Raw genomic sequence first — 128,250 nt, 5'->3', positions numbered from 1 at the left:
TCAAGTCACCTAACATACAGTATTGTATAGGCCAATAAAACATTTTCCTGGAACAAATCTTCATTTTCTGAAAACCAAAATATTCAGCTGGACAATTTTATAGTCCACTGCATACATATTTGCATTCTTTTTATCATTCAGTCAGTGTAGTTTGTCCAGTTTGTTTACTGAATTACAGTACAGGTAATTATTCCACAGACCTCTGTGTTCCAGTCTTTTCAAATCAGGTTGTGCCTGAAAACCCTGTAGTATGGGGACCAATTAAATTAATGGAACAATTGGTGAACAAAGATGTAGATTGTCACCAAAAAACTTGTGGTATTTATAACATTTTTTTTTTACATAATAAAAATATAAATAGCTTTAAGGAACGTACACCAGCTTAATTTGTTACATAAAGATACTGTATTACCATTCACACCTTACTTACAATTAAACTAGTTTTTAGCTTCTAAGCTAAAATGTACTAGAACATATACAGTTCACATGAATGATACTAAGTCAAAAGTCTCTCTGTACAACGTGATGCTATTGATAAATATATCCCCAAATTAAAATGATAATTCAAAATTTTGGCAAAGTGTGTAAGCAAATTTACAGTGATAAGAAATTGACAAAAGTGTGTACCGTACATGTCAGCACAACCATCAAGCAAATCACATAAATTAATTGTTACGTTTGGAACTCTCCACTTGAGCAGAAGTACACTAGCTATGAACGATTTTAATCTAAGCAGTTAGCATAAAAAACAAGCACACTGAGAAAATTAAAAAATATAATTTACAATACTGTACATGCAATACAGTGCAGTATAGTGAGGTATCATAATTTTATAAAGATTAATTTATTCTGAAAGATCCAGTATACAGTCTATTAATATGGTAAGAGACAACTATGGCATAAAATGTGGAACCTACAGGCATCTCACTCTATGTTATCAATATACTGTACTTCATGACTAATAGAGGAATAAGAAAGAAATAAGATAGAAAAAATCTCCATGTTTTAATTCATATGCACTTCTGTAACACTATCAAAGTGGTTAAACTTCATTTGATCAAATTATTTTTATGGACTCAACACTCAAACTTTCACTCCAAAGATCTTGAGAGAATATTCTGTACTGTACCTACATTATTATTTACACCCAAAATGCAGTTTCCTTCTAAATTTCAAAGTACATAGTCATTACATAATCTAAAAATGTTAGTGTTACTATCATATACAGTACAGTGCCCTTCCATTATGTCCTTTGTTCAACCATCTTATACAGTACATCATTTGGTTTTCTTCTATTTCCTTTGACTGGTTTATGCCAGCAATGGTCAAATCTCTCACACAAATAACCAAATTTTATTTTCTCCATCCATCTCCAAATCCAACACCCAAAGGAAAAAAACAATAATATTGGTTAATAAATAACTTCAAGTAGACTTAGATTGCACTTGCACAAATTACGGTAATCCCTAAAGAATGCATCACCAACCAGCTGACTCCAAATTCTCCTATCTATAAACTTTTGAGTTAAAGTTATTTGCGTGTCTTTCCAGACATGTGCTGATTTTCTCTGCTTCAACTCTGCCAGTTTTACTGAATACATTTTGCACATGTTTACAAATCTCAGTAACTCCACATTATCTATTAATATACTGTACATGACACATTCTGATTTAATTTTCAAACAAAACCACCCTGTTGTAAAGTGTATTTTTTATACAGTATTATGTCACTTCTTTGACATGCATTTGATAGTCATTTTGATCCCAAGAAATAGAACAATGTAATATCCTGATAGTTGTAATCTTTGATCCATGAAACTTTCTAACACCCAGAAAATAAATTAAAATTCTGAGAAATTCCAAAAATACCTCTCCATTCTGGGCATTCAAATAAATTTCCAAGAGAATGCATCATGTGCCAAGCACATGGGTGAGCTAACTGCATGAAGAACTTAGGTACAGTAGTTGGCTGAGTGCTTGTGCACCGTGATTGGCTACTACTGTCATGTGACTGCATGGGATGCCTATGATTGGCTGATGTATCTCAAAGCCTATCTCCTCAAAATCTAGCATCATGACACACTCTTACTGTCTTCTGCCATTAATACTCTACAAGCTTGTTCGTTCATTCGCTGCTGTTTTCACATATGATCTGCATTGCATTGTATTGTACAGGATACAACCAGCCATGAATACTGTACCATTAAAGCAATTAAGATGCAAAAAGTGATACTGTACATTCAATAAATGTGAAAGTACCATACATACAGTACATAGCAGAGTAAACAGTGTATGCCTACTGTAAGTGAGTGTGTAGGTGTACAGGATACAGCACGTGTACAGCAACACCTTCTACAGTAGATGGCACAGGACAAAGGCAGGCCAACCTGTATCATTACATTACCATTTGGCCTGCCTGAATCACACACTCCAGATGACATAATCTACTGGTGATTACAGTATACAGGTTGTGTATAAAGTAGAATATTTTGTTTATTTACTATACTGTACCTGTACAGTAGCGTTTGCATAAATAAATAGAGTTCTGTGTCCGTCCAACTGCAGTTAAGCCTCCCTAGCAATGATGCTCCATGCCAGATGTATAGTTTATACTCAGAAACATTCACCAAAGCCCCACAAAATTCCATAAATATGCAATTTTTTCTGGGGATAAGGATTCATCTCAATACAGTACCTGGAAATCTCTCGAACACATACACATTCTCCACCAATTGTTCCGACTGTTGGGGATATTACTGGAGTAATTTTCTCCCATTGAAACCACCACCACCACCACCACCTTTAACCCCTTCAATTTTATTCAGCACAGACACACCCCCCCCCTCCCCCCGATACAAAGGGGTTAAAAAGAGAGAGATCAACAGTGACAGCTGTTATGAAATACAAAGAGCTGATGAGTCTGGCACTGCAGTAGCTCTGAATAATCTTACCTTCCATTTACACTGTCAGAATTATTGAATTTCCAGTATCAATTAAGAAACATGTTTGCCAAATGAATTACCCCTATAATTTTTAGTACTTAGGGGAGTATTGCAGCATTACCTAACAGTTCCTACATTATTTGTATGGTAAGAAGTTCCATACCTTTTTCTCATTTCAAGAGCTCTTCAATGAAGCTAACAATCCAACTGGCAATTCATCTGGGACACTGGTTAGTAGTAACAATCTTATCTACACTGTATCTAGGGGAGGACTTGTTTTAATGATGTAAGCAACTCAGCTTATCTGATTGAAGTCAGGCCTCGGGGTAAACATTTAATCTGATGTTGAATACATGTAGCATAAAAAATACCTATTTCAGAAGTTATTTGTGAGGCTGACTGGAATTTTCACTTTTGAAGAAATGCATACAGGTATGTACAGTGCATATTTTTGTTTTCTATTCAGCAATTGTTCTATGCTTTGCCGTGAAGAAAATAAGAAAACCATTCAGGGGATTTATTGTTCAGTTGCATGAAGTTGGATTACTAAAAGATAACAATGCCATTCTGATAAGTATGAGGCTTATATTTGTTAGATCCTGACTTAGTGTAGCTATTTTAGATATGCAAGTGCCATAACCATCAGGAACATACTCTAACAGTCTATAACATCAAATGCTCACTCAAAAGACCTTTCCCATGTTCTTAAGTTGATAACCAGCATGAAGAAAAACATCCAAGCTAACTAACTCAACTAGACTGATGCTTGGTACAGTACTAGAAATCCAATATGACCAACAGTAAACAACATAGCGTGAGGATGCACAAGGCTACTTACTGTCAGGCCACAATTTATCAGCTCTCAGCTTTAAATAGCAACTGTCACTTTTGATCTTTAAGAGTGATGGTTGTGACAAGGGAGAATAAGAAAGTACATATTTAGTTAATTCCAACTGTCAATGTTGAGGGTAAACTTGATTTCCAACTTGTATATTCAACTGTTTACCTACTGTACAGTCTCTTGGTCCCTACTTGGTTACAAGATTGGATCGCCACAATCAATTCATCATTCCTTATACTGTACAGTACATTCTCCTTCACTGCTTAATAAACCATCTCTTGAGTCAACAATTCCAAACTTTGACACTCGTATTCCACATAAATTGAAAAACTACCACGGCTTAACATATCCCACTCATACTGCACGATACACTTTGATTTAGACATAAATCAAACTCCCATTACTGCTTCTATTATAAAAGTCAAGACTGCAAATACCATATCTAAAACCTATTCAGCATGTACAGAAAACATAATATAATACACTAACTTAAGCAATTCACTTATTACCTGTAGCTTTATACAAATTATGCTCAATGATACCCCAGTACAGTATATTCATGGACAATAAGCAGACCTTTCAAAACAATAGCAGTGTAAGATAATGAAAATATTTCAGTCATGCATAATGTGATACCATTATGCTAGCTGGCATAAATGCATACATTGGATATAAGTTGTGATGACATTTAAGTATAGAGAGGTTGCACAGGACTTCACTTATCAGCTAACAGATTGTTAATGTATAGTAGGTCAAATCACTTAACACTTGTACAGTAATTTGATGCCTTTTCATCATACACTGATCAAAGTATTTAACTGAAGTTCTTATGGGCACACACATATACAAGGAAAAGGCCAGGAGGTATCATTCTTATGTTTTCAGCAAATAAAAAATGCATTGGACAGCAGAAAGAAAACTGGACTTCAACTGCACTTACAGGGATGTATGAGCCCGCTTTATTGTAGGTTAACATAATACATTAAATACTCATCGCCTTAGAAAAATGAAAAACCAAATTATTTTCAGGGGCATACGTATAAACATTGTCGACATAGCCAAACAAAAATATTAAACAAAAGTTTTTGCAATTGATTAACTTTTCATTTTCAGTGAGTGTTGATTTGCACAAGTACTGCCAGGTCTTCAATAACTATTACTGACCAAAATCCTAACTTACAGGTGTTTAATACAGTACATGTAGTCGCCGAAGAAGTATCGTTAGCCACGGGATCGATGTGATTTGAGTCTTTCCAAGCAATGTTACACGACCTGTTTCTGAACAGTTGGTAGCTCTACATCTGCAACCTTTGAGCATGAATGGGTATACACAATATATATGTTTTTGAATGATGTAAATCCTTTGAGGCTTCAGATCATTTATTACAGGAATTAGAGAGGATATTGTAAATGAACACCAACACTATGCCAGTCATCAACGGGATCTTACAATGAATGGAGCGAGGAATTATCGGGGAGATGTGAAAGGTGCTATTATTGCCCTTCACAACGAGGGTATATGTAACGCCGAGATAGCACGGCAAACTGGGGTGAGCGAACCCACACAGTATCACGATGGGTTAGGCTCCATGAAACAACTGGTGACACACTGATTTATAATCTTATTTTGGTGTTAAACCAAAACAATTTACATATCAGTAATATGACAAATCCCATGTAGACCAATATATTGTATATTGATGTAGCTGTTCTCTCTAATATCAAGTACTCTTCATAAATCAGACACATCGTGAACAACATGAGTAAGCATATTGGGCAACTCGGTGTGAATGAAACTCCGTTATTACAACAACGTAGTGAAATGTCGGTTTTGAGTTCTGTCTCAGTCTCAGTTAAGATGTTCCAAAACACTTCTATTTAATGTATATTTCAGTGTCAATGTAATCATCAGTCAGTGGCTTGTTTACATATGCCTTGCTTCTACCCAGCACGAATAATACATACATTAATAGAGCTTAATGGATTTCTTGTTAAATTGAAGTACAGTATATAGTATGCAATACAAGGACGACTCCCTCCTTCAATCCTACCCCCATCTCTAGCTGATATAACTATCAGGGGTACCAACTCAAGACAATATATGTACTAGGGATCATATCAAAGCATTTCATCTTGCGTTTCAAAATGTAGCAACGGAAAATGTAACGATACTTTTTGGCGAACTTAACATTAATTCTCAAACATAACCTTGAATTCTTTCAAGCCTAGCAGGAGGAGGAGATGTCACCTGTCACTCACCTAGGGGAGAACTGAACTCTCCAATACCTGAAGAAGGTAATATAAAAATTGAATGAGCTAAGTCACACCTGCTGAAGCTCACTCCCTTCAATTTCACCTCTGTTTCATTAACAAAAGTCCCCTATCCTGGGAGCCTTTAACCTTTCCATACCCCTCATAAAATGACCAGAATGCCAATGAAGACCTCCAGGCATTAGACTTCATCCCAGGAAGGCTTGACACTGCAGCTCAGGTTTGAGACTCAAGAGGATATCCCTCTCTATTATAATAATTCTATTACCTAGGCAAAACTAGTCCAACCTATCAATTTGTCTATAAGGATTCTTTTTGCCTAGAATATCAAAAGGAAACATGACAGGTAGATGGACAATGCTGAGAACTTCAACTTGAGCCACATATGGTACTAGGTTATCAGGGGAGAACCATAAGGGGAGTTAATCTAGTACTGTGCCAGGTCAGAGCAGGAAAGGCACATCTGCTTTGTGCGAGGTAATCCAAGTCTGAGGTTATTGGCCATTAACATCATACAGTACATTGGTGTTTTACTACAAGTTATGGATCTGTAGACCCAAAGTAAATTTCTCTTGGTTACAATCTTTGCATCTTATTCTAGCTGCTTAACATCATCAAAATGAAACAATTAAAAATAAAGCTTATACATTATGTTCCCTGGTGTCCAGTTCATCAACCATAAAGACATGCATTTTGTGGTGTTTGGGCAACCTCTCTATAATAGCAAGTTGACAGAGGTAATATTTTAAGTAAATAAACAAAAAATCCAACATGGAAGTCAGTAACTTTTGAACCCACATTAAGACAACTACTGTGTATACACAACAGTATTCATACTCAAAGTCTATAAATCTGAAGCCATATGTACCTTGTTAACAACAGCACTCAACAAACACAAATGGATCTAATCCTGCATGTTCATTAGACGGTCTGGGTCTTAAATGGCCTGTCACTAAACCTTACCATTCATTCTTCAGTTCAGTTCTGAGGCATGGCATTTATTAAAAGTTCAGTTTGATATAAAGTAAAACTGCAATGTGTGAGAACAATGAACAAGATTTAATGTAATTTTGTTGTGATAAATATAACTTTCAAAAACTAAATTTTTCTTTATATATACATATATATATATATATATATATATATATATATATATATATATATATATATATATATATATATATATATATATATATATATATATATATATATATATATATATATATATATATTCCCTTGTTATGTCACTTCAAAATTCAGTATTAATCTTGTAAGAGAGTAAGTCTGTACATATACTGCTTACTAAATTGTGTGTTTATAATACTGTACAGTACTACAGTATTTGGAATATTAAAAAACAAGTTTTCAGATAACCATTACTTCTGTCAGTTACTGGCTGCACCAACAGGTGTGTGGGCCTCTGTGTTGTGGCTCACAATAATGACTATTACCTCACATAAAGTATACATAAGCAACTGATTATGTCCATAACCTTCATACAGTGCACCAATTTCATCATACATTTACCTATCCACTAGTGATCATTCCAACAGCTAAAGCCTTCTACATAACAAACTCTAGCCTAATTCACAGTCAACTACATACATTTGTAGTTAGGAATCACTTAATCAATATTTTGCATTAGTTTCCAAGAATATTATGTACAGTTCATAGCATGGAAAAATCTCTCTTCTACATAGTTAATCAACAGTTGCACATAAAGTACAATACAGTACATACATGTAATTCGGAAATTAGAGTTCACAATATGCCTTGAAATGTGCTCATACACCCCTTTCAAAGTTAACTTAATGCTGTTTTGCTTATCATACTAAGCCTTTCAAAGAAAAAGAAATGAAAGAAGTGGACTATGTGTACCATTTGTTAACACAGTACAGTACAGTATACTAAGAAAATGAGTGCCTCATATTTCAGCTTATACTATAAATGTTTGGCCAACATTCATCTAAACAAATTATTATTGTACACACTTCTAAATTATTAAGCTAAAAACATAAAATATTTTCTAATTTTCTAAAAAAAAAATACATTGTACAACAAAACCTCATGAATGTGAAACTTAAAGATCTGACTCCTTCAGTTGTTCACAAAATTTAATGAAGATTTCCTGCTACTGTATTTCAGACACCTAGAAAATCTTCGGAAATTCAGGCTTGGGAGTAGTTCACAGACTTGCAACTCATGATTTCCACCTCCCAGCAAACCAGTTACCACAGATGTTTTGATGCAGTCTCATTTGTGAGCATTCGGAGGGAGTGAGCATTATATCACCCTTTGAATTTTATATTTGTTTCAAATTTATTTTACCCTAATTTGGCATCTACAGAGATCATTCCTAGTAATACCATAAATTTTAAACACTAGTGGTGAAAACATATCTGCCAACTGTGAGGCCGCTGAAAACTACAAAAATGACCGCAAAGTTAGTGAAGGATACCTGTAACTTAGCCTCAAACAAATTTATAATGTGAATTAAACAAGTGTTCTTTGGAAGGGCTTGACTTATACTCTAATATGCTTGTACGTTCAGAGGAAAAGGTGGTACTGTACTGTATATGGCATCAAACAGGCATGCATATACAAGGGTACATGTACAGTATAGGGTACTACATAAACTATTTGTGATAGGAGAGTGCTAAGCTTTGTGTTCTAAAAACCAAGAAAATTACATTATGTCTGTGCTTTATAAGCGTAATAAACAGGCATGTATTAACCAGGAAATAATGACTTTTCTTTTTATTTACGGGGAATAGCCCACCCGGGCACAGGTCATCAACACACAACAGGGCCTAGGGGGCAAAAGAAATGAGTAAAAAGAAATTAAAAATAGAAAAGAAAAAGATTTTATTAATCTACACTATGAAGATGCTGGAAAACCAGCTTTTTAAAGTGAGACAGGTTGTATGAGTATGGAAACAAAGTAGAAGGCAGAGCATTCCACAGTTTGATTGTGTGAGGGAAGAAGGATGTACTATAACAGGTTATTCTAGTGTGACCGACATCCAGAGAAATGGTGGGTACTGCAGGCAAGATGTGTGTTACGAGCCCAAGGCCTTGCCGGTGGTACACAGGATGCCAAATCCACCGAACATTGCCCATTAAAGTACAGTACCTGTAAAAGAGAGAGAGTGAAGTATCAGTGCAGCAAAGAGAAAGGGAAGAAAGATTATCAACTAATGGAGGAAAAGTTAATAAGACGAAATGCCTTTGATTCCACCCTATCTAACAGTTAGACAGAAGAAGAGCCACCCCAGATATGAGAGCAGTACTCCAAGTTAGGACGAATGAATCCCTTATATACTTGAAACAACAGCTCAGGAGTGAAGTAGCTACGGCATCTGAACAGCATTCCCAACTTTCGGGAGGCAGCTTTAGCAATGTTGAGGATGTGTGGCTTCCACGACATATTTGAGGAAATGGTGAGACCTAGCATATCTATTTTAGAATTTGGCAGAATGATTGCGTCTTGAAATGTGATTGGTAGGAGATCATCTAATTTGGAAAGTGTAATTGGTAAATACTGAGTTTTATTACTATTGAATTTAATGAAGTTTTTACCTTCCCATTCGGAGATGCTGCACAGATACGCATTGATAGATGCAATGATATCAGCTCTAGAAACAAATCTAGTTTGAGAATTAGGGGGAAGGGGAAAATGTGAAGAAGAGTGAAGAGTAGAATCATCAGCGTAAGAATGGATAGAATTAGTTGCAGTGCGAAGTAAATCATTGATAAAAAGAAGGAAGAGAGTAGGTGAAAGAACAGAACCCTGTGGGGCACCACTATTGGTAGAGAGAGAGCGAGAGATTGATCCCTCAACAACAAATGCCATGGATCGGTTCTCAAGGAAGCTAGAAATTAAAGAACAAAGTGGGGGAGAGAAACCATAAGAGGGAAATTTAGAAACCAAAGACTTGTGCCATACCCTGTCAAATGCTTTGAAGATGTCGAGGGCCACGACGAACGTTTCCCCATAATCCCTAAGAGAGGATGACCAAAGATGGGTGCAGTAGGAGAGCAGATCACCAGTAGATCTCGCCTGGCGAAAGCCATACTGGTGATCCGACAAAAGAGAATGGCATTCAAGGTGACTAGGTTACATGTACCTATATACTGTATAATATATAAGCTTTGTGCTTGAGGCTCATGCACACTACCATAATGCAAAGCTGCCAGAGTACAGTCAAATTTTCCTTCTTTTAGATAACTACTGTACTCAGCTCACTCTCGTGTGGAATGGTTGAATGCTGACAGCTGTACTGTATTATTATTATTATTATTATTATTATTATTAGTAGTAGTAGTAGTAGTAGTAGTAGTAGTAGTAGTAGTAGTAGTAGTAGTAGTAGGAGTAGTAGTAGTAGGAGTAGTAGTAGTAGTATTACTTGTCATTTTATATATTTTTGGTATTGTACAGAATGTGTAATATTTAAAATATTGTTTATTTTCTTATTTTGGAATCCAGAAAGAGTTCAGTTCCGGGCATTCCAGAATGTTGAAGATGTACTGTATTCATTTAAGTAAAGCAGAATTAGGTAGAAGTGATGACTAACATACAATACACATGAGACTCTATTAATGATGTTTGTGTCAGTCATATCCAGTGAACTGTCTGTAATCTCACAGTAACAGCCATGTCCAGTGAACTGTCTGTAATCTCACAGTAACAGCCATGTTCAGTGAACTGTCTGTAATCTCACAGTAACAGCCATGTTCAGTGAACTGTCTGTAATCTCACAGTAACAGCCATGTCCAGTGAACTGTCTGTAATCTCACAGTAACAGCCATGTTCAGTGAACTGTCTGTAATCTCACAGTAACAGCCATGTTCAGTGAACTGTCTGTAATCTCACAGTAACAGCCATGTTCAGTGAACTGTCTGTAATCTCACAGTAACAGCCATGTTCAGTGAACTGTCTGTAATCTCACAGTAACAGCCATGTTCAGTGAACTGTCTGTAATCACACAGTAACAGCCATGTTCAGTGAACTGTCTGTAATCTCACAGTAACAGCCATGTTCAGTGAATTGTCTGTAATCACACAGTAACAGCCATGTTCAGTGAACTGTCTGTAATCACACAGTAACAGCCATGTCCAGTGAACTGTCTGTAATCACACAGTAACAGCCATGTTCAGTGAACTGTCTGTAATCTCACAGTAACAGCCATGTCCAGTGAACTGTCTGTAATCACACAGTAACAGCCATGTTCAGTGAACTGTCTGTAATCACACAGTAACAGCCATGTTCAGTGAACTGTCTGTAATCTCACAGTAACAGCCATGTTCAGTGAACTGTTTGTAATCTCACAGTAAAGGATTCTTCAACATCAAAGGGCCTTTTCAAAAGGACTGGATGAAAGCAGAGATCCATTGCATAACAGAAAGAAAACAAGCTATCTGAAGATGACATACCCCTCAAGCATAATATGTCAGGCAAATGGATGTATAGGCAGAACAGAACCATCTAGATTGATGCACTTTATCCAACCTTATAATGTTTACTGTACAAATTGCACTATTTGGTGTAAAAAAAACTGAAAATTGGAGGTTGAGTTGATTATCCAAATTTATAGACCAATGAGCTCAATTGAATGGCACTATCTTGACATATACACATCACCTGCATCAAGTACAGTCGGTCCTTAATTTGAAGCTATGAAGAAAAAATCCCATGATTTAATTATGAACAAAAGCCTTAAGTCAAGGGTTTTTTTTCAATGCTGTACAGTATTTACATAATAGGTATCTACAGGACACTGTACAGCATATTGAAAACAGGGGTAAAGTTAACAAAATGCTAGAAATCTAGAGATTTAATGCAAAATCTGCTAAATTTAATAAGCAATATATGACGTTCTCATTTTTCTTTCATTATACTTATTGTATTACAAATAATACAATTTCCATATTTTTTTTCGAGGGGGGGGGGCAGACAATTCAAAATGGGGTATAGTAATTGCTTCCCCTCTCTTGTAGATGCCCATTGTGGCACGTGTGTGAGGTAACAGTGGTATGGATAACAGGTCTGAAAATTAGAGTGCACATACAGTACTAGAGAATCGTTCAATGTAAATCAACACCTGTTTGATAAATCAATATTCTGTATCCATAATTTGTAAGAGAGAATTAGTGAATAAGATGGAACTTATTTAAATCAGTCATATAGAATAAGGGCAAATGTTGCTGTTTCATGTCTCTAATGCCATTTCAGTTGCAAAGTCAAATAGAAAATATTTTGGAGAATGGTTCACATTTTGATGACGTTTGCAGAGTACAGTACATGTTAAGACTAGTACAAGCAGAAGCAGCATCATATCCTGAGTTGTTATTGTGAGAAATATTTTAGATGAATTGGTAATCATGGTCAACAAAGATGATGCTGGACTTGAGTGAATCTAGAATACAGTATTAAAAATAATGTTCAGTGATGATAATAATTGAAAACAAAAGTTAGGACCAAAACAATGTGTCCTGGATGCCTTAGTGAACAGGAATAAGTTGGATGTATAACGTGTAAAAAGACTACTCTACATAAAAAAGTATCTAATCTAACTCTTTTGTAATGATGTGAAACAAATTTGAGAAATACAGCTGTACAGATATCTTCATACAATATGTGCCTTCAGACAGGCCGGATTGCTGGTGTGTTGTACGCTTTCATGTGCATAGAACTGATTACTCTTATCATAATAATAATAACTTTTAGCCTCAGGGTTGCTAACTGGCAAAATTTTAAAGACAGTTTAAAAGAAGTTTATCATTCAGATCTGATACAATGATAAGACAGGATAAAAGTGAGGAAAAGATGTGTTGAGTTAAGGAATAATTTGAAAGCCAAATGGAAGAAACAATGTACAAGTGGTAGAACTGTACAGTAGACCCAAAGTTAAGAGAGGGAGAGGCAAACCAGAGACAAATATGACTTAATTTATCTTTAATTACAATTAAAGAGGTTAAAAATATTGTTTGTCAAATAAATTTAAGATGACGACTGGAAACAGCAAATTGGAAAGTGTAAGAAAGCAGAAGAGATATTAAAGATATAAACTCAATGACATATCAACTTTGTGATGTAAAGGAAGATACAGTGCAGGCAAATGTGAAATTGATGCCTGTTATTCTATTCACCATGATTTTAGGATATAAATGAACTTAATTTCATTACTGATCTGTTTTATTTATTAAAATAATTGTATTAGTTTGTACTATCCTTATACTTTCACTACTAGTTTCTTTGTAAGTTTTATGTCAATTCTGTCATCCCATGTAGAGGAGACTGAACTATTATACTGCTTGGAGTTACCCAGTCTTATTTCTTCATCCAACACAATAGTATGGATAACTATGTGATTTATGTGTGATGATGAATTGAATCAACATATCTGATCAAAATTCTAGATGATCACAAATTATACTAAATTAATTATAAGACAGTGTCAATAACAAGCGATCCCCAAATTTGCTAACCCATACCACAGAGGGTCATTCATTCCTCTAGAGCAGTGGTCCCTAACCTGTAGTTCATGACATATTATGGAGCCCACAAAGGTTTATTAGTAAATTGTGAATTATTTTGGATTCTTTGTAAGAGTCAAATTAAAGAAAATACATAATAACTTGATACAACTGTCGTGTACAAGGTGTGTGTATTTACCCCAGACCGGGCCCAGAGAGAGAGCCAGCCTTCTCACTGGAGTAAATACACACGTCCTGTCCAAAAGTAAATGTATAAAATATGAAAGTGGTAACATTGTGAAACTGCAAATGACTGTACATATACCAAATGAGATTTTTGTTTTCTTGAATGTAGATCCAAAGTTTTGGTGCCCTCCACAATATTTACAATGATAAATGTGGCCCAGAGCCCACAAGAGGTTGGGGGACCACTGCTCTACAGGAATAGTTGGCTCACATTTCCAATTAATACAGTATAATATTGCACCAACTCCTGAACCCCTCTTATATCCTTCACTTATCTCTATTAGGTCCTCCCACTTGGTACTTTTTCCAGGTCCTCCCACTTGGTACTTTTTCCTTTAGTCATTTTTTTTCTTTCAATTTTTGGTGTTCCTTGATCTCATGTATACTTGCTAAGACATATTTGTTTCTATTATCTTTACTCCACACAGAATTCCCATATCCTTGGCTTATAGTACATGTGTAGTGCAAAAAGTGACATCTTTGCCAACACAGTGATTTGAAAGTGGTAAACCAACAGGCCGACTTCTTCAACAATGTTTTTATAATGGTTCTTGAACTTTCAACATCCAAGGTTGTATACTATAGTTGGAAACCAAAAAGCTTATGAACTGCTTAAGATGTAATGCTGAGCTCTGAATCTGGGTAAAGCAAAACTACACAGATATACTGTACTTAAAGATAAATCCAAGTGCAAGAACTTAGGTTACCTCACATTCTCTCACATACTCTTGCATTTTGTAGACATAAATGGAAATGCACAACAAAATGGGAAGGATGGATGATATTTTAATGGAGTAAAGATGCAGATTAATATGATGAAGAAGTTTAGTTTGAGTCTATAAACAACCAGTCAGCAAGAGGAGATGGTGGTGAAGACGTATTGGTTCAAATTATTGTGCCATTAAGGAAACATAAAGGATCTATTGTCGCTAACCCTTTGCCAACATATTCCGTAACAGACGCAGTATAAACCAAACATTTCATGCAACTGATGCATTATATGTTTCACAGGCCCAATTTATCATTTATTTATTTTATTTGCTTTTATTTCTTTGCTGAGCCTTCTGACAACTGTCCTGAAGCAGTGTAGGCCTCTTGCCCACTAGTAGTGGCTGGACCATTGATCAGAAGAGACATAACACACCTGTTCGTATGTAGTGCTCAATGCAGGAGGAAATTGACACCATTATACAGGTATTTGATTTGTGAGACAATAATGACCTTCCCATGCATAGTGAAAGTAATATAAAAGAGGATGACAAACTGTCTAGTAAATTTTAAAGGAATTTGAATGACAAGGATTAAGAATGTACTTGGGTAGCTTCCATGAGCCACGTCTCCACTCGTGTGGTTTTGACATGGGATTGGAGTGAATCATTGTTTGTGGTAAGATTCAAACGTTCTTAATTTTTTTTTTTTTTTCAATATTCACTCGTCCAGTGAGTAACATCATGAGCTGCCACCACTGCCTTCAAAAGGTTAAAAGAGTATATTAAATGTAAACATGATAATTATTAAGAAGGAAATGCCCAATAAAAACATTTGACTCGGAATATTATGAATTTTCATGCCAAATTTCATTCTCTAGTTCTGTGGTATCATCTCAGAGCCCTCGTGAAGGAGCTAGTGCGGCTACCAAACCAACTTTTAGTGCCAGTCAAGGGTGGTTCCAGAATTTTAAGAAAATATTCTCTCTCCATAATGTGAAACCGACTAGGGAGGCAGCATCAGCTGACCACACAGCCGCAGATGCATTTCCTGCAAAGTTAAAGAAAATAATAGAAGAGAAAGGCTATAGACCAGAGCAAGTGTTTAATGCCAATAAATCCAGTCTATATTGGAAAAAGATGCCTGGTAAAACGTACATAAACAAGCAGGAGAGGCGTGCCCCTGGATTCAAGGCAGCCAAGGACAGAGTAACGATCATCTTGTGGCAACGCGGCCGGCCACATGATCAAACCTGCTTTGCTTTACCTCTCAGCAAACCCTAGGGCTTTAAAGGTTAAAAAAACAAGAACCCTTTGCCAGTTTTTGGCAGTCCAACAAAAAAGCATTGATAACTATGCAAGCATTCCTGGATTGGTTCCATAAATGCTTCATCCCGGAAGTGGAAAAGTACCTGGCTTCCAAGAAGACGGAATTCAAGGTGTTATTATTGATAGATAATGTACCAGGCCACCCAAAAAGTTTGCAGTTTAGACATTCAGGTGTAGAGGTGGTGTTCCTACCCCCTAAAACCACTGCTCTTATTCAGCCTCGCAATCAGAGTGTAATACGCACCTCCAAGGCATATTACACCCGACGCTCTTTTGGTCATATCCATAATGACATGGACACAGACCCTGACCTTGATGTTAGCAAGTATTGGAAGGAATACGGCATCGAGGACTGCATTACCAACATCAGTGAAGCATTCAATAAACTCAAACCAGAGAGTGAATGCTTGTTGGCAAACCTTATGGCCTGAGTGTGTGAATAACTTCCAGGGATTTCTGTCCATAGTAAAGGATGTGAATGACATTGTGAGTGTTGCACGTCAATTTGGTGGTGAGGGATTTGTGGACGTGGCTGCTGAAGACGTGGAAGAGCTGATTGATGGGCATGAAGAGGAACTGACAAAAGAGGATTTGGAAGAGTTGGTAATAAGTGTTGAGGAAGATGAAGAGGAAGAAATGAATTGCAACAAGAAGGTTGGGGCTTGAACAACTTTGGTGAACTATTTCGACATGTGAAGGTGGTAACTGATTTCATTGACCACGACCCTTCCAGGGAACGGAGCCTAAAGATGGCCCGAGGAATCAACCAGGTATTGTTTCCCTACCAAGAAATGTTTAAAGACCTCAAAGCCAAGAGGAAACAACTACTGTACCAATCACGATGTTTTTCAAGAAAGAACCAGCCGCTCGCCCAGCTGATTCGTCTCCCTCCCTCACTCAGTCAGCTGCTACCGCTGCTGCTCCACCCTCCTCCTCACCACCCGCCTCCCAGCCACACGCCGCCTCCCAGCCACACGCCACCTCCCAGCCGCCCACCTCCCCACCAACCACCACTGCATCACCCTCTTCGAACTGATCCTGATGATACCACCTGTGCTTCAGTAACCAGATGACTCCCTATGTACAGTACACTACTTTATCAAGCTCCAAACTTCCACATAACAGTGTAAATAGTATTAGTGACTTAAGTTTCTCATGCACAGTACAGTATAGGTATACAGTTGTGCAATAAGGTAGTATAAGTTGCTATTCGTGGTTTTGCCAATTCACGCCATTCCTTGAAACCTAACACTCGTGAATAGCAAGGGTTTACTGTACCGTATGTTCATGCTATACAGTGCTGCAAGATCCAGATTGTTTTGCTTCTTTAATGTTTCTGTTAGACTTTCAGAAAATTATAATCATTGCTACCTAATGTACTGAAGATGTTGTCATCATTTAAGGAAACAGTTTCTATGAGATGATAATTACCAATAACATACTATACGTGTGAATAAATCAACTGAACATGCATACCACCACCAAACAGCTAAAATTATATATAAAAATCCACATCACAGTCTGCTAGAAAAAGGATAACTGTATATGTGTGCACAACTCAAACATTACATACCTCACCAAATCAGGGATTCTAAAAGTAAATGACAACCCAAATGCTGCAAAACTGATGGACCTAAAAGCAAGCAAGAACAAAATTTCATTATATGACTAGCCAGTGCACAACTGGAAATCATGAAGATTTATAAGAAGTGGGGATTAAGGTGATTATCTTGCATATTTCCAGAGATGTTGCATGAAAAAGCATAGTACGTAAACAACTAACAGGGCAGCCAACAACACCTGCACAGTCCTGAAGGGCAAGTGGTAAAAAAGCAATATGGCATCAGAGAGATCATGACGATGATAATAATGTATATTAACTTTAACATGCATTTTAAAGCTTTATGAAGAGCACTTCATTCCTATAAGTCCAAAGTCCACTGTACTGATTTTTTCTTTTCTTTAAATATTTGGCCCACCTAAATGGGAACAACTTTAACCAAAGTAAAAAAAACAAAACAAAAACATCCCTTGCTGACACCAACAGGGGTATAAAAGAGAAAATGTAAAGAACAAGAAAATAATTTTAAATATACCGTAAAAATGGAGTGCAGTACTGTATGCCTAACTAGGTAAAAAAAAATAACCAAACAGAGGGCCAGATATACAGTACTCAAACACTAATGCCCCATGCTGATTTTACAAGAGGGCATAAAAGGAATTGGTCTTCTCAATACAGATGTCACAGCTATCTATGTAAAGATATATAACAAATACAGTTATATATAAAGTTTGTTTAAGAAAAAAAAAGAAACAATCAACTCAACACATTCGTCGTCTTCACCATTTCCACATTAAATTTATAAAGTTAGCCCACAATATATTTCTCTTACTCCTCTCTCACTATTGTGTTGGGTGGATCAAGTTGTACAGTACTGAAGCCTTATAAGGGGGTCAACAGTGAGCTCTACAAGTCAAAGAAAGGAGCTAAGAAAACAAGTAGGAGCACACAAGAGAGAACCGTAATACCTCTATTAATAAATCATCTGGGAATGATTCTTCACAATAACAAAGTCCGAAAAAAAAAATAAAGTGTTTCAAAAGATCTAAATTATTGTTTGTATTGTGATCATACTCCAGTGGGATTTGTTTACAACTTTACATCATCAACCAATCAGCACCGGTAAAGAGTTAAAAAATCTCCATTTATAGACCTATTGTATACCTGTTCACTGTTCGAAGTTTGTGCTCAAATTTCACATTCTGTCATTATTAGTTAGTCAGGGTAAAAAGATTTTTAGGGAATGCTCTGGAATGTACCAAAAGTTGTGTCAAGTGTGGTCATAAAGGAGCTCACATTCGGTGGTGTTGCAGCATTCAATGTCATTGTGGCTTCTTTACCTTGAGGCTGTGACCTTTAGCATGAGAGCACCATTAAATTTGTTTTTTATTTAATTTCTTAGAGAACCATTGACTATTTTTAATATATTTCATTAACTATATCTTTAACGGTTTAATATCTAACACACACAATCTATCAGCTGATGAAAATAAACAATTTCCCCCATCCTCAATAGATGGTAGGACAAGCAGGAGCACCACCAGCTAGTGATCACGTATGATCCATGACACCCAAGTTCTATTGCTTCATCAGTCATCTTGAGTATGAACAAGGATTCTATACTGTACTACTATATAAAGATAGCTCACTTCAATGGGCGATCCTGTCACAGGCTACAGTTGAAGAATTCTACCAGCTAGTCTAGCGATGAAAAAAGCTACGCAAATATTATTTGGTAAAAAAAAAAAAAAAAGATGAGAAAGCAAGGAAATTAAAAATTAAAAAGTATGAACATACAAAGGTTGAAACAGGGAAAAAAAAGAAGATTAGAGAGTATGAAGGGAGCCCGAGAATGTATGGCATTTCATCTTGAGGTTCTTGCAGTATGAATATGATCAAATAAATACTGCATTGTTGCAATATGAAACACTCATTTCATAGCTTTTTAGCTTTGGTAAGAACAATTTCAATACTGTATATTGTAAGCAACACATTGTATTTACAACATTGGACTGTATCAATATTAGTACTGCTTCAGCATTTCACTAGAGCAAGCTGAGAAAGTCTAAACAGAGATAAATATTTATATACGTATCAAAATTCCACTTGGGTTGCATTTCACTGGACTGTAATTGCAATATATTGTCCAAATATTAAAAAATTTCCTTCATAAATACATGGTACAGTATTTCAAAAACTAATAATAAAAATTGGAGGGCTATTTCTCATCATGTTAAGCATAATTAATTACAAGACATACTGTAAAGAAATGTGCTGGTAAGGTTATACAGGTATCCCTCGATATAAGAACGTTCACGATACTAAAATTCGCTTATATGAAGTTCCTAAATTACCACTTCTTTTAAGTGTTACAAGCACTTCCCCGCTCAAGCACTTCCCCCGCTTACACAAATTTGGGTCCGGCAACAAATCAAATCATGTGCCCCCGGGAATCAGCTGAGATGGCCACATCCCCCTAGTGCTATCCCTACCAGGCTGAGGTAGGAGTTAGTTATGTTATGGTTATTTTTCAACTCGTAATTTCAGGTATATAAACATAACTTTCTTATTCTTTTAATTCAGTTACATGCACACACAATCCTACATACAGAATGTGCAAAAGAAATAATAAAAAATAGTTATCATACGGTCAAAAACATTAATGGAATAAACATTTCTTCATGCACCAGCGAGAGTTAGCAGGATGAACTGAGGGGGTTATGTTATGAATATTTTTCAACTCGTAGTTTTGGATAGACAAACTTAACTTTCTTCACTTTTTTTTACTAAGTTACATGAACACACAATCCTACATATATAATGTACAAAAATAAATAAAAAAAATAGTTATCAAAAACAAAAATGGAATAAACATTTCTTTGTGTGTGAGAGCAGGAGGGGCAGCATTGCTAAAGGTCGGCAGAAGTGTTGCTATGGCGTTGCTTGAGGGTGGCCATGCGCCTATGCAAATGGCGCCTGTGTTGAACTTTCGTTTAGCTTTTCTTTAATAATTTTAGCTGCATATTTTCATCTTGATAGTATTTTATTGATGTTTTAATGTGTTAGGTAGTAAATTACATTAGTTGTGTACAATTTACCATTAGTTAGGTAGTAAATTACATTAGTTGTGTACAATTTACCATTAGTTACCGTAGGTAGTTTTTCTTGTTTGTGACCCAATTTTGTGTTTTTAGGATATGATACTGGGATATTTTTGTCAATGGGGAGCTGAACTCTATTTTTCCCATTTCCTCTGTTATTCAATTTAAGAAAATTACTTTATTTATTTTTTTTTTTTTGAGGGAGAAATAACCCATTCATATTTCGAGGGATACCTGTACAAGAAAATTTACGAGCAGATGCAATAACGCCTTGCACCAAAATGCTATCATTTGGTGCACTATGAGTTATGTAGAGACAAAGAAGAATATATTTCAATAATTAAGAACATTACAATTGTCATAAAAAAGCATCATGCTATTAACATTCCTTAATGCTTCTACCAACATCACAAGCTGAAATATTACTTTATACAGATACTATCAGAAAAATACATTAGCTCTTCCACTTCTATTCTATATCATCACAAGTATCATGACCTTGATTGTACAGTGTCAATTTTTTAATTCCAGTCCATATGAATATTTCATTCTTATTGAGATTTCTAGGCAGTATTCATATTACTGATGAAGGCTAGTGGATGTCATTTAAATGTACAGTACGTTGAAAAAAGGCTTGATAAAAAACAGCCTCCAATGACCAATGGTGATAGTTCAAGTTACTATTAACCCATCTTAACCACCTAACTGGGTATTAATCATACAGCTATACATCATTCACCTTAAAAACATAAAAACCTGAGAGCCAAAGAATACAAGTTTCAATTACATACAAATTTTTTCCAACAAATTAAAAAACAAAACAAAACAATTAATTTATATACTGTACATATATTTGGCATTTATATGTACCCTTTTATCAAAATAAAAATATGATTTTGCCAGAAGGATAATTATGCACTTCATCTAAAATCAACATTACTACCTGCCCATAAACCACAAATGTATTATAAAGAAAATAACATTAATACTCTATTTAACCTAATTTAAAAGCTCACTCTCTCCTTAATATACTCGTTCTTGATAAGAGGACACAGTGTCTGCTTGCCGAGGCTGAATCACTGGTCGGTTAGATGCACCCGGTCTTCTTGCCGGGGCTAAATATTCGAACATACTCTGTAAGAAGAAAAATTTGGCCTTTACAAAGAGTGTTTTAAGGGAAGAACAACACGGATTAAAAAAATGGAATATGTGTATGGATCACGTGTTTGTGTTAAGAAGTATGAGTCAATATTATCTAAGATACGGAAGACATTAATTGTGGTATTTATGATCAAGGAAAACTTGATAGTACTGCACTGTAATGTATGAGACAACTGGTTTATTTAATATATCTATGGATGGGAAAGTCTGGTAGCCAAGAGAGGTTTGACTGATAGGGATATGGGGTGCCAGCGGTAGGTAAATCACTTGCTATTTACAGGCGACACTCCAAGGGTGTTGGCTTCACAAAGGAAGAAAGAAAGAAAGAAAGGAAGACTTTCATTCTATTTCCTTTTCTCTCCTCAGAAGGAGAGTGTAGTGAACTGGTCTGTGAGATACACAAACATGACACCTAAGGTTGTACTTCTTTTGACTCACAAGGGGATGGGAGATTATTTTCGAATTCAGCAAAACTTTGTGTACTATTTTGGGTTTTGGAACACAACCCATGATTTCCAAAAGACATTGCTGAATTAAACTCAGTGACATTTTATAATCCATATGGTGACCTTCATCAGTTTTCTTAAACTATAGATCTGTTATGTTCACAAAGATTTAAGGACTGTACAGTATACCTGTACTGTATACATATTTGAAAAACACAAAAGTAGCATTATGTGTAATAATTACCTGAGTGTGTTGTGACAACATCTTTGACAGATCACCAGGCATAGGGTCTGTCCAGAAGAAATCATGGTCCAGAGCAGAAGTGGAATCTGTTCTCTTAAGTGGATCTAAGGTGAGGAGTCTGTCTAGCAAATCTAAAGCCTGCCAGAAGAAAGGTCAAATGTTAATGGCACATACATGTACTCAACAACACAGACTTGAGTCAATCTACTTGCCTATTTTATATGTACATATTCAAATTAGTTAAAAAGTTCACTTAATATCTAGCTTCCAATATCTTTCATATTCAATTAATCTCCTACTGGTGGTGTACATACTTTGGAGTCTGTGATATGATATATTATGTCACTTACAAAAACGAAGCCTTGGAAGAAAGACACAATGAAAGGAGGAGGCGGTGGCGGGGAGGGAGTACAGTAGTAGGGGAACAGAGGGAGAGGTAGGGGAAGGATGACGAAAAATGAAAAGGTATTATGATAAGAAGCCTGAAAAGGGGAGAGAAGTGAGAGTAAACAGAAGGTGGTAGGTAATGTTTTTGGAAAAGGATCTGGGTAAGTTTGTCAATCAGATAAGGATAATTAAATACCAGCAGTGATAAAGATGCACCTACAGTATCACTTATCATATTTCAGGAAATTAGTATAATTTGCTTAGCTATGTTCTCGCTTGGTAATTAACTCGTCCTTCTATACAGTTTGAGAGTATGTAAGACAAACATATGGTATAGTTAACATGCCATTGATATTATTGTACGATAGTTTTTTTAGTTTATGACAGGTAAGGGCAACCTTTCCTCAGTCATGGGCCGCATTTCGATTCAGGTATTTTTTTGCGGGCCAACCCAGCGAAATTTATATCCTACCAGACCCAAAACAGAGGCGGATCCAAGAATCTCAAAAAGGGGGGTCCAAAAAGTTGTGGGTGGAGAAACCAACCCCCTTACTCAAAGAATTTGTAATTCAACTGTAAACAGAGGTGTGATAGAACTGTTGCAGTCAGAGAAGTGTTTCATGTCTCGCCTGTTCCGTCCCCAAGAAAGGCAGTGACAAATTGAGGTGGATTTTAAATCTTTCCGTCCTGAACAGCAGTTAATTAAAAAATAAAAAATAAATGAATAAATAATAAAAAATTCAAGGTGCTCACTTATGATCATCTGAAGCATCTACTTCTGCCCAATGCTTGGATCTCAAAAGTGGTTCTCGAAGATGTCTATTATCACGTGCCTGTTGCTCCCAGGTACAGAAAGTTTCTAGTGTTCACAGTGGGGGATGTAAGTAATCAATTAACAGTGATGCCATATAGCCCCGAAGTTTTTTAAATCTGACATAAATCTTAGGCATTTTGAGGCCATTTTGAGGCCATTTTGAAGCCATGTGCATTTGATATTAAGAGATATTCTGAGGTCAATAGTAATTACTTTTTACTTTAAAATAAATGCCTGAGTCCAATACTACAGGCTTTAAGGCTGCAAAGGATCGTATGACAGTGCTCTTGGGTGGCACTGCTAGTGGAGACTTAAAACTGAGGCCTGTGGTGGTGTATCACTCTGCCAACCCGCGAGCTTTAAAAGGTTACCCAAAGTCTACTTTAGGTCAAGCAAAAAAGGTTGGATGACGGAGAAAATCTTTTCTGACCTTCTTGTGGATGTTTTTTAAAATATTTTTAAAAGTTATTGCAAGAAGAATATAAATTTTAAGATTCTCCTTATTTTAGATAATGCATCAAGCCGCCCTCCCACCATTGCTGAGCTTTCTGACATTATCAAAGTGCTCTTTCTACCTCTGAATACAACATCTCTCCTTCAACCAATGGACCAAGGTGTAATAGCATCTTTCAAAGCCTATTATTTAAGGCGCACATTGAAGAACCTGATTGCAGCTACTGAGGAGGGGTGTGATAAGGCCAGTGTTCTTCAGCAGCTACTGAGGAGGGGTATGATAAGGCCAGTGTTCTTCAGCAGCTACTGAGGAGGGGTGTGATAAGGCCAGTGTTCTTCAGCAGCTACTGAGGAGGGGTATGATAAGGCCAGTGTTCTTCAGCAGCTACTGAGGAGGGGTGTGATAAGGCCAGTGTTCTTCAGCAGCTACTGAGGAGGGGTGTGATAAGGCCAGTGTTCTTCAGCAGCTACTGAGGAGGGGTGTGATAAGGCCAGTGTTCTTCCAGCAGCTACTGAGGAGGGGTGTGATAGGCCAGTGTTCTTCAGCAGCTACTGAGGAAGTGTGATAAGGCCAGTGTTCTTCAGCAGCTACTGAGAGGGGGTGTGATAAGGCCAGTGTTCTTCAGCAGCTACTGAGGAGGGGGTGATAAGGCCAGTGTTCTTCAGCAGCTACTGAGGAGGGGTGTGATAAGGCCAGTGTTCTTCAGCAGCTACTGAGGAGGGTGTGATAAGGCCAGTGTTCTTCAGCAGCTACTGAGGAGGGGTGTGAGTACAGGAGCCAAAGTGTTCTTCAGCAGCTACTGAGGAGGGGTGTGATAAGGCCAGTGTTCTTCAGCAGCTACTGAGGTGTGATAAGGCCAGTGTTCTTCAGCAGCTACTGAGAGGTGTGATAAGGCCAGTGTTCTTCAGCAGCTACTGAGGAGGGGTGAGGCCAGTGTTCTTCAGCAGTGAGGAGGGGGTGATAAGGCCAGTGTTCTTCAGCAGCTACTGAGGAGGGGGTGTGATAAGGCCAGTGTTCTTCAGCAGCTACTGAGGAGGGGTGTGATAAGGCCAGTGTTCTTCAGCAGCTACTGAGGAGGGTATGATAAGGCCAGTGTTCTTCAGCAGCTACTGAGGAGGGGTGTGATAAGGCCAGTGTTCTTCAGCAGCTACTGAGGAGGGTGTGATAAGGCCAGTGTTCTTCAGCAGCTACTGAGGAGGGTGTGATAAGGCCAGTGTTCTTCCAGCAGCTACTGAGGAGGGGTGTGATAGGCCAGTGTTCTTCAGCAGCTACTGAGGAGGGGTGTGATAAGGCCAGTCTTCAGCAGCTACTGAGGAGGGGTGGATAAGGCCAGTGTTCTTCAGCAGCTACTGAGGAGGGGTGTGATAAGGCCAGTGTTCTTCAGCAGCTACTGAGGAGGGGTGTGATAAGGCCAGTGTTCTTCAGCAGCTACTGAGGAGGGGTGTGATAAGGCCAGTGTTCTTCAACAGCTACTGAGGAGGGGGGTGTGATAAGGCCAGTGTTCTTCAGCAGCTACTGAGGAGGGGTGTGATAAGGCCAGTGTTCTTCAGCAGCTACTGAGGAGGTGTGATAAGGCCAGTGTTCTTCAGCAGCTACTGAGGAGGGGTGTGATAAGGCCAGTGTTCTTCAGCAGCTACTGAGGAGGGGTGTGATAAGGCCAGTGTTCTTCAGCAGCTACTGAGGAGGGGTGTGATAAGGCCAGTGTTCTTCAGCAGCTACTGAGGAGGGGTGTGATAAGGCCAGTGTTCTTCAGCAGCTACTGAGGAGGGGTGATAAGGCCAGTGTTCTTCAGCAGCTACTGAGGAGGGGTGTGAAGGGCCAGTGTTCTTCTAGCAGCTACTGAGGAGGGGTGTGATAAGGCCAGTGTTCTTCAGCAGCTACTGAGGAGGGAGAGTGTGCTAAGGAGGTGTGATAAGGCCAGTGTTCTTCTGCAGCTACTGAGGAGGGTGTGATAAGGCCAGTGTTCTTCAGCAGCTACTGAGGAGGGTGTGATAAGGCCAGTGTTCTTCAGCAGCTACTGAGGAGGGTGTGATAAGGCCAGTGTTCTTCAACAGCTACTGAGGAGGTGTGATAAGGCCAGGTTCTTCAGCAGCTACTGGGAGGGGGTGATAAGGCCAGTGTTCTTCAGCAGCTACTGAGGAGGGGTGTGATAAGGCCAGTGTTCTTCAACAGCTACTGAGGAGGGGTGTGATAAGGCCAGGCCAGTGTTCTTCAGCAGCTACTGAGGAGGGTGTGATAAGGCCAGTGTTCTGCAGCTACTGAGGAGGTGGGGCCAGTGTTCTTAGCTACTGAGGAGGGTGTGTGGCCAGCCAGTGTTCTGTCATGGCTACTGAGGAGGGGTGTGATAAGGCCAGTGTTCTTCAGCAGCTACTGAGGAGGGTGTGATAAGGCCAGTGTTCTTCAGCAGCTACTGAGGAGGGGTGTGATAAGGCCATGTTCTTCAGCAGCTACTGAGAGGGGTGTGATAAGGCAGTGTTCTTCAGCAGCTACTGAGGAGGGGTGATAAGGCCAGTGTTCTTCAGCAGCTACTGAGGAGGGGTGTGATAAGGCCAGTGTTCTTCAGCAGCTACTGAGGAGGGGTGTGATAAGGCCAGTGTTCTTCAGCAGCTACTGAGGAGGGGTGTGATAAGGCCAGTGTTCTTCAGCAGCTACTGAGGAGGGGTGTGATAAGGCCAGTGTTCTTCAGCAGCTACTGAGGAGGGGTATGATAAGGCCAGTGTTCTTCAGCAGCTACTGAGGAGGGGTGTGATAAGGCCAGTGTTCTTCAGCAGCTACTGAGGAGGGGTGTGATAAGGCCAGTGTTCTTCAGCAGCTACTGAGGAGGGGTGTGATAAGGCCAGTGTTCTTCAGCAGCTACTGAGGAGGGGTATGATAAGGCCAGTGTTCTTCAATTTTGGAAGTTTTAATATCAAGAATGCAATTGACATTGTGGAGGCCTGGGGTGATGTCAGTAAGGACTGCTTGAGTGGAGTTTGGCAGAGGCTTCTCCAAGATTTCACTCATGATTTTATAGGCTTTGATTCATCATAGGAGCTTCCCAAAATAAAAGAAAATTGTGTTGCTCTTGCAAAGCAAGTTGGCTTTGAAGAAGTGGAGAGTGACGATGTTGAGGACCTGCTTGAGTCCCACTGTGAAGACCTCTCTACAGCTGATCTACAACAACTTGTTGCTGCTGGGGAAATAGAAGATGGAGAAGATGATGAAGTCCAGGATGCAAAACCACAAGAGCTTACCACTTCTCTTTTGTCTTCTATCCTGAGGGAAGTTGAGAAGCAGTTGCAGCTCTTGGAAGATAACGACTATAATGCAGAACAGAGCAAGATTGCAGTTCGTGGTGTAAGATCTTACTTGGCACCTTATGAACAGCTTCTTTATGAAAGAAGAAAAATGGCAAAGCAGCAAACATTAGATGTCTTTTTTAAGGCAGCTCCCAAGAAACAGTCTGAAGACACTGAACCACAGCCATCCACTTCTGGAATTAAAAGTTTTTTTTCGTCCAAACCCTGTAGCCACAACTGCACCTGATGATGATGATGATGACAACTCTCAGCCCCCGTCTGCATGACTCGTCAACCTCAAAATTACCCTTCTCCTTCATCAAGTTATCTTCATATTTTTTCAAGGTAAAGTGTTACATTTACTGTATTATTTCATTATTACAAATTAATCTAACATTTACTTAGACTGTGCTATCCTTTGTTTTGTTTTGTTTTTGTTTTTTTTACGGGAATTAGCCCACCCGGGCACAGGTCAAACGACCCACAACGGAGCCTGGGGGGCGAAAAAAAAAAGAACGGAAAGAAATTGTAAATATAGAAAAAAAAGGTTATACTGTATTAATATACACCACGAAGATGCCGGCTAACTACTATATTGGATTCAATTTTGAGTAATCTGCACCAAACCCTATTTTCTCCATAAGCCCTGTTATTTCTATTGTGCGAATTTATATTGGCAAGGCTTCACAAGAACACATCTATCGCGTTGTAGCAGAAATGACTGTACAAGCTCAGCAAGTTACAATGCAGAATGAATATAAGGTAATATTTTTACACACACAAGTTGGTAGACCAATGGAATGTCTGTGGAATCAAGAACAAAACTAGTTGGTTTCAAAATAGCCCTTGATAAACTTACCAAGAACAATGGAGGGATCCTACACAGGCCACTGGCCTCCTTCCCTTAAGTAAATAAGGGTGAGTTACTATGCTGTAAAGTTAGGATAAAGTGCCAAACAATGGCATTCCTGCCAACTTGCCAACCAGTTCACAAATTATGTAAACTAATTTTTTGAATATATAGATTCACACATAGCTGACAATTATTTTAGTTCCATCAAATAAACTTGATTTAGTTTGGAGTCTAAATACCTGATTATCTCTGACGTAGTGTTTGAGTCTCTCACACACCCGTCGCTGTTGTCCTTTAACCAATTCCATTTTGTTGTACAGGTCATAATTTTCTACAGAAGGCCAAACATCTGGTGTAATAGAGCCACAAAGCTTAGTGATGAGGGCTAATTGATGCTGTTCGGTACTCCCCTGTTAAAATGAAAAGAAAAAATCTGAATTTTGTTTTGCAAATGACATCAAACTTAAATATGTATTAAAATCACAAAATGGTGGATTGAGCATCTCTGTACAGCCAGCAATGCTAAGGAAGTTGAATAATAAAGAGTCAAGGATCAAACCGTGTTTACACATGACACCACATGCCAGCTATCAACAGGGAAGGAGGTAGAAATAAGCTCCAGATGCTATTCTGCATGGACATTTGTTCCAATATTTTGCTCTTATTGGAATCATAATGAAAAGAACATTATATGACCAGTGTTGTATGTGGTGAACTTGTTATGGAATTAAAAAAGGTATTGCACAAAATATATTTTAAATATTGCTATGTTGAAGAATTGTAATTTTGACTAACTGCTATTTTTTTTTTAATTTTCAAAGAATTTACCAGTTTAGGATACCGGTATTGACAAATGTAATACAATCTGCAATGTAAAAATAATGATTTGTGAAGCATCCTGACTCATCACACTCCTAACACTTAGAGCAAATAATAATCTAGAATTTCCTACACGAACAATGATGTCACAGGGAGTGAGTCTCAAGACACTATTTTCTAAAAGTGAGAAGCGACTGATGGTTATGGAACCAATTTTGTCCATAGCTCAGTGACTTTTCTATGGCAACACCCACATCAAATGAAGACCCTTGTTTAAGAAATGGATGGGTTCAGGTATGGCTGGAAAAGTAACCCACCACTATTCAGTATCCAAAGCAGGAAAAAGTATCAGGTATGGGGATTAATAAGTTCTATATATCAAGAAGCATCTACAGAACCTCTTCATAAAAATTAAAGCTGTCTTCACCTGTAGTATTGGTGTGCGGGTCCACATTTCAGCCATTATACAACCAGCACCCCACATATCAACTGGGGGACCATAGTTTCTTTCTCCTAAAAGAAGCTCTGGTGGGCGATACCATAGTGTAACAACACGATTTGTATATCTGTAAGTGAAAGAGAGAAGCAATATCAATAATTTTACTGACAATCTTTAAAAAAATTAAATAAAAATATTCTGAAGTAAAGCTCTATTTCTTTTATTTAAACATAAGCCTGAAAAAGAATAAAACTTTTTTATATTTTGTTGTTTTTTTTCGTAGCAGAACCCAAAGCCTGATGGCTCTTATGATGTAAGGTGACTTAATAAGGGGTATTAAAATTCCTAAAAAGAGCCCCCTAACGTCAGTCAGGAATAGTCTTTTAATCAAAACTAATATACTGACTGCACTTCCCTTCCCTTACATAACATTCCTGGGAACCTTGGGGTTAAACCCATAAGCTTGTCGACAGAAAAACTGTACATGAGTTGCCCAATCCACTGTGTCAGTTATAAAATTAGTAATGTCATCCATATCTAAAGATCACAAGACCAAGACAAAAGATAATTGTGGGTCCCATAAGCATGACTGCCCATGACAGTGTGGATACAGCACATTGTACAGTAAGCCTTCAGTATACTGTACAAGAAGACTGATACTCTGTAGTTGTATTTTCTGAAGGAAGCTTGACTGGTCAATTAGGTAATACAATACTCTCAACAAATTGGCACTTTGGAGACCCAGCAGCATGGCCCAAGTCTCAAGAACTCCAGATATTAAAAAGATAATTGTATGTGGCGTTAATTTTGCAGGAAGACCAATTAAGAAAAACATCAAAATAAGCTTGTGTAGCATCACAGTTTACAACCTAATGTATGTTCCAGCAATTTGACCATGCACTTCTAAAACCCTCAAACCTTGTTAACAAGAAGCATAAACCTTCTCTACAATGAAGATATCCTCATTATGCTGAGCAATGTACTGTATGTCTACCCTTCATAACTCACTGCAGCCTTTTTACGGAGAAATTATTGCTCTTCTAAATCTATTAAACATCTGATTATATCACAAATATAAATATTAAATTCAGGCAAATATATAACATCCTTTCATTCAACCAAAAACCTTTCAAAAGCACATAAACTTTAAAACTAGTAGTACAAACCTATTTGGTCCTTGTCTACTCGTACTAATTGCTCGAGCCAGACCAAAATCGGCTAATTTCAAAATTCCATTTTTTGTGATAAGAACATTTGAAGCTTTGAGATCTCGATGAAGGATCTTGTTGGAGTGTATGTAGTACAGCCCATTGAGCAACTGCTGCATGACCTAGGTTTAAAAGAAGATAAACATATGTGTTAATATAATTATTGTACCTAAATAATTATCTATTTCCTGCCTTTTTTGAGGTCATGCTGTACAAGCATACAGTACACTGTACCAAGATTTTAAATAAAAACCTTAACTGCAAAATCCATATTTTATGAAGCTGCTATTCTGGTGATAGCCAAGCGACCATAATAAGAGAGGAGTGAAACATACATGTTCAGTATTGTGAACCCTAAGAATGGATGCAAATTATACTTGCAACATTTTTTGTTGTGTGTGTGAAGCAAGGCAGGGTGACAAACAATGAGTACAGTAAACACTTGTTATTAAAAAGGGTTTACCATTGACAGTAAGCAAATGGAAGCTAGATCACGAGCCTCTGTGGAAGCACTGCAAGTCACCTCTACATGTCCACAATGTCTCCTCTCCATTGTTTGTGCTCATCAATTATCCACGACGCAGCATCTCGTGTTGTGCTCAAAACATAGGTGTTTTTTGTTGAAAATTACCCCTAAAAGACTTGCTAGTGCTAGTTATGCTAGTGCAGTGAAACATAAAAGGCAAAAGTCAGTGATGACCCTCACCAAGAAAGTTCAATTATCAGATAAGTTAAAGGAAAGAATGAGCGCCATCGCGGTTGACCGGTTGTTTGGTTTGAAAGAATCCAGCGTGGCACATTAAGAAGAATGAACAGGTGATTGATTCACGACTCTGCTGAACCGAGTGTTCCTGTGAGTGTTAAAGTGGAGCAGACTTCGTGATGAGAATATTGTGAAACCAAAAAATAACATTGAAATTTGGATTTAGGACCAGCACCAGAAAAACATGAGAATCACCAACAACATGATTCATGAGAAGGCTAAGAGACTCTTATGTCTATTTTCATGAATCAACTGCCTGACACACCCAGTACAGTACAACACATCAGTTGAGAGAGTGTGACACATGACCTAACTCCTGTGCACACAATTACAACAAGAACATCACATAGTACAATACAGTGATATCTCAGTCAGCCGGAACAATTGGTGCAGAGCACTTCCGGATTGAGAGATTTCCGAGTAACGAGACGACTCTCTCAAAGCCGGAAAAAATCCATCATCCCTTAATTTTCAGAAATTTTCCGGGCAACGAAAAAATGTTCTCGGAAGTTCCAGAAATTGCCCATTACATCATCTCTTGAACCCAGAAATATATCCCTCATCCCCGGAATTTTCCGGGTAACGGAAACTTTTTCGGAAATTACAGAAAATGACCATTACATCATCTCTCAAACCCGAAAAAAACTCCCCCATTCCTGGAATTTTCCGGGTATCTGAAAAAATTTCTCGGAATTTTCCGGAAAATGTGCCCCTCGGAAAATCATTCCCAAAGCTGGAATTTTTCAGAAATTTCCGGCTTTAGGAACGATTTTCTGAAAAATTTTTAATTCCAGCTATCGGAGAGTTCAGAGTTTGAGGGATTCAAGCTAACGGAGATATTACTGTACTGTAATGTGCTTATACTCGGACGTAAATCAATAAAATCTTCAATAATTGTTGTTTTTTTCTGTGCATATATTTGGTATTATTTATGTTTGATCTGATTTGATAAAATAATATATATACCTCATGTTTGTTTTTTATATAACATTTGTCTCTAAAAAGTATGAACACAAAATATTCCCCAGGAACTCGTCATTCATTTATAAAATTAAGCTGATGGGAAAATAAATATCAATTTATGTTGTTTCACCAACACAATGTGATCTAGAAACACAGCCATGATATAAACAGTAGTAGTTACAGATCCACAGTAAGACATATATATCTATGAGAAGATTCAAATAAGTAGATGCTTAATGGAGGACATCTGTAATCCCTCAGTACAGGTAGCACCGAATAAATCATTTTACCATAAAGATTAATTACAACTGCCCCCTTTTATCTCATCAAATTTTCAAGGGTACAGTCACGGTCAAAGTAATCATCGACCCCACCACCGAACCCTGCGCTTGGCCGGGTCCTTTCTGCACAGTAAGTGACATGGGGTGGAGAGAGGTAATAGTCGATTTGGAGGGAGAGCCGTTTTTTGGGAGGAGGGGGGGGGGTGGTGTGGAAGGGTGTTATGTGATGCAAGTTGCTCATCAGAGAGGGAGGGGATTGAAGAAAGAAGGGAAATTCATGAAAGAAGGAAGGGAAGGATGAATGTAATTATTTTTCTTCACTAAATTATCTTAGGTTTACATGCTTAAAAGAGTAATAGATGATGACCATTGCTATTTAATTACCAGTATTATAACATGTCATCCATTTCCTTATTTATATCTTTTTTTTCTGGTTGTGGTTCAGGATTTAGACAACGGTAATTAGATATTTATAATAATATGAGGAGAAATATTGAATACGAGGGAGGAAATTGCATTTATTTTTAATATTTACCAACACAGGTCATACAGAATCCTAATAGCCCGTCCAGTGTTCTCTTCACCTGTCAATCACGGTCTCCCCAGCCTAAAATTATATAATTTATAGGAATTAAGAGTTCAAATATGTTTTGTTAATAATACACACCCAAAATTATTCAGTTTCCCAAGTTACCAGACTCCTCCCAGCAGGTTAATCAATGTCTCACAGTGACCCCCAACCTCCTTTGCAATTTCTGTCACGTTGTAGCCAGACGCACTCAAACTGATAATTTGCCAGCGGCTCGCTTATCGACATTCTTTAGCATCCGTGTAGGGCTGGGTGTGGAGCAGTGGACAAACACCACTTCGCATTGATTTTCATAACTCTAATAAATATATTCCAGAGCGGACAAGTCATATTCTATCGAACAATTCATTATTAATTTTTTTTTTATCAATTAATAGTGATTTTTTTCAAGAACAGTAGTAGTGAAAGGTGGAAGTGATCAAGTAACAGCCTAGTTTAGTGTTACTGGTGGTGAACAAGGTCTAACACAAAGCAATGCCCCCTCCTCTCTTATGCTGTCATATCAGGGGCTTTCCCTCATGGAAGTCAGACACCTTATCAACCCTAATGACACATAACCCACCAAAAGTTCACTCACATGTCTCCCCAGACTCTCAAGTAAAGGCATAGATAATTAAGGGAAAGTTAACTACATACAACACAATTTGTGAGGGAATTACTACACCAAGTCAGGTCCTCATAACACCATCTGGTGTGAAGGAATTACTATGCCAAGTCAGGTCCTCATAACACCATCTGTGAGGGAATTACTATGCCAAGTCAGGTCCTCATAACCCATCTGTGAGGGAATTACTACACCAAGTCAGGTCCTCATAACCCATCTGTGAGGGAATTACTACACCAAGTCAGGTCCTCATAACACCATCTGTGAGGGAATTATTACACTACATGTTTGCTGTTCAACAACACCTCAGTGCACGCAACGTATGTGACCTCTACTGTAAACATCAATTTGTATGATCAATTATGTTCATCTTCCTTTCTGTAATAAACACATTTGTTAAACACCCCCCCCCCCCTCTTAATGCATGTAATAAGTCATTTCTGTTAACTTTATATTTTCAGCCTTCGGACTGCTGAACTTTATCAATAAACTGTTAGTTATTATTGTTACTCACCTCACACCACCCACACCCACGACCGCACTCTAACTACCATGGACATAAATTTTTATTTTTAAGTTTTTATCTTTTGATAGTTGCAATTAAATGCCAGGTAGCGACGTGTCCTATTATTACGTATTTGAGTAATTATTAGATGTTTTAATTGCCTGTATGTTGGCCTGGCGAGTAAATGCAAGGCATAAACATACGTAGGTATAAAGCTAGACGTCGCATTCTGGACTTTATCACAAAAACTTTTTTAGAAAAAAAAAAACGGTTTTTTTTTTCCACATTCTGTATGAACAATTGTGTGCGCACATAACAGACTAAAAGAAATTTAATAAAAATAATCATAAATAAAATTAAAGAATGAAATACCACATTGCCAGTAGGCGAGAGACTGGAGGGGCTAAGATCTCCACCGTCACCCCCTCCTACCACAATCTGGGTGACTCAGGCGGTAATAATGTTTTTATTATCTTTATGTTTTTGACCTATGATCATCATTTTTTTTTTCACATTCTGCATGAACAACTGTGTGTGCATGTAACAGAGAAAAAGAACTTGAATAAAAATACGTACTATATCTGCTCGATATTACAAGTTGAAAAATAACAACAACACAACTCAAAGGTTGGCCCAGTAGCGGGAGAGGTCAGGTGATTTAGTGAAGGTGGTTGGCAACCTCCCAAGTCCACACACATGTTCATAATATTGCTGATGGCAATAACAAGAAAATATTTCAGTCTTGGGGCATAATTATAAGTACTACAGTAATAACAGGTTTAGAGGTTTATTACTTACCTTTTTAATTTCACCTAAATTAAATTTTACGTTGACATTGGAGAGCAAGCCAGCCAAGTCGTGTTCACAAAATTCAAACACCAGGAAGAATGTAGAAAGACTGGACATGTGAGGGGTTGCTGATGGGAAATAAAACAACTGTTATCAATAAATCTATTCAATATCTGGGTCTATTTTGAACCAGTTCCTGGATCAAATTTGTTATCTATTTGATAGAAGAAAACATTTTAACTTTAAATTATATTTAAACAGATCTGTGGATGATCTCCTTTGTTTAAAGATTTGCATTATTTAAGGCAAACACTAAATTCCCAGCCTCTTTAAACCTTTAACCTAAACATTCAAGGCACATTACAATACAGGTACAGTATTTATTATTTAAACTGGCTGAATCACAACACAAAAATTGATGTCACTTAATCCTGCTATAGATATTATTTAAATAAGAAAGTGTTTCTATTTGCTTATGACACAGTATAATGAACATATAAAGATTTTAGTTCAAAATCAGTTTCTGGTAATACTACAAAGACTGAGAAACAAAATAGAAGTGAGTTACTACATTAACCTCTTGCCTTATTAACCCAAGTTAACTCCAAAAAAAATTACGCATTTTTTTTTCACGAGTTAACTCGTGGTGCTCCCAGTTTCCACATACAGGCGCCTCCAGGCCTGAGTATACTTGTGCTATTTGATTTGTTCCATTTTCTATCAATGGGTGGCAGCTCAAGACTTGCTAGAGCCAATCAACCAATGAGTACCACATTTCCAGAGCATCAAAAGAAGCATATTTTCTCAGTGTTTTCACCCCTAGTATGTCCAGTGATAACAATTCGGTTGATAGTAGTGATGAGTGTATTGATATAGATGAACCTGGGAGTGAGTGCAGTGACAATGATATGGATACTGACAGTGAAAGTTCAGACTCATTTACTGACACTAAAGTCCACCTGACATTCTAGGTGGAAAAGATCAAACTTATCTCTTCTCCTAGTTCAGTCCTCCCCACATTTACATACTGTACTTTCACAGGCGATGCTACTGTAAATTATACTTCAAATCCAGATAATACAGCAGTTGCAATATTTCAACATAATTTTTTATGATGATCTTGTTACTGTTATTGTAACAGAGATGATCAGTGTTTGCAGTAACTGCCAGCATCTAGGAATAATGGTAAAAACAAGTGGTACTCTACCCACAGTGATGAAATTCATGTTTTCCTTGGTATTACTATATTATCTTACAGATTATTTTAAGGAAACCTGATTACAGTTGTATTGGTATAGGAATACTTTATCTTCACCATTTGTCCAACAAGTCATGCCATACAGAAGAATTTGTACCATTAAACAATACTGTACTTGTCCTTTGCAAACAATGAAGATTATGATCCTGAGTCTCTCCCAAATCCAAAGCTGAATAAAATATGGCCGATTTATAATAACCTGGAGAAAATTTATGGATCTTTATACCCGAGAGAGAAATAAGCATTGATGAAAGTCTCTTGTACAAAGGGAGACTAGGTTGGGTACAATATATTCCTTAGAATGTGCATTTTCAGTATCAAGACCTATATATTTTGTGAGTCATAAAATGTGTATGTTTAGAATTTTATCATATACAGCTCCTCCCAGACTTACGACCACCCGCACTTACGACCTGCCTCGGTCGTACCAAAATTTTGTCAAATTACGTATTTTCGAATCCCAACGTCAGTACAGTCAAAATTTTTGTTTGTAATTCACTTTAAAATGGCTGGCAAGCTTAAAAGTGAGAGTTTTGTGGTGCTGAGAAGAAAAAGAGACACCCACTTTAGATTTTCTATGTATTATTTAAGCATTTTCGACTTACGACCATTTCGACTTACGACCTGGATTTGGGTCCCTAACCCCGTCCTAAGTCGGGGAGGAGCTGTAACTGTACACAGGAGAGCGCACAGAGTTTGATGAGGATTATAAAATCTACCAGTTTCCTCTTGTGAAATTTTGACACTCATGAGACCCTAGATGAATAATGGATATGTCTTACTGTTGACAACTTTTAAGATACAGTACCACAACTTACTGATCTACTTATACAAAATCACACTGACATATATGGCACCGTCAAGGCAACTAGAAAAGAAATGCCAATGGACATGAGAAAAGTAAAACAGAAGGCGAAATTTTTGCTTAGCAAAGAGGGAAGGCGATTGCAATGCATTGGAAAGATAACAAGGACATAAGCTTGCTCTCAACAGTTTACAATGCAGAAATGGTAGATGTGGAAAAAAGAGGTGTAGTAAAATCTAAACCAAAACTAGTAATGGACTACAGGAAAGCCTCCGATAATGACGGTTTTACTAACGACGATTCATATTTAAGACCCTGGTTAATTTAGGCCCCATTTTAATTTACACCATTATATTCGTTGTATTTACGACAAAAATAGAATAAAAAATAAAATAAAATTACATTTTCATATAAATAATAACTAAATCCCGATATGTACCATTATTATACAAATAAAAAAACAAAAACACGCCTTGCGCACGGAGGCTGCTGGGCTTGTGAGTGGTGACATCAGCATCACTAGTATCAACAGTCGCAGCTGGCGGGCCCTTTGTTTTCACGCATCTTAACAGGAAAAGGAGAAAAACTTTCTCAGGTTTCTTACGGCATTTTTGCGTCCCTATTCAACATGAGCAAGTGATGGTAGTGTTGTTTCAAAAGCTAAAAGAAAGTGTATATGCTTAGCCGAGAAACTAGATGTGTTACGACATGAAAATGGTGAGAGGTCTGTGGATATTGTATGGAGGAGGAGGAGGCAGCCGCAGAGTTTCAGTGACTCGACACCCTTCTCCTCTGCTCCCACCCTCCTCCTCCTCTCCCGCCCTCCTCCTCCTCTCCCACTATCCTCCGCTCCCACCCTCCTCCTCCTATCCTGCCCTCCTCAGCTCCCACCCACCTCTGCTCCACCATCCTCCTCCTTCGCTCCCACCATCCTCCTCCTTCGCTCCCGCCATCCTCCTCCTTCGCTCCACTGCCCACCACACACTCGCTCTACCACCTCCGCCCATCAGTGAATACCAATAAAAACTTAGTACTGTAGTTCTATACACTATTTTCTACAGAAATGACAATGATTTTCTGTATAAGTATCTTTTTTCATGGGCCAAAGGGAGGCTCAGGAATGTAACTCCCGTATTTTATCTATTTTTTATGGGTAAAATTGATCCGCTTAACGTTGTTTCACATAACGCCGCGTTTTCAGGAATGTAACCCCGACGTTAAGCGAGGACGCCCTGTACATGTACGCCTTCAGCTATCAGGCAGACACTTTCCAGATATTATTCCTCCTCCATAAAGAAAAACAATCCGACAAAGGTGTATTTTGTGTGTACAGGTAGTTGAAAGCGAGATGCATCTGGAAAGAGAACTAGACGAGAGAGCAAGTATTTTTGCCCTGATTGTGAAGTGACACTGTGTAGCACCTTGTTTTCACATATACCATACAGTACTGTACACAGTAAAACCCGTAAATAAATACTATTTTGTATGCTCTATAATTTTTCTAGTAAACTGTTATCTTATATTAGATTTATACGCATTTTTTGTGCACTTATATTATTACATTTGAAAGGGATAAACGATATGCATCCTGCTTGCTTTTATGCTTGTTTCTGCATGGGGTGTTTTATGTACTACAATATTATGTAACTGCATGAGAATACTTTTTATGCATGTGATTGATGTGATGTTCTATATATACAGCATATTGTATGACAGAAAATCTTTCAAGGTTTATACATTTATAACAAGCTTTCTGCATGTTCAGTCACAGTCAAAGGTAATCGCCCACCCCTCCTCCTACCATATCCTCAAGGACGGGTCACAAGAAGGTGGGGGTGGTATTTATAGGGGAGGATTAGAGGGGGCAGACTAGGTAAAGTAGGAGGGCACAAGTCAAGAGCCACATACTCATATGTAGCGAGAGTGTATGTGGTCTTACAATTATCTTTAACACCTGAAGAAGGAGTCAAAGTTGGTGGATGTAGCTAGATGTTCATTGCCTTGCTGACCCTGGCAGTTGGTTGGCCTAAAGCTCAAACAAGAAGGTGTCTGGGAGGGTGAAGGGGAGGTGTCACATGGCCTTTCTGTTTGGGAGGTTTATCCAGTGTTTGTACAGGGGGAAACCGGGGACCGGGAAACCTGTGGTGTTTGGTAGTGAGGGTCACACTGTATAACACCCTTCTCACGTGTGTCCGGGCCGAGGCTCGAACCCTTGACGCATTGGTGAGAGTTATGCTCGTTACCGCTGTACCACCAACACCAACAATATTAATTAATAAAAAAAATAAGAATGATTTATTGGATAGAATGTGTCTTGTCCACCATGTAATATGTTTAATAGAATTACAAAAACCAATGCAAGGTGACAGGGTGGTAATGGCCATGGTGTTTGGCCACTGCTCCACACCCAGCCCTACATGGATGCTAAAGAATGTCGATAGGTGAGTCGCTGGCAAATTATCAGTTTGAGTGTCTGGCTACAATGTGACAGAAATTGCATGGGAGGTTGGGGGTCACTGTGAGACATTGATTAACCTGCTGGGAGGAGTCTGGTAACTTGGGAAACTGACTAATTTTGGGTGTGTAATATTAACAAAACATATTTGAACTCTTAATTCCTATAAATTATATAATTTTAGGCTGGGGAGACCGTGATTGACAGGTGAAGAGAACACTGGACGGGCTATTAGGATTCTGTATGACCTGTGTTGGTAAATATTAAAAATAAATGTAATTTCCTCCCTCGTATTCAATATTTCTCCTCATATTATTATAAATATCTAATTACTGTTGTCTAAATCCTGAACCACAACCTGAAAAAATTATAAATAAAGGAATGGATGAAACATAATAGTAATCATAAAATAAGGATCCTTACCCCTGTATCTATTTCTCTTTCAAGCATGTAAACCTAAGATAATACTGTAGAGTGGGGAAAAATTTACATCCATCCTTCCCTTCCTGGTTTCATGAATTTCCATATTTTCTTCAACCCCCTCCCTCTCTGATGAACAATTTGCATTACATACCGCCCTCCCACACCCCCCAACACACGGCCCTCCCCCACATTGACCATTCTCCCTCTCCACCCCACGCGACCTACCGTGCAGAAAGGAGTCGGCCAGGTGCAAGAGTAAGGTGGTGGAGTGGATGAATACCTTTGACAGCGACTGAACCATATAACTAATAGTCTAGTTGTAAAGCTACGTTGTCTGCCACTGTATTTATGTTTTTTTCTTCTTCATATATAAGCTGTTTCTTTAAATTTTCAAACATTTATAGTCATGTTTGTTTTGTGCTTGGATGGTGTTATATAATGAACAAAGATTAAATTCCTCAGTGAGATGTACATAACAGTACAGTATTTCCAAGCTGCATATTTTATAATTTTGTCAGCAAATTTTCAAAAATTTTAAATTTTTATGTTGACAGCTAGAAGAATAAATTTCATTCACAGTAAGAAATTCAGTACATGTACATAAATGTGACACATCTGTTAAGTTGTCACTTTACGAAAATAACAAGACTAAGTATTAGAAAGTAGCACTTACATTACTTTATTAGAAATACAGTGAACCTTCAAAGATCCGGACTAAAAGGGGGGGACCAACTGTCCGGAAGGCCGATTGTCCGGATTTTCAGGTGAATAATAAATGAAATACTGTACAGTAAGATCTTGCATTTCGCGAGTAATATAGACTGGAAAAATTGCGCCAAATTCAAATTCGCCGAATGCAAATACATAAACCAATGGGAAAAATAACAATATAGACTGGCCACTCTACATCAATCTCTGATTTTCCTGTTTATAACCAACAAATGATACAAATTTTGCAGATAAAGATAAATCATTATTTTAAACAATGCATAAACCCTTAAAAAATACAGTAGCATTTACCGATTTGCCAAAACTTGATGAGCTTGGGTGGTGTTGGATATCCGAGGCTGGGGATGAGCAGGCTAGCTGGAGCCACCTCCCCGGCTCTCCTGGTTCAAATCCTAGGAAGTCCTCGGTGGTAATATCTGGCAAATCCTGTTCCCTCCTCCACCTCTTCTCCAACATTGATGTTCTGGAGTGCATCGCTAACACGTCGGCGTCGTGTGAGGTACCGTGTGATTAGTGACTGCTGACGTTCATTTATCTTTCGCTGGTATCTTGGCATAAATGTGTTGATGGCCTCCACTTTGCTCACCAGTGATGCACGCTCATTCTCGGACAATTCTTCAACCAGTTCTTGGAGGTTCAAACAAGTGCTCAGTATCAGGGACATCTTGCTGGCTGTGATCTTGCGTTCCTCTTCAGCGTCGCCTTCACCTGCCTCGTCAGATGACTCATCAGCCACATCTTCCAGCATTTCTTCATCATTCTCCTTAAGCATCTCGTTGATCCGTTGTGCATCCACCTCACGGAAATCAGGTGCTGGGGCACTCCTTGCACTTTCTACTGCAGCTTCTAAGAAATCCGCCTGATGCTGCACAACTGACCTTGCATTACTCAGGTGTGTGAAGACGGGTTTCCAAGCATGTTTAATGGTTGCCAATGTGATTTTGTTCCATACGGCTACCATGTGGTCCACAGCATGTCGGATATGAAATTGCTTCCAGAATTGCTTGACAGAGAGCACATTCTGTTGAGTGATGTCACTAAGAGAGTTGCTAGCAGGGTCTTGCGGCAAGGTGGGGGAGTTGCCAGAGGTGCCGACTGAAGCAGGGTCTCCCACATCGCTATCATTAGCGTTGTTGATTTCGTTCACTTCATCTTGAAACTCTGTGGCTTTCCTCATTCTGTCGTGAACTGCCTTATAGTAAAGCAACTTCACGTTGGCAATTATTTCTTGATCAAGTGGTTGCAGTATGGAGGTTGTATTGGAGGGCAGGAACACCACCTGAACATTAGGATGTCTACCAACCAGATACAGGGCATGGCCAGGAGCAATGTCCATAAATAGAAGCACTTTAAAATCTAATTTCAAGTTCCGGCAGTTACGTCATGAGTCGGGCACAAATCACTCATCAAACCACACGTGGGAAATATTTCGCGTCATGTAGCCCTTGTGATTTTGTTTCCAATACACATTCAAGTTAATCATGTCAAAATTGCGGTAGGCACGAGGCTTCTTTGATCGGTAGATAACTAAGGGCTTCATCTTATGCTGACCTGATGCATTTGTGGTTAGTAAAGCAGTGAATCGGTCTTTAGCCATCTTTACCCAAATGCCTGTTTCATCACAATTATAAATTTGATCCAATGAGTATCTACCTTCTTCTACAAGTTGCTTTGCTATCTCTGGAAATGAACTTGCAGCCACCTCTTCTGCAGACGAAACTTCTCCACGGTATCGTGCATATTTCACACCACAACGTCTCTTTAAGTTTGCCAGCCAGCCAACAGAAGCACCAAATTGAAGGGGATTATTTATGTTTTTCTTGCGACATATTACAGCATAAAAGATAGAGGGCTTGGTCTCGAATTTGTGATCCATCAACACTTGCATTTTCTGTCACACGGCGGGCAAGCCACTTGCTCAAAAAATTTTCTGTCATAGCCATCAGCCTGGTTTTCTCAGAGGATTCATACACAACTCTATTTGACGCACCAACATTTCCACCAAAGAACTTCTTTGCCACTCCTAAAGAATTCTCTATTTCCCCTTTCTTTGCCTTTATTGACCTGATTGTGCTTTCCGGAAAACAAGTAATCTTTCTTATCTCACTAATTTTTAGGCCTTCCTCAAGTAACTTAATCACACGCTGGTTATCTTGCATCGAGTACTTGGCAAACTTAATTCCCTTACGATAGACCCGTTTCTCCTTTTCCTTATTTGGCCGCTTAGGTGAGTCTGTCCCACCCCCACCAGCACCAGTGGGACACCCAGTAAAGGTAAAGGCCATTATCTTGACACGACAGGTAGTAACGCCACCAAAAAAAGCACACAACAGCAGCCCGGGCGGTCGATAGGAAGGTGCGGGAATAACTGGAATAACCGGTATGACGTCATTCAAGACGGTGGCCAGCGTTCAGCTAGCTGGATCTCGTGAAACTCACAATATTTTACGCCAAATATAATACTTGGTTACATTAGGTAGTGCTCACGAAATTCAAAAACGCGAAATGAAATAACGCGAAATGTGAGATCTTACCGTAAGAAACACCAAATATACAGCACTAATGTTGTGATAAACAAATTACTGTATATAAACCAGGCATTTACCCATGATAACATAATAAGAAACATTGTGTCATTACTAGAGTCAATGAAATAATATTCCCACAAACAACAATTGTCAACTCTGTGTATGTTTCCCACCTCCTCGGGCACCTGTGTCCAAGCAACTGACGGGTCAAGCAGCGCCCACGGGCCTAAAATGTTCTTTGCTCTGGTTTAGGAATGCTTCTTAGGGAAACTTCTAGGAGGCTTCTTAGCCCAGAACCCCCAAATTTTTTGTCCGGATCTTCCGAAATCCGGATTTCCCAGGTCAGGATCTTTGAGGCTTTACTGTACAGTACAGTATATCACATCACAATACTTTATTTCATGTTTTATGGAATTGTGCATCTAATGTATTTTTGTTTTTACTAAGTACAGTACTGTGCTGTACTACAAGTTATAAAAATGTACATCTTTTTATTTACTTTTTTGTATACTGTACAGTAATTCCTGAGATATCTCGGGATAATATTTACAGTATAATTTTTGACTGTGTAATTATTTCATAAATAATAAACTATACAACAAGATATTTTATGTTACTTTGTCCATATGTAGAGATTTCAAAATACAAGTACAAGAACCAATTAGATTCGTTATAGCATACTGTACTGTACCGTAGTAATAAAAAAAATTTATGACTTTTGGGGATAAATGCATAAGGCAAGAGGTTAATAATTCCCATAACTCTGAGAAAATATATCCTTACACTTCACCTGTGTGCTGTCATGGAAGGGTCGATTTATTAATGAAATTTAGTAAAAACAAAACAAAAATGGTTAATGTACAGTAAAGAGATTTTTAGTTACCAGGCCCAGAATAATTTATATAATGAGGCAAAAACTTACCTTTTGCTGGCTTTTGAAGTCCTGGGGGTGGTGGACCTATGAGAATACATGAATCAGCAATAGGCTTTTATATATCTAATACATAAGAATAAATACTCCAAGAGAACAAATGTATTTGCCGCCAAAACATATCAATATTATGTGCACACAGGGCAAACAAACCATTTTTTGCAGAGGAAGAGATCAGACAAGTGTCACTCAAATCAATTCAATAAGGTGTTCCCTTGCCATACAGGGATTTTTGTTTTAGGGTGATGGACTAGGAGAGGTACAGTCAGCATAAAATCATTCTGCACCCCTGGATACGATGGCTCTCGCAACGAACACTGCGAGACTGACGCCATGTATTGGTAGGGTTGGTACCTCTGATTGTGTGATTCATTGTAAAACTTATGTGCTGTTATTCCTTTTATCATGTGTAGTAACCACAGAGAAATTATCAGGAATACATATAAAACCCATAGCACTAAAACCAGATAATGTCACAGCATTATATAGTATACCGTAGTACTATGTTTAGTCACCCACATACGGTAGAAATGGCAGGCACTCTAGAAACTGAGGTGCTGTATAGGAATTTCACATACTATGAGATACAACGAGATGGTGTAAATACTCATGATTATAACCACTATCTGAGAAAGTGATGAGAAGTGGCATAATACAAGACCTCATCCAGAAAAAACAATACGAAACATAAGTAACGTAAGAAAGTTATACAATATTACGCATAGGTAACTGAGCTATTGGAAAGATGTGAGTTAAGAAACATGCTATATCTCTTTAATATGTCACAATATATGATAAGAATAGGGGGTTGACCGGGGGTAACTGGTAGTAAAATTCACAAAGCAAAAACATTGTCAGTGCTATTTAACAGTGTAGCAAAGAATTTCGCCAGAGGATGTGTGCTCGTTTAAAAGAATGTAATGAATCCGTTAGAAACGGAGCAGTTTCTATCTGCAAAGGGCAGACCATCAGAGCAAACAGCAGGAGTTTTAATAGGCCAAACTCCAGTCATATTTATGTTAGTCATTATGAAGACCTCAGAGAGAACACACGCAACAATCATAGCACTTCATGGAGAGGGCCTGAGCAACGGTGCGATTGCTAGGCGGCTCGGTGTTTGCAAGCGCACCGTAGCCTCATGAATAAAGCGCCACGACGATACAAGACAGACCCTGCATCAGGTTGGAGCCTGCACACCACAGACATTCAGAAACAGACAACACTGCAATGACCTCCATGCCCATATACCCACAAAGAAGCCACACCTGACTGAGGTAGACATGGAAAGGCACCTGGAGTATGTTAGAGTATGCAGAAAAGCCAACTTGTTTCTGGGAAGACGTTGTGTACTGCAACGAGAAGACGTTCACCACGGATGAGACGACGACTACCAGAGTTTGGCGCAGACGCAACGGACGGTAACACTCTCTCACCCCTCTCTCTCACTCACTCTTTCTCACTGTATTAGAAATATCTACAGCTTAGTTATAGGTTCAGGTAGTTAATTGGAGATATGAAGGAGATACTGAATGGAACCTTTATGTTACACATGTCACACATCTGTAGTCGCCAATATTTAGGAAATCAAAGGTAATGTCACACATGTGGAATCGTCTACCACATAGTTAATACCAGGATGGCAACATAATTATGTTTTGTCATCAGTCCCTTTTATGCATTTTCCCAGTTATGAAGCAGGACATGTGGTTGGAACCCAGAGAAGTGGCAGAGTCAGTGCTGGTGTATTCGGCTGGACTCTTGCAAGACAACTCTCCCATACACACGAGTAATGTTGTCAAGAGTTGGTTTCAGAACCACCCACATGTTAGGCTTCTGCCATATCCTCCAAAATCGCCAGACCTCAACCCCACAGAAAACGTCTGGGCAGAAATGGTCAAGACAGGTCGGCTAAACAACATCCCCAGCCATAGCCAAGAACTGTTAATTGCTGATGCAAAGATGGTATGGGAGGATATGGAAGGCATCGGCCAGGCCTTGATCCAGAACTTGTGTGCGTCCATGCCTAACAGGCTAAATTGTCATTGACGTAGGGGATGCCTACACTAAAATATTGATAGAAATAAAATTACAATCACAAATTACACGTGTTTACCTATCATAGGTTACATAAGGTTAGGTTATTTGAACATTTATTATGTGAGAATCAATGAATGCAATTCCTGTGTTTATACACTATGGTTGTAATATATACCTCATCTTCCATCTGCCATGGATATCAACCTCATTTTGTGCACCCAAAAAGTGTTCACCTTGAAATAACATGCGACCATACCAGCCGCGACCCTTCTACTGCATATCATTAACCTATGCTAGAACCTTACCAGCTTGTCTAAGACATGACTGGGTGTTTACGTCTGTTACACTAATACAGTGGTCCCTCGGTTAACGAATGGTTCGATTAACAAAATTTCGGTTAACGAATTACCTCCCATAAGGAACTTCAATTCGGTTAACGAACAAAACTTGGATTAATGAAATCCTTACGACAAACACGTTTTGTTGTGAGCATCAGCTGAAGGGCTAGTCTGCCAATACAATAATCAGTTCTATGTTTACATTCGTTTCCAGTGAAGTAAATATCAAGAAAGAGGTCTCTGAATATTTCTGCATTTTTTATATTAAAATTATTGGTCATTCTGAAATTTAGTTAACATATTGATAATATATACAGTACAGGGAACAGAGTTTGTGCGCCCATCAGCTGATTGAGTCACCAAACAACGCTTCTCAGTTTAACTTTGTTTACAGTGGAGTGAACATCGAGTTTGTTGGTGTCTTGAATATTTTTGCATTTTTACATTAAAATTATTGGTCATTCTGAAATTTAGTTAACATTTTGATAACATACAGTGCAGAAATTATTATGAAACACGAAGAAGGCATTAGAACCAATGCAGTCTGTAAAGAATATGGCATGTCAACATCGACTGCCTCTACAATCAGCTGTTTTATATGTAAACAAAGCTGCCGGGAATACGACATACACACCTCAAAGTAAGTTAAAATACAATATTCTATTGTTTTGTATTTATTATTGTACAGTATACTGTACACTACAGTACTGTATTTAGTTTATATTTAGTGTTTTGTTTATTCTATTACCTGTGTACAGTACTCTGTATGTATACTTTTCTGTGAGTTGGAACCAATTACACAATATCCCATTGTAATAATAGATTCGGTTAACGAAATTTTCGGTTAACGAACGACTCTGTGGAACGAATTGTGTTCGTTAACCGAGGGACCACTGTATAACTATTGACACAAGCACACGGCGTGACCTCATAAACATAAATATATTTTTTCACCAAAGTTTCTAAACTTTACAATAATTATGTAAGTATTAACATATTTACGATGTTTCTTTTTTTCTGTTTAATAGTTTATGGTGGTATGATATTGCTCAAAGCAGGGCATCTAGCACAGTGGACTTTTTCACAAAACACTGTGTTCTTGCAGAAGGGACAAGGTCTCTGGGCATATTTATTTGCCTGTGTTGAGGGCAGCAAACTTTGGAAGTAGTAAGGAGAGAGTGTGTGTAGGTGGCAGGGTCTATGCTTCCCCTCACTTCACTCTCCGTCTCCAGATCACACCTTGCCTAACAGCATCATCATCTGACTCGAGAGAAGGCCACTCGCATAGGTAGATCAATGAGTTTGACCTGTGACGGGTTAACGACTTCGGACACGGTAGGTATCGTTCACTGACCTTCATTTCTTGTAAACAAACTCACAAGTGATGATAATAATAGTGGCAATGATGGTAATTTTGACTTAGGGTGAAGTAGTAATGGTAATTGGGGACTGGTTAGAGGTGGTACTAGAAAGCACAAGTAATACATACGGGTATTTTTTAGGCTTTATTAAAATTTGTATCTGACACTAAGCTGCATCGCCACTTATCCCTCACTGACTGATAGTTTCACTAAACATTAGGTTTTCAGGAACGCAACCCCTTTGTTAAACGAGGGATACCTGTATTGATAAGAAAATTAATTGTCATTCATCCTCTGAAGGTATTGTATTTTTTAGGCACCAAGGAATAAAATATTAAACATTAAAAATTTCCATCCAATGCCTATTTGGTACTTAAGAAAAAAAGGTAAAATTTTGATAAATTGCTAACTTCGAGAGCAACGGTTCCCAAACATGGGGTCGCTAGATGCATCATAAGGGGGTCGAATAGAGCTCATAGGGTCACTGGGGTCCCATGGAGGTTATGGGGTTGCTGGAGTCACCTAGGTTTTGCAAATGTCACATGCGATTTTTCCTTTTTTAGTTCAGGTGTCAAGGACTGAAGGACTTGGCCAGCAGGTCAGCGTCAGGTCAGGTCAAGTCAGGCTTGCCCTGATAACATGTTTCACAACATAAGTTCCACATTCCTACCTTTGAACTATTCTTAGCTAAGTTCACTCTACTTCCCATGGATGCAGACAGAAGATTTCAATGATTAGATTCCCTGAGTTGCTTTCCGATTCTTTTGATTTTGTTCAGTTTCCGTTCAAGATAGATGTAAAACAGTGTGGATGTTTTACACTAAAAATGGTAGAATTACAGGCTGACAATGAGGCAAGGGTGAATTTTAATAACTATGATGACACATCAAACTTTTGGATTACTGTACTTTATCAGAGACATTCAGCGGTTAAAAATGAAGCTATCAAAGTTCTGGTACAATTTTGAAGCACATATGTCTGTGAAGAAGCTTTCTCGTGAATGGTGTTTATGAAAATTTATTACTGTAACCCTATACTGTACTGTACTGTATCAAACTTCAACTTAGAAAATTATATGCTATGTTACTTAACCTCATATACCCCCAGGTATAGAAAATTAATCAGATGATGGCGTACATGTGTCAGATACAGTTGCAGTATACGACACATGACAGAGATGTAACTTAAAAAATTGTATGTTATGTTGTTAATCATATAATTATACCCCAGTTAACAGAAAAATTATTAAATGATAATGTACATGTCACATATGAATTATGTAACTTGTATTGAAAATTAATTAAATGATGATGCCCTTATGTCAGACACAAAATATAACAGCTGTAACTAAGAAAATTATATGTTATGTTACTTAACCCTTTGAGTGCATATTTAAATTTTGAGCTAGTTCCCTTCGGCGTATCAATTATCCATAAAAATGAAACTCGCATTTCAACATTTGTCACTACTTTTTTAATATTAAGTGAGGGAATATTTTTTGCCTCTGGCACAAAATTTCTCTGAGAGTTGTTGAGCTTTCAGAAATTTTACAATTTCCGTAAAAAAATTAAAATACCGTACACGTATTAGTAAATTTGTCATCCCGTAAAATGTACTTAATAGGATCAAAATAAGTCAATAAACAGCTAATGTACTTGTTTATTATAAAACATCATACGAACAATAAGAAATTGCATTCTTTTCATTATAAACAAAAAAAATTCTTTATACAAAATATTGAAAACTAAATTGCTATTTCTTACATTTTTTTTCCAAATTCCCTCTAACTATTTATTTTATTTGCAATTACAGTATGGCATGGAAGAGAAAAAATTTAATACAGTATGTACTGAAAATTATTCTCTTATAGTAATTACTAATATGTATATACAGCAGTTACATCTGACATTGGTGTGATATTTCTCAAAGCAAGGAACAGCTCACAAGGGAGGTTTATCAACACATTGTCCACAGTGGTACTAAGTTGTATGTTTTCACCTGCACTGTTCTTTTCCTGCTTTTGCACACTTCTCAGGCAGAATGCTACACAATACACAATTTGATCGATGTGATTTATCCTCATGTTAGGAAAGTGGCAATACCATAATATCAGTAAATGAAAAAAATAAGAACCTATGACATACAGAAGAATTGAACCATAAATCAAAAAAATGATGCAAAAGACACGAGAGTTAAAAGGCAACGTCAGGGTTAAAGGGATCACCAGTGCCACACAGCAGCTGATTTCAAGGTCACTACAGCTGTTCACTTCTCCCCACTTTTCTATTGCTACTGCATTCTTAACAGATTTATAAATTAATAACAATTTGGCTATGAGTATCGGAGGACAACACAGTACAGCCACTCCTTGACTTACGACCACCCGGACAAACGACCGCCCCAGTCGTACCAAAATTTTTTCAAATTACGTATTTTCTAGTACCGACATTGGTGATCGCACTGTGTACTGACAAAATTTTCATTTGTAATTCCCTTTAAAATGGCTGGCAAGCTTAAAAGTGAAAGTTCTCGTGGTGCTGAGAAGAAAAAGAGACACACATTTTAGATTTTCTATGTATTATTTTCGCATTTTCGACTTACGACCAATTCAACTTACGACCTGGATTTGGGTCCCTAACCCCGTCGTAAGTCGAGGAGTGGTTGTATATTATTTGGAAGTAAAAGAAATCAAGTGCAAACATCATAAACAAGAATGATAAACAAAAGATATGTGATAAACAAAGCAAACACCAGAATTTTAATTATTCTTGCCATCTCATTAGTAAACACTGTTCGTATTAAGCTTATACCCAGTATTAGTATATCAAGTGAAAAATACTAAACTAATGAATACATATGTGTGAAGTATAATGACTTAAAAGTTTTAAGTCATTATACTTCACATATATTTTAAGTTAAAACATCAATACATTTATATAATTACACGTATACTAGAATCGCAGCGCAACTTCCCGTGTGCGGAGTCAGCTGATGAGCATGTAAACGCTGAGCTGTAGTGGTGTTTCTCACACATCCATCTGAGGCGCCGACTTTGAAAACTAGAGGATATTCCCACTCTTCAGACCGTAGAGAAAAGTTTCTCTGACTCCATGGGGTACGGTAAATCCGCTTTTCGCACCCAGTGGTAATAAATATTCAGGCGGATATATCCACTTATCACACTCACAGGGTTGACTACGTAATTATACCCCCAGTCATAGAACATTAAATGACGATATAAACATGTTTCCGCCAGTGTTTAAAGACTTCTCAACTATGTAATACATATTCCATATATCTTTTTACAGTTAATACATACAAAAAATACACTGTATGTCGGTATTTACTTTAAGAATAAATACCATTGGTCATTTAACAATCTGCAATTGTCTGGTTTAGTGATCTTCAACTCACTGGGAAAAATTCAGGAGGGAAGTCCAAAAAATGGGGATTCTGTGCTCCAAGTGGGCATCTCTACTGGGCAGGCATTGTGGGTGTATATGAGCAGGTGTGAGAGCATGACGGACAGTAGCGGAAAGGAAGGGGTGGATTGGGTGGGCGGATGGTAGAGGATTCATGATGTAGCGGCAAAGCACGAGAGAGAGGGAACCTGTCTGCCTCTCCCACCTTCACCGCCGTACCCGATAGCATATGCCAAGTGCCGACTCCTAAAAATTGCCTCGGTGAATAATATCTACATATTTGAATACAATAAATAGTAAAGTAAGTGTATAATTATGTAAATGTAAGTTATTTTATGTAAGTGATGTCTGAAACTCACCGCTTTCCATTTAGAATTGCCACATGCAAGTCAATAAAAAAAATTTGTTTGAATTCCATTTTCCTATCCAGCATTATATATTATGAGTCTAATATTAATATAAGATGGAAATAACAAAATTATGAGGTGTAAAATAAATACCAAGTGTGATACTGTATGTATCCCAGCCCACTCAGAGATCGTTGCCATGTTGTACAGTAACATCTTGTATTTTGTGAGTAATAATAGACTGGAAAAATTTTGCCAAATTCCAATTCGCCAAATGCAAATACATAAACTAAGGGGAAAAATAACCTCAAAATTATACAAATTTTGCCTTTATTGACCTGATTGTACTTTCCGGAAACTAGTTTTTAAGCCTTCCTCAAGTAACTTAATCACACGCTGGTTATCCTGCATCAAGTACTTGGCAAACTTAACTCCCTTACGATAAGGAAAAGGAGAACCGGGACGCTTCTCCTTTCCTTATTTGGCCGCTTAGATGAGTCTGTCCCACCAGCACCAGTAGGACCCCCAGTAGAGGTAGAGGCCATTATCTTGACTCGACAGGTGGCAGCACCACCCAAAAAAGCACACACTAGCAGCCCGGGCGGTCGCTAGGATAGCTCGGGCCACAACGCGAGAGTTGCATTCTTGTAAACCTCTTTTACGTTCACCACCAGCAATTCGATCACCAGAACACTTCTTGAAAACATTCTTCTTACCTTGTCTTTCCATATTCATCACTAACACAACAAAATTGGAGAAAACAGCGAAAATCACGGAGCAATCAACAAAAACCGCACGATTCAACTGATCACGTGATGTAAACAGAGAGCGCTGGTATAAACCGTAATTAGTCCTCACTGCGAAACATTCTTTTTACTTATTCTTTTCATACAGTATTTATGGGTAACAGCTAAATTTGCAAAAAAAAAAAAGGAAATTTACAGAGTACCTCTCAAAAAACACTTCACAAACAAAAGACACAAATCAATTGAACCTGTGGTGTCGAACATGAACTGTAAACATTGCATAACCCCGCGCCACGCTTAAAACATTGAGGATGGAATCATGTTATAGCCAACATTCGTATGCAAAAGTTCACATTTTACAAACAGCATTCCCCTATTCATCAATCGCGTTACAACCAATTCGGGTTGACAAAACACGCATTGTAGCAGAAATGACTGTAAGTGGTATGAGGGCTGCGACGTCATTCAAGATGGTGGCCAGCATTCAGTTGGCCGGATATCGCGAAATTCACGATATATGAAACAGCCAACCTGAATTTTAGAGATCATTATCTAGCTTTTCCAGAAAAAACAAGTTGCATGACCCGGTGTCAAGGAATAGTCCGAGAAGACCGGACAGCTCGCCAGCTACACTGGCTAACCATTACCCTGGAATACGATCTGCAAATCGATTAACATCCAGGTTCCCAATTACTGCTGGGTAGACAAAGTCAAATGGCATAAAGAAACTTGCCCAAAGTTTCACCCTGCCCGGGGATCAAACCCGGGTCCACTCTCTTGCGCGGCGAACGTGCTGACCATTACGTCACACACACGTGCTGACCACACGATAAACCCTCGCCAACCGCAGATTCCAGGTTTCCACGGTTTTTACTCTGTATACCATTTCACCAACCACAGCATTGAATTTTGAGTATCCATGGATTAGAGTGACGTCTTTATCCCTCCACAGTCTAATGTATTCCTCCGTAAATGATGAGGCATGAATAAAAATAATATTAATAAATCAAATAAAAATACTGCATTGCCAATGGCAATCATTTTACTAAGGACACAGAAGACAGAATCACGCTCCCTCGCCCAAGATCGTAGGCAACTCCTGCAGATGTAAGATAAGTTTATTCTCTTCACTTTTTTGACCATATAATAATCATTCCTCTTATTTTACTTGAACAATTGCATGTGCATGCAACAGTAAAACAAAAATTAGTTAGGCTTTGATGAGTGTTATCTGGTGCCATGGAACCTAACCCCTTACCGGTATTTCCCATAAGCCTTTAATCTTGCCAACAAAGGGTTTCTTCAGGAACCTAAACCCTGTGGTTGTTGGCAAGGGACTCTCTCTCTCTCTCTCTCACTCTCTCTCTGGATGGACAACAGCACTAGATGTAAAATGCTTGGGAACCCCTGTTTTAGAGCAAACAAATGCTTTCTAAAGGTAAAACAACTTCTCAACAAGGAAATGAGCCATATCTAGAATATTCTTCACCTAGAATTGACTTGTATTGCTGTGTCATCATGAACTGGCTGTCCATTTTATCTTCTGCATGCAGTTTCCTCTTTCAAGCCTAGGATTTGGATACAGCTCTTTTACTACCCATCTGGAAGCCTTTTACCTGCAGAAATATTAGGGAATGCCAGAAAAAAGCTTGGCAGACCAATATGATAGAGGGAGTGTTACAAGACAGGTGTATAATGAGGTAGGAAAGGGCTAAGTCCACATACCCTTAACATGAATATTGTACAGTACACCGACCTCTTGTTTTACGCGGGGGTTACATTCTTGAAAACCACCGCTTAATTAAAAAATGCGTAAATTAAACATAATTTTCCCATAAGAATACATGTAAATGGTACAGGTTAGGGGAACCATCTTACACCATACAGGGTAACTCACAATAAATATTCTTTTACCTTACTCATTCATAAAGAAAAAACAGTTAATAATGGAAAAACAATAGTAAACACATCTTAAAGAACACTTACATTGACGACTGGTGACTTCTACTTGACAAAGGTGGCGTAGTGGAGGGTTGAGGAGGGAGGCAACTGAGGCGGGGGAGAGGGTATGAGTGAGTCGGTGGCTGAGGTAGGTTATGGTCTGGTGATGCCTCATGTCAATGGCTGAGGTGCGTTTCTGTCAGAATTCTTGAAATATGAGAGCAATGACTTTTGGGTGGCTTTCATTTAGTTTTCTCGCAGGATTTCTTTGTAGCACTGCATAGGCGAATGCACATTTCTACTCACTTTTGAGCTACGATCACTATTTATATCGTCTTCGTCTATAATAGCCAAAACACGTTAATTAAAGTGATTGCCTCTGTCAACCGCTTTGCTGTTAGAGTTCGAACGACCTCAGGCTCCTCTTTCTTGTCTGCTTCCTCTTCTTCCTGCTTTTTTTCTAAATCAAGCAAATCTTGTGGCGAAAGTTCTTCTTTATGTGAGTCTAATAACTCCTGCATGTCATCTAACTCCACCTCTTCAAGACCTACTTTCTTAGCCAAACTCACAATGTTTTCTCTGGTTTTACACAGATCACTTTCAACACTAAAACCTCTAAAGTCATACACAAGATGCGGACATAGTTTTTTCCAAACTCCATTCATACACGAAAGACTAACTTTGTCCCATGCCTCACCAACAAACATTATAGTCTCTAAAGTTAAAAGATTTCCAGAATTCTTTCACAGTCATTTTATCATCATCAGTAGCCTTCACTACAGCATCAAATGCTTTGTTGAGATAATAAGCCTTAAACTTACTAACCACTCCTTGATCCACAAGCTGAATGAGGGATGTCGTATTCAGTGGAAGATAGACAATTTGAATGTTTTCACAAAGATCTTAAATTGAAGGTGGATGTCCGGGGGCGTTATCCACTCGCAATAATATTTTAAAAGAAAGATTCTCACGTTCACAATATTCACGTAACTCATCCTCCAGCTTTGACACAACATAATCACAGAAAAGACAACCAGTAATCCACCCCTTGTTATTTGAGAAGTAGTGAACTGGTAAGAGATGTTTAGAATAACCCTTGAGAGCACGTGGGTTTATGGAGTGGTACGCCATCATCACTTGTTTTAATTGTATTCACCTTCAGCATTACCTCCAGACAATAAGGTATAACGATCCTAAACGGCCTTGAAGCCTGGTGCTTGATTTTTCCTCGCGAGAGATATACGTTCGTGATGGCATTCTCTTCCAAAATAGTTTCATCCATATTGAAAGTAGCCTCCCTCCTCAACAATACCCTTCAGAGTTCCGACAAATTGCTCGGCAGCCACGGCATTGGCAGATGCAGCCTCCCCACTCATCTTGATGTTGTGACACCAGTATCTTCAACTGAAGTTAGAGAACCAGCCAGAACTAGCACTGAATGGTTTCACTGGTCCTTCTTCATCCTTCTGCTTCTCTTCATGGATTGCATGCGCTTTTGCCCTGGCTAGGAACATGCTGACTGGTACGTTGTGCTGATTTTGATCTTCAATCCACGTACTCAGCATCCTTTCCATATGCTCCATTGTAGAACTCCCAGCATAAGTGGTTTTCGTTGCACTTGCAGATGTCCCTGACTGAGCACTGTTCTTTATCTTCTCAGCATTGTCTCAAATGGTACGAACAGTGCTCTCACTTAAACCAAGCACGCGGTCAACACACGCTCTCCTCTATGAAGGCAGGTGTTTACATCTAATTTCACGTCCAATGCGATTGTTTTTGTGCCTTTTTAATTTTAGGCGCCCCAGAGTAGGCAGTTGGACATTTTCCAGACATGCTCAATGGGGAAAACGGTGTTTAACACTAAAAAGGTACGTGATAAACACACAATGAAAATGAAAGCAGAGAGAAAAAGTAGTGCTAGTGTGAACTGAGAAAGCAATATGCGGGAAGCTTGCTGGACGTGGTCACAGTTGTTGTACAGAATACTTCATTATCATCATTATCTTCATCATTAGTAGTATTAATCTCTATTATTTCATTATTATAATAATTATTATTATTAATAATAATATTAAAATCGTTGATGTTGATATAACTGCGACTTTATAGTAATAACTTACAAACACCTCACCAGGCATCACACGTGACTCCACTGCCAGGCGACCTGGCAAATACTAACGACAAATTTAAACTGTCTTGATCACGTTATTTAGAAAATAGGTGCGCGTAAATTAGCTTTTGGTATTAATTGAACAATCACGTTGTTCCAAAAATGCTTAAATCAAACGTGAGTTACCTGTATACTGTAATGTAAGAAGAACAGATATTTATGGATATTTCAAAATGCTGTCTTAGCTCTTATTTAGTGCCTCCTGTGTTTCTTTACAACAGACAAATGCTAAGATTCATACTCCACTCACAACAAAAACAATGCACAGCTCTCAATAAACACCATAACAACAGATTATTCTGAAAATCACTAAATAGACACTGTACTGTATGTGAACTTCACTCATATGACAGATTCTGGAACTAACCTTTTGTACGAGCTATTTCCAGAAGGTTTACAACATTGTCATGTCTGAGTAACTTCAAGATTCTGATCTCTCGTAGCGCTGTGATGGGGAACTGAAAGAAGGGCGATAAATGTAAAAACAGGCATACTGTACTGTATCTCTTTTTTATATAAACAACAAACCTTCCATAAGTCAGTTTCTAAATTCAATTCAAGGTTACAAACAAGAGTCTTTACACATCACTTCTGTTTAGACCCGGTGGGCTTTTATTGGGTATTACTGTATTCTGGAACAAGTTAACCAGGAACTTTAGAAAATTTTTGTATAGTACAAGATGACTTTTTTCTTATCTCAAGGAAATCCCCAAAAGTGTAAAACATTTGCAAGTTTTTTACTACTGTACTGTATTATTTGGGTGACTTTCTCATCCTGAACACTAATCTAAAGGTTTGTGTATCCACCACCTAGTGGGTGTCCATTAGGTAAATATAGGAACATTCCTCAGTGTAGCTAGGTAGGTTAGGTTGATTCATCTTATCTCTGATAAATCATACTTTATGGCAGTTGCTGTCTAGTGTTCCTTTGTGTGGAACAGATGCTAGGAAGTATTATTGTATATGAAACGGTACTCATGTCATCAATGAAAATGTTTTCTGCAGGACACATTAGTACAAAAAAGTCACCAACATTACAAAAATTGCAAATCCACCTGATTTGCTGTGAATTTCATGAGGTAGGAAGTAATCACATTCTATACAAAAAAAATTTGAACTTCCAGGTTAACCTGTACACACATTCCAGAGAATTACCTTTTACTGTACCAGATATAAACCAGTAACTCTATGTTTTCACTATACTAGTTTCACTCAAACACTTATTACAGCAGGTAAAATATATGCTACATAACAACTCCTGAATCATTTTAAGTTACTATATATTCTTGTTTTTTTTCCAATATAACCTGGTTATCACAATTTTCACATACAGTACAGGATAAATAAGTTTCAAGACTCATTATTAACAAGCACAGCAATAACTATTCCTAATTAATTCTTATTTACAAAAATTCTTAGGAAATGACTCACCCCTTCTTTCTCGTTTTCCATGAGAATCTTCTTAAGTGCCACAACTTTGCCTGTTCGTCTATCACGGGCTTTGAACACTTCACTGAAACAGATTAAAGGATGTACTGTACTGTATTGTGATCTATGCATCATAAAGACAAAAAAAAAATCAAATACCCCTGTGTTATACTATATACTGTACTATACATACAGTATTACGTTTGAAATTTTTTATGTTTAATTGAACACTGCAGGTATGCAAGCACTTGACAAGATATACATCACCACACACACTCTCATTAGTCAATACCACATCCTCTTAAATTTGCAAAGCTCTATGCTGTACAGTACTAATGCTGTTTATGAAAATTTGTCAACATAAATACAGCATGCCCTGACAATTCGCAGACCTCAATTATTCGTTGATGACACCCGAGATGTACCCAAGAATGTCTAAGGGTAGTTTTAAAGTTGCCGGCATTTTTGCGGCCGGGACAGGAAGTCATTCATTCTAGAGACAGTAAATTCTTTTACTTGTATTGTATATGTGAGAGTCTACCCTCAAGTCAACTCTGTGCTTTGTTATTAAAGTTAATCTAATAACAAAGTACGGAGTTGACTTGAGGGTAGACTCACATTTTTTTCTAAATTTGTTGTTTTGTTTTTTATTATTTATGAGAGGATTTTCCCATTATTATTTATTTGTACAGTAATCCCGTGTTTTTTGCTGGGGTTTTTATCGCGGTTTTGACCATTAGCGTTTTTTTTTTTTTTAATTATATACGTACTGTATATATAAAATATCCTTTAAAAATAACAAATTTATTTTCGCACCATTTTCAATATTCCCGTGTGGTGTGGCAAACAGACACCACCCTTTCCCGCCTCAGACACCCGCTGCTCCGAGGAGCCTCAGTCCACACGTGCCTACCGTACTGTGAACACTACTGTGATTACCTCTTCTGTTTGTCCTCCCATGTGCATTCCACATGGCTCCGGAACGTATGCCAGCCTCATCAAAGGAAAATATTACTAGCAAAGACTCTAAAGTGACCAAGAGATCAAGAATAGTGATGACCTTAATGGAAGAAACAGTTTATTGGACAAGCTCAGAGTTGGTATGAGCTATGTCAGAATACAAGTCTTCAAGTGGAGCAATGTGGGTGGAAGAGGACTGGCTGGCTGGCATGACTGCGTGAGTGCGGGCAGATGCCAGGACAGCAGGGAGAGGCTGGCAATGCGTTTTTTTTTTTTTTTCTTCGGGTATTAGCCCACCCGGGCACAGGTCACTGACCCACATTGGGGCCTGGGGGGGGCGAAAATATAATAATAATAATAATTCATAGTAAATAAAATTTATAATTAAAAGTAAAATAAAATATTAATGGTAATAATAATAATAATCACAACACTGTGATAATAATAATAATAATAAATATAAAGAAATACAAGAATGAAAAAATCAACAGTGAGAAATGCTTTATGTATGTTGTTTCGTCATGTAAGAGAAACAATTGAGACCCTGCAATTGTGTGTAAATGAGGCAGAAAGACAGATCAGCAACCTTGGACTTGGTCACAATTTTCGTGATGCCATATGGCAGCAGGGTCCACCATTAGGCAACACATTACGCTTCCAATATCTTCCCAGGCGGTAGTACCTCCCTATTTGATAGCTGCCTACTACCTCAGCGAAATATAACATTTTTTATTTACTTGTAAATAAATATTTTTTGTACATAACTGTGTTTAAGTTTTTCCATTATTATACTACAATATGATTAGTTTCAAATAATGATGTGACCACTGGGCCGTGAGTGGAGAGCATAGTGTGGTTAAGTGCATGACCTACCTGAGCTGTTTGGTGGCCACAGGTACAGTGATTCCTAAAAAGTGTATTCGCGGTTTTGGCTTTTCGCGGGGGTTTCAGGAATGTAATTCCCGCAAAAAACACGGGATTACTGTACTGAATGTGTTTTGGGAATGTTTGTGTCTCTCTCTACAAACACACACATACAGTGATATCCCTGCTAGCTGGAACAATTGGTGCAGAGCACTTCCAGGAATGAGAGATTTCCAGGTAACGAGACGATTCTCTCGAACCCAGAAAAATATCCCTCATCCCTTGAATTTTCTGTGTAACGGAAAAAATTTCTCAGAATTTCCAGAAAATGCGCCTGATTTTCATCTCTCACACATTGAAAAAACTCCAACATCCCCGGAATTTTCCAGAAAATTTCGGCTTTGGGAACGATTTTACGAGAAAATTTCAATTCCAGCTATCGGAGAGTTCCGGGTTTGAGGGATTCCAGCTAACAGAGATATTACGATACAATACAGGTAAAAAAATAATTGTCCTAAGGGCAAACACATAAAGGGAATATACATTTCTTTGTACACGACTAAAAAAAGTACAGACCGTCAGCAAATGTCATTCGCGGATTTGGATATTCACGGCCATTTTGAGAACCTAACCCCGCACATTTTAATTTAGTAGATGTGATTATTAAGGAAGTCATCCCACTGAGAGGTATATCTCTTGATCAGACGAAATAAATTGCGCTTGCCAGGTGGATGACACTTGCCATAACGGCCTATACCCGGGCAGCGGAACGAGGCTTTTAAAGGGACCTTAACGCTAAGGCCCTGCTGCCAGGACACAGATTAAAGGAAATTATAAAAGTAATAATAAGGATCAATATTATTATTATTATTAAACCAACAATTAGAAGTGTTTCTAAAGGACTGAGTGGCCATATGATCAGTCATTCATAGCAAGATAAAGTGTACATCGGGTTAGCGCATAGATGCCAACAACTGGTCGAGGAGAACTAGCAAAAAAAAAAAAGGGAAATCAGAAGATAACTCAAACTGTCTTGGAGGGCAACATTGGACAAATGAGGGGAGATTAAAACCAGCAGAGGGCAGCTAAGTACTGTGTTTTTTTGTTTTTTTAAATACCGGGTAGGTGTAGATCTGTACACAGTCTGCACCCCCCAACAACAGCAACAACCATGAGGAGTTTGACATGTGATTACTGCAGGGTGACGACGGATGTAGATGGTACAGACCTGACCAATACAGAGTTTAGGACGATACAAGTTGCCGTAAAGCATGAAGGCTGCTGCTGGTATTGCCCAGATTGCATAGTCAAGGTGAAAGATGCAATTGCAAGCCATAGGAAATGAGTTCCCTAGGGTCGAAAATAGATGAAGCTGGATTCTTGCTGGTTGCCAAACTAGAACAAGTTGGAAAAGAGATCCTTCCTAAGACTGAGGAAGCAGCCAATAGAATGGAGGTGGTTGAAAAGAGGAGTTATGCTCAGGCTTTAACAGGGCCACAGGAGGTGGTGGAGAGTAATGCAGGATCAGAAGCAGGGGCACAAGCCTCGCCCCCTCAGGATCACACCAGTGAGTGAGGAGCGAGGTATTTCGGAATGTATTCATTCACCCAGATTGCATGGTAATGCAGAGGGAACAACACAAGAAGCTCCTGCAGGGCTTGAAGCAGAAGAGGGATGAGTCAAGGAGGAACGGGGACAGGTGTACATGGGTTATATTCAGGGGGAGGGTAGTGGAAGTAAGTGTGCCGACACAGAGCCAGGGAGCAGCAGCTCTACCCCCCACCAGGGAGGTGGCACCAGCTCCGCCTACCAGACAGGAGGAAGCGAGTGCCGTGTAAACAATGACATTTCTAACCACACCCTGCAAAATACAGTGAACAGTACTTAGCAAATGCTGCAGCTTCTGAGAATGGAGGGGGGCCGGAGTTACTACTTCTGAGAATGGAGGGGGGCCAGAGTTACTACTTGAGAATGGAGGGGGCCGGAACTTCTAGAATGGAGGGGGGCCGGAGTTACTACTTCTGAGAATGGAGGGGGGCCGGAGTTACTACTTCTGAGAATGGAGGGGGGCCGGAGTTACTACTTCTGAGAATGGAGGGGGGCCGGAGTTACTACTAAGAGCAGTAGTTATTGTCAGGTGTATCTACAAGATCCCTGAACTGTGGCCCACTAAATCAAAGGAACTTAAGAGCCTTAATAGACAATGCGGCGATGCTCAACCCTAGCCACCTCCTTATCATGGGGGACTTTAACTATGGCAACATTGACTGGAGAAACGAGTTCACCCCATATGACTTGAATAACCCTGCTACTCTTTTTTGTAGAAACTCTGAGAGATAATTTTCTGTTCCAATATGTAAAAGACCCGACACATTACAGAAGGGAGCAAACACCCGAACCACTAGACCTCACCATAACAAACGAGGAGGGTATGGTGGCCAAACTGGAACATCTAGCCCCAGGTGGCACCAGTCATCATGCAGTGTTGTCATTCAGATTCACTGTTACCTAGTTCAAGATAAAGCCAGGCCAAGTTCCAAATACAGTAGGGTTGAGATATATCGGGACTTTATATAAAAAAAAAATTATATCGTGGCTACAAAAATTATCAAATTTTCCTATATATAGCAATAATTGTTTTTATATCGCGAGGGAGATCGGGCAGGAAATATTTCAAATGTACCGCCATGGCAAACAAATGCCTTATTTGCTCACCAGATGAGCCACCGTGGCTGCTCATTCATGCATTTACGCTCGTCCGCTCAGTCTTTCTGAGTGAGTGACGAAAAAACAGCCGACTCTGCTGCAGATTACGACTTCTAAGGCGAGTGTGAATGGGTTGCTAGTGACGTGAAAAGTGACCAAACAAAGCGCCTCTTGGAATACGAGGGGATCCCTACCTATGAAAACCCAGAAATTCAAGACGTGGGTTAGGTCAAACGATGAGCAGGACAGGAGGATGTATGCAAGAGCCAGAAACCAAGCAAAGGCAGAGTGTAGAAAGGCTGAAAAGGAGTTCCAGAGGCTAGTTGCAAGCGAGGTCAAGTCAAACGCAATGCAAAGTCGAAATTAAAAACGCAAGTAGGAGTACGTATAAGATCTAGGGTGGCCAGACGTCCGGCTTTTGAGCACTCTGTCCTCCGTCCGGCGCTACCTCGAGCCGGACGTTAATTTGTCCTCCTTTTTGGGATCTGACTAAAAATAATTATATAAATTACCTTAGGAACACTTAAAACAGCGGGAACTGAAGGCCATAATAACAGTTAACCTATTTTTATTATATGTAGTTGCCGTTGTCAACACTGCTGATGAGACGCAGTGTACGAGTCAAGTTGTCAACACCATCAACACGTCCGAGATGGCCAGTCTGCCCAAGGCCGCAGTGGAGAGTGGTTGACTTTTTTGTTCTTGCTTCAAGCCCCTAAAGAAATGCCAAAAAGAAAGACTACATTTAACCATGAATGGGCCAAAGAATTTGGATTTATTGCTAAAAGCAGAAAAGATGACTTTCATGTTTTTTGTACACTATGCCATTGTGATATGGAGATTGGCAGTAAGGGAAAATGTGCAGTTGAATGACACGCTACCACAGATAAACCAAATTAACACTCGTAGTGCTGCTACGTCATCACTGTTATCATTATTCTCCCCAGCTCGATCATCTCAAAATGGCAAAATCTTGGCTGCAGAACTGTGTAAAGTGTATCAAGCTGTGAAGCATCACCAGTCATACAGAAGTGTTACAGTAAAACCTCGATTAACAGACCACATATGGGGGGAAGGGGCCGACGGATAATTCGAAAGGTCGGTTTAGTACATAAAGTCTACGGAAATAAAACATACATTTTCAAAGTACCTTTCCCTAACCTACCTCATTTAATTCCCTCTATTCATTTTTGTTCATTTGCCATTCATATTTCAATAGAATTTGCTTTAAAACATTAACCACTTTAGTAAATAAATATGAACCAGCACAGAAACCGTGAATAAAAAATGGAAAAGTCAAAGAACGTGTCATCACAAAAATTGTGACCATGTCCCAGGTTGCTGATCTGACTTTCTGCCTCATTTACACACAATAGCAGGGTTTCAATTGCTTCTCTTACTATTGACAACAAAACATACATATATTGTTTCTCATTCTTGATTTTTTTTCATTTTTGCATTTATTTATGGTTCTTTATTACTATTATTATCATTATCATTAATAATATTATTACATTATCGCCCCCCAGGCCCCAATGTGGGTCAGTGACCTGTGCCCGGGTGGGCTAATCCCCATAAAAGAAATTAAAAATAATTTTTTTTTTCAGGAGTTCTGGATTGTCGGTTAATCCGAAAGTCGGTTAATCGAGGGTCGGTTAATCGAGGTTTTACTGTAATTGTAGAGTAATAGTTAACAAAGAAATATACAGTGACTCATTGATAGTGAAAGGTGTAACATGTGGGAAACTAAAGCAAAAGCTCTGTGTGAAAATATTCTAGCTCCGTATTCTGTACAAACGCATGTGGAGTGCATCAAAGAAGATGACTTGCCCTTTTCAATAGCAACTGATGCTTCAAACAAAGGTGCAACATGTGTTACTTGACTTTTACAGCGATAATCATCAGAGGCCATAACAAATCAGCTACTTTCTAAACTAGAGATGTCAGGTCTGGGTCTGAATAAAGTGTCTACATACACTGCTGACAATATAAGTGTAAACTATGGAAAACACAACAGTGTTTATAAAAAATTGAAAATGGCTCAATAGAACGTTATTGCTGCAAACTGTCTGGCTCCTATTTTGCACAATGCAACAAGATTTGCTACAGGAAAACTGGAAATTGATGTTGAAAATATTGTGTTCAAAGTGTATAACCATTTCAGCATCTCGGCTAAACGAACAGCACAGTTCAAGAAATTCTGTGAAATTGTGGAGGTGATAATTGCAATCTGTTGCGGCACGTTGTGACTAGATGGCTCTCTCTTTTGCCATCTATTGACAGAATACTTAAGTGCTGGGAAGTCCTAAAAAGTTATTTCAAGAGCTTAGGTGAGGGAGAGTGCCCCAAGGTACCGTGGAAGTGCTTTGGAGATGAAGGAAATGCCTGTGAATCGTCAGAGATCTATTTCTTCTTCCTCAGTCACACTCTTAAATTGTTCTCAGACACTATTGAAGCACTAGAAGCCAAGTCATTCAGCATAATTTCAGTATTTAAGCTAATGGCTGAACTGAAAAGCAAACTTGAGAGAAGAGTAAAGGACTGTTTTTTTTTGGCTTAGCAGTGAAGACCAAGCTCAGCCAGCTTACCCCAGATGTGTCTAAGAAATGTGAAGCAGACTTCATTGTTTTCTATGAAAGAGTCATAAAGTATTTATGTGACAGGTATGACTTCTCTGAAAACAGCTTTCATAACAAAGTGTCAAAGTTGAATCTAACAAGAATTCTGTGATGCAGTCAGTCAAGGCCTGTAACCTTCAAGATATTGATATGGATGAATTATATGAAGAGTATGGGATTGTGGAGGCAATTATCAATACTCCTGAGATGGTAGATAGCCACAGTGAGGAACGTTATCTCAAGCTGTTCAGTAAATCTGAGGTCCCTTTCACAAACCTGAAGACGGTGAGCGTTTATATCTTCTCTATCTCATGCAGCAATGCTCAGACAGAACGAGTTTTTTCAATGACGACCTCAGCTAGGAGAAACGAGAGAAACCGTCTGCAAGTGGACTCAGTCAAAGCAGAGCTCCAAATCTGTAACTTCTCAGAAGAGTGCCCAGCCATGTACAAAAAATTCCTGGCCAACAGAAAACTCTTGGAGATGGCAAGTAAAGGGCAGAAATACAAAAAATAAACATCCATACCTGGCAGTCCATGGTAAGTAGGCTACTTCCTTTAGTTTGTGAAGTAAGTTAATTTGGTCAGCATATGCTATTTCAGCAGGAGTAAAAATGAACATGAATTTCTTTCAGTTCTTTATTAATACTGTATGAATACATGTGTTGTATGTAATATATGCAGTGCATTTAATAAAAAATGAAATTTTATAAAAATGACCACAAAATAGCATTCATCACATTATAGTGATATTTGACAAATCAACAATTCTTCTAAGTATATTTTGTATATTCTATACAACTTTTTATATATTTTCAACTCATCATTAAACATGCTTAATTTAGGTTAAAAATTAGATGTCGTAAAAAAAAAAGCGGAAAAATATTCCTCTTTTGGGGAAATTTGGAAATGGCCACCCTAATCAGACCTGAGGCTTGAAGTTTGTAGTTACGCAGATACTGATCAGGATAAAGCTGAGGAATTGAACAGTTTCTTTTCTTCGGTGTTCACAAGAGAGGATATGATTAACCTTCCTGTGTTTGAGGACAGACGGTTCGACACAGCACTGACCCACATTGTGTTCACAGAAGAGGGTAGTAGAAATAAACTGTCAAAGCTAAAGGTCCATAAGAGTCCCGGCCCTGACATGATGCATCCCAGAGTGCTAAGAGAGTTGTGCAATGAGCTTGCCGAGCCCCCGAAGATCCTGTTCTGTAAATGCCTGGATGAACAAAAGGTTCCCAGTGATTGGAAAATGGCTTATATGAGTCCTATCTTCAAGAAGGGCGATTGTCACTCCACGAACTATAGACCGGTGAGCCTGACCAGCATAATATGTAAAGTACTTGAGAGTTTTATCAGAGATGCCACGGTGGAACATCTACTACGAAACAACCTTGTAAAAGATTGCCAACACGGTTTTATGCCTGGACGCTCCTGCTTAACACAATTGCTCAAGGTATTGAATATTTGGACCCATATTCTGGAACAGGGTGGAAATATCGACAATATTTACCTAGATTTTGCCAAGGCTTTCGACAGTGTACCCCATTCTACATGACTGCAGGCAGTGTGTGGTGATTAATGGCACGAATTCATCATCTGTACCTGTCACAAGTGGGGTACCACAGCCCAATGTATTGAGCCCGCTGTTGTTTGTTTGTTTCATAAATGAATTGCCTGACGTTGTACACTCCTCAATACAAATGTTTGCGGATGACGGCAAGTTATTTCGGGAAATAAAAAACCAAGCTGACTGTGGAGAGCTGCAGAAGGATCTCTGTGAGCTACAAGAATGGTCGAAGAAATGGCTGCTGAGATTCAATGTCACGAAATTTAAGAGGATGCACCTGGTGCGTACCAACGGTAAGGCGGCGTATCATATGTCCCAACGGGATGAAGAAACTGCACTATTTGAGACTGAATGTGAGAAGGACCTAGGTGTGTATGTTGACAATGAGCTGAAGTTCTCGGGCCAGTACGAGAAGAAGGTAAATCAGGCAAATAAAGTATCAGGTCTTATAAAAAGGTCGTTCAGATATCTAGACGGTCCGTCCCTCGTAACGATTTTCAAGGGTGAAGTGCTTCCCCATCTGGAGTACTGTCACCCAGTCTGGTCCCCGAGATACGCTAGGGACTGTCAGTTCACTTGGATGAAAAAGGAGGGCCACCAAACTGGTGCCTGCACTTCGGCACCTCAACTACCCTGAGAGATTGGAGCACCTGAACTTGCCTAGCTTATACTACAGACGGGCAAGGGGTGACCTAATTGAGGTGTATAAGCATCTCAAGGGGCACTACTCAGTCAAGTGTCTTTACTTGGAGCTGGCGGACGCTCGCCCTACAAGGGGTCACAGCTCAAGATTGAAGAAGTGGCGGGTTCAGGAAACTGTGAGGGGTAACTTTTTCAAAGTGAGAGTTGTGAACATAAGAACATAAGAATGGAGGCAACTGCAGCGGGCCTATTGACCCATACTGGGCAGTCCCGTTTATACCCAACCCCTATTGCTCATATAAGCATCCAAGCATCCAACCTATGTTTGAAGCTATCCAGCGTATTCGAATTAATGATGATATTTGGTAACTTGTTCCATTCATCCACTACTCTGTTTCCAAACCAGTGTTTACCTATTTCACGCCGAAATCTAAATTTGTCTAATTTAAAACCGTTGTTGCGAGTTCGCTCCTGGTTGGATAGTTTGAGTACCTTTGTAATGTCCCCTTTGTTTAACCCTGACTTCCATTTATACACCTCTATCATGTCGCCCCTCACTCTACGTCTCTCGAGGAAGTGCAAATTAAGATGCTTTAACCTGTCTCTGTACTCAAGGTTCCTAATGCCCGGGATTAGTCTTGTCATTCTCCTCTTGGAACAATCTGCCAAAAACTGTTGTGATGGCACTGAGTGTGAGCTCTTTCAAGACCGGACTTGACCAACACTGGAGCAGGTTCAGGTACATTCAGGAGCCGGTGCATGCCCAATACTTGTCAGTGTGTAACAGAGGGTCCGACTAATTACCCAAATGTACCCAAATGTAGCCAAATATAGCCGGAATGATGTCAAATAATGGTCCTAGATGAATAAATCGGACTGCCAATCACTTCTCGACTAGTATTTGGTGTCACAAAGTCACAAAAAATTGGAAAACTTACTTTAATCTGAGTTAATAGATAGCGTGCATGTACCGACGGAGCGAGGAATTACCCAAATGTACCCAAATGTAGTCGCAATGAAGTCAAATAATGGTCCTAGATGAATAAATCGGACTGCCAATCACTTCTCGACTAGTATTTGGTGTCACAAAGTCACAAAAAATTGGTAAACTTAATTTAATCTGAGTTAATAGATCGAGTGCATGTACCAAACCTAACCTAACCTCGACTAGTATTTGGTGTCACGAAGTCACAAAAAATTGGTAAACTTAATTTAATCTGAGTTAATAGATCACGTGCATGTACCTAACCTAATCTAATCTAATCTAATCTAATCTAATCTAACCTAACCTAACACAACACAACTCAAATTAAATTAAGTTTACCAATTTTTTTTACTTTATAACACCAAATAATAATCGAGAAGTGATTCACAGCCCGAATTACGCTTGTACGACCATCATTTGACTTCATTCCGGCTATATTTGGCTACATTTGGGTAATTAGTCGGACCGTGTAACAGAGATGTGAACGATCGCCCAAGCGGCTAACGAGCCGATCAGTGAAGAGGATAAAAGAAAAGTAAAGTCAAAGTTACATCAGGTTAGATAAGGTTAGATTAGGTTAGGTTAGGATTAAGTAGGTTTGTATATCTTAATACAGTACAAGGATGACTGAATACTTTAAGCATATTATTATTAATTAAATAAGTATCTATAATTCAAGGTATTTAAGTATACTCTAGTTGATATATTAAAAAATAAAATACCCCTCGTTCCTTCATATCTTTAATTAACTTATCCAAGACCCAGAGTTGTTATTAAGACATGAGTCATCAGTATACAGTATTTTCCTGGATACTGAAGGTTTAGTATATTATTTAATTGTTAGGAAATAGAAATTCACTGCATGTGATCTATTAACAGTTCTTCCAAGCAACCCTTCAATAAAAGACTATTATATTGCACAGTATTAGTGTTCATCAGTACCTTAGTAATGCGCATGGACTACCAAAAGGTTTTTATTTAGAACTCATTTCTATATAATCGACTCTATTAATATATACATACCCGAAAGTACCTTGGCCAATTTTTGCCAGCTTCTCGTATTTAATAACATCATCACAGAAGGGAAACTCAAGATCGTCGTGGTAAGACAACTTGCTCATGTTCCTGCTCCTTCCTCTCCTCTCTGGTGGTGTTAACAGCTGGGCTAGATCTGTTCAGGTGACATAACTATTATTTTTTTAACTAAATACCAAGATATGTTTAATACACAAATATAGGAAGGTAATCATTGAAACTGTATTATGTTATTGTTAATTATATTTTTTAAGCTTATATGGAAGTTTTTTGTGAATATTGTTTAAGGTTTAGCCTAAGCCAGTGTCATAAGGCAACAGGAAAATACAGCTGACAGGTTCCTTCTCTTTATTTCATCTGGTGTAACTATGAATAAATATTACATTAACTAACCAATGGTGAAATAGTTAGTTGAGACGAACATAATTGTGCTATATTTATTTTAATTATTTAATGAAATACTCCAAAGTGTTAATCAAATAAACATGATGGTAACTTTTTTGTTCACATCAAACTGGGAAGTGATCTGAGATTTGTTGTAAATAATTCCATTTGTAAGGTTGTTAGGAGTGTTGTTAGTCCATATATGATCTATCACAGGTGGCAGTTACTCTAGTGGGTTTGGTTATAGTGTTGAAGAAGAGCTTAGAATGACTGGTAGCAAGAAGGTCTAATACTGAGGTGTCGGTTTCTGATTTTAATTGATCAAGGTTGAAATCTCCTGTAATGTAGCAAAGTTTTCTCTCTCAACTTATGATAGAGATAAACAACGAAAATTTATCAAGAAAATTCCTTACACTAGTGTGGAGTCTTCTGTAGATTACTCCTACTAGGATATTTCGTGTGTCGTTACGTAATTCAGTGAAACCACTCTCCATGTACTCCTCCTGAACCTTTAAATAATCTCTTACAGAAGTATTATACTTGATATCAACATATAGGGCGACACCACCACTGTGTCTTGACGTGTTGACGCAGTGTCTATTATAATTAGTAATGTTATACAAATGGTCAATATCTCATGAGCCCCCCCCACACCCACACACACACTTCATCAATGAAATAATTTGCAAAAGAATAACTTAACATATTAAACTCCTGCATTTCTTCCAAACTGACAACTTTGCTTTCACCATGAAGAAATAATCTTTAAGTACTTTCAGATACTTACTCATGCTCCAGATGTCACCAAAACTTTTTAGTACTGCAAAAATTTGATCAGCCGCGGGAGGGGGCACCCTTCCCTCAACATAAGGTAGTAGGTAGCTACCAAACAGGGAGGTACTACTGCCTGGAAAGATATTGGAAGCTTAATGTGTTGTCTAATGGTGGACCCTGCTGCCATATGGCATCACGAAAATTGTGACCAAGTCCCAAGTTGCCAACACGGTTTTATGCCGGGGCGCTCCTGCTTTACACAATTGCTCAAGGTATTGGATATTTGGACCCATATTCTGGAACGGGTTTGGTAATAGACAATATTTACCTAGATTTTGCCAAGGCTTTCGACAGTGTACCCCACGAAAAGCTGAAAATCAAACTGAAAGGGTACGGAATGCGGAGAAATGTCCTAGCATAGATAAAAGACTTTCTACATGACCGCAAGCAGTGTGTGGTGATTAATGGCACGAAATCATCATCCGTACCTGTCACAAGGGGGTACCACAGTGCAGTGTATTGGGCCCGCTGTTGTTTGTTTGTTTCATAAATGACATGCCTGACGTTGTACACTCCTCAATACAAATGTTTGCCGATGACGCCAAGTTATTTCGGGAAATCAAGAACCAAGCAGACTGTGGAGAGCTGCAGAAGGACCTCTGTGGGCTACAAGAATGGTCGAAGAAATGGCTGCTGAGATTCAATGTCACGAAATGTAAGAGGATGCACCTGGGGCGTACCAACGGTAAGGAGGCGTATCATATGTCCCAACGGGATGAAGAAACTGCACTATTTGAGACTGGATGTGAGAAGGACCTAGGTGTGTATTTTGACAATGAGCTGAAGTTCTCGGGCCAGTGCGAGAAGAAGGTAAATCAGGCAAATATATTATTGGGTCTTACAAGAAGGTCGTTCAGATATCTAGACGGTCCGTCCCTCGTAACGATCTTCGAGAGTGAAGTGCTTCCCTCTATGGAGTACTGTCACGTCCCCGAGATATGCTAGGGACTGTCAGTTGGATGGAAATGTTCAAAGGAGGGCCACCAGACTGGTGTCTGCACTTCGGCACCTCAGCTACCTTGAGAGATTGGAGCGCCTGAACTTGCCTAGCTTATACTACAGACGGGCAAGGGGGGACCTAGTTGAGGTGTATAAGCATCTCAGGGGGCACTACTCAGTCGAGTGTCCTTACTTGGAGCTGGCGGACGCTCGCCCCACAAGGGGTCACAGCTCAAGATTGAAGAAGCCGCAAGTCCGGAAAACCGTGAGGTCAAACTTTTTCGGAGTGAGAGCTTGTGAACTCTTGGAACAATCTACCAGAGAGTGTTGTGACGGCACCGAGTGTGAGCTCTTTCAAGACAAGACTTGACCAACACTGGAGCGGGTTCAGGTACATCCAGGAGCCGGTGAATGCCCAGTACTTGCCAACAGTGCATGGCAGAGACGTTACCGATCGCCCAAGCAGCTAACAAGCCGATCAGTGGTAAAGAGGATAAAAGTGAAAGGTGTTGCCAATTTACCACTGGTTGTCCCGCCAGTCTCCGGTAATTCCCCGATGATCGCTATCAGTGTATAGACAAACAATAGGCAGGAAGATTTCCACCAGGTCACAGAAACACACTTGTGCACTGTAGTCTTCTTTAATAAACCCTAATTCTTCACATCACTAGTGTACAACTCCTTATTCTTTTCACTTTATATTAATCACAACAATTCCACAGTACTTACACAACAATTTTCTTCGGTTGTTCTGCTAGGCTTAGTCTTCACACTGAACAGAGGCGATCGACTAACTCCCTGTTTGGCATTGGAGTCGTGAGTTAAGAGGTAAAAGAAGATTATTAGGAATTGAAGAAAAGTGGTGAAACTGAAATACAGTCGGAGTAGAATGACTCTGGGCTCAACCAGATGGCTTCATCTTATCTAATGGTTTTTTTTTGTATCTTTGTTTTGCTAGACACCCCGTGCCCGCTTCTTGAACATTCTAGAATCACCCAGAGACGCCTGGGAGGTTCTAGAACGTTCTACTCTGATCGAGGCTTACAATGATAAGGAAATCAGAATAAAAATAATGCAATACAATCTAGAATATTCTTACATAATTAATGCATCGCTGTATACACGAAAATTTCACGAAATTTGCCAAAATAATTGCTGCATGGGACAGAAAACAATCAAAACACCTAGTTTACAAAATTATAATACGAATTATGCCTCGGCATAACAATATGCTAGTGAAGACAATGACTTTAGATACGTATAACTATAAGGACAGTGATTCTGAGTAAGCAGTGAAGGTATAAACACTGAAGAAGGTGTAGGAGTTTGTGGTATAATGTTGTCTAGCACTCAGGATGGATGGAAACTCTAAGGTGGTTTCCTTGTATAATATAAAGTATATGATTTACAGTCTGGTGCTGGAGGTGCCGTGTGGTGAGGAGCTGCTCAGTAGAGACGTTCGGTGAGTAGCGTGTTGAAGGAGGTAGATGTGCAGGAGCTTCGTTAGAGAAGATGTTGCCTGTTGCTGGCCTCCTGGTTGAATGAATGCTGACAGCGTGGAGCCAGGGCCGGCGCTACCCACTAGGCGAACTAGGCGATCGCCTAGGGCGCCAACATCTGGGGGCGCCACAAATTCAGGGCAAACTTGGATAAAATTAAAAATGAAGGGAAAACTGTGGTGGAGCCGTGGAGGGTCGGAGCAGGATGTTAGAAGGGTGGGGGGTCGGAGGGAGGCGAGGGTAGGTAGACGGTAGCCGACTGTGTTTTCTTTTTTAATATTATTCGTTAACCCACCGGAGGGACTAACCCGGGTCCTTATCTTTGGTGGCCTGGAGAACTGTCGAGCAGTGACCTGAAGGCTGACATCTGAGGAACCCTTCTCCCAACCCCACCATCCCCTCCCCTCCCTTACTGCCCCTTTCCCTGTCTTTGTCGGGATGAGGCAAGGTTACCTGACCTCTGAAGTTTACGTCAAGGATTTATTGACTTAATGTAATAACAATAATTGGTTATTTGCATGGGTGAAGTAATAAAGCCACAAGATGAAAACAATGTAGTAATGGGTTACTGTACCTACATTAGCTTATCAAAACTTTCAAGGGGGCGCACATCTAAAGGCTTGCCTAGGGCGCCAAATCATCTTGCACCGGCCCTGCGTGGAGCTTGCTGGAGGAGGTGTTGCTTGTTCAAGAAGAGAGACCAGAATGAGAGCTGGTTGGTGAGGAAGCTCAGAGAAGGAAAGCTGGTGGGTCGCCATGCTCGCTGGCGGGAGCGAGGACCGCCAGGCAGGCGAGGAGAAGTGAGGGCCGCCAGGCAGCGGCGGAGGAGGAGGTGTTGCTTGTTCAAGAAGAATGGTCAGAATGAATCTCAATGGAGCTTATATACCCAAAAGCCGCGAGTCCTCTATGAGTCATGTTGGGAAAACCCGAGAAGTAACCGGTCTTTTGCTCGGTTGCTAGGATACGGCGGCGCATCTGGTGACGCCGCTCGTTTGGTTGCTAAGGAAGGTGTCGCAGGTGGGATGCAGCTACGCAGTTGTAGGGGAGAAGTCCACTACAATAATCTACTTTGGAAAATATGTTAATACCTCCCAAAAAGTCGATAATCTACTTCCATGAAAAGTCGAAAATCTACTTTCCCAAAAAGTAGATAATCTACTTTTCAGGAAAGTAGATAACCAACTTTCCCGGAAAGTAGATATTTCCCATTTTCTATGATACAAATTTCCCGTTTTCTATGATAAGTAGATAACCAACTTTCCCAGAAAGAAATATTTCACATTTTCTGTGATACAAATTTCCTGTTTTCTATGATAATCTACTTTGGAAAACATGTTAATATCTCCCAAAAAGTCGATGATCTACTTCCACGTGGGAGGGAGGGGTGGTACGTGGAGGGGAGGGAGACGTGGTATGTGGAGGGGAGGGAGGGGTGGTATGTGGAGGGAGGGAGAGTTGGTATGTGGAGGGAGGGAGAATTCGTATGTGGAGGGAGGGAGGGAGGAAGAGCTGATTTGTGGAGGGAGGGAGAGGTGGTATGTGGAGGGAGGGAGGGGTGGTATTTGGAGGTAGAGAGGGAGAGCTGGTATGTGGAGGGAGGAAAGAGATGGTATGTGGAAGGAGGGAGAGATGGTATGTGGAGGGAGGGATAGGTGGTATGTGGAGGGAGGGAGGGAGAGGTGGTATGTGGATGGAGGGAGAGAGATGTGGTAGGTGGTGGGAGGGAGGGGTGACATCCTTAGTAACTCACATCATTGTATCATAGCTGGATGATTGTCATACTCAATTCCGAGTGACAGCAAAGTAGTAGTAGTAGTAGTCTGCCATGACATCATGAGAGGGAGAGAAGCGAGCGAGTCAATCACGCAGTACAGGCTCACTGCCTTCACATATGTTCACTTCCCACACACACACACCTATGCTCTTCATTTATTTATTTTATATTTTTATATTACATTTTATTTATTTCCAGGCCACATTAGAGTATTTTAATTTTTACTCTTGCACTGTCAGAGAGAAAATGGTTTAACTAGGGCGGAGTATAATATCCTTAGTGATATAAGTTACATGTTATTTACATACTCAGACTACAATTATTAGAGAAAACAATTATTTTTGTTAAATTGTATTCCTTATTTTATAAAAGTGACTTAATTACAGTAGTATACATAAGTGCTGCACTGTTTACTGTTTATGTAGCCTTTCCCCTCCATCACCTACCATTCCTCTGCGCCACCTACTGCAATGCTTCATTCTTCGACTAGTGCTGGTAAGTGCTACTTTTTAAAAATTAGTACAGTAATTACATGTACACGTATATGGGCCGATAATTTTTTATGTTGTATGGAGGGTGAAGTGCCTCGATAAGTCGGAATTTGGGATAATTCGCCAAGGCTAGAGCCCCAATACATGCCAAGTTATCAAGGTTTTACTGATATAGACAAATACAGTATACACCCCACAAAACCATGTGGTCACATACATTGTCCCTTCATCATAGGTCAAAGCCACATATAGATATATATTTACTTTAAAGGTTCACAGGAAATGGATGGATTCCCCCAGTCATAAAATATTGCAATGGCTATATTATATGTCATTAACAGTTTTCTTATTAATTTATAGATACAACTGTAGCTGCAACACAGAGCAAGGCATTCCTTCACCCATAACTATCATGACAGTCTAGATGGGAAAATTGTAACACCATATATTATTCACTTTAACAACATGAGTTATGAAGTTATGGAGCTCAAAATAAAATGTAAAGCTTGGGCAAGATTCTGCATTTTGTAATAAAGAGAGGAATGGTAATCCTTGAAGTCTATAGAATAGATAAGATTAGGATGGGTGGTGGCTTCTTGCAGGAGGTTGGGATATTTAAAGTTTATGGTATCAGTACTGTTCTTACATGGTGTTGCAAAGGAGAAAGGCAACTGGATCTTTGGGGAGGATTATAAAAGGAGAAAACACAATTGTGCTAAGAAAATTTTCATACAACCTAACTCTTATCTACAGGAATTAAACTTAAACATAGAACACAAGATTTTTCTACAACTCTTAGCTATTGAAATGAACTAAGGTATCAATAGACAAATTTTAAATTGTGAAGTGCAAAAAAGAATGGGTCATGGAGAGGAGTGTTCATGTGGGGATGATGGAGAATGCTCATCAATAATGTCCCAGAGAGGATAGGAGCAAATTAAAGAAGTGTACTGAATATAATGGCCTAAGGCCTTTCTTGGTGGCCATACTTTAAATGTACTGTAGTTCCAAGAGGGAACAAACCAATAAGAAATATTATTAAACATGACAAAATACTGAACATGGTATACAGGATTCAAATAACTATAACTACTGAATCTCCACCGGTTCTTTAACACCTGGTTAATAAGATTTTTCCACTTTAGATATAAAAAAATTAATAAGTGTACAAATAAAAATCAGAAATTTTTCTTTGGGGGGGAGGAAAAAAAAAGAGCACACCATTGTTTCAATAAATATTTATTCTTAAAACACAAATCCCTCCTTATTCTTTCGGTCTGAAGCTTAATGGATAGTAGAGTGAGCCGAGTTGGTGTGGGTGAAGCAACGCGGAAGACGGGCGGTGGTGTAGGCAGCAGCGGTTTTGTTGACCTTAAGGTTATGCCACCTGCTGCCCACACGCCTGTGCCCAACCAGTCACCGCTGAGTGATGGTCAGGCAGCAGGAGGGAGGCAAAGCAAGATGTTGCCAGCTTTAGCTATTGTGTGCTAGTACTGGTTACATCCTGCCTTTAACAACAAGCCAGGGAGGGGCCGGGGTCCTTCAGGGGGGAGACTGGGGCCTTGGCCCCCCCATGCCACTGCTGTCCTGGGGCCTAGATCGCCATGCCCCCCCAAGGCCAGGGGATGACCCAGGGCGGGCAAGGCGGGAGGCAAGGCTAAAGCTATTAACCAGGACAGGGTGGCAGGTTAGGTGGCATTGTGGGTGCCTCCCCCGCTCGCTGCTGCCGCGTGCTACATATCGGCCACTTCAAAAATAAAGTCAAGTTATACTTTGGTACATATGGGGTTCTCAATTTCTTTAAACCTTAGTACAAGTCTTTTGAATACACATGATTGATAATTACTTGTCAACACATTCTTTCAAGTCCATAAAAGTAATGATAATGAATAAAAATAATACCTTACTGGTTCTGTACATACTACAAACAATAGACAAAATGCAACCTGAAGTTAATAGAATATAACAACAAGTGTACAAACGATTGGAAGGTAAAGGCTCTTTTCAAGGGCTGTGTGTAATTATACTAGTCTCTACTAATTATACAAGCAGCCCAACAAACATGGCAGAACCTGCAAGCAGAAGCACACGTCCATGCGTACGTCTCATGCGTACCTCACATGGCTGGGGATTGAGCTAAGTCTATGCTGCAGGCAAAAGTTCACCATGAACTACTTTGCCTGCTCTGCTCAGCTGTCATCTATGGGTTTTCTCTCCCTGACCAGCTGATCTGTGTTTGTCTGCCACAATGGCCAGGTTCAGACCAGCCCAAAACAGATTGGGCTTGTCTAGTAAGAAACACCTGATGGCACAAGAGACTAGAATTTCCACACAGCCCTTTTACTAGGGTGCGCCAAGCTTTTTGGAACGTCTTTGTCCATGGTCTGTTCATTTACTCTCTGCATCTGCTCATTCACTACCTTCTCTACTGACAATCCACGAGGGCTTGCCAGTCTTCTCCGCACCCATACACCTAATAGTTATTATTACAGACACATATATACAAGTAACATGAGCAGTGGGCAATTGGGTTCACCCACACCCATACTGACTAGTGCTTCCGTCTACAGTCATCATCATTCAACAATCATCACCATCACTCTCATTATCATTAATCAACATACTATCAATGAGGACAGTGCTGGACACGCTTGCAGGCACACCCTTGTGCCCAGGTTGCATTGAACACACGTCACATACAAGCATGATTATCAGTAAATGGCTAGTGATACTCAAAAATACCGGTCTAGGCTCACTTTCGCATAAGCCACAAGAGTCTTAAGTCTCAGCTCCGAGTCAGCTAACTTTGAATTGCACTTTTCGAGGCAAGAGTAGATACTTCAGAGCCTATATAGTCTGTAGCACCTCACCTATTAGCTTCTGTGTCACTTGGTGGGTATTGTCAGTGCCTGGTTAGGCCTTTCACCAGATAGGAGAGAATAGGCTACCTTATGAGACATGTAAAAGCCATATTTGCTACCACCAATATATCACAAGCACTTATGCCCATGCAGGGATAGACATAGTTCCACACGTACAACAGCAACTCGTACTCAAAATCAGAATTACTCAGATTTTTGTAAACTGAAGGTCAATGGCTGCTAAGCACTGTAGTACTTATTTCCTTATGTCACTCAAATATTCTTACTTCGGAACAGCATCTTCTGTTGTTCTGTCAACTTTCTCATTTAATTTTCACACTTTGGATGCCATAGGACTCACTGCATTAGGCTGTTGCATCATTCTGTTGGTTTCAGTGCTCTACATTCTTTGGGTCCAGATGCATAACATAGGAGGTGCATAAAGTTTTGGTAGCAAACATTTCTTTCTTCCTTAACCTCCAGGAAACTTTGCAGGCCTATACATAATGGATAGCTCCTCTCATGATCAACTACAGAATATCACACACTAAAGATGAACGTTAGACCACGTAATGTTTATATATGTGTAATATACAAAAGCCACCAACACGAAACATCCTAACAATCACCTGCAAGGCAAGCAAACTTTCCCGCAAAGGCAAGAAAAATAGGCTGGAGCAGTACTTCGTTAGGTGTGGAGTGTGTCAGCCCACGATGTTCATCAGCATACACACTAACATCAGCTCCAAGTTACGTACATGTAGCAGCAGCTGAGTGTGGCTTAAGCGACACACACATATCCACACGCGTGAATTGGGGCTTAAGGAGCACCTTTACGACCAGTGAGCACTAGGCTCGTTGGCAGCGTTGGTAATGAGCACAGGACGTGGGTAGGGGCGGCCATTCTGGCAGCACGGTAACAGTCATAGAGAGAACTAGTCACGGCATTGGACTAATTCATCCGCCCCTTCTGGGTGTGTAAGACTTTGGGTTAACAGACACTGTACGCAACTCAGGACTGGAAATGGCGTACGTTACATAAATTGGAACTACATATTTGAAAGTTTCAAGGCCCTTTGGCATCAGAACATCACCTAATTAGGCTATTTGCAAATAGCTAAAGCTGTCCCAAAAAGGATAGCTTGGCTTGGAAGTAAAGTTAAGGCTCCCACAATCTTGAAGAGTTAATAATAATTATAATAACAAAAATAATAATCTGAATACTTACAATAATAATTATAATAAAACAATTATTATAAAAAAAGCAAAGAGCCTTTATTTCTTGGGACACTGAAAATGGGTTTGTAGATGCAAAATATGACTGCCTTGTTTACAGAATTGGTTATAGTGTCCATGTAAGGGTGATGAAGTGATAACCTCAGCCGACAGCCCCTTACAGGAAAAGGGAATATGCTGTCACTTCACCTAGTGTACACTCTCAGCCAGCTGAGCATAGCTCAACGTTACACCAAGTTGTATTCCTTTAGATTTAGCTGCAGGATTGTATCTTTGACAGCAGCGAAGACGAACCTTATGTTCTCAGTGTCTGTAAGGAAAAGAGTAAGTATATTGTAAAACACAAGAAAAATAAAATATATGCATATTATATTAATCATAGCAGTAACAATACTGATTATATATTTCTGACATTAAAGCTCCAAACAACAAATTTACACAAAAATATAAAAACCACTGAACAAGCTTTCATGCAGATGCACATGGATGTAAACTAAAGTAAATCATCTCAAGGACTATGAATCAAACAAACAAAAAGTCCACATACTGTGATAAGTTAGTAAAATCAAGGGTTTTATAACATGCAGCACTTCACATGACTAAAATTAAGTGATTTTATACTTTTTGGCCACAAAATTGCAATCTAACACAAGTGACCAAGTGGGAAATTAAAAGAAATCCTATATAAATTAAAAACCAGAGCATTAATACAGTTGTCTTTGCCAACTTTTTCCTGCTAGATGTACAAAACTATGAGGAACATGAACACATTTTCCTTTCCTTCATAATGCTGAAACTAATGTACTCTGTTAAGGTATTCATCGACACAAGGCCCCAAATCAGGTTAACCCTCAAGTGCTATACACAACCTAGCATCTCCCTCCTAAATGCTCCCTGCTCATTCGTGCACAGTGCTGCTTCCCTCTCCACTTTTGTCTATCTCTTCCTCTACCACCCAATATCCATCTCTAAATTACAGTATATATTTATCTTAGTAATATTTTACACTCCATTCTTTTAACTTGTTCATACCAGCTGAGCAGACTCTGCTTTTCTCTCTGCCTGATACTTCCATTTCTTAATATTATTTTTCTTATTCCCTGCACCCTATTCACATCACATATTGATCTAAGTACAGTACATCATATTTAATTTGTTACAATAATCAAAGGTCTAATTTATAAAAAAAATACTTAGTACTGTACTGCATCCAATTTATAACAGACAGATATTTCCTGATAATATTCTATAATTCTTCCATTAGGTTTTGTAAAGACAGTGATCCCAACAAATTGCAATTATCACATTTACATTTCACAAATCTTAAGACATTAATTTCAACCTTTTTCCAGACAATAATGGTGGCCTTATAATTTAATTTTCTTACCCATATTGAAAGGTATGTAAATGTGTCTAATTGTCTTACACAATCTGTGCATTTGAATGCACAGAGGCCCTGATACTGTTTCTACCTCAGCCTAGTTGCCATTCTGGTTCTGTATCATAAAAGCAATGTGTATTTACTAATGAAATTTATGCCCTATTTGGAAAGGTGCAATGTCCTTTAGACTAAAGGGGTTGAACTGATCCCTCAGAAGGCCTAAGTATGCAGTGGCAATGAAAGCATTCATTCCTAATTGTCTAGATATAAGTGGAAAGTTGATCATCTTGCCAAGACGGCCAATACTATCGTGTCACTGCCTAGCTTTATAGTATTACTGAGGTTTCTGTAATGTAAATAAGGAGGAATGAAGCCAGAATATAGATGAATTAGTGTAGGATAGGTTGGCTTTATTGCAAAGTTAATGTTTTTCTCCTTGAAAAGCATACTTTTTTGTGCAAAATATCATATTTTGGTATTGGTGTGTGTGTGTGTGTGTGTGTGTGTGGGTGAGCGGGTGCGTGCATGCTAGTGTGTGTGCACACTTTTAAGCATGTACACATGCACATATGGAGGGGGGTTCAAATATTTTATTCACAAGATTACTGAAAGCAACTCGGCACTACCAAATTACAACAAAACTCAAACTATAAAATGTATTAAGAAGAATGGTCCAGATCAGTGATACCTCCATTAGCCAGAACAACTGGTGCAGAGAACTTCCACGAATGAGAGATTTCCAGGTAACGAGATGACTCTCTCAAAGCCGGAAAAAATCCAACATTCCGGAATTTTCCAGGGAACATAATAATGTTCTCAGAAGTTCCAGAAATTGCCCATTACATCATCTCTCAAACCTGGAAAAATATCTCCCATCCCCAGAATTTCCAGAAACTAATGTTGAGCAAACTCCTCAGCTTGGGTGTGGAGGAACAAGGTGGGTCACAAGGCATTGAAGGATATCCATCAATCATGATAGCTGGTGGGTAACTGGACCACGAGACTGAGACAAAGATCACATGTGAGTTGAGTTGTCTAGTACATAAATACCCTATACAAATTACTTTGTCCCACCTGGACATTCAAACTATGCCAAATAAAAATATGGATGTAGGTAAAGGGACATCCCAGGAGCTGTAAAAGTTAAAATGATGAAGGTAAGAAAATGAAGTGAACCTGCAGAAATTATACCAACAATGGGCTAAAGTTAAATGTGTTGGTGGAACTTGTGAAACTACATAAGTCACACGATCTGGTCATTAATAAAACCTAGGCTGCTTATTTAACAGATCAAGAGTCAAGCTTAAATCTGATCATCTGTAAGTATTATCACATATTTGATTAAAAAATAAGAGAAGTTTAAAAAAAAAGTGCAATATCCCAAAGTCCAACAGAAATTAATTTTAGATATGATGATAATGGTCTTTCAAACATCACAATGCCCTACTAGCATGGCATAAAACTTTGTATTAGCTATTTATGTCAAAAGTGGATACAGTAAGGTCCCACTTAATGTGTGGCATAAGTTCTTGAGTAAGTGTTTATGGGGTGAATTATTGCTAAACAGGACACATTTTTCACTAGAATCCCAGTCTAAAAAGCTGAGATTCATGCCAGCTCAAAAAATTATTGACCCTAAGACCCATGTTATAAACCCAGATGCCCCCTAGCCCTAAGAAATTTGACCATAAAATCTAACCTACTAATATTAAGCTTGAATACTGATGTGACAGTGAAAACTGTAGTCAGTACCCATTAGAGCTAAAGAGCTATGCTGTTTGTGTTAGCCTAGCACTGTTGGTTTAGGAAACAAATCTATGAGTGCACTAGACTGACTTTCCTCCCTCACTGACCATTGCCAGCACCAATGCTTCTCACCTCTTGCTTTTAACTCTTTAAGTCAGGGGTTCTTAACTGGGGGTGCAACACCAGTTTCTTAGGGGTGTGAGGATGCTGTGATCAAACGTGGCTAATCTTAGGGGAATGGCTTAAAAAATTGAGCATTAAATTGCTGTTTTATGTTATGAGTTTGTCATATGTTACTAATTTTACATGTACTAAATTGTATTTATATTGCTCAGTGTTTGTATTAATGTACAGATAACGTGTATTGCTTGAGTACAGATACCAGCTAAATATGACACAATTGGTTGGATCCTCAACAAGACATGCGAATAGCTCTCGGCACCAACACCAAGGATCGATGCCATCATGGAGGGCAAACAACAGCAAAAAAGTCACCGAGTTTGGTGCGCAAGCATAATCAATCGGCTTCATCCGCAACATACCATGCAAAGTACGAGCAAATACAAAGTAATTTTTGCACATTTGCAGTTATCTGAATTTTTACAATGTATTATTTAGTTGTCAATTGGGTATATTTTGCACCTTGGTAATTCATTGCATTTTCACTATTTATTTTTGAGTTGTCAATATAGATAACAAACCAAGATGGATCTGTTATTAATTCCCATGACAATATGTTCTTTCATCAATTCTGGGGAAGGGGTGCAAGAACGGCTTGGCAGTTTGGAAGGGGTGTGAACAGGGAAAAAGGTTAAAAATCACTGCTTTAAGTGCTCTGGGCCTGGATTGTGAATTTTTTTATTCAAGGAACTCCCATTTCTTCAGATGGCATCCCGATGTATTGGTATAATTTCCACATATTTCAGCCACTATCCAATTCTATCTTCTGGAACCTGCTGAAGCATTCTAAGCTGATTTCAGCATCACACAGGTTAACCAGTTACCATTTCCTTATGCTGCCAAACAAGATGGAAATAATGAAGCTTCCTTCAGCAAGCATACATTATAAGGGAAATAAAATGAGGGTACCATCTTGCTTGTTGATTTCTAACTTTGCAACCTCTAATTCTAAAAAAAAAATAAAATAAAAAACCTTTGTGATCCCAGTTTAATTACACTAATCTATCTAAAGGCACTACTGTATACAGAGGCCCCTCCTCACCTTTATTAAACTTGACAATGGAAATGCACTAAGTTGAAAAGCAGAGAGGATGGTAAGTAACTTGCATCAGAGGAACATTCACCTTGAAAAGGTAGATGAACAGATGGAACATAAAGAATGAAGACATTAGGCCAGGTTGTATTCCTTAAGAGCATTCTGCATGATAGTGTCCTTCACAGCACAGAACACCAACTTGATGTTTTCAGTGTCTTTAGTTTTCACAAAAAAAAGTCAAATGGTGTCTTTTCAGAACACAAATTGATGAAATTTTCAGAAAGGTTATCCAGTTAATTTTAATGAAAATTGAATAAAATTTATGAATATCATGTACAAAATTTAAAAGGTATTTCAATCATATTGAAAGAAAAATTCATGTAAAATGTATTTTCAGTTTCACAGTTCAGTTTGATATGAAACATTGATGTTATGATCATGAACAAATTTAATGAATATGTTGATCAAATTGGACCAAGAGGTACAAAACAAGGGACCACACCATGAACACATGCAGGAATTTCCAACATGCAAAAGATGAAAACCACATGCAGCATGCAAAGAAAAAAGAAAAGAAAAAAATTAGCTGGAACATGAATAATGGAGATTAATTACAGTTAAAAGTGTACTATATTATGATAAGAAAGTTAGGAGCATTTGTTTTGCAAATCATGTAACCTGGCCAGCAAAACAATCACCCTTTATTCTTTTCTTCACAAGTCCTATTTTACTCAAGGAAAAAATGTAAACTAAGACTTGAGAAGACGATTGGCACTTGTTGAACTCCATGCCAAAATAAAAATAAAAAGGAAGACAGAAAAGTACAGTACTCAAGATTCCCAGTTATATACTGTACTGTATATAGTGGGAAATGACCAGGGATCATGCCATGATCGAGGATAACACTCTTTACCTGTCGCGCATGTGAAATGGGAATAGATAATCTTCTCAGGGTCAGGATTTAATTCTACAAACATCCGTAGGATGAACTCTCGGGCTGCAATGGCATCCTTCCGTGGGCCTGAAAGTAATTAATGTTGCTACAACTACTTGTATATATAAGTTTGTATTTCCATAGGTATGAGAAAGTAATTAATTTTTTCTGTCTGTAGAACATCCTGCCAGTCAAGATCAATTTGAATGATAAATAATGTAGTGCTACTGTACTTCAAAATATCACAATGAAGCCTGGACTTAAACAGAAAAACATTTCCAACAATCCTAAATAATAAAAAGTAAGTCCAGCAGATTACCTGTTACTCTAAAAAAATAAAAAAAATTTATCTGATTAATTCAATAACAAAGATTCCTTTACACTCCCTTTCAAAACTGTGCCAAACCCAGGTGGATATAACCGCTCCGATGATTACATACAGGGAAAATACCCAGATAGTTTTGTTGATACCCCGGAGATCGCTGATCGGGAGAGGTGCAGAACAGCGGTTTTGAATTTGCGGGCTGTGGTGTGGTGCAAATTCTTGCCATGAGGGCTCTGCGCACTGCGCTGACTCATTCCCACCACCTTTGCTCTTGATTATACTTACTGTGTCTCTTGACCTCGTGTTTTTTCGTCATTTATTTTAATTCTTGTTTTTTCCACCCCCAAGCCCCGTTGTGGGTCGATGACCTGTGCCCAGGTGGGCTATTCCCCACAAAAAAGATCAATCATGCCTAAATGTCCCAGTGATAGTTCCTCTTGTTCTGGACAGCTTGATCTGATGTGATAAGATATAACAAGAGTGGTGATGGACCAGCAGAGTGGTAGACTTGAACTTGCCACCCGAAACTATCTCTACCGTCCTCAACACATGCAAATAACTTTCTCAATTCATGATTTTCATTGCTGATTTAAGGTTTATTTTGCTTGCTTTATATGTCTGTTTTATTTTCTTGCTTGAAAATGTGCACAACATAGATATATCAAGGGTAGATGGAAGTTATATTCTTTTGGGATTAACCCTTAGGCCTCGGGTGACGTTCTAGAACGTGCGCCTTTTCCTGCCATTGTTTAAATGCCCGGCGCGGGTTATCAGGTTCCCTTGTGACCAATTGCCTGTCACGCCACACCTCGGCCACAGGGAAGCTTCCTGAACGTAATTACCTACTTTTGTTTGTTTCATTTTCATTGTTTGTCCATTTTATCATGTATCAAAGTAATATTACTAAAAGTTGTGTAGTTTTATTTTAGTGTAGTATTACAAGATGATAATGCTATGATTATGTTATAAATGTATTTATTTGTGGAATTATTATTCCGATAATTATTTGTATGACCTACGTGTTCTCCCAAACATAAAGCCTGACGACACTGTGTGTGTGTCGCTGAGAACTTCTTATGAAAAGTAATGTAAATAAAATAAAGTCTAAATGAATTATTTATAGGAAATAAGTATTATGATCAGTAAATATATGAATTATTGGCCAACTTGGACACAAAGGCAAGCGGGGAAAATGACCCCTAAGTATGTAGTGACAGCGAGCGCTCGATGTAAAAAATCAAAACTTTCCCATTATTTGTCTCGTCACTGAGGCGCCACGGAAGTTTCTAGAGGGACAATGTATAGTTTTTATGTATTTTTTATTGTTTTATCATTTATAAAGCTTAAAAATTATTTTTGGAAAAGTTGATTTTTCTCGTTTTACCCCAGCATGGGGGGTAAGGCTGGCGGCAACCTAGCCCAAGGCGTAAAGGCTAATTGCTTAGATTTTATAATGGAAGCCCCTCAAAATTGAGGCCGGCCCAAGGGCCACCTAGGCGTGACTGTTTAAGGTGTAGAAGCTGTCGCCAACACAACACAATGGCCCGAGTGCGTCAACAGTTTTACGGGATTCACGGACTTAGTCTCAGCTGTGAATAGGGATATCCTCAGCTTGGCTAGACAGGCAGGCTTTGATGAGCTGGAATCAAAGGATATTGAGGACATCCCGGCATCCCATACAGAAGAGCTCACCAACGAAGGTGTGCAACTGTTAACAGAGCACAGTCCCGTAAAGACGACGACGACGAAGAAGAACCTCAACAAACGCTATCAAGGGGATGGCAGAAGCGTTCAACATGTTCCAGCAAGCAATACAAATCCTTATAGATGACGACCCAAACAGAGAAAGTAGCTCAAAGGTTCAACGCAGCATTGATGACAGTCTTGGTTGTTACACTGAGATCCACAAGGAGAAGAAGAGTAGCACCAAGCAGTCAACACTGGATTCATTTGTTCGTCGCGGGATGGCAGAAGCAGCTTCTTCACAACAGCTGGCAGCCGAGGAGGAGCAAACAGCGGCCGAGGAGGAGCAAACAGCGGCGGAGGAGGAGCAAACAGCGGCGGAGGAGGAGCAGTCATAACAGAAGGAGGAGGAGGCAGCTCCCATCCTCCTCCTCCTTCGCTCCACTACCCACCACACACTCACCCTACCACCTCCGCCCATCGGTGAGTACCAATACAAACTTAGTAATGTAGTTCTATATATATATACTATTTTCTATAGAAATGGCAATGATTTTCTGTATATGTAATGTAATTCATGGGGCAAAGGGAGGCTGGGGAACTTAACTCGTATATTATCTATTTCTAATGGGGAAAATTGATCCGCTTAATGTGGATTCATATAACGTCGCGTTTTCAGGAACATAACCCCAACGTTAGGTGAGAACTTACTGTATTGCAATTTTTACTCTTATGCTCTGTTTTAGAGAATAAAGTTTTACTTGGGTTAACTATAATAACCTGGGAAATATAAGTTCATTGTGTTTATTTACATAAATTATATGTAGAGATAATAATTATTTTGTTAAAATTTAATAATTTGTATTAAAAAAATTCACTCCTTACATATATCAACACCATCTCTGAAACACTGATCCTTTTTAAACCAAAGTATTATGACAAAAATTATAATACCTGTATTGGTAGCCATGGTACCATACCCCCATTTTCCATTAGACATTAAATTCAGTAATTGCCAATTCACAATTCACGGCGATTCCCAAAAACGTAACCCTCGTGAATACAGGGGATAACTGTACACAGTTTCATCTAAATGTGATAAGTAATATAATAATTTTAATAAAAAGATTGAGGAGCTATAGAGGAACAAAAAATATAAGTACATAAAATATTTGCAATACTGTACCCTGTACAGTACAATCTTTACTTTTTGTGGACGTTGTTCACCGAGCTTCTTTACACTGCCACAGTAAAAATATATATTATATTAAACAAAATATTCCTGTAAACTGGGAAATACTGTACTGTACTCTTGGTTACAATTAAAAGTATGGTGAGAGGTCAGAGGCAGTAAATATAAGGAATATATAAAATATACAGTATACCCAAGATGCTTTGAAGACAATACGCTGTCAATAAAATATGGCCCATCAAGATATAAACAAGAGTATGCTGTGAGTAAATTTAAATGGTGTGTACCTGTACTAGTTATCCCAGGCAATGATGTAGATTCTCTGAAAGAATGAGCCGATAAACCAAATGAGATAGTTACTATACACTGAAACATTTCAAAATTGTAGTAGTACTTCCTAAAGGACTGATATACAATATACTGTATTCCCTACAGTACTTGCCAACTGGGCTGACATACATTATCAATGTTCTGCAGGGTCTACTATTGCATGTTATTTCATAACCTCAAAATTAATTTGCTTCCTCATGACACTTTCAGACTACTAAAAATTACACAACTAAATGTTCTAAATACAGCCAAGATTGTGGGTAGATGATACCTACAATAATTACATCTAACGTATACGTACAGCGTGTTCTTTGGAGAGTAAATGAACTTACTCAAATTTTCCACCAAAGCAACAGAGAAGATCTTTACTTGGCACTGAGATGCAATGTTTGTACATTAAAGTATTTACTTACACAAGATTATCAACATTTAATGACCTACATATATTAGGTGTCTTTTACTAACCCATTCTACTTTGAAAAGCTCTGAAACTAATACATGAGAGACAATTTACAAAGAAGCAAATCAAAACTGTTAGCATAATTATTACAAAATGTGTAATACTATATGGCCGCTACTTTCAATTCATACGATCTGACCGACCTGTGGCACATGTAAAATGAGAATAACACATTCTGTCTGGATCTGGATTTTGGGCTAAATACATCTTGAGAACGAATTCACGAGCCCCAACATGATCCTGTTTCTCTCCTGAGGATTATAACAAACCAATTGTTAGGATTTCCTTGCTCATGCAAATACACATTCATTCATGCTGCTGTAAAAAATGTGCTTTGCAATGCTATCTCACTTTCATAACAAGGCTAAAATATCTGGTACACCCTTGTCAAATCACATAGCCTAAGTCAGCATCACCCATCAGTAGCATATTCAGCTCAATAACACACATTGCTGTTTCTTGCATGTCCATCCCCCTCACCTCTAGGACAATACTCCATTCCACCCTTCCACCTCTTTCTTGATATACTGTACTAACTCTAGCAACTATACCTTAATATCAACTATTAAAACACATTCATTTCCAAACAGCAAATGAATTATTTCATTATTTACTAAACTTGTACCTCACACTAACATTTTTTTTCCTTCACCAAGCTTACTACCCCATGCATAAAAAAATATATTAACATTTAACTCTGTGGTGACATCACATTGCCAGACTGTACTTCTACTTTCACTGGGAACCAGTTTACTTCTTCCCAACACGAAATATCCTTCAAATCTCGCCTGTACCCCATGAATTTACAATATTTTCTACATCACTTTTTATATTTGTTTTCTTCTTAACTTCATAAAATGCCTTAAAATTTCTTCAGAAAAATTTACCACTGTTCTTTTGATGCAAGAACATGATACACATAGCTTCTTCCTTTTCTAAACCCAATTTATGCTTCCTCTAGTATGCACTCCAATTTTGCTACAACTCTCTAAACAATAACTCCCATCATACACTATATCAGGTATACCTGCAAATATTGTAGGAAATTCTTTTCCTGAAACACTGTTCTCCACTTAATTATATCACACAGAACCCTCCTACACTTGGCAATTTAACTTACCATCATATTCTGGAAAATAGTCCACAAGATGTGAGTACATGATCTTCTCTTCTAATAGATCCTTCTTATTAAGGAAAAGGATAACAGAAGAGTGCTGGAACCAGGGGTAGGTGATGATAGTCTTGAAGAGGGCCTTGGATTCCTCCATTCGGTTCTGTTGAGTTAAGCAAACTTCATTGGTTTTGCTTCATTACAAAATTTATAGAAAATGTATATCTAAATTTAACTATTATTACGACCACCCCTGATCAAGTTAACTTCCTTTTCTAACACCATTTTTTTTCTCAACAGCAGCTCCATTTACTTATACTACACTGAGAAGTAATTCAAATGTAGGACATTTAGCTTAAAAATGTCAGAGGTATAAACAAAATGAAGGATCAGTCATAAAATCACATTTTGTAACTGAGCAAAGAATAACTAACCCAAGTATAAGTTGCAACCCCAGGGCCTAGGATCTCATTTTCATAATTAAAACATAAATATGGAGAACAAATTATTAAAATATCCCTGCCAACAATACTGTACCAGACTCCTCAAAAGGAGATACTTAGCAAGGCAGCTCCCACTACAGAAGAATGGGAACAGAGGTTCATCTTGAAATTAAAACAGGATTATGTTTTAGGAATATAGCCACTGCATATCTCAACATTACAACTATAACAGGAAGAGTAATTCTAAATAAATTATTTGTATCTGGAGCCTATCAACTTCCTCTTACCCAGAGTTGTAAAGTAACTAAATAAATTTACTTGAGTACTGTACTCAAGAAATATTTTTGGATACAGTACTCACTTTTTAAAAAGTACTCAAATTTTTAGTACCTTTACTCAAGTATAGTTTTCTAATACAGGTACTTTTCTTCCAATAGTACCAATAGTTAAAGAGTTGTGTGGGTAGGCACCACACGGTCACATATCTAGAGGTCCCGTGAGGTGACCAGGTCAGGTGGTAGTGGCCATGACAGTGGACTTTTCCTTTGATCATCTTGTGTCCATTAGTACTTTGACCACCCACCTCACCTAGCCTACCCTCTTATCCCTCCCTCCCCCACCTTTCCTTCAGGGTCTTGCTCTTCCCATTAGACATCAGTTGCTTTTTGCATATGCCTATACCTAAAATGAATTTCAAAGAGGTTGCGATATGTATCTATACATATGTGAGACCGATTGTATTTAAAATTCTGTCTAAATAACTAAGTACTAACCCCCCCCCACCCCCAGCACCTGCCAGATGTTATGTGGTGCAAAAAATTCAGCCACTCATCAATTAGAATAAAAAAGTGACGCCATCACAACCACACCCCAATTTGAGACAGTTCACGATGAGTCTTATGGCGTTTATTGTAACCGTTTTTGATGCACGGAATAGCTAACATACGCGTTAGCTAATCTGTATGCGCAGTCGCTGCTTTTGATTTGTGCACATGACACATTCCAAGGGAAAAGCCAGCACCTCGATCAGGCGTTAGCCTTTTGCAGAGCCCAAGCAGCACAAATAGTTAACAACCAATCAGTGATTTCTCCCGGTGAACATAAGCAGATCATGGCCGCTTATGGAGAATATTTTGATTAATATTGAAGAGTTGGAGGCATGTAAGGCAATAAAAAATAAAAAAACTGTGATATAATAATAAAAATAATTCTATATTTTCCTAGGTACGGTAGTATATTGGATAGGACCTAAACAAAGCGTATGGAGTGAAAGAATTGAAAAGTATTGCACCAAGTTCAAACCTGCTTAGGCTTCGCCCTTTTAATGTGGGTGCTGTCCGATTTCATTAGCCGTTGATGACTTTGGTGTAACAATATTGATAATTACTGAAATATGATTCAAACTTTAATATTATTACTCAAAAGATATTTTAAATAAGGGTGAACAAGTTGATTACAATTCTGTAAGTGCAAAAATTAAGACAAACCTGAAATTGGTCGTATTACGTGCACAAATATGCGAACACAGCCACACTCATCCACAAACTCCTCAACTGAAGGAGCTTGACAGCTGCTTGGCATGCCCAGGGGATGAAATGCAGCTACTGAGGTCTTTCCTAACATTATGTAACTTATCTCTCAAGCTTAACACCCCACAACCACCATCCACTGCTTATGAGCATCTGATTAGTCATGCTGGGCTTATTATATATTATTTAATTAATTTATTACACCCTAGGGGACTCCTTATTTTCTTATGTTCTTAAGACTAGTCACAAGACCATGCGGTCACACACTAATACATTGGTACTCATGTCTTGCAGGACACACTATAACATGTAATATGATTTAAGGACAATGTGAGTTAGCACCCACCAAAGCATGGGTAGCGTACAAGAATTAAATATAAATTATTACGAATAAGTAGATGGTGACATATAGTGGTTAGTGACTCCCTGTGGTAGGAGGTCCCTGACAGTGGGACAGTCAAGGCAATAGTGTTGAGGGGTGTTAGTGTTGGGACAGTTACACAGTTTACAAGAAGAGAAGTGAGGGTCATCCCCCACCTCAGATACATGCCAGATGGGTCTGTATCCTAACCCAATGCGAACAGAGACAACATTATGTCTGTGGACCATAAGTCCACGTCGACGATACTTGTGTGGAAAGAAAGTGATCATAGTGTTGAATGGATACATTTTCAGCCCGTTCACTATCCCTGCGATGGATTGTAGGGAGAAGAGCAGCTGAACGTGTTCTCTTTCGGTAGGTTGTGCTGGGCTTATATTTAGGCCTAAAAGATCCTGATTGGATGGCCACAATTCCAAGAATCAGTTATTGATTAATCTCAATAGAAAGATTTGCAAATAAACAGGTGTAATACTGTGTGTCTTTTATTATTATGTTTAGTTAATTAGTTTTTATAAATCAATGAATTTATTTTAATATTTGAAACAATAATTTTTTTGTTACTTTTTACTTCCAGTCCTTGAGTACCTTTATGAACGAGATACTTTTTTTACTTCTACTTGAGTATGTTGAACTTTGGATACTTTTACTTCTACCTGAGTAACATTTTGCCAATGTAACAATACTTTTACTAAATAACAAAGTCCAATACCTTTTACAACTGTCTATATTCAATTTCCTAAACAGTTATGAGCGCCAGTTTCACTGGTGAGTTGAATTACTTCCTGTGAGTATGTCTGACTGTAGCCAAGAAATTTAACCTTTGTGAATTCAAATCAATCCTTTTTAAATCCTACTTTACTTTGTAATTTCTTCACTTCTCTTTACACATTTGTAATCCATGCTCTGTACACCTTCATAATTAATTTTAATTTTTCAAAATATGCCAGCAGCTGTCACACAGCCTCCTGCCCCATTAACTACTCAAATTATACAAACTTTCTTTTAACCGGTTTCTACTGCTCAAAATATAAATATAGTTCCACAATACAGTACATAATATTCTTCATTAAGTACTGTACCTCATTATCAGATTCAAACAGAATCTGATCATATTCAGAGAGAGCAACAAGGAAGATGATGGAGGTAACATTCTCAAAGCAATGGATCCACTTCCGTCGCTCAGATCGCTGACCACCCACATCTACCATTCTGAAAAAAGTAATAATGGTGAGCACACTAGTAAAGGTAACAGGAAAACACATGCATCCACATCTGCACAAACAGTTTCTATAACCGAATAAAAGTTAGCTTTTGACAAAGGATGAGGCTAACAACTTCAATATAATTTAACAGTAATTTAAACATTTAGAAGTGCAAACTTTAGGTGATATGCTTACAAAACTTTGAAGTGAAACTATTATTTGCTGTAGTAAAAGCAAGTAATTAACCTAAAACACAGACACATGGACATAGTCACTGGGATAAATTTGTACAAGGTTATCCTCCTGTCACCAGATAATACATACCATGGAGGAATCCACCAAACTTGTCACATACAGTCACTTCTCACTTATCCAACCACAGTAACAGATTATGGAGTAACATCAGATTGGCTGCTTCACTAAATACATTTAATATTTAAGCATATCGCGAAATGCAATTTCATAAAAAGGATTTATTTTTCATTGGGAAGGGATGGATATTCTCCAAAAAGCCCAAAATTACAACTGTCTTTCTAGATTTTGATTTGGTAGAGGATTTGCTTCACTATTGAGAGGTTGTAGGATTGATTCCCAATTTATGTGGATAATTAGATTCTTCCCTTCAAACCAATCCTTGTGCACTAAGCAGTAAATGAGTACACTACCAGGTGCAGTTCCCCAAGATGGAAAACACATTGGTGGATTAGTATCCTGCCAAAAGATGAAATAACCCAATGCTGCAATTTGCTACAAGCAAATTGGCTTATCCACCATTGATATATTAACACCCCTATTCGATATTCGCAAAGCATACCTCGCTTATTTGCAAATAAAAAAATGGCGATACCCAATGGTAATACTTCAAACTGGGCGGACTAGCCACAGCTTTCATGAGGCCAGCTTCTTCACTACCGAGCCAACCTTTGAGTTACGCAGTCATCATTTTTCAACTTGTGGTTTTGAGCAGATATACATATTGTTATTAATTTTCTTTTGCTCTGTTACATGTACACACAATAGTTATGCAAAAGAGCAAAAAAATAAATAAAACAATAAAATAAATTAATTGATTACCTTAAGGTCAAACACACAAATATAAATATTTATGTCCATGGTAGTTGGTGTGCGGGGGAGTGGGAGGGGGGTGGTGGGTGTGGGTGGTGTGAGGTGCAGCGTAAATAATAATAATAAACGGTTTATTAAAAGACACACACACACACCTGGCATATTTTTTTATATTATTTAATATTTTATATTATTAACGATAAAAAATATACCGAAAGAGGCTGATCATACGAGAATACACAATAATGAAGTAAAACCGAACTTGAATGTGGCAATAAATACAGCCACTCTTCGACTTACGACGGGGTTAGGAACCCAAATCCAGGTCGTAAGTAGAAAATGCGAAGATAATACATAGAAAATCTAAAATGGGTGTCTCTTTTTCTTCTCAGCACCACAAAACTCTCACTTTTAAGCTTGCCAGCCATTTTAAAGTGAATTACAAACGAAAATTTTGTCAGTACACAGAGCAATCACTAACGTCGGGACTCAAATACGTAATTTGAAAAAATTTTGGTACGACTGGGGCGGTCGTATGTCCGGGTGGTCGTAAGTCGAGGAGTGGCTGTCCCACTCCCACCCACACCGACAGGAAAGAAATTACTCTCTGATTCAGACTGCCATTTTAATTGAAGTCATTTTATATTGAAAATTGTTCTATTATTTAATACAGTACTGTATGATGAAACATACACCATAACAGGCTGATCAAACGAGAATACTGTATAATAATGAATCAATACAAAAACTTGCGATAGTGACAATGGCCCCCCACCTCCAGCATGTTTATCCATCAAGTGTCATCTCGTATCTATTAGCTCTCATACCCGGTACTCAAAACTGATTAGATGACTGTACAGTACCCCCATTAAAGGCAATACAGGGTACAGAATATATTTTAATAATAAAGTAGTGCATTTTATAAAAAAAATAAATTAGTTTTTAACAAGATGTCATCATACCATTGGTTCCTGATGACGTATATGAAGGGTACAGGTATTAATAAACACAGATTATTACAGTAATGTATCTACTAATTAATGAATAACAAATAAACAATATTGTGTCATTAATGACAGTCGTTTGATTAATAGTAGTTTCAGACACAGAGGGAGGGAGGGAGGGAGGGAGGGAGGGAGGGAGGTAGCGAGGCAGTGGATATCATATGGCTCTGCTATGAAGCTAATCCATCTCTGCATCACTGAAATTATGATTTAGGTGGTTGATAATAGAGGTAGTGGTGGTAGTGATGGTGATGAGGGAGATTGTGGCAAGTGGTGAAGAGGTGAGGCATCTATCAGTTTCTTTAGTAACACTGCACCTGCAGCACTGCCAGATACTATTGAACAGCTGATATCTACCCACAAAATTGAGTGTAAGTACAAATGAGCAAAGTTGTATCCCTTCAACATGACGTTACCTAATATCTTAAAATATGCAGTGAGAAAGCAGAAAGGTGTGGGATGGAGTAGAAAATAATGTTGCCAAGCATTCCTCAACAGCTGATCGTTAACCCACCACCATGCAATCATACACTTGTGCATCAGTTAACTGCCACCACACAAATTTGTCACACAATAAGTCCTGCACTCAATATAATAGTATAAAAACAAACCACTGAACACATTACTACAGCAGTCATCACCCTCACTCTGGTGCTGTGTTAATTCCCATGTTTGGGATGTGTGTGTGTGATGTTGAGGGGGTGTTGGTGGTGGTGTTGGTGGTGGTGTTGGGGGGTGGTGTGGGGGGTGGTGTGTGTGGTGGTGTGGTGGTGGTGTGGTGGGTGGTGTGGTGGGTGGTGTGGTGGTGGGTGGTGTGGTGGGTGGTGTGGTGGGTGGTGTGGGGTGGTGTGGGGTGGTGTGGTGGGTGGTGTGGTGGGTGGTGTGGGGGTGGTGTGGTGGGTGGTGTGGTGGTGGTGTGGGGTGGTGTGTGGTGGTGTGGGGGTGGTGTGGGGTGGTGTGGGGGGTGGTGTGGTGGTGGTGGTGTGGTGGGTGGGGTGGTGGGTGGTGGTGGGTGGGGTGGTGGGGTGGTGTGGTGTGGTGGGTGTGGTGGGTGGTGTGGTGGGTGGTGTGGGGTGGTGTGGTGGGTGGGTGTGTGAATTAACATCCTTTCCAGCTTTAGCCTTCATTTCTCGATACAGCTGCATGATAGTACAATACTGTACTATAATTGGTAAACCATCATCTGTACTTTAGCATTAATATTATTAAGCAAGAGTTTAGGGAAGAAGTTCTTTTTATGCCATCCTCCTCCTGAATGAAGGTTGTGGTTTGGGTGACACTGGACTCTCATATGAGTACTATCGAGGGAGAGAGAAAAGAAATATTCCTTCTCAGTCACTGGCTTAGCATCCTCTTGCCCCAATCAGTGGCCTGTCAAATATTCTCTCTTAACTATCCACTTCTATACTCAATTATATTCCCCTTAATGTTGGCTGTTTATTTCCCTCTTGAGTTTCCTTGTTCAGACATCACTTAATCTTATCTACATTTTCATTTCTCCGTGTAAGTCAGATGCCTGTACTGTACTGTGCCTTGCCTATGTGACAGCTAAATAACATGAATTTTAACTAGTTTTTAAATGACGGTTCAGGATACTTGATGATGAAAGCATTATGATCAACTTTATATTTCTGCCAACAATCAAGTTTTTACTTTTTACCATGAATACAAGGACAGGGGTATCAAACTCACTTCATATGAAAAGACCCGAGCAAACTGAATCATGCGTCATTCACGTCGTACCATAAGTACCAAAAATCATCAAAATATACAAACATTACATAGCAATACTGTTGAATGCTAGATGTCAGCAATAATGAAGAACAACAAGAAGAACATCACAAATAATACAACTATCATAATTATAAATAATTTCATGATTTTTTCTTTTTTTTTTACACAAAGTAATATTATTTGAAGTTAGGTTAAATTAAGACTCTCCTTGAGCCATTAGTACTCTGCTGGTAAGACAGAACTGTTCAGTAGGCTGCATGCAGTGCCTGAGTTATATGTTTGACACCCCTAACTTGTAGATGAAGATTTATTAAAAGCATTCTTAAAATATTATATATAAAAAAAGATTTCCATCTATGCCATTTGAACGTTACATAACAGAGACACCAACTGTTTCACCTCAATTAACCATGGAAAGAATACCATGGTACACCAGAGTTGGTAAGGCAATGGACTCGCAAGCCTTGCAAAAAGAGCTTGATCCCAGGGCCAGGGCAGGGTTTATGATGCGTTATTGCCTATGGCTGTACAAGGCTGAACTGTCAAGTTCCTGAACATATATAACTCAATACTTGGGACTGCTACCCTACACAGCAAACATAGTGAGCATTTTTCTTTCTTTTTTCATCCTCTCTCTCACAGGCTAACTATCTGGGAATAACCATAATAAAGACTTGTCACTTGGTGGTAGTGCAGCATAACTCATAATTCACTTTATCCTCAAATTGATGTTTTTACTTTGAATAACATCAACACAAGACAATTTCCATTCAAAATATATACTAAACCTAAGATTTAATTTCACCATTAAATAGTTTACTTTTTTTTTATCAATAACAATAATGAAGTAGCAGATCTGATGCACTTATAATCTTAGTGGACTTATTATACATAGTCAGGTTCATTTCACTATATGAACCATAAATATACATGCTAACTGCTTATTTTCATTACATTTCTATGATAAAGAAGGATAAGCATGAAATGACTGTGACTACAAGATAATGCATACAATTACATAGGTTAGATCCAATAATGGTAAAACAAATAAACAAACATGAAAAGTATGAAGGGTGAGGAAACATGTAGAGTGTACTGCAACAGTTGCACAATGACTACAGGTTTTCATCGGCTTCCTGCCCTTCTCGGAGAGACAAACTGTGACGGCCGGCGGTCATACATTCGTGGGTAGAATATTTTAGCTGCATTTCAGTGATATATTGTTGGTGCCTGATTACTCAATGTACATCTATTTTTTTACTCTGTTAACGTTTAAAATAATGCATACGGCAAAACAAGACGTAGAACCCCCCAAAAAAAAAAAAATAAATTGTGTTATCTAAACACAGTTAACAGGTCCCTCATTCCATGCCTTATAGTGCAGTTACATTACGAAGTGGCACTGTCACTATATTATAATTATTTTATCTTATATTCACTTCAACTTGAAATTAAAAGACGAGAAATATATCACTGAAAGCTTGCTTTCATTCTACGCAATAATGATTCCAATGGTGGATAGGGAATCAAAAGTGTGAACCAAAACTTTGGTAAGCAACAGCAGATTCTAGAAGAGAATCTGTGGTCTACTAAGAGGTACAATTGTAACTGTAACAAATATGGGAGAAATATGGGTGGTAACTGTGACTGCAACAATTATATGAAATTAAAGTCAGCAATTTTAATTCTTACAGGAAACAATGGGTGGTACTGCTGTTGTGGGAGACATGGGCAGTGTTGCAATTTAAATTCTGATAAACAACAATCTGAAAACAATGGCAATGCTGACATGGGATAAAAGGGACTCTACCTCCACAATGTTGGGTCATGGCAACGGCACTGGAATAAAATTCTATGGCACTGGGGTCTAGCTACTCTGCTCTGGCCGACAGGGGAGGGCCTATGAATTCAAGATTGTCTGATACCTAAAGATGATTGAGTCCAGATCAAAGGGGTACTCAATGATCCCAGTGGTTGGTACTCGAGCCCTAAGAATATCCTGCTCGGTCGGTAAGAAGTCCGATGCAATGATACGCTCCAAATCATCAAGATAACTGCAAGAGAAAAACAGGTTTCTTTGTCGGTGTTCCTTTGACAGTGTAGAGTGATGGATGGCGATGATGAGCAGCATCGGTGAGACATGAATACCACCACCTTGCTGATGCCTATGTAAGTTATCTTGGTCATTTTGAAATGGTTTGCCAATTCCAAAATAGAAAATGAATTAACATTACTAAGGGTAGAACTCCCAAAGTAAACAGAACAGGGATCAACAAGGCATCAACTCATCAGTCAGCACTCTACCTACCAACCCAGGCATACACACAACACCCGCCAGCAGAACATACCTAAATCTGATTTCTTCTAGGTCAAAGGGATACTCTATAATGCCTGTTGTGGGTGCTCTCACTCTTAGAATATCTTGTAGTGTGGAAACATAGTCCTTGGCAGCTATGCGGTCTAAATCTGTTAAATAGCTGTTGGGATACAAAGATAATTTAGCTACTACAGTATTGAAAGTGTTCAAGGATACAAAAAGCAATACAAACTACAAGAAATAAGTTACTAAGCATAATAGGAAGACAGGGCCTAAATACTTCAGAACTGGTTGTCAAACAAATTGCAGATTACTGGAGTCAGTCATGGGAAGAAAACTAAATACCTTGATTGTTCAGAAATACATCCAGAGTGAGACAATTTTGATTGACATTAGAATATATGAATAAGGGTAACTTTTAGAGAATGAAATCCACTAGGCACAAAATAAAAATTATTGTAAAAGATAAACAAATTAATAATAAATACAAAGCAACAGAACATTAAACATTCACACCAAAAAAGTCAATCTCTTCTGTAGGCAAATTTGGAGAGAGAAGAAATTCCTAACAGGCTTTGGGGATATGACTTTAAGAGAGTATCCCATATCTTTGCATTTCATACACAGTAACAAATAGTTGGTTGGTTTTGGGAATAAGATCCCTATTCCTGGAAGAAATCATATCTACCAAAGGTGCAATTTGGCTTGTGCATGAGCATTGCCTGAAATGATCATCAAATCTTTATGTACTGATCCATTCCAAGCAAACAATACAGAACTAAGGAGACATTGACAATCGATAATAAATAGACGGGAAATTTCCACTAAAGGATAATGAACTCGATGAGGTTTCCTTTCACTTCAAGAGCAAGTTTGCCAGTATAACAATTATAATGCATTCTTACCAAGTGATCTTCACTCTACCGAAAGTTACATTAAGCCAAAAGAGTTCAATAGCACTGAACATCACTTACTATAAAACAGGTGGACACTCAATTACACTAGACCTCATACTAGTCCAGGCTGGCTCACTCAAAAGTATGGACAGTGAGTCAACAGGTATAAATATGAACAATGAACTGGTAAAAAAATATGAAGAAAAGTATGGTGCTAGATTGAAAAACACAGAAAACTGATAAAGCACAATTCCCTTACCTGCCAGCCTTTAAGCCTTGAATGAACTTTACCTTTATTGTTAATTTTGCCACTTAACAACAACACACCTGTATAAATTATTTGTATACCAAATAATGAACCCATTACAATATATAAATGAAAGATTAAAAGTACTGTACTAAATTTTCCTTAGGATTAATAGGACAACCCTAGATGAAACTTCATATATGATTAGCCCCAGTGAGCAACTCACAAGAATAAAAGGGTACGGTAGCCTCCGATGTAGATTAACCCTTTGGATGTACTGTTCCACTGCAGTTGAACAAAACATGAATACTGTACTAATACAGTAGAACGTCGATATAACACGAGATACGTTCCAAGAGAGGTCGCTTGAAACCTAATTCGCACTAAATAGAAGTGTTGTTTCAATGGAATAATTTAGTTTGGTACTTAAGAGAAACACAAAATACTAAAAAGACCGAGGGCCTACCCAGATGCACCTCAGTCCATCTCCTAGAACAAACAAAACATTGTTTTTTGTAGTATAATGTTAAAACAAACACTCATAAATCAACACAGCTAAAATTATGGGGCATGAAATGGTCTGTTTACTAGCGATCAGCTGATGTGAGAGGGTGGTCACGCCGGTGCCACTCACCACCCGCCTGACTCACCGAGCAGTCACTTTCCTCTCAATTTATCTTTTAATTACTTTATGCTATCAAAAATAGATTTTCACTCATCTTTAGTTTGGCAATTCATCCTCTGAAGATGCAGAGCCCAACTCGACCAGCTCACCATCCACATCACTGTCTAGCGTTGTGGCTGTGGACGCATCTGATACACGTGAAACACCATTTCCGCGCTGCAGTGCTTCCGGCACCTTGTTTTTCTGCCCCAATGTATTTGCTTGCCTTGATTTCTTGGCCTTTGGGGTAGTTAATGATGTAGTAACTGGCCTCTTGGACATAGTGGCAGTGGTTGAAGGAGATAGTGTCACACAACATGTACATTCACTTGAGTGTCAGTGAGGGTGGCGAGCAGCCGTGTAGGGTGCCCAGAGACGCGTCTGGTGGGAAACATTTGGCGCGAAATTGACTCGCACAAAATAGGAAAGATTTGCTTTAAATTAAAACATTGTCCTTAATTGTGGGGGTCGCTTTAAATCAATAATCTTAAATTGAGTGGCTTTAAATTAACGTTCTACTGCAAATGAAGTGTTCACTCCATGTCTTTAAAAAAATGTGCCTCTCAACACTCCAGCTCTCGTCGATCACACTATAATAACCCGTTATAGTACACCCTTCTTTCCTCACACAGCCAAACTGTGGAATGCTCTGCCGCCTTCTGTGTTTCCACACTCATACAATCTGTCGTACTTTAAAAAGCTGGTTTTCCGGCATCTTCGTGGTGTTGATTATTATAACCCTTTTCTGTTCTATTTTTAATTTCTTTTCATTCTTATTTTTTCACCCCTTAGGCCCCGTTGTGAGTCGTTCGACCTGTGCCCGAATGGGCTAATTCCCGTAAAAAAAATACCCCCCCCCCCAACTTAATTAACATACAATTATAAAGATGGAGAAAGTTTGCATAATCTTTGGTAAAAACAGTATTATGACAAGAGTATTACAATCTTACTTTGTTTAGTTCCTTCGTTTTATTATCCCTGACGATCGTAGCAACTTGAAGTTAAGTAAATCCTGAGGATTGTGTATAAATTTAATGGCTTCGTCACAATCAATCACGTACTGATCAAAGTCTTTCTCTGCCCTCTCTAAAAATCGCCACACAAATTCTTCATCAACTAAATCATTGATTATATTGATGCTGGCAACAGTTCAGTTTCATTATAAGACTGAGTTATGGGCTCACTTTCATCAGTATCAAGGTCAATATATGTCTCGTCACTGTCCACTTCTACCTCCTCACAGTCTGTATGTTCTTGGTGTCAATACGCGCCAAAACTAAGGAGACAGCATCTGGGTGCGCTGATTGGCCGAGGAGCTGTGACATAGCAAGGGGGAATTTAATTACAGTGCTATGATAAATTTTCAAAGGAGTAATTTTTCTGAGACTTCTGGATAATGGACATCTTCATTTTTGAAGTTTTACTGCACATTAGACTCCCAGCAGTGTAACATATCGGTACACCAGCAACCCTGTATTATAGTACAGTACTTTTCAAATTTGCCTATGCTCCCTGTTGTCCAGCAATCTACTCCAATAGTCCAGCACTGTGCCATGAAACATAAAATAACCTAACACATTCGCTTTGTATTTTACAACGCTTTTGTACATTTACAAGCCTCTCTGATACATGTCAGAAATGATGAGCTGGGTAACAAGAGACCAGAGATCTTGCAAACCTTCTTAACTTGGTCTAAGTGATCTGAAAAAAATATACAGCAGTGCTGTCAACTGTGAGATATTAACCTATGAGGGTGTAACAATGATGCATACCAGGTTGTAGGGGGAACCCAGCAGTCCATAATGCCTTTGAAATGAACTGTAAGAGACTATAGGGATGCTAGTGTTATAATAAGAACTGTACCAGACTATTGGGAGGCTAGTGTTATAATAAGAACTGTACCAGACTATAGGGAGGCTAGTGTTATAATAAATGTGAGTAAATCTAAAAGCATAAGTTTATGCACTGGACTTATTCCACAAAATTTCCAGAAAACATAATCTCCTGAAACTACCTCAGAAATTCTAGCTTCCACTTTACTGCACCTAAAATGATGATGATGATGATGACAATAATCATAAGTAGCATTAATAATAATTTTGAGAAAAAATATGATATATTATAAAATAATTACCAATTTCATCGAGTTCAGATATTATTAAGATTTTCAACAAAGGGCATAATGGCAAAATGACAGTGCCAAAACAAACATGACTAAGTTTTAACTGTATCCACAGGCACACACCTTTCAGAAAAATCACTGAACCTAATCTATAAACCAATTATACTGAAATTCTTCAATATTCATACAAAATAACAGAAGGGCAGCAAATTAATAATAAAGACAAGCAACTACAATAAACATACTATTTTGCAGAATCTGTGAGCTGGTACTCTCTGCGCCGGTCGTAGCAATGCTGGATGCCTGTGTCTTGCCATAAGGACTTCATGGCAGTGACATATGGTTCCTCAAATGTAGTTACACTCTCATAGTCCACTGACCGTACCAAATCTGCATGTTCCTGTCATGGACATGAAAAGTTGAAATATTTAATGTTTTTCCAAGTAATAGCAGTGGCACTGTAATAAATGAAAAAGATGACACATCTGAACATGTGAATTAACCTTGATTTATGCACTGTAATCATCAAACCCACCCAAAATGGTTGAGTATAGAACAGGTTCACTCCAACAGATTACTGTACCGTCCTCATGTCTGAGGGTCGGCAACCACAGTCCTCCACTCTTAACGTTCTTGGGCTGTTTTTACCAATCCTCCTAAGTTTTGTATCTTTCTGGGGGACCCAGTTGCCTCTGCCTTCCCCTGGCCCTCCTACCCCTAACTTTGCCCATCAATATTTCTGTTATTATCCCCTCACCCCTAATTATATGACCAGTGGAGTGATCCACTGTTCCAGCACTAACCTGTACACGAGGAATCTACTGGCCATCTAGTTCACATGTATTAGTACAGCTGCGTACATCTTTTCACCCTTGTATATATTGTTTCTGTGTTTATTTAGGAGAAGTATATTATATTTAAAAATCACTTGCATATTTTTCATGTCCTATTTCTTATACATTACTGTGTTGGGTAATGGCATGTCAACTATGAGAGTGGAATTGACTATCTCAACTAAGCCCAGTAATGCTATGTGATAAACCTACAGTAAAAACTCACTCGTAAAGCTTACAAGACAAACAGATTGTCACTTGTTACGTAATTGGACACGAGTTACAAGGTATTATAACTAAATAATTTCAACCAAAAAGCCCCTAGACACACACAGGTAAAGAAATTACTTTAAATTTAATATTAAAATAAATGTAAACGTTAAAGTAAAGTAACTTAAGACATTTGCCATCTTGATTGCTCAGTTTCCATAACAGCCTTTATAGAATCTTGTTAATATGCCATTATTCTCTGTTTATTGTAATGTGAAGGACTGCAAAAAGTAAAACCAAATTGAACATTTTACACCAACCAAAGGAGACTATGTGACCTACATTAGTGTACATCTATAAACTCTATATTGGACATGAATAGTTTCATTGTAAAAAGCTCAAGTGCTGTACTATTGCCTCTTCCTGGGCAACAGTGCTGACGAATTTCTGTGATGAGCTAACAAGAGTGTCTCACAAGCTTATACTTCATATTCACTTTTCTTACTAACTACTGTACTGAATTATTCTATGCAAAAAGAAAGTTACTCAAACAGCTGCACATCAATATTCACAGTAATGCTGAAGTTAATGATCATTGCAAGACTTTCTGTAAAAGACCAGTAATATCTGTTATTATATGTATAACCTCTTGAATTCAGTACATCAATATTACAAAATAAAATTTTGTAATACCCACCAGTTTAGACAATACAGTATTGAGCTACGGGCACTAATGTGTTCCCCTGGCCTACCTCCACATCCCTCAACAGTCGGTAGATGAAGGCAAGAAGTATTATTCAGTGTAATCTCCTGTTTTTATATTTCTTAGTTATTGAGATAGGAAAACCAATCTTTAAAGTTGAATATCTCAAACCTAACTTTTTGGAAATAGGGCATTTTTTATCTAGGGGCCTGTACTGTACCCAGAATACTCTATTTAACAGAGCATTCTGGGTGCAGTACACATCACTCTCTGAAACAAACAAAATTGACCATTTAAAACAAAAAAAGCCTAATATAATTAAACATGTACAGGGGGCCCCCCAAATTAGCGGATTTTTTATTTCGGGTTCCTCTATTATTCGCGGATGACACCCTGGATAACCCAAGAATGTCTGTGGGTAGTTTTAAAGTTGCCGTCATTTTCGCGGCTGGGACAGGGAGCCATTCGTTCTAGAGACAGCAATTTCCTTTACCTGTATTATGTAGACACACACACATACAAAAAACACATACATATAAATAATAATGGGAAAATACTCTCACAAATAATCAGAATTATTTTTATTAAAAATGTAAGTCTACCCTCAAGACCGTGCTTTATTTATTAAAACACGGACCTGAGGGTAGAGTGTCACATTTTTAATATATTTGTGAGAGTATTTTCCCATTATTATTTATTTGTATGTGTTTTGTGTGTCCACACACACATTTATACAATACAGGTATTATACTTTGCATTTGAATTAACAATCCCAACCAGTACGAACACTTACAATGTTAGCTGAATCCCCATACGATATTTGTAGGAGATCCATGGCCCTGATCATAGACTGCATGGCCATAAAAATATTCTGGAAGACCAGCTTGATAAAACCTCGCTTGTCTTCATCACTGTAACCAGCACCATGGATAATACGCATCTGTTTGATGAATGTTGACTTGCCAGACTCTCCAGTACCTGTAAGAGAAAACATCATTTCAATACAAATGGCGACATAATGTTTGTGTATTGTTGGAAAACTACCTGAAACACTAAGCAAAAAGTTTTTACAATTTTATTTTAAATTTTACAGTTTGCATATAGTATACTGTATACAGACACAGTATTACATATTAATATATTTGTCTGTGAAATATGTGGATAATTTTTCTTTTAAAATAAATTTGATCACTTCACTAAGCATAAATTAAGACATGAAGTGTAGCTATGCAATAGTTACTGTACAGGTGCAGTACACAGTATGTAACGATGCAGAATTAATTTACTTAAATTAATAACAAAACCGAATTTTATGTTGTAACCCGATAACTGCGACATACATTCTCGAATGATAAGCGAAGGAGTGCAACATACATTCTCGAATTCAGTGTTTTGAATGCAGCACGCGAAATTTTTTTATATCGTACAGGGTCAAGTACGGGGCGTTTTCAGTCGTCAGTTTCTTGAGTCCCCCCACTAAGATGTACGTTTTCTCTACCTTCCATTTCAGAAACCTCACAAAATGTCATGTTGATGATATATTGTATACACCATATACAGTACTGTACAGGTATTTAAGATTACGAACGAATGCGTATGTGTTACCGGAAGATACATATACTGTACCTACATATAGCAGAAACATTCAAGATCCATTGAGAGTGATGTTGAAAGCTTCAACTACATTTACTTTTAGTGAAATTGTCAAATATGTTGAGTGGTGGGGCGAGCAATAGGCGTTAGAATTCTTTTTCCTCCCTATGAGAGACTGGCAGCCAAACTAAGGTAAGTAATGGACTCATATTTGGTTTCCACATTCTTCTACAATCTACATAGTACAGGTATCTTTTAATCCACAAGAGATAAAATGATGTTCGGGGAAAATCGATATAAAGAGTTATTTGTGCACTGGGGGGGGGAGTTGATTGGCAAATCACTCTACCTACGTTATCAGGCACTGCTCCAAATCTTTCCCCATTCTCATGTGCTTAATGTGCTCTGGGCTATTTTTGTGTCCTCTACAGAAAGTAAATAGCTAATATTATTCCAATCAGTTTGTCCCTCTTTTATTATCTTGCAATCTTTCACAGAAAACAGTTTGCATCAAAAGCAGTAGGTGGCATTGTTTTACTTGGAGTAAACCAACCAGCTTCGCTTAATCGTTTCTCCATTCACTAAAATTCTCTGCATGTGGTAGTGATGAAAGCTTCTATAATCTTGACTTTGGGTAAAGGAAAATCTGGGTCTACCTGAAATGGACCTCTCATAATCAGATCTGTTCTGATAGAAGCAGTAATTACAGATGGCCAGTCAGCTGGATCCAGTGGTTGTGCGTAACTTGCGTCTGGTGTGGGTCTTTCCTCTTGTGTGGGTTGACCTGTCCCTGTGGGTCTTTCCTCTTGTGTGGGCTGAGCTCTCCCTGTGGGTCTTTCTTCTTGTGTGGGTTGACTTGTCCCTGTGGGTCCTTCTACTTTTGTGGGCTGAGCTCTCCCTGTGGGTCTTTCTTCTTGTGTGGGTTGACTTGTCCCTGTGGGTCTTTCCACTTGTGTGGGCTGAGGTGTCCCAGTGTCCGGCGTGGTGACACTGTTTCAACGACTGTGGAGGCTCACCCAATCCTCTCCACACTTTATGTAGAACCCTATCATTCTATGCCTGCATTTTGTGTTATCTGTTCTCATTGGGGTCACACCTTCACCGCCTGCTGCCGACGTAATCGTCCCAGATGTAGTTTCTGTTCACGTAACCATAACTCCGCCGCCTGTGCCCAGAAAATCAAACGCCACCTAAATGGGGGTGGTGTGGGCCATGTAGTTGATCCCAGGTGTTGTAACTGTGGAGGCCAGCACAATGCTGACTCACGGCAATGCCCCAATCGCCCATCTGTCCCAGGGGAAAAGCCTCTCCGAAGGCTGCCTCCCTCTGTCTCCAGCAACGCCTTCTTCAACAACACCTGCCCCTGCCTGGCCTCACCTGGCTGCAACACAGCAGTCCCGGCCATCTCCTAACTCAACTACTACTGGGCCTCCTCCCTGTCTCTATTCTGACACTGTCAGGCCTTGTGCTCCTACCAGTGCCCCTCCCACAACCCCCCTCCAGTGACATGACACAGATCATATCCCTCTTCCAAGAATTTACCAACCATATTGAAAAACTCTTCGTTACACTCTGTACCACTGTCTCCGACCTACTCTTGCACTTTGTTGCCACCCAGTCACTCCTCTCTTCTGGTTTGACACAAGCTGGTAGTCCCCTTGTGAGTCCCCCCCTGCTCACGGCCTACCCCACCGCCATCTGCCATCATTACTGCCCTGGTGTGTCCTGCTGCCCCCGAGCGAAGTCCTGCCTCATCTTCACGACACTTGGTGCCTCAACCTGTCCTCCACCCACCGCAAGCCGCGCCCACTCCTGTGTCTGTGCTGTCTCCACCAGGGCTACCTATTGGACCTGAGGACACCACCCCCGGCTACCCGTACCCCACCGGCATGTCGACGCACACGCCATCACAACCACACTAAAAGGTATGTCCCTCAATATTGTCAATGTGCCTCCCTCCACCCCTACTGTACCTGTCCCACCACACCATACCACCTCCACCCCCACTGTACTACACCACACCTAGCACATTAGCAACCCTGAGCCTGGCCGCACTGTTTGTAAACTTTGTGGTCAACCCGACTCTCACACCCTCTCTCACTACATCCTCACTTGCCCTTTGACCTCCTCCTACAGGTCCCCAGCCGTTACCAACACCTCTTCCCTCCCTGACCAGATATCCCTCCTCCTAGTGACAGACCTGGCATTTGACATTATTAGGGACCTGCCACACTTTGCCATAAACAGCTAAATTGTACCGGGAATTTTCCCCACACACTCATCATTCTGTCAATTTATGTAACTTGCTGACAAAACCCATGACCCTTCAGGCTTTTACGCGCTTAATGCAGAGTCACAAAGGCAAGCATGAACTATGCATACTTTCCAAAAGGGCGCTGTAAATGCTTCTGCGCTTCACCTTGCACAGGATGTAAGGGAGTGCCAAATAAACTAGCCCCCGTGGTGGCAATCTAAAAAATAAATAAATCTAAGTAATTCCCAAGTGACTCACTGCCACATAGCAGTTAATCCATCAAGTAGACCGAGCCGAACTTGGCCCGCAAACTCACCCAAGTTAAAATGTTTATATTGTTGACTATATATACATATTAATTCACTGATACATTTTCATAATTATTTACCCTTAGGTGATGAAACCATAATGGATTGTGTGTAATGATTATTATTTTAATAAATATTGCTTTACTCACCATAAGCTGGCTGCATCTACCTGAACCGTGGTCCACATTAAATAGAATTTCTCAATCTCTCTGTGGGCCACACAAAGACCTGGTTCATGTCTTAGGCTGCCCAAGGACTGCAGGTTGCCCATACCCCTAATAAGAGTCTCACAAGAACAAAGTAACTACAGGTTGTTCCAACCTCAGAATAATCCGCTTACCTAATATTTAAAAGAAATTCTTTAAAATCTCAAATTTCATAGAGCTGGAACCCTAGAAGAGGACAGTCCTCACATGTTATTAAAGACCTCTCTTCACCGCCTTACAAGTAAGGGGTTACTTTCCCCTATTTTGTGGAACAGAAAATCTGCCCCCAATGTATACACTTCAATTCAAGTTCCATGAATGGACACAGCTAAATAATATGCTATGTTTCTGGATAATAAGGTACAGTATACTGTATTTTAAACAATGCTTTCATAATTGACAGTTGTTTTAAACAGTATGGTCAGTCTTTCAATAAACTCCTTTTTAAGTTCCAGTTATGTATTATATTCAAATCCTGTACAACAATCAGTTTTTACACAACAGGAATTCTCTGAACATTACAGAATGAACAGTGATAACAAATAATTATCAGACTAATGTGGTAGTAATGTAGTATTGTACTTTTTAGGCATCACCTACTGTACTGTGTATAATGTAATACATGCAGGTTACTGTCCTGGACTACTCAAAATATTTTACTTCCAAAATAACCCAAAAAACAAGTTATAATAGGACCTTTGTTTACTGCACAAATTCATAAACAATAACCAGGCAGAGTTATTATCCGTATGGAAAATTATTATAAACATTGCATTATTTTCCATTATTAACACATGAAGTACACTACACTGCACACCAGTGATGGAAATGAAGAGTATACAATATACATTACTGTACTTACACAGTACAGTTTTATAATACTGTACTGTAATACTGTTAGCAATACGGTATGTCAATATTTTGGACAAACAAGCAGAAAAATAATATTCCACTAGGATTAGATGATACTAATGTTAGCAAGTTCACCTGGTAGACTGAGAGTAATGTCAACAAGCATGGCAGAGTGCATAAAGTCCTATGATCAATCAGAGCCTATAGTATGTTCACTCAAACTTTGCAACTGAGGTCTAGGGGTCAGTTTGTAGCAAGATAGCTGATTCACAGCCCCAACTAATCTTTCTAAAAACTCAATGTTAATCACGAGTATTTGCAACTTCTCCGGCAAGGTCAGAAAGATGGGGATCAATCCAGAAATCCCGTTTTCTAGCGCACTCCACACCCAGGAGTTCCCGAATTACAGACTCATTTCAGTTCCAGCTGACTTATCCACTAACCCAGGGAGTGAGAAAAGATGTCTGTTGTCTGGGTACATACAGTTTCAAAACAGAATTTCAAGTTCAATTCTTAACTTTCAACAATGTTATAAAGCCAGACAGTTCTTGTAATTAAAAGCAGAGACACAGAGTGAGGGAGGGTTAGGTGCTACAAAAGCTCATTTCCATATACCGTACTGTACAGTATAGTACAATACAATACAGTACTGTACTGTATCAGAAGTTATCCTAGAACCTTCAGAAAAAAAGAATCGTCAGTTTACATTCCCCAATTAATCATTGGTCAATGAATAATTTATTAATTTCTGTAGTTCAACAACTTTTAAGTCTTGAAATGAATGCAAACTTTGTTAGTTTATACAGTTAAAATTATTTTTAGAGATACGGGGGGGGGGGGATAATGACCATATTTTCAATGAAGATAATTTGAATTAAACTATCTCCCTTCTAATTGACCAGAAATCCTGTATATTGTACTGTGAGAAACACAATACCTGTACAGTGAACCCCTGAAATAACGGACAACTGTAAAGGCTGGTCTGTTAATATTGAAAGTCCATTACATCCAGGTCCAGAATAACAACATACTCGGTGCCTTATATGTCAACAGCGACCACAAGGGTTACTTTTCACCATCACCATTCACCACCATTGCCACCAACACTCACCATTGCCACCAACACTCACCATTGCCACCAACACTCACCATTGACACCAACACTCACCATTGACACCAACACTCACCATCACCACCAACACCCATCATCATCTTTACTCAATCACCATCAACACCCACCATCACTCACCACCACCACTCATCATCGTCTTTACTCACAATCACCATCAACACCCACCATCATCACCAACACTCACATTGACCACCTCTAACTGGTGTTTACAGGATGAGTGCCCGTTCCAACTGGGGCGACGGACTGGTGCTAACAGTAAAAACAAAGTCGCTCTACACGTTAGTAAGAAGTACGGTACTGGCTGGTCGTTAGAGATGGAGTGGGGGGGACGTAATAATGATCTCTGCGAGTTTGCACTGACAGGCACTAGTGAACGGTTGACTTGTACGCATTATGGATTTTCATCGTAATTAGTTTTCAAGTAAAAAATAACTTGCGTCACAAATATTGACAATAATAATATGAAGAAATTTTTCATATAAAGAGCAAGCGTGTCGAGTAAGTTGAATGCTACCGGGAAATTTTTTTTACCCGAGGAGTAGCGGCGATCGGCTGCGAGCTCGTCTGTCGCTCTCACCCGAGGAGAGAATGCAAACAAGCATCAATGAAGTATGGCCGCTGTGGGCGAGTCTCGAGTCACTGAGCGTTCGGTCTTGTAGCTTCTGCCTTGTACAGGTATTATGGATTTTCAGAATATATTTCCTAGTAAAAAATAACTCCAGGAGAGGATGAATCAGGATTATTTGTGATAATTTACATACGAATGGGGTCAATTTATAGTACAGAACATTGGTATTTTATTGGTAATTATTTACGACTAACCCGCAGCCGAAACCGATCGAAAACGATTATAAAAATGCCCGATTTTCGGTTTCATTTTACGTAAATTTCTATTTTAGGACACGAGTCCCTAGGGGTTGACAAATATGTTTTTCCAGTTTATTTGGGTTGTGTTTTAAACGAATTTGACCTTCATTTTTGGCAGAAATTGCTAGTTTTTGCCCCCCCTCCCCAACAATAATGGGGGGAGCCTCGGAAATCGGGTTTTTTTTGGGTGGGGAAGAAAACGAAAATGAGTCATCTAACCTAACTCCTAGCAGGGGGCTCTGCCCCTGGACCCTCGGTAAGCCTAGCTTAAAATAACCTAAAAGTTTCAGTAGTTAAAAACTTTGGGGTGTGCCATGTCAAAGTACAATACCCGTACTGTACCTTAGTTAGAAGTGGAAGGTCCAGGGATACGTAAAAATTGGATAGAATGATCGTCTTTCTCGTAAAACTCGGCAATAAATTTTAAATAATCGTAGGAGCACAAATGACAACCAACGTCCACCACGGCCATTTTTTTTTTAAGGGGGAATAGCCTAACCGGGCACAGGGACCCACATTGGGGCCTAAGGGGCAAAAAAATAATTTAAGAAATTAAAAAAAGAAGAGGAAAAGCTTATACTGTATTAATCTACACCACGCAGATGCCGGAAAACCAGCTTTTTAAAGCGAGACAGAGTGCATGAGTGTGGATATACAGAAGAAGGCAGAGCATTCCACAGTTTGGCTGTGTGAGGAAAGAAGGATGTACTATAACGGGTTATTCTAGTGTGACCGACATCCACAGAGAAACGGTGGGTACTGCGGGCAAGACGTGTGTTACAAGCCCACGGCCTTGCCGGCAGTACACAGGATGCCAAATCCACTGAACATTGCCCGTCAAAGTACCTGTAAAAGAGAGAGAGTGAAGCAACATTGCGGCGAAGAGAAAGGGAAGAAAGATTGTCGACTAAAGGAGGAGAGTCAATAAGACGAAATGCCTTTGATTTCACCCTATCTAACAGTTGGACAGAAGAAGAGCCACCCCAGATATGAGAGCAGTACTCCAAGTTAGGACGAATGAATCCCTTATATACCTGAAACAACTGCTCAGGAGTGAAGTAGCTATGGCATCTGTACAGCTTTCCCAGCTTTTGGGAGGCAGCTTTAGCATTGTTGAGGAAGTGTGGCTTCCATGACTTATTAGAGCAGTGGTTCCCAAACCAGGGGGGTTACAGAGGAGGCATGAAGCCATCTGCCAAAATTTGTACTAAATTAGGTAAATTTTATTAATAATAGCAACGAATGTTTGATAATAGGTCTATAAAGTGATAGTGAGCTGTGGTAGTGAGAAACACGGCAGCATATAACCAGTGTTTGGCTTTGCCAGTACTGTACAGTAGGCTATTATCCCTTAAGCCCCGGGTTAGGGTGCTGCTGGCGGGGTTAAATCGAGGAAAAAATTCAACTTTTCAAAAAAAAAAAAATAAATAAATAAATAAATAAATAAATAAATGAAAAAAATATAAAATTGGCGGGAAAATAGGTGGATGTTCTGGAACTTCACCCGGGGCGCACTAGTCGGACATTCTGAAACGTCACCCGGGGCCTAAGGGTTAAATCTGCAAAATCTCCTTTTTTTTTTCAAAATATACCCTGCTAATTATAGGGTGCCTCTTATGACCTGGGAAATATGGTGCTCTGTACTGCTGACTCTTCTTGATCCCTGGCACAAAGCCTCGGATTTATTTTATTTATTTTCCATGGTAATCCATGAGTTTCCGAGGAACGCAAGCTTTAAAACCGCGAGCTTTAAGGGAATACAGTACCGTATCTGTAAAGGAATCAGGGCCAAGTGAGGGGTGTGAATTGACGGATCATTGATAACATAATATGATCAGTGTTTGTGTCAAATGCTATCAAAGCTAAGTGGTTTAAAACAGCAGCTTTCTATGGAATATAAGAACCAGATACAGGTACAGGCTGTCCCTGGGTTACAAATGAGTTCCAGTCCTGGGACGTTCTGAAGTCGAAACACCTGCTACGTACATACCGTACAGTACTTACAGAACAGTGTTTAAAAATTCCACTATATCATAGCCAAATTCCTTATATACTCTAAAATCACTTAATTTGTGAGAAAGGCACAGTGAATGAAAGCAAAAAATAAGTCATCAGGTATATAAAATACTGTAAATTTAAAGTTTAACCTCGTTCGTATCGGCGGATGTTCGTAGCCCGGGGACTGCCAGTACGTATTTATTAGTTTTCCCAACGTAATGTTCGAGTCTGAGAAAACGGCTGGGATCTCATGATGATTAGTAACCCCAACTTATTTCACTTGAATTAAACATGCTAATACAGTACGGTATTAACCCAACCAATCATAACCAAATCTACCATACCCTAACCCCCCCCCCCCCCCCTTAGCATTAGATGAAATAAGTGGGGGGGTTTCTTACCTTCATGAACTCCAACAGCTAGAACTAGGGAAACACTTATTTTCATTCTAAATAAATCCTTCAGTATACGTATATTGTTTTCATAAAATTAAATATAGGCATCCCCTGGGTTACGGAAGGGTTCCCTTCTTGAAAATGTTCCCGTAACGCGAAATTCTGTAATGCATGACCAATTTTCCCACTGACTTCCATTATATAGTTGGAGTGAGATGCATAGATTGCATGCCTACGTAATTTTTTTTGGACAAAAAAGGTAATACTGTACAGTATTGTACAAACACATACTGTAAATGTTAGAAATTAAAAGTTTTAAACACATACAATGACTCATTAATGATGTAACATGATAATAAATATATACAGCACTTGAAATTAACTTACCATAAACGATGTTAAGTGCTGCATGTGGTGCGATTGGAATTACCTACTTAAAACATCAAGTTTAAAGTTCAATGGTGAAATACAACCGTTAGCAGAGGCGGGAAAAATATGAAGTTGTTCGCAGTCGTATTTCCCGGCTCTGCTAACGGTTGTGTAATATTTCAATGTGATTCTGATCTTTAAAAATGTTGTATTTGCATAATGTAGTATTACTGATACGTAATTTGTCTTAGTATGCCTTATTGTGGGTAAAAATAAGTACAGTACATGTACTGTATATATTAAATGCACCCTCCGAAAGAGTGAATTTGCTTCCAGAGTTTAACAGTTAAGTCATGTACTGTATAATACTTCTGATAAACTTCCTTCGTGCTTATGTTTGAAATAATGAATGTATGTATCTTTGTATAATTTAGCTAAATATCTTTCTCGTCAGAAACAGTCATCCCAACGATTATGAATAAACTCATTTAGAAATACATCATTACTTCAGGACAAAATTGGACAGGTTTGCAGCAGCCAATCAGCTGTAACTTTTGAGGAGGGGGCGGGGCATCTTTTCTCAGCTGAGAAAAAATGCACTATACGTAGTGAAATATATTATTATACTGTACATATAATATGGCATATGCATCAGAAAAGTATTATGATACCTTGCCACTATCAGGCAGATCTAAAAGTGAAGGGAAATTTTATATAGCAAATTTTTTTCTTGCTGCCAGATGTAATACTGATACCAGTTTATTCCTTGAATCATTACAAATACCTGTGTACTGTACAGTATTATCTAGTCAAGTATCAGTAATACATTAATATACTGTATAGCAATTAATGACGACAGAGGTAAATTTTGACCTAAATGTATTACAGTTAGCTTACAAATTTAAAGGTACAGTGTACAGTAAAATGAATGTAGAATGATAATTATAATTGTTTAAAAATTTGCCAAACTCCAGTCATTATATATGTGAAATCAAATCCAACATCATGAATTTTGAAAAGATATGTAATCAGCATACAGTACAGTATATAAACGCCAGTGCTTAATTTGTGAAAATAAGTAAAGGAATTCTAGTGAGCCAGAAACATGTGTTATGAAGCAGCCAACCAAGCCTAAGGAACTGGCAAGGCACTTAGTACATGCAATGCCAAGGCCTGTAGGGCCACATTGTGAAGAAATTATGTTCATAGTACTGATGGCAGTATTGTACAGTATTTATTTAAACATAATTACATTTACAAGTAACTCATGCAAAACAAAATTGCTGGAGCACCATCCTGGCACAAATTAAACACTGGTAAACACAATCAGATTAGCTAGTCACTTTTAAAGTACCAACAGATATAAAGACCCAGACCTAAATGATCGTGTATAAACTTGAATGTGATTGTCAGTAGAGACAAGGTCTCCAACACTACGAAAATGTCACAAATCCAACCAATAATCATTAATATCAACTATGTTGACACCAATACTCTTTTGTTATAATAATCTGGATTAATATACCATACTGTACATTATTGGTAGCTTATTTTCAAAAAGTACACAAGAGAGACAATAAAGAATATACTTCACATTATATTGCCTATTTTGGTCATATCTAAAACCCGTAACCTTAAAAATATGGTAGGATATGTAGGTTAGCAAATGACTGAATTCAGCAATCTAATACCAATGTCATCAACGTCAACCAAACAAGAACAAATGCTGGACAAATAGTGTACATAAGTAAAGATCCGAGACCGGACACTTAACACCCATGTGCATGGATTAATTATTTATCTGGTCGCTGACGTAATCATCATTGGGCTCAACAAATAAAAAAAAATGCCAGATAAATAGTATTAGTAAATAAAGACATGTAACCACTGCCTCTTCAATAAATTTTAAACTGTATTTGTTTGCACTTTTACAACTACTGAAGGTACAAACAATCAAACAATAGGAAGAAGTATATAAATTTACACAGATGAAAAATTTACACATTGTACAGTCCTATAGCTATTTCCCACCCCATCTTCATAAACAAAGCTGGAGGAGATGGTTAGCACCAGAAGGACTTTATGGAATTGCACCAAATTTTCAGATGAACCTAAGAACATAAGAATGGAGGAAACTGCAGCGGGCCTATTGGCCCATACTGAGCAGTCCCGTTTACACCCAACCTGAGTACTGTAATAAAATCAAAGGGATAACATTGTATTTGTTCTATTTTGCCAACTTTTGATCATAAATTACTTGTTAGTGGCTAGGTTACAAGCCTCTGCCACAGCACAACGAATCACCTCCATGCGCCCACAGCTCAACCATTGCCTGCGGAGCAATATCTCGTGTTGCACTCAAAACTTAGTGTTTGTGTGAAATGGCCCTTAAAAGACTGCCTAGTGATGCTAGTGGAGTGAAATGTTTAAAGACCTCAAAGCCAAGGGGAAACAACTACCAACCACGAAGTTTTTCAAGAAAGAACCAGCCGCACGCCCAGATGATTCATCTCCCTAAACTACTCGGTCAACTGCTGCCACCGCTCCACCACCCACCTCCCCGTCACAAGCCACCACCGCTGCATCACCCTCTTCCAACAGTGATCCTGATGAAATCCTTTTGCTTCAGTAACCATATTTCATCCTACTGTACAGTAGTACAATTCATCATACTCCAAACTTCCACATATATATGGAGTAAAATGGTAAAATACTTAAAAGAACATCAAACAAACCTTTCAAAACCATACCTAACCTTTCATAACTTGTAAAAATTCCAAAACTAAAAAGCTTACCTTATTCGTTTTTCAGTGTTTAGTATGTCTGGTAAATTTTCTTGGAAGTTTCATGATAAATATTGTCTAGGATTTTAAAAATTAAACAGTGACATTGTAATTTATTTGCAGCAGAAGTGGATGGAATGAAGGTTACTGAGAATGATGAGATATATCTATTGTATGTGTTAAATACCCTGCAATTAGTGGTTGTACAAAACTGAATTAATACCCATAAGACAATGCCTATTTTGTATATTTTAATGTTTACAGTAATTACAGTCTCCTATCAAAATTCTCAGTTTGCTGACATTTAAGAGAAAAAATGCTCAACAACAATGACATTGTCGAGTCCTTAGTATATATTTCCGTACTACTACCATATATAATTAGAATTAATAAAATTCCCTAAGTATGTCATCAAACTTCATACAACCATCCAACCTAATCAAATACATAGTGAATATTTTGCCGTGGCTGACTAAGTTCTTACTAACCCTATTTTACCGTGAGTATGCTCTGACTGGCTAAGTACTTTGTTTAATATGACAGGGAGTCTGTCCCTGGCTAGGAAGTTAGGAAAGGTTAGGTAGGTTTCTTTGGTTGGTTAGGTCAGGCTCTATTAGGTTCTAGTAAATGTCACCTCTTTTATAACGATAAATTTCCATGCACAACAGAAATATGGTTAGGTACGTTTACAGCTACACAACGATCAACGCACGGCTAAATAAATGCCAAATGGTGCCAGTCACAGTCAAATACAGTTATCGCATTGTTCAGTAGAATGGACAATAGCCAGTGAGTAAAATAGCATTAGTGGGAACTCAGCTGGTCACGGCAAAATATCCACTGCCAATCAAATATAAACTAACTACTAAATTACTATTCTTTAAGGTTCATTCCATTAGGTGGGACCAAAAAGATAAGAATTTAATTAACTGAAGTACTTAAACTTTATTAATATCAGACCCCCTTATTTGGTAGACAGGCTGTCTGTCAATTTATTTCTATCAGACATAACAAGTATCTTCCAGGTTTACTCAAAAATAATAAAAAATTATAGCTATTAATTCCATTGTAACATTTCCCTATTCTGTATGACTTACACTGGAGTTCTAGCCCCACCCAAATTCCCTCAATCCCAGTTTACCTCAAGTTCAACCTAGACCCAAATCAATGAATTCTCACACAATTCCCTCCCTAATAATTCATAAAAATTCAGTTCCTGGTTTGTTTTATCAAGATACAATAGAGCCCAGGATGGTCTAGGAGGCTTGGACAGGAAGATAGAGGTTGTAGCCCTGTTGAACTGTCAATATGCAGAGCAACAGGAACACCAATCAGCTGAGCCAGAGACAACAAGACACCCACACACAAACAACCCAATTAACACATTAATAAAGGAAGTTTATGTTAAGTTACATAGCTCATGATCATCTACAGGGACTAAGGAATAATATAGTTCAAGTATTTTATGAGAAAATTAATACCTGATGGTAATGTAAACAAAAATTGTTGATGGATGAGGTTCAACTAGCAGACGACCCTAAATTATTTTGTCAATTTACTCATATTCTACAACAGTTATGACTATTAAAACATTATTACAATCTTACCCAATAAGAGTAGTTTAAGTTCTCTTCTTGCATCTCTCTTATCCTTCCTTAATTGTCGTTCTATCTCTTGGTTTATCCTCTTCTGTTCCTTGGCTTCTTCACTTAAGCAGCACGCCATGTTTGCTGATCAACTAATATTATAACGTTAATTTTGACGACTTTTCACCACAATCTCCTTTACTAAACTATCCTTCTTCCTCTTCTCTTTCCCCGCCTTTCTCCACCAAGGGAAAAGTGGCGTGTAATCGTGTAATTTTCTCAATTTTTGGGTTATTTCCTTCACACAGGTCATATATGTAAGCCAAATGGGGTGTGGTGTGGTGTGCCAGTATACTGACTGTGGTAGAGGCTGTTCAAGTCTTCCTCGAAGCTCAATTCTCTACCACACTGTTGAGTCTCTCTATTATATACAGGATTAACTGATACCTCTCAAGCCGGTATTATTTAGTTAGTGTCACTTTATAGGTTTCTTGCTGCCACAAATGGTCTCCTGGAGGAATAATTGTATAAAGTGGTTGGGGCGGGGGAACAAAATGCTGTGTGGTTGGAACAGCCATTCGCCGTTAGCCGCCCTCTCGCTAGTCTCCAATGAGGAAGTGTACATACAACCTCAACCACATCTATATTCCTTTATAACGCTAAATAATAGTTTTATATTATAATCTTATTTATTATATATATCTTCTAATAAAGGGTAAATGTTAATAAATTTCTATATGTTTTATTGAAGGGAGAATACGAGTCTCCTGGAATCGACTATCTTCCCATCCTCTCCCCAGTAGACATAGGAGGTGAGGTGTGCGCCTGGTTACTGAAGGCTTACCCAATGATGTTTAGACAATGTATTGCTTCCTTACTTATATACTAGAATTATATATATTTTTTTGATCCTAGTAGTATCCTAAAATATGTTTTATGTGACCTCTGAAATGTAAGCAACGAATATTTTACTATTAATAGAGAAATTACTTTAATTTTTGATTATTTGATTGTATAGTGGCATATTTTAAGCCATAGGTTGTTTAATACATGCAAGACATATAATAATAATAATAATAACCTCACAAACTATAGTTTAAGTCAGATTGTAAGCTGATTATGGTCATATTTTAGGAAGAGGAGGAGCGGTACACTGACTCCTCTGTTCGACTTCCTTCAATAAATAATTATTTAGGTTATTTCCTAAAAGTCACATTTTAACATAATATGCTGCAATTCCTATCACACAGCAGCGATATGCGTGATTTAAACTAAATGGGTAATTCAAAATGGGAACTTGATTTGTTGGAGTGTAATTATCACTATAGTCATATTAAAACACAGACTTTTAGTGTTTCTCTTTTATCGATCTAGTTTTAACAGTTATATTAGAATTATATTGCTCTTTAATCAAAAAATCAAATTAAATGGTCGTGATAACAAGCACGAGGTATTTGTACAATACATTGTCAACGTCAATAACTTTTTCTCCTAGTGACGAGTCAGTCATTGACACTGGCGGACAGATTTGGTGAAACACATGGAAATAAATTGCTAAATAAACTAAAAGCTGTAAATCTAAATTAGCTGTAATTAAGTATATTCATTACCTGGTTGTTCCTTCACTATGCATTTTGGGCTGCTTTGGCTTTTCTGGTTGACTGAATCTCCGTAAAGAAGTTTCACAGATAATAATAATAATAATAATAATAATAATAATAATAATAATAATAATAATAATAATAATAATAATAATAATAATAATAAAATATTAAAACTAAATAGGTTAACAAAGTAGCAAAAATATAAAGTAATGAGTTATACGGAAAGAAACGGACTTCCTATTGCTAGAAAATATAGATTTATAATATCTTTAAGCTTTTGTATCGCTCAACTGCATGAACTTACTGATAAAATTGTTTAAGGAATTCAAGGTCGTCAAGATTGTTTATATTATTAGAGTTGTCATTATTAATGTTGTGAAGGTTAAGAGGCACCAGACGGGCGTATCCAGGGGGGTTTCCTGGTTGCCCGGAAACCCCCCTATAAGCCCACGCTGCTCGTCTGAAGGGTCTGATCTGCCGTCTCCCTCCCCTACCTGTCATATTTAACCTTAATACGGTGAAACACAAGCGGCTTGATTATAAGACATACTTGTGGAATAAGCTCAGCTTATGACCTGACATGACCCTCAGAACCACTGACGTCTTCATATAATGACCAAGTTCTGACCCAGGAGTCAGTCACGAGGCCCCGTTTCAGCTGTGAACAACACAGCAAACAAAATCTGGCAGATATTTTTGCTGCGCCAGGAACACTGTTGTTCACTCACTCATTAACTCTCCCTCTCCCCAGTCGTTGCAACACTTGCACCACTGGATCAGGAAAGGGGGGAGCCAAGATGTGTGGTTACAGCCTGCGCTCCTGCCTCATCTCATAAATCAACTCACGCGCAGCCATCATCCAGCTCATCATATCTTTCATCATCACCAAAACTCCTATACCCCCAAAAGTCCCATGGCGACGGAAGAGTGGCGACAGGCAGAGATGACTGCCGGGAGTCCCTAGTCACAACTCTGCACATGGGCGGCGCAGATAAGATGGTCGTTTATGCACTGGGATCTAGGCAGCAATGCAATACGGTCCTGTCTGTGCGACTGAGCAGCCCTTTCGAGGAACCACTCTGCTCACCCCACATGGGGAGGGGGCTAGAAAAGGTGCCCTAAACATAGCCTGCCTAAAAAACCAACCTGACTGGGCAACCGCACCCAATAAGGTCATTCTTATGTGGTCGAAAACACAATCAGAATCACAGATCCAAACAAAAACAAACTATTTAACTGCCGACTGACGCGACAGTTAGATGACGACACGTCTTAAGGATGAGAGAAACCCTCAACGTGGACTCACTCAACGTTTATTGATTGATATGGTCAAAACCTGTAAAGAATGAGACACTCCTTAACTACCGATTACATTCCATTACATTTTTTTATGGGGATTAGCCCACCCGGGCACAGGTCACTGACCCACATCTGGGTCTGGGGGGCGAAAATGTAATAATAATAATAATGATAATAATAATATTAATAATAAAGAACCATAAAGAAATACAAAAGTTAAAAAAAAAGATCAAGTGAGAAACAATATATGTATGTTGTGTTGTCAATAGTAAGAGAAACAATTGAGACCCTGCAATTGTGTGTAAATGAGGCAGGAAGTCAGATCTGTAACCTGAGACTTGGTCACAATTTTCGTGATGCCATATGGCAGCAGGGTCTACCATTAGACAACACATTATGCTTCCAATATCTTCCCAGGCGGTAGTACCTCCCTGTTTGGTAGCTGCCTAATACCTACTACCTACTACATTATACGTCAGTTGGTAAATACACTATTCAAATTGCCTTATGCTACGGACATAATATGTCGTTCACAACATTTCACCACAATACCAACAATCACAGTATTCTTTCACTCACGTGTGTGGGCTTATAGCTCCACTTAACAGCTAGTATCGGTAATGTGTACAGTACACTCAAAGGGAGTTGGGCGGATACTGTCAACCACAGGCATCCCGAGCCCTATCTATGATCATAACACGCAAAAGCTTGTTGTGCATCCATCCTTCTGGCGAGGTCACAGGTCGCAAGACAAGATGGGTTCAGAGGGTTCAGAGGTCGCGGTGTAACGAGGCGGCGATAACAAACTATATAACCTCTTATGGTCGGTGCATGGAATGTCAGAACCCTTCTGGATACTGGCACAAATGAGAGTCCTGAAAGAAGAACCGCCCTTTTGGCAAAAGAGCTGGCTAGGTATAACATCAACATAGTGACATAGTGAGTTCCGGCTCCAAGGCGAGGGTCAACTCTCAGAGCGGGGGTCTGGCTATACCTTCTTCTGGAAGGGTAAGCCTACTGTGGAGAGAAACCTCATCTATGGATATGGCTTTGCCATCCGTTAACGCATCCTACACAGGCTAACTGAAATGCCTATTGGGATCAACAAGCGCCTCAAGACGCCCCAAGTCCCACTGAATCACTCACGTCATGCGTTTATCATCGGTGCATACGCCCCAACACTGGATGCAGAGGATGAAGTCAATGCCAGAGTTGGCAGAGATGCTGACATCTGGCAGGGAATCATAGAGAGAAATGGACTAAGCAAGTGTAATCCTAACGGCCTACTCCTCCTCAGCAAGTGTGCTGCACACAACCTCACTATCACCAATACCTTGTACAGGCAGGCCGACAAGTTCAAGGGTTCGTGGCTACACCCACGATCCAAACACTGACATCTCATTGACTACATCATTGTCAGAGAAAGAGATCGCAGAGATGTCCTCATCATCCGTGCTAAGCGTGGCTCAGACCGCTATGACACTGACCATTGGCTCATCAGAGCCAAGCTCTCACTTCACTTCAACCCAAAACGGTGAAGGCAGCAAGCTTTCAGAAGAGGTTTTAACGCTAAGCATCTGGAGGATCCAGCGGTAGCACATGCTTTCAGAGAGCAGCTCAAACATGGGCTGAGAAACAATCCAACAGCACAAAACGTAAATCTCAGTGCCGAATGGGATATTCTCGACACTGTCATGACAAAAACCTGCAGAGACCCTCGGCCAGATCGAAAGACGACACCAGGACTGGTTTGATGAAAATGATCCAGCAATCGATGTACTCATCGATGATAAACGTGCTGCTTTAACTGACTGGCAGAGCAACCCTCAGTCTCGGACCAAAGTTGACACCTTCTGGAAGAAGAAGGTGGTGGTCCAGTGGGAACTTCGCAATCTAAAAAACGACTGGTTTAAAAAGAAAGCATATGAAACAAAAAAAATTACAGATCAGCACAAAATGCATGAATTTTTCAATTACACTAAAACATTTTATGGGCCAATCACACGTGGCGCAGTCCCTCTTCGCTCATCCGACGGTAATTCCATAATTATAGACGATGAAGGCCTCCTTAAGTGCAGGAAAGACCACTACCACTCACTGTTCAACTGAAACACCGATAAGGATGTCCTTACTACCCAGTAGGTCGCTCAGTGTCCAGAGTTGACCCGCCTCAGCTATAACCTCCATCCCTGTATGAGGTAGCTACTGCCATCAAACAAATGAAAAATAACAAAGCCTCAGGGCCTGCTTGAATCCCAGCCGAGGTATATAAAGTAAGAGGACCTTTACTTACCGACCGTCTCCACTCTCTCCTGGAGAATATACTGTATGGGTAAAGGAGGAAATCTCCCAAGCCCTTAAAGACGCCTCCATCTTCAATATTTATATGAACAAGGGAGACCGGTCAGATTGTGGCAACTACCGTGGGATCTCGCTGCTGTCCGTAGCTGACAAGATTATCGCCCGAGTCCTCCTAAACAGACTTCTTCCTGAGGCAGAAAACTTCCTCTTCAAATCTCAATGTGGCTTTAGACCATCACGTGGCACCACTGACATGATCTTTGCTGTCCGTTAGATACAGGAAAAGTGCAGCCAACAACGTCGTGACCTGTACATGGCTTTTATTGACCTAACCAAGGCCTTCGACGCAGTCAACAGGGAAGCCCTCTGGTGGACCCTCAGCCCACCAAAATTCATCGCCATTGTGAGGCAACTCCACGATGGTATGAATGGCATTGTACTGCACAATAGCACATAGTCTGAGTTCATCCCCATTCAAACGGGGGTTAAACAAGGGTGTGTACTGGCACCATCTCTCATTTCCATTTTCGTGGCTGCCTTCTCTACACATGCCAGTGCCAATTTAGTTGGCGGGCTGGACATCGAGTACCTGATGAAGGGTCTTTTCAACATGAGACAACTCCAGGCAAAAACAAAAGTGTCAGCAGCTTCCATTACTGAACTTCAGTATGCGGACGACCTCACCCTTGTTGCTCACACTGAACACGACCTACAGGAGATCCTGAACACCTACTCAATGTGTGTAAGACTCAAATTGTCTTTCAACTTGCCCCTGGTTTAGACACACCTCCACCATCCATCCAGATTAATGGTACTACCCTCTCTAGTGTTACCACTTTCGGTATTTCGGCTCCCACCTGTCCACCACCGCGGACATCGACGAAGAGATTCAGCATCGGATCAGATGAGCATCTCAAGCCTTTGGCAGACTCCGAAACCGTATCTTCAGTTGTAGGGAGCTGAAATTATCTACAAAGTTATACGTATATCGAGCAGTGGTCCTCCCCACCCAGCAATATAGCAGTGAGACATGGGTCACATAAGAACATAAGAATGGAGGAAACTAAAGCGGGTCCATATTGGCCCACACTGGGCAGTCCCATTTACACCGAACCCCTATCGCTCATATATCCATCCAACCTATGTTTGTTGCTATCCAGCGTATTCGAGTTGATGGTGATGTTTGGCAACTTGTTCCATTCATCCACTACTCTATTTCCAAACCAGTGTTTACCTATTTCGCATCTAAATCTAAATTCGTCTAATTTAAAACCATTGTTACGAATTCGCTCCAGGTTAGATAGTTTGAGTACCTTTGTAATGCCACCTTTGTTTAGCCCTGACTTCCACTTATACACCTCTATCATATCGCCCCTCACTCTACGTCTCTCGAGGGAGTGCAAATTAAGATGCTTTAACCTGTCTCTGTACTCAAGGTTCCTAACGCCCGGGATTAGTCTTGTCATTCTCCTCTGAATTCTTTCTAGGGATTCTATTTCCATTCTGTAATACGGTGACCAGAATTGAACTGCGTAATTCAAGTGAGGTCTCACAAGCGCATGATACACTCTTAGGATGCCCTTTCTAGTCTTGTAACTAACACTCCTTTGTATGAACCCGAATACTTTATTATCATTGTTTCGAGCAAATACACATTGCTTACTTGGCTTAAGATTCTTACTTATCATTATTCCTAAATCTTTTTCACAGTCGGATTTCTCGATAACATCGTTGTTCATCTGGTATCTGGTTTCTGTTTACATCTCCTAGACTAAGTATTTTCCATTTGTCCACATTGAATTTCATCTGCTATTTTTTAGACCATTCGAAAAAAATTGTTATCTTCCTGTAGTTTTGAGGAGTCCTCGTCAGATTTAATTATACGCCCTATTTTGGAGTCATCAGCAAATTTACTTATGTTGCTGTCTAAGGCGGGCACCTCTATATATTTTATACCCCCCACAAATAATGTGGAAAGAAACACTGCAAATAACTCTTACCATATCTACAGAACTGTACAGGAGTTGTGCTATAAATTGAATCTAATTTGTTAATACAGTATTTCTAAAAGTGGATATGTTGGGCTCAAAGAATGGATGTTTTCAAAAGAACCAGAAACGAAATTTTGAGTCTTGTGTTTTACCCAGTAGATACAACCTAACCTAGCTTAGCCTAACCTAACCTAACCTAGCCTAATTTAACCATACCTAATCAAATTCAACCCAAACAAACGTAACGTAACCTAACCTTACCTAACCTGCAACAAAATTTCGCTTTCTGGTTATTTTCCAACCACAACGCGTTGTGATAAGTTTTCTCTCTTTGAGCCCAACAGACACATGGATATAACATATCTTCACTTTGTGACAGAAAACACGCGCGCGCGCACACACACACGCCGTGGGCCGTGGGTTCGAATCCTGGCGGGTTGAGGTGTTGATTGTATGTAGAAGTCCGCATGCTTATTGGGCTAATGAAATATATATGGAGCCTCGTGTTTCGAAGCCGGATTTGGTAAAACGGTACTCTGACCACCTACGTGATACGGGTAGTCCCCATTAGAGGTTCACGGCGCCTTAAGCTCGTTGAACAGGCTTTGTGTGAAATATAACAAAGTCTAGGACTGCTTTTGTATCCTGGTGGTCCAGAGGTAGCGTTCCCCGGTCACAGTCATGGGCTCGTGGGCGGTGGGTTCGAATCCTGGCGGGTTGAGGTGTTGATTGTATGTAGAAGTCTATATCTTTTATTGTGAGACCTCACCTGGATTACGTAGTTCAGTTCTGGTCACCGTATTACAGAGTGGATATAGAATCCCTAGAAAGAATTCAGAGGAGAATGACAAGACTAATCCCGGGCATTAGGAACCTTGAGTATAGAGACAGGTTATAGCATCTTAATTTGCACTCCCTTGAGAGGCGTAGAGCGAGGGGCGACCTGATAGAGGTGTATAAGTGGAAGGCAGGGCTAAACAAAGGGGACATTACAAAGGTACTCAAACTATCCAACCAGGAGCGAACTTGTAACAATGGTTTTAAATTAGACAAATTTAGATTTATGCGCGAAATAGGTAAACACTGGTTCGGAAATAGAGTAGTGGATGAATGAAACAAGTTACCAAACATCACCATTGACTCGAATACGATGGATAGCTTCAAACATATATTGGGCGGATATATGAGCAATAGGGGTTGGGTGTAAATGGGACTGCCCAGTATGGGCCAATAGGCCCGCTGCAGTTTCCTCCATTCTTATGTTCTTATGACACAACAGATGTGTTGTCCCCAGCTACGACACAACAGGTGTGTGCGCCCCGGGACACGACACAACAGGTGTGTTACGCCCTGAAACACGGCACAACAGGTGTGTTGTCCTCAGCCAAGAAACAACAGATGTGTTGCCAACCGGTCCCACACGTGTTACTCTCCCCGTAAAAGTAACTGTTCATTGTAAGATCATCTAGGTCTTTACAACATACAGTCAATGTTGTTTTTATTGTCTGGTGTTCACGATATTTTTTTGTTCATATGTATTTCTGAGCTTCGACTACCAAGGTCTTTATAGCAGGTACTCTATGTCAGCCAGTAC

General features: G+C 39.0%; 2 protein-coding genes across 10 annotated transcripts; both read right to left on the bottom strand.

Annotated features, from left to right (window-relative positions):
• Window positions 1-13,230: 13,230 nt before the first annotated feature.
• LOC121876392 (cyclin-dependent kinase 9-like) lies at window positions 13,231-69,516 on the bottom strand. Of its 6 annotated transcripts, XM_042381468.1 has the most exons (12): window positions 69,360-69,488; window positions 65,414-65,559; window positions 63,082-63,234; window positions 57,993-58,074; window positions 56,929-57,019; window positions 44,191-44,226; window positions 35,080-35,198; window positions 30,535-30,698; window positions 29,357-29,495; window positions 28,350-28,520; window positions 22,325-22,462; window positions 13,231-21,607 (listed from the first exon to the last, which is right to left on the bottom strand). In XM_042381468.1, the coding sequence occupies exons 4-12, from the start codon at window positions 58,011-58,013 to the stop codon at window positions 21,497-21,499; spliced, it is 990 nt and encodes a 329-aa protein (XP_042237402.1). In that variant the 5' UTR covers window positions 58,014-58,074; window positions 63,082-63,234; window positions 65,414-65,559; window positions 69,360-69,488; the 3' UTR covers window positions 13,231-21,496. The 6 variants fall into 6 exon arrangements, with proteins under 6 accessions (XP_042237402.1, XP_042237401.1, XP_042237404.1 ...); XM_042381467.1 differs by lacking the exon at window positions 65,414-65,559 and having other exon boundaries at window positions 69,360-69,506; XM_042381470.1 differs by lacking the exon at window positions 65,414-65,559 and having other exon boundaries at window positions 69,370-69,485.
• Window positions 69,517-76,514: 6,998 nt separating this feature from the next.
• Window positions 76,515-120,066, bottom strand: LOC121876245 (guanine nucleotide-binding protein G(q) subunit alpha). 4 transcript variants are annotated; one of them, XM_042381260.1, is made up of 9 exons: window positions 119,483-120,066; window positions 105,912-106,096; window positions 103,618-103,772; window positions 99,052-99,180; window positions 93,201-93,330; window positions 89,777-89,930; window positions 88,800-88,907; window positions 83,821-83,947; window positions 79,589-79,699 (listed from the first exon to the last, which is right to left on the bottom strand). In XM_042381260.1, the coding sequence occupies exons 1-8, from the start codon at window positions 119,598-119,600 to the stop codon at window positions 83,865-83,867; spliced, it is 1,062 nt and encodes a 353-aa protein (XP_042237194.1). In that variant the 5' UTR covers window positions 119,601-120,066; the 3' UTR covers window positions 79,589-79,699; window positions 83,821-83,864. The 4 variants fall into 4 exon arrangements, with proteins under 4 accessions (XP_042237193.1, XP_042237192.1, XP_042237194.1 ...); XM_042381259.1 differs by lacking the exons at window positions 83,821-83,947; window positions 88,800-88,907 and adding an exon at window positions 84,646-84,753 and having other exon boundaries at window positions 76,515-79,699; XM_042381258.1 differs by lacking the exons at window positions 83,821-83,947; window positions 88,800-88,907; window positions 99,052-99,180 and adding exons at window positions 84,646-84,753; window positions 99,475-99,603 and having other exon boundaries at window positions 76,515-79,699; window positions 119,483-120,064.
• Between the last annotated feature and the right edge of the window lie 8,184 nt (window positions 120,067-128,250).

The sequence above is a fragment of the Homarus americanus genome, unplaced genomic scaffold (assembly GCF_018991925.1).
Source record: "Homarus americanus isolate GMGI-L3 unplaced genomic scaffold, GMGI_Hamer_2.0 scaffold34921, whole genome shotgun sequence".
In the NCBI taxonomy this organism is placed as follows: Eukaryota; Metazoa; Arthropoda; class Malacostraca; order Decapoda; family Nephropidae; genus Homarus; species Homarus americanus.
This window is presented reverse-complemented; position numbering and strand designations above follow the sequence as displayed.

Bases quoted from the DNA above. Each gene is read 5' to 3' on its own strand.
- LOC121876392 (XM_042381465.1), bottom strand. From the start codon at position 69,457: ATGAGCAAGTTGTCTTACCACGACGATCTTGAGTTTCCCTTCTGTGAT. The intron at 44,227-56,928 runs GTTAGTTCCAGA...GTATTCTCATAG, and splicing joins GGAAATAGCTCGTACAAAAG to GTCCACCACCCCCAGGACTT. The intron at 35,199-44,190 runs GTAAGTTTTTGC...ATTTCCCATCAG, and splicing joins ACTTCAAAAGCCAGCAAAAG to CAACCCCTCACATGTCCAGT.
- LOC121876245 (XM_042381259.1), bottom strand. From the start codon at position 119,600: ATGGCGTGCTGCTTAAGTGAAGAAGCCAAGGAACAGAAGAGGATAAAC. The intron at 93,331-99,051 runs GTATCAGACAAT...TACTTTTTTCAG, and splicing joins CTGGACTCAATCATCTTTAG to AATGGTAGATGTGGGTGGTC. The intron at 89,931-93,200 runs GTACAGTACTTA...TTAACTCAACAG, and splicing joins TGTTTGAATCTGATAATGAG to AACCGAATGGAGGAATCCAA.